At 44.0% G+C, this 144,179-nt stretch overlaps 1 protein-coding gene and 2 pseudogenes across 2 annotated transcripts; 1 reads left to right on the top strand and 2 right to left on the bottom strand.

The window, feature by feature from the left end:
- Positions 1–67,412: 67,412 nt before the first annotated feature.
- Positions 67,413–69,603, bottom strand: LOC143986741 (centrosomal P4.1-associated protein-like; annotated as a pseudogene).
- Positions 69,604–69,940: 337 nt separating this feature from the next.
- Positions 69,941–72,845, bottom strand: LOC143986740 (uncharacterized; annotated as a pseudogene).
- Positions 72,846–74,657: 1,812 nt separating this feature from the next.
- Positions 74,658–138,834, top strand: LOC143988567 (phospholipid scramblase 2-like). 2 transcript variants are annotated; one of them, XM_077488242.1, is made up of 10 exons: positions 74,660–74,766; positions 86,178–86,232; positions 103,933–103,962; positions 106,081–106,221; positions 114,862–115,007; positions 118,137–118,179; positions 129,552–129,772; positions 131,751–131,912; positions 132,794–132,955; positions 134,799–138,834. In XM_077488242.1, exons 3-10 carry the CDS (start codon positions 103,950–103,952, stop codon positions 134,832–134,834), a joined length of 924 nt encoding a protein of 307 aa, XP_077344368.1. In that variant the 5' UTR covers positions 74,660–74,766; positions 86,178–86,232; positions 103,933–103,949; the 3' UTR covers positions 134,835–138,834. The 2 variants fall into 2 exon arrangements, with proteins under 2 accessions (XP_077344369.1, XP_077344368.1); XM_077488243.1 differs by lacking the exon at positions 86,178–86,232 and having other exon boundaries at positions 74,658–74,766.
- Positions 138,835–144,179: the final 5,345 nt, after the last annotated feature.

The raw sequence follows: 144,179 nt of genomic DNA, 5'->3' as shown, positions 1-144,179 counted from the left end.
ACATGTCTGTGTGTTGAAACATGATTAGATGAAAAGTATAAATATGTAAAAAATATATATATATATAGAGGTGAAAATAACAAAGTGTGAAAATAAAAAGAAAAATGTATATATGTATATAGGCGTGTATAAATGTGTGTATATAAATATATTGGTGTAAAGGTGATAATAATACATATAATTGTGCACTAGTGCAGAATAACCTTTTAATGCATAGATAAAGAATATGAATAAATGTCATAAGATTCAAAGTAAAACAGTATTGAATGTTTATATGTATGTAAATAAACTCAAATATTTAGAGAATGAACTGTGTTATAACAGTGACAGGGATGAACCTGCACTAAACAAAATCACATCAGATCGATGGCCATATTTATGTGAACTGTTGGTGAAAAAAGAAAAAAATAATAATGAAAGAACCAATATGAAACCATACAATTGATGGACTTATTTCGATGACAAGTAGTATGCATGCATGGAAAATCCAAGATTCAGAAGCAGATCACAATTGCCAAATATTTCTAAAGTTGTACATACACCAACCAATCTCGTGTTTTTATCGATGTGTAAATGAATGTAAATACACCAATCAATGCATAAAATAAAGTATGTACCTGCAACTACCACTATAAAAACACACAAATATACAAATATAACATGTAAAATAGTTGAATAAAAACAGAAACAAAAAAGAAAAACAAAAAACCTTTTAGAACCCTCACGGACACTAGAATAAGCCTAGACGCCTCAATCAAGTGCCTAAAACAGTAAATTCACCCAAATCGGGCGTATGCTTTAGGCAATCAACCATCTACTTGAATATTCCATAGATATTACGATTAATGGGCAAGAAAAGGAACAAACATTTTAACCCCTTCCTTCCTAAACTATAATTAACTCATGTTGTTCACACGGGTCGCCCATATAAAAACACACCAATACAGCGACGTGCAGAAATGTCTGTAATACAATAAATGCAACTAGTGTACAGACACCAACTGTTCTACATAGAATAGTGATATATAGTGTGTAATCGCAGTGTATATAAAGTCACTTAGACATTTTTATATAGGTTGTGTAATATGAAAAGGAAATATCTCACTATAATGCTGTGAAACATCTCCTTTTCTTTGAAGACCAATGACCTGAGTGAATAGTATAAGAAAGTCTATGATGGAATAGAGGCAAGGATGCAATGGCTATAGCGGGTGATTGAACATGATCAATTCCGCATAAGATAAAATGGTGATATATATAACCACAATATGTATAAACTCATGTGAACACGGTTTGTGGACTATATATATGCAGAAGGGATCACGCTACAATGCTGTGAGATCTCTTGATTTCTATTCCTTATTTTTATTATTATTTATTTATTAACCTAATGTAAATGACACCTCTCTAGATTATGTAAAGTGAAAAAATATATAAAGATTTACTTGTTAAAAGACTATAGTCGCAGAAAAAGAATGTTTCCAGATCTGTACAATGGTTAAATGTGAAATGTGCTGTGTATAAACCGCATCAATAAATTGCATAAACCGCAAAGTGTGTAATGCGGTATATACAAAATCCCCAATATCTGGGTTATATCAGTAAACCACATACATGTAAAATAGTGAGTGTGTCCCATATCTATGAGACTATACCCATGTAATATATACTGTATCTGAAAATATCTATATATGGGTGACATTCACAAACTAGACAAACCCCCCTCTATAATCTTAGTAAATATGGGGAAGAAATGTCAATTACCACCCACTTGGTAATTTTTACACAATCCGGAGTGCGACTATCCAGAGTTTCGTTCTGTTTCTACACATAGGGTCTGCCATAGCCGCTAGCAATAATCACTGCCTTCTCCCGGCGGGGATAGCTTTCCCTGCCCCACCGCTGGGAGAAGACAATGGCCCAGCAGGAGGGATTCCTACCTCAACACTGTCTGTGTTTATGGGGGAATCAAGTGAATTTCCTTCCTGCTACCTGTTGTCGTCCAGTGCAGCCATTGTCATTTAAAGTGCGACAGCACTGAAAGCTGAAAATTGTCTTGGGCAGGAAGGGGTGAAAAAGCCTGGTATTGAAGTGGTTAAGAAGCAGTAGCAACACTGAAAAAATCTTTCCAAGCATCACCATAGAAAACATCTGTCCTCAACAAGCTCCCCTTTTGTGGTCCTTGTTAGCTTCTTTTCTAAAAAAATAATAACAAATGTACCTGAGATCTTTTCATGAGACTTGCTCATCTTTTTGTAGATTGTTGTAAAGGCAACACATCAGTAGGGCTAGTGGTGTAACAAACCACGATAGCTATATGTAAAAGCATCATATAACTTAACATTAGCCTATGTAAGGCTCAAAGTAATGCGATCAGTAGTGATGGACGAACTTCCGACGGGACGTTTTCGCGAACGCGGACCGCGAACGCGGCCGATAGTTCGCGAACCGTAACGTAAGCGGACCCCATTGACTTCAATGGGAGGCGAACTTTGCGAACCTAAAGGTCAAATTTGCAGCCACAAAATAATTACTAGCTGTGCAAACATAGTCCCACCACATGGCCAATGACATAACACATGTATGAGGTGAATTTGGGATCGACAACTACAAGCATTCTTTTTTTATATGTGAAATTGTTATGACAATTCAGGACTGTGGAGCGCATGAAGGCAATGGAGGAGAGGGAAGGTCAGGGTAGGCAAAGAAGAGGGTGCAGGAGATGATCACTAGCAGCCTGACATACAGCAATGACACCTGCACCGTGATAGAGTGATCTGACACCAGCACCATGATAGAGAGCACTGACATCAGCAGCGTGACATACAGCAATGACACCTGCACCGTGATAGAGTGATCTGACACCAGCACCGTGATAGAGAGCACTGACATCAGCAGCGTGATATACAGCACTGACACCAGCACCGTGATATACAGCACTGACACCAGCACCGTGATAGAGAGCACTGACATCAGCAGCGTGACATACAGCAATGACACCTGCATCGTGATAGAGTGATCTGACACCAGCACCGTGATAGAGAGCACTGACATCAGCAGCATGACATAAAGCACTGACACCAGCACCGTGATATACAGCACTGACACCAGCACCATGATATACAGCACTGACATCAGCAGCGTGACATACAGCAATGACACCTGCACCGTGATAGAGTGATCTGACACCAGCACCGTGATAGAGAGCACTGACATCAGCAGCGCGACATAAAGCACTGACACCAGCACCGTGATATACAGCACTGACACCAGCACCGTGATAGAGAGCCCTGACATCAGCAGCGTGACATTAAGGACTCACACCAGCACTGTGATATACAGCACTGACAACATCACCGTGATATACAGCACTGACACCTGCACCGTAAGCAGCCCCAGGAAGAAGTCAGCATAGCACAGGGATGGCGGGAGCCCCTCATAATGAGCATAGCACAGGGATGGTGGGAGCCCCTCATAATATGCACAGCAGAGGTACAGCCCCAGGAGGAAGTCAGCAGAGCACAGGGATGGTGGGAGCCCCTCATAATAAGCAGCCCCAGGAGGAAGTCAGCACAGCACAGGGATGGTGGGAGCCCCTCATAATAAGCAGACCCAGGAGGAAGTCAGCACAGCACAGGGATGATGGGAGCCCCTCATAATGAGCATAGCACGGGGATGGTGGGAGCCCCTCATAATATGCACAGCAGAGGTACAGTACCAGGAGGAAGTCAGCACAGAACAGGGATGGTGGGAGCCCCTCATAATAAGCAGCCCCAGGAGGAAGTCAGCACAGCACAGGGATGGTGGGAGCCCCTCATAATGAGCATAGCACAAGGATGGTGGGAGCCCCTCATAATATGCACAGCAGAGGTACAGCCCCAGGAGGAAGTCAGCACAGCACAGGAATGGTGGTAGCCCCTCATAATGAGCATAGCACAGGGATGGTGGGAGCCCCTCATAATATGCACAGCAGAGGTACAGCCCCAGGAGGAAGTCAGCACAGCACAGGAATGGTGGTAGCCCCTCATAATGAGCATAGCACAGGGATGGTGGGAGCCCCTCATAATATGCACAGCAGAGGTACAGCCCCAGGAGGAAGTCAGCACAGCACAGGGATGGTGGTAGCCCCTCATAATGAGCACATCACAGGGATGGTGGGAGCCCCTCATAATAAGCAGCCCCAGTAGAAATATGACACCGCTCAACCTCTTCAAACAGGAGGGTACGGGCATATAGTACGGTGTGATTTTTTTGGACAAAGAAGTGAGCCAAATGAAGAAAGAAGGTCTGTGTGCTCGATTAAAAAAATCGTTTATAGACATATACATGGTCTACTGGTCACATGTGTTGAATTCCTCCGAGATCAATGCCTCATTCATTTTTAGAAATGTGAGGTAGTTAACACTGTCGTGAGCTAGGCGAGTACGCTTATCGGTCATGATCCCCCCCTGCTGCGCTGAACGTCCTTTCGGACAGGACACTGGACGAGGGGCAAGCCAACAGTTCGATTGCAAATTGGGCAAGCTCTGGCCAGAGGTCAAGCTTGCCCACCCAGTAGTCCAGGGGTTCATCACTCCTCAGAGCGTCCACATCGGCCGTTAACTCGATGTAGTCGGACACCTGGCGGTCTAGGCGTTCCCTGATGCTGGATCCGGATAACACCTGTCGATGGGTCGGCTGAAGGAATGACCTCATATCCGAAGTCACCAACACATCTTCAAACCGGCCTCTTCTTGCAGGCACTGTTGGATTGGTACCCGCAACTCCTTCTCTGGGAGTGGGAATTGCTCCTCTGCCAGCACACGCAAAAGCAGAATGCAGCATTTCTCGAAGCAAGGCCTGGAAGTGCTCCATTCTGACAGCCCTCTGTGACGGCGGTAACATTTCCGCCATTTTGTGTTTGTACCGGGGGTCTAAGTACGTTGCCACCCAGTACTGGTCCTTTACCCTTATGCTTTTTATACGGGGGTCCCTATTAAAACACTGGAGCATGAAGGCCCCCATTTTCACTAAACTGGAAGCGGTGTGGTGGCCTGGCTCCTGCTCATCATCCAGGATAATGTTGTCCTCTTCATTCTCCTCTCCCCATCCACGCACAACAACAGGGATCCCAGAAAGGTTTAAAGCATGCTCTTCTTGCTCCTCCTCATCCGCCCCGGCACCATCCTCCTCTGACTCCTCTTCAGACTCCTGTTGTTCACTTGTCTCAGATAGAATAGCCCCCCCTGGGAATTCATCCAGCTTTGCGACTTCCTCATCTTTCCGCTCCTGCTCCTCCACAGCTTGATCAATGACACGACGCAATGCACGCTCCATAAAGAAGGTACCATGTCACTGATGGCGCCATGGCTGCGACTGACCAGTTTGGTGATCTTCTCAAATGGCCGCAGAAGTCTGCATGCGTCACGCATGAGCAGCCACTGGCGCGGTGAGAAAAAAAAACAGCTCCCCAGAACCTGTTCTGCCGCAGAGTTCATACAGGTAGACGTTAACTGCACGTTTCTGCTGGAGCAGCCTATCAAGCATATAGAAGGTTGAGTTCCATCGCGTTGGGCAATCGCAAATAAGACGTCTGACCGGCAGATTGTGTCGCCGCTGAATGTCAGCAAGGCGAGCCATGGCCGTGTAAGATCTTCTGAAATGGGCCGAGATTTTCCTTGCCTGCCGCAAGATGTCCTGGACCCCAGGGTATTTGACAACGAATCGCTGCACGACCAAGTTTATGACGTGTGCCATGCATGGCACGTGCGTAATTTTGCCCTGTTTCAATGCGCTAAGCAGATTGGCACCGTTGTCACACACCACTTTACCAACTGTCAAATTGAACGGTGTTAGCCAATGATCTGCCTGTGAACGCAAAGCTGAAAGGAGTGCCGGGCCAGTGTGGCTCTTGGCTTCCAGGCACAACAGATGCAGCACGGTATGGCAACGTCTCACCTGGCATGTCGAATAGGTTCTGGGGAGCTTGGGCTGTGCAGCGGAAGAGACGCTAGCAGCGGAAAAGGAGGAGTCAGCCAAGGAGGAGAGGGAGGAGGATGGAGTAGGAGGAGGAGGAGAAGAAGAGCCAGGCCTGCATGCAATCCATGGCGGTAAAACCAAATCTACACGGGTGCCACGGGTTACATGCTTGACGGCCGTCAAAAGGTTCACCCAGTGGGCAGTAAAAGTGATATACCTTCCCTGCCCGTGTTTGCTAGACCACGTGTCTGTGGTCAGATGTATCTTGGCACCGACACTGTGTGCCAGAGATACATTCACTTGCTGCTGAACATGGCCATATAGCTCTGGGATGCCCTTCTCTGAGAAATACTTCCTTCCTGGGACCTTCCATTGTGGTGTTCCAATGGCCACAAATTTTCGAAAGGCCTCCGAGTCCACCAGTTTATATGGCAGTAGTTGGCGGGTTATCAGTTCTGACAAGCCAGCCGTCAACCGTTGGGCAAGAGGGTTATCCGGCGTCATCATTTTTTTACGCTCGAACATTAGGCCCACGGAAGCCTGCCTTTTTGCAGAAAAACGTGAGCTTGGCGTGATGGAAGGTGGAGTGGAGGACAATTGTGAGGAGAGAGGAGAAGGAGAAGTAGAAGACGAGGCTGGACGATGAGAGCCTGGAGTGTGGCTTTGTGTGTTCCGTTGCTCCCACTGGGCTCGGTGATGGCTGCTCATGTGCCTTCTTAAGGCGGCCCTCCCTAGGTGAGTGTTGGGCTTACCGTGACTAATGTGTTGACTGCAAAGATTGCAGATGGCAACGCTATTGTCAGCAGCGGACACGTTAAAAGAAGCCCACACTGCGGAGCCATGTGCCGGCATCCTGGGAGCGCCAGATGTGACCGTACATGGTCGATGACTCGCTCCTGATACATTAGCAGTCTACTTTGTCCCTCCTGTGCAATGTAAGTTATTCCTGCTTCTCCTCCCTATCTGCTGGTCCATATCTCCCTCTGAACTCCCCTCCTCTTCCTCTCTTGTGGGCACCCACGTGACATCACTAGACACGTCATCATCGACGTCACCTTCCCCACCGCTATAAGTAGAGATCTTGGAGTAGGCAGCAACACCGGGGACCAACCTCCTCCTTGGGCTGATCTGGGTACTGTCGTCAGACTGCTGAGTGGCGGTTGTTGCTACCTCCTCTTCCTGATCCAATGCCAAGAGTGGCTGCGCATCAGAAATGTCTTGATATGGATCGGAAAATAATTCCTGTGACTCAAGCGGAAGGTATGTGGTGGTGGTGGTGTTGTTGGTGGTAGTGTCTTTGGGGATGGACATAGCAGAGAGTGAAGAAGAGGGTGCAGATCGAGAGGATGAGGAGGGTGCAGAAGAGTAAGGCTGAGTGAGCCACTCAACCAAGTCTGGTGCGTCCTTTAAAGTAATTTAACGCACCTTCTGCAACTTCCCACTTTGGCTCAAGCCTGTTGCTCCTGCCCTACCCCTACCACCCCTGCGGAAGGGCCTGCCTCTTCCTCTGCCTGTCATTTTTTAAATGACCCTGTGACAAAACTCTCAGTCCCTATACTGATAAAGGACTGCTGCAGTATAGGGCAGCAGTCAGCAGTAGTGCACCTCAACCCTATATATTGTGGACCTATACCAGTCCTTAAGGAATAGCAGACTGTACCTCACTCAACCCTATGTACTGTAGTACCCTATACCTTACCAGTCCTTATAAGGACCTTTGTGGAACTAGTAGGTTGTGAATGATTAGCAGACTGTACCTCAGTCCCTATACTGATAAAGGACTACTGCAGCAGAAGGGCAGCAGTCAAGTATATTATTCTTTCTATATTTGGAAGAAAGAATATTATACGTGTACAAGCCTATTACCATACCAGTCCTGAAAAGAACCTTTGTGGACCTAATAGTAACAGCTACTGATTGAACTGACTGTCCCTCACTGCCACACACAGCTTCCTGCCTGTCCCTATTTAAAGTGACAAAACACAGGCTGCTGGAACAATACCTTGAATAGCACTCAAAACTATATCCTGTATTACTTTACCATACCAGTCCTGAAAAGGACTTTTGTGGACCTAATAGTAACAGCTGATGATTAATCTGACTGTCCCTGCTGCACACAGCGTCCTGTCCCTCTCTCTACACTGACAAAAGACAGGCTGCTGCAACAATCACTAGCACAGCAGTGCCTCAAACCTATATCCTGAACTACACCTAACACCTATACCAGTCCTGAAAAGAACTTTTGTGGACCTAATAGCTAGCGATTTGGGTCACTGCAGTCTCTCCCTGCTCCACACAGCAACCTCTCCCTATAGTGACATACGAAAGAATGTAAAATGGCCGCCGGATCGGGTCTATTTATAAGTTAGGGGGAATGTCCAAGTGTCCATGTGCTGTAATGTCTCAATTGGCTGTCCTGTACCCCATGATGGATGTGTCATCATAGGTCAAAGTTCTTTTACACAGTAAACACGGAAGTCCACCGGGCGAATGGCGGCAATAGTCCGCCGATCGGGCGGGCGGCGAACAGCCGAAAATGTGCCGCGAAACGACCGCCGGGCGAACCGTTCGGCCATCCCTAGCGATCAGTATCTTGTGTATCACAGCTACAGATTTTAAGTAAAAGCTGTAGTTACATCTTGTAAATCAAAAAAAAAAAAAAAGAAAAAAGAAAAGAGTATTGAGAAAGGAGAAAAGAAAGAGAGGGAAAAAAGAAAATAATAAGAATGGTAGTGGGGTGTTAGAAGAGAGGATAAGGGGTAGACAGCAAGGGCGGATGTAAGCAATCACCAGGCAGTTCAGATAGAGCTCTCAAAACAGTTCCATGGGCCCCAAATGCGTTCATAGATAGGGAGTATGTTATTTAATCTGGCCAGGGGGCCTCTATAAGTTGAATCTCTTGAATTCACGAGTGAAACTGTAGTGTAGATGAGCCTTGTGCCTGTCACCAACGAGAGGCAATCAAATATCTTGCAACTATTAACACATGTAGTCTTTTGGCATTCTTTGGCATATTGGGTGGCAGAAGACAAAGCAAGAACATGGCAACATCAAGATTAACAGTTGTTTGTATAAGAGTGTGTAAAAGGGCTTGCGCTTTTAACCAAAAGGGCTGCATCACAGTACAGGTCACTCCTATCTGAAATTTCCTGGAAATACCCACTCCTCAAATCTAACACACTGAACCACTTTGCTAATGACAGGCACTGCAGAGCATATTATAATCATGGGATGGTGTAGTGGTCAGAAATTGTTCTCTGGTTGAGACTAGTGTTGAATAATCAATACACATTCTCCATTCTTCCTCCTCATCACTACAATGGAAAATGTGTAAGGCCTTTGTGACTCTTGTAAAGTGCCAGTTCCCTTCAATTCAAAGAGACCGTAGTGCCTAGAGATGAAATACAGCTGAGGCTAAGAAAATCTGTGGGCTTGTTGGAACATACCCTGCTTTGTTTCTATTTGATAACACCAAGTGCTTGACATAAATTGCTCACTGTTCAGAGTTGAGTTCTGAAATTATATAAGGAACTAAAGCTGGCCATAAATAGTTAACTGACTGACTCTCAATCCATCTATTATGTTTCAGAGGAGGCATCCTAGTGATCGACACCTCTCAAATTGGACAGTTGGAAAATTTGTGTTCAATCAGTGTATTCTGACAGCGGATTCATTCGCTGTCAGAATATAATACCACAGGGGGACGGATACCTTCATCCACTTCAAATTGGGAAACCCGTTCAGCTTTTTTGGCTGGCTGATAAAAAAAAAGGACCAAGTGGGGCCAGAATTTCAGGGCTGAATGCACCGTGTCTGCCTTCAGATATCTGCACATGCTCCTGCCCACAGGTCAGATTTTGACATGCAACTGTGATTGTGCAGCCACTGCATCTGCATACAACTGTATAGGCTGCTTGCCCCCAGCTCTGAGGTGTCCCTGCAGCTGAGCATCAGTCCTGCCAGACTGCTGCTTGCTGTTCTCTGTACATTCCGCCTTGGCCATGGGAGCTGTATGCAAGCACTGTATATATAATATTATTTTACAAATTAGTCTGTTGGCATTGACAATAGTAACCTTGGCAGAAAACTGGTTATTATTATTATTATTATTATTATTATTCAGGATTTATATAGCGCCAACAGTTTGCGCAGTGCTTTACAATATGAGGGCAGACAGTACACTTACAATACAAATCAATACAGGAGGGATCAGAGGGCCCTGCTCGTTAGAGCTTACAATCTAGAAGGGAGGGTCAAGTTGAAACATAAAGTAATAACTGTGGGGGGATGAGCTGATGGAGAAAATGAAAATACAGTTAGGTGTGGGTGGGGTAGGCTTCTCTGAAGAGAAGTGTTTTCAGGGATCGTCTAAAAGCTAATAAAGTAGGAGATAGGCGGACAGATTGGGGTAGGGCATTCCATAGGATTGGAGAGGCTTTGGAAAAGTCCTGGAGGCGAGTATGGGAGGAGGTGATGAGGGAGCTAGAGAGCAGGAGGTCTTGAGATGAACGAAGAGAACGAATAGGTTGGTATTTAAAGACTAAGCTAGTGATGTAGTTGGGGGCAGAGTTGTGGAAGACTTTGTATGTAGTTGTTAGTATTTCGAATTTAATTCTTTGGCTGAGCGGAAGCCAGTGGAGGGATTGACAGAGAGGAGTAGCAGACACCGAGCGATTGGTAAGGTGGATGAGTCTGGCAGCGGCATTCATGATGGATTGAAGAGGTGATAGACTATGTAGAGGTAAGCCAATGAGAAGGGAGTTGCAGTAGTCAAGGCGGGAGATGACCAGCAAGTGAATTAAGAGCTTTGTTGTGTCATTGGTTAGAAAGGGGCGTATTTTGGAGATGTTGTGGAGGTTGAGACGGCAGGATTTGGACAGTGATTGGATGTGCTGCTTGAAGGAGAGTTCAGAGTCCAGGACTACACCTAGAACCTTGGCGTGAGGGGATGGGCTTATGGTTGTGCCATCGATTTTTACAGTGAGATCAGGGGAAGGGGCATATAGGGGAGGAAAAATTATAATTTCAGTTTTGGATAGATTGAGTTTGAGGAAGTGATGTGACATCCAGACTGATATATCTTATAGTAAATTAGTGATACGTGAGGAGAGTGAGGGAGTGAGCTGAGGGGTAGAGAAATAGATTTGGGTGTCGTCAGCATAGAGGTGGTATTGGAAGCCGTGGGAGGCTATCAGTTGACCCAGGGAGGAGGTATAGATTGAAAATAGGAGTGGTCCAAGAACAGAACCTTGGGGGGCCCCAACAGAGAAAGGAAGAGGAGAGGAGGAAGTAGAGTTGTAAGAAACGCTAAAGGTGCGGTTGGATAAGTAGGAAGAGACCCATCGTAGAGCACAGTCACGGAGACCAAAGGTGTGGAGTTTTTTGAGGAGGAAGGGGTGGTCAACCGTATCAAAGGCAGCAGAGAGGTCCAGGAGGAGGAGTACAGAATAATGTCGATTGGTTTTGGCCATTAGTAGATCGTTTGTTAGTTTTAGGAGAGCAGTTTCTGTGGAGTGTTGAGGACGAAATCCAGACTGAAGGGGATTAAGAAGGCTATTATCAGCGAGGTAGACACTCAGTCAGTTGTAGACCAGATGTTCGAGTAGTTTGGATAAGAAGGGGAGCAAGGAGATGGGGCGTAGGTTGTTAGGATTGGATGGGTCCAGTGAGGGCTTTTTAAGTATGGGTTTGACAAGTGCATGTTTTAGAGAGTTGGAGAAGTATCTAAATGATGATTCTAGCATAGGGAGGAAAATATTTAGTCTCAGGTCAATTAAGATGGAAGTAATGTCACCAGCACACCAGGATCTCCAAAAATGGGTTCAAAACTTTAAGGTCTACCTGACTTTGGCTTGGTATCAAAAGAGCCCCTAATTGTCCACTTAATACGTGATTAAACAGTACTGACTGACATATTCAAGACGTTGGAAATCTTTTTATATCCTTTTCCATCTTTGCAAAGTTTCATTAACTTGTTACACAGGTCTTTTGACTGTTCTTTTCTACCTCCTCATGGCTCAGTGTCTAGCCTGCTTAGTGCATCCATGTGAGAGCTAACAAACTCTTTGACTATTTATACACAGACACAAATGTGTGAAATTAACTTTTAATTGCCATTTTAACCTATGTGTGCCCCCTTCTGCGTCTGTACCAAGGCCAAACATTCCAGGGTATGTAAACTTTTTATCAGAGCCATTTGGGTGATTTCTGTTATTGTTATGATTTAATAAGGATCCCCAAAACAACGTGATAATAAATGGCTTCATGTGACTGCTATCTTGAAATAAAATACAGTTTTTTGGCATGATCAGTCATATTTTTAACATCAATGCCAAAATTTCACAATTTCTGCCTGCGTATGCAAACTTTTGAGCACAACTATATCTTTTCACGTGACAACACTGAAGAAATTACACTTTGCTACAATGTAAAGTAGTAAGTGTACAGCTTGTATAACAGTGTCAATTTGCTGTCCCCTCAAAATAACCCAACACACAGCCATTAATGTCTAAACTGCTGGCAACAAAAGTGATTACACCCCTAAGTTAAAATGTCCAAATTGGGCCAAGGGGTCAATATTTTGTGTGGCCACCATTATTTTCCAGCACTGCCTTAACCCTCTTGGGCATGGAGTTCCCAGAGCTTCACAGGTTGCCACTGGATTCCTCTTCCACTCCTCCATGATGACATCACAGAGCTGGTGGATATTAGAAACCTTGCGCTCCTCCACCTTCCATTTGAAGATGCCTCACAGATGCTCAATAGGGTTTAGGTCTGGAGACATGCTTGGCCAGTCCATCACCTTTACCCTAAGCTTCTTTAGCAAGGCAGTTGTAGTCTTGGAGGTGTGTTTGGGTTCATTATCATGTTGGAATACGGCCCAGTCTCCGAAGGGAGGGGATCATGCTCTGCTTCAGTATGTTGCAGTACATGTTGGCTTTCATGGTTCCCTCAATGAACTGTAGCTCCCCAGTTCTGACAGAACTCATGCAGTCCCAGACCATGACACTCCCACCACTATGCTTAACTGTAAGGCAAGGCACACTTGTCTTTGTACTCCTCACCTGGTTGCCGCCACACACGCTTGACACCATCTGAACCAAATTACGTTTATCTTGGTCTCATCAGACCACAGGACATGGTTCCAGTAATCCGTGTCATTAGTCTGCTTGTCTTCAGCAAACTGTTTGCAGGCTTTCTTGTGCATCATCTTTAGAAGAGGCTTCCTTCTGGGAAGACAGCCATGCAGATCAATTTGATGCAGTTTGCGGCGTATGGTCTGAGCACTGACAGACTGACCCCCCACCTCTTCAACCTCTGCAGCAATGTTGGCAGAACTCATATGTCTATTTCCCAAAGACAACCTCCGGATACGACGCTGAGCACGTGCACTCAACTTCTTTGGTCGACCATGGCTAGGCTAGGCCTGTTTTGAGTGAAACCTGTCCTGTTAAACCACTATATGGTCTTGGCCACTGTGCTGCAACTCAGTTTCAGGGTCTTGGTCTTGTTAATCTTCTTATAGCCTAGGCCATCTTAATGTAGAGCAGCAATTCTTTTTTTTAGATCCTCAGAGAGTTCTTTGCCATGAGGTGCCATGTTAAACTTCCAGTGACCAGTATGAGAGAATGAGAGTGAAAACACCAAATTTAAACACACCTGCTCCCCATTCACACCTGACACCTTGTAATAGTCACATGACACCGGGGTAGGGAAAATGGCTAATTGGGCACAATTTGGACATTTTTAGTTAGGGGCGTACTTACTTTTGTTGCCAGCGGTTTAGACATTAATGGCTGTGTTGAGTTATTTCGAGGGGACAGCAAATTTACACTGTTATACAAGCTGAACACTCACTATTTTACATTGTAGAAAAGTGTGATTTCTTCAGTGCTGTCACATGAAAAGATATAATAAAATATTTAGAAAAATGTGAGGGGTGTACTCACTTTTGTGAGATACTGTGTATGTGTATATATATATATATATATATATATACACACACACACACACACACACACACACATATATACATACATACAGTATATATAATTAATCTAAGACCACCCTATATATTTAGATTTTTTTATGTTTAATGTTTTGGATAATACTTCCCAACTCACTGACACTCTTGCCCCCAAAATGTGTTGGCTTTTTAATACAATCATCCATTGATCGTACATTGGAATAAATTTGTATCTGGACTATTAATTTGCGGTATGGTGCTTCAACCTCAAGCCCAAATCATTTAGCTCCTATTGGCTGTCTAGCATCAGGACCCTCTGAAGACTGCAGTGTCTGATGACTTTACTCTACAACAGCGCTAGATCAACCAGTTGTTGCTCCCACCAGTGACAGCAGCAGGGGACATGGACAGTGACCTTATTGGAGCATAAAGAGCTTATAAAGATATTTCCTTAAAAAAATGTGTGATTTGAATGGTGGGAGTTGGGGGAGGAGGGGGACAAAACGTACTATCAGGCTATGCAGCATTGAAAAAGAATAAATATAAAACTGTGTAACGGGCTCATAGTTTAACATAGTTTTTTTTCTGTGATATAAAGAATAAAATGAAACAGATCTTCGAACAAATAATTGATGTCAAATGCAGACAGGAAGTATAAACATTTGCTATTTATCATCCTCATACCCAGGGGATATTTCCAAATAGCTCTTTTTCTATAATTTGTAGCAAAGTTCCTCAAATAGATTACATATGTGTAATGCACATACAGTATAACTGCGCTGATGGAGAGAATACAACTGCATACAGTAAAGTGGATCTAGAAAATCTTAGAACGTTTTGAAACCTAAATCCTTTTAATGAATGAAATTTTCAACCAAAACCTTAACATAAAAAATCTCAAATGCTTTGTTTATAATCCCAATGTTTTTTTTTTTTTTTTTAATAGCTCTTGAATGTCTATTCATAGACATGCTCATAAGGTTTTCTCGATATAAACATAAGAAACGTAATAATTGTTATAATTTATTTTGCACAGTTTGCTCAATGGAAGGGATTCTTTGAAATTCAGATAGTTAAAAACACATCTAAAGTGTTATTTCAAAGACTGTAATTAAAATTAAATCAGCTGTATGTTTTTTTTTTTTTTAAGAGAAATATATAGACGGCCATTGCTGCCCATTACATCTAAATATGCTAATTGCCTGAAATGCCTGAATAATGGCTTCAGTACTTGCAACATCACTGATCCAGAACTAGTGTTCAACTCTGATGTTCTGTGGGAATCTTACAGTGCTAGCAAGCACCTTTCTAATTCTTTAAATTGATGTATGTGTCCCTTTGGAAACCAAGAATTATAGGCTCAAGGAGTAAGTGAACTTTAAAACCATGGTGCTCAACCCAGTGTCTAGGTTAGGTACTATGGCAAGTGATTCTTCTTCCTTTAGCAGCCCCCTGTTCCTTTCAGTTGCCCCCAGGTCTTAGTACACAATGCTAAAGTTCCTGGCCTGACAGCACCGCGACTGCACAGAAAAGGGTACCTGTAGTATAGACCAGTCATTTGGAGTTGGTGGTCACTGCAGTAGAGTGTCCTTAGATTGGTGGTCTGAGAGAGCTAAAACTAAGTGTGTAATCCAGACAATGGTTTTGAGGTCAGGGCAAGTAGTATAATCCAGTAGACCATCCGACATCATGGCTTGCAGCAATTTGAAAGAGTAATTCCAGTTCAAGGCAGAGATTGACAACCAATGAATCTAAGTCTGGTTGACAGGCAGGGACATGTAGGTATCATTGGTTGGAAGCCAGGAAATGCTATCACAACTCCAGAGACCTGGGCTTGTGATTCTGAAATAGAGCGCCACAGTCTGAAATAGAGAGCCAGGTCCAGGCAATACAGGCAACACAACAGCGGAGGAGGCGGTTTCCAGTGAACAGGGTCCACTGCCCAGCAACAGAGACGCCAGTTGGATAGAAGACAATTCTTAATAGGGAAAACAAAGCCGCTATCTCTGCTGCCGGGCCTGGACAGCAGGAAACAGAGTAGGAACGTGAGCTTGACTTATGCTTCTGACAAAAACATGTTCTTGCTGACCATTTTAACAGCAGACAGTGTGCAGCAATGTATCCTTAAAATCCATAGCACAAAAACTAAAGTTGTTTAAAATTACTGTAAATAATTTTTTTTTTTTGCTTTAAAATAAAAAAGGTTACACTTGCCTGTAATGATATTACACAGAGTGGTCCCTTTACCTCATATTCTGGAGCCCCCCCACCGACACTGTCCACTCCTCTTTCCTCTGGGGTTCCCTCATCAAGCCTTGTGCTGAGGGGGCACCCATGCAAACGCACTCCTGAGAAGGTCCAAGAACACACACAGTGCCAGTAAGCAGGGCCGTCTTTAATATTGATTGGACCCTGGGCAAAACTTTTCTTGGGCCCCCCCCCCCCATACAGTTTTGCTCTCCACCTGCTCTGAGACTTACAATAAATAGCAGCTAGACTCAAAATCAGTTTACTGAATCGGATCAGGCAGCTATTGCGATTGGTTGCCAGAGGTTACAGTGTATCATTACCGCTCACTGACTGGTTGCTAGAGGTTACAGCACACATTACGGCTCACTGATTAGTAGCTAGTGGTTACAGCACATGATTTATGCTTGTTGCTTGGTTGCTAGAGATTACTGTGGATATGACCTCAGGGGGGCATGATATACATATCAATGCCGCCGGCCACCACTATTTACATATGAATGCTATTGCTATTTACATATGAATGCCGGTAGTTGACATGTAAACACAGTGTCTGCAGGTGAGTCATCTGTACACAACAATAGGGCAGAGCTGGGCAGCATTAGTAGCAGCACTTCAGAATGAGATATCAGGACACAGCATGGGACTAAAACCTCAAGGGATAAGAGAATTTAAACCAGGATAGTTGGCAAGTATGAGCCAGCTGCTTTGGACCCCATAACAATGACAGGGCCCAGGGCAGCTGCCCCTTTTGCCCTGCCTTAAAAACGGCCCTGCCAGTAAGCAACACCCCCACTCCCTCCTCACAGGAGATTGGCTGACAGCAGTAGGAGCCTAGGGCTCCCACTGCTGTCCGTGTATGCTGTGAGACTAGGAAGTGGAGTTGCAGTGCTGGAGCCAGGTACTGGATCGGTGAAAAGAGCCAGGTAAGAGTTTATAAATGGGGGGAACAAGTAGTGGGTAGTTTTTTTTTATGCATAGAATGCTGATCATTACATACTAACTGCTACACTGTATATGCTGTGATTTATGTTTATTCAACCTCATGGTTGCACTGTACATTATGTATGCCTTACATACACCTACAAAGTTTGCTGTCTTAACAGTTGCTGGTTGCTATGCATACAGACCCCAATTATTATAAAGTGGTTGTAAACCTCAGTTGTGAAATCTGAACAAAGCACATATACTGTATCTCTAGTGTTTACTTGTCTATCTCCAAAGCTTTAAGTGTAATTTCTCTGAGCAAATGTCAGGGGGGTAGAGCTCAGAACACACCTTGTCTACTCAGAACACAGCTCTGCATGTTCCTTTGTTCCTGTGTGTGAAGGGGGTGTGTCCCTATCCTTCAATCAGCTCTCACATAGTGTATAAGAGCTGTAACTGCAGCTCTCCACCCCCTCCTCTGTACTCCTCACAGATGAAGAAGCATTGTGTCACAATTGTGCTCTTTTGAAGGGATGTAGACAAGAGAAGACTGCAGATAAACAAGTAAAGCTTGTGTAGGAGAAATTGCTTCATCTCTGTGTATCGTCTAAGCCCTTGTACACACGGTCGGAAATTCCGACCACAAAATCCGTCAGATTTTTCAGACGATTTTGTCCAAAACTGGTGTTGCATACACACGGTCGGACAAAGTTGTCGGAAAATCCGATCGTTCGGAACGTGATGACGTTCGTCCATTACGACGGGACTACGTTCAGGCCAGTAGCCAATAGCTTTGGTCTCGTAATTTGATCTTAGCATGCGTGGCACTTTGTCCGATCGGAATTCTCTACAAACGATCAAAGTTCGATCAGATCATGTTGTTGGAAAATGTTATATCCAGCTCTCAAACTTTGTTGGTCGGACAATCCGACGGAAAAAGTCAGATGGAGCACACACCCGGACGGATTATCCGACAACACGGTCCGATCGGACATTTTCCGTCGGAATTTCCAACTGTATGTACAAGGGCTTAGGCTATTCCCTTCACTGGGTATATGAGATGTACAAACACTTTAAGGCCTCTTGTACACGATACTCCTGTTTGAACATCTAAAACTTTTTTTTTTTTGTATGTATTTGCGTGCATTTTCACGCACATGCGCTTGCGCAATGCGCAAAAACATATTCTCAGGTTCTTGTACTGCACAATATGCAAATAGGCCTTTGCACACATTTGTGCGCTTTTGCGCACATGAGGCGTAAATTACTGACCAAACATGCAGATTTTTCTATTTTTCTTTTTTACATAAGAATGAACAGTGCTTATTTATGCACCTGTGTGCATAGGCACATTACAATTAATGGGCTGTATTTTAGCTTAGTAAAAGAAAAAAAAAAAAGCTGTACTGAGATTTTTCAAGCTGCAGTGTGCAAGAGACCTAATAAAGTTCTTCTTAGGAAGCATCAGACAAAGGGGGTTATTTACGAAAAGGCAAATCTACTTTTCACTACAATTGCAAATTGCACTTGAAATTGCACTGAAAGTGCACTTGGAAGTGCAGTCACTGTAAATCTGAGGGGTAGATCTGAAATGAGGGGAAGCTCTGCTGATTTTATCATCCAATCATGTGCAAGCTAAAATGCTGTTTTTTATTTTTCCTTGCATGTCCCCCTCGGATCTACAGCGACTTTATATCCAAGTGTACTTTCAGTACAATTTCAAGTGCACTTTGCACTTGTAGTTTGCACTTGTAGTGCAAAGCGGATTTGCCTTTTGTAAAAAACCCCCAAAGAGTTTCAATTTAAAAAATAATCAATTTTGCTGAGGGATAGGCATGTCTGTAGGACTCCCATTCATTTAACGTCCAATCCCCATCTGCCTAAAATTCTAAAGTTGGGAGGAATGTAAGAGAATACTTTGTTAGAAATGTAGTTTTCATCATCAGCTCGGTGAGATATCTTTCTGGCTGCCACATAGCGATTAGTACATATAGACAGATAATCTAGGGTATGTTCACTGTTCACTGTCATCCACTGACAGCCCTATTTACTATCACATAGGCTGTTAATTCCCAGTGCTGCCAATTATAACTGGAGGAAAATGACGACTGCTAGGCACACAGCAATATTAGGTTAGTTCAATTATTTAACATGTGTTGATGTAATTACAGCAGACATTAGACTGCTTGTTTGTGTGCAAACACATTTGAAAAGTAAATAGGTTAGGAAAACTGTTCTGTGTTTCTTTCTCTAAATTCCTACACTTTCAGTTGCCTTGTATTAATTTGGATGTAAACACTAAACCAAACAATATTGCTAAATTCGTGTGTTTGAAAAACAATTTTTTTAAAAGGAGAAGTTTGGGGTTGTTAAAAAAACATTTATACTTACCTCTCTGTTTCTGCATTGGTGTGATGCTGCAGCAGTTCCCTGCTGGCTCTAAGCTTGAGAACTGAGCGATTGCATGACTGCCGATCACTCAGTTCTCATTGTTCTCAGAGCAGAGAGCAGTGACTATCAGCCACAGACCTCCACTCTGCCCTTCCAGCACACATTTGAGCAGCTGGCTCTTATCCGAGTGCTGAGAGCCGCAGCTAACTGTCATTTAGTTAGCTGGGTGGATCCCGACAATACCGTTGGGATCCGTCCAGATCCTGGAGTGGCTCTGTGATGTCATATGACGGGGGCAAAAGTGCACTCCTGTGACCCAGAAGATAAGTATGACCAAAAATAAATAAAAAAATACTTTGACCATACTTCTTTTTTACATATGTAGGGAAGTATTCTTTTGTACACTGTCTGTCAGGTTGTTTACATTCATGCCTGGTAACTACCATAGAGTTCTTGGTACAAACAGATTCTTCCTGTTAAGAGCTTGTTTCCTGTCGCTGCTTAGGGGGCAGGAAACCACTCCAGGCTATATATATGGGTGTCTTACATGAAGTGGGAGGGAGTGTGGCTAGCCATATGCTGTGCAAGCCAGAGGTGCTGGAGGCTGATTTTGTGTTGTATCCATCCAGATTGAAAAGGGACAATAGGCAAGTGTTACTGCATTGTGTAGCTTACTGTTTGTTATATTACTGTCACTCCTGCGTGGGAATCAGAGATATCTGTTAGAGGCTTATCTGATTCACTGAAACTTTCTACAGGGGGTCCTGGGTTACGAACCCGTTAGGGACTTTCCTCCTGTTTGTAATTTGGAAATGTTCGTAAGTCCACCGCGCATGTGCACAACGACAATTACAGACATTTCCGATTTTCCGTTAAATGCCGTTCGGCGCATGCGTGACAAAGTAGGGACATTTCCGTCATTTTCTGAGGCTCCGTCTGGTCGCGCATGTGCAGAACGACAATTACGGACATTTCCAATGTTCCGTTGAATGCCGTTTGGAGCATGCGTGGCAAATTACGGACATTTACAACATTTTCTGAGGCTCCGTCTGGCCGCGCATGCGCAGAATGGCAAATGGTCCACGCAGAACAACAGAAGACCCCCTCAGCACCCTGTTCGTAAGTAGGAGTGGTTCGTAAGTCGGGGGTTCGTAAGTCGGGGACTCCCTGTATTTGTACACTGTAATATACTTGGGCTATTTTCAAGTGTATGAGAGCAAAGCTCATTTGATTATAACCTATCAAGTGCCTGGTTTGTGTTGAAGTGTATATTTGCCACTTCATTATTTAAAGCAACAGTGTCCCTTTTTGGTCTGTGGGGAGTTCATAGCCAGTATTAGCCTAGGGAAAGTTAAACAGCTCAGGATAGTGACAGGATAGGCTTCCAATGGCCATTTAGATAAGTAGAGGGCCGGTAGCATTGATAGCCTATAGTCAGGTTAGGGGCCAAGAGATAGGCTAGATAGGCTAGATAGGCCTGATTTGCCTTGCAGGTGGTGCGTTCCAGACTTCTTCTCCATCTGTGTATTCATCTGAACAAGCGTCCCTAGGAAGCCACCGCTCCACAGATTTGTCAGCGTTCGTCCTCTCAATCCGGATTGTGTTACGCCTTGTAAGTCAGTTCATCAGGGGCCCCTGCAACCAAACTGTGCCTCAGTGCCTAATTGGAGGTATTGGTTTTAAAGGCCTTTAGTTATATATCCAGATATATAGATACATATATACACTGTTTTCTCAGACATATGTATTTTCTTCCTGTTATTGTTCTAGTTGTATATAATGCCATCACTTTATCATATATAAAGTTACACTAATCACTTGCTGGTATATCTCTGTATATCTTTACTCTTAAAAATCTATGCTGGGTGTATTTGAGTTATTCTTGTCAGTTATTTTGGGTGTGTTACTAGTTATTGTTCTAGAAAGGGATTATCTCTAAATACGCCGGAGCCCTGTTCTAGCTGGAGGCACTGCCAATTGTATATTATTATTATATTATATTATTATATTATATTATTATATTTATAGTCCACCCTTCCCTTAGCGAAGGCTCTGGCTCATTTGGTTACATGTAGGTCAGCGCCATAGCCTGTGTGGAGAGGGCAATCTAAAATACCAGGATCACCAGATATCATTGCAATGAAAACTGCAGGATAAAAAAAACACAGAAAATCTGTAAAGGTGACCTAACACAGGACCCCCGCATGGGTGTCCACAGAATTTTTTTCAGGGAGGGGGCATGATTTTAAGGTCACCCATGCTCCACCCCTTACAATGTCATGAAGGGGAGGGGCTTAGTCATTATCACATAAAGCGCAAGTATGCAAAGGTTTGAGAAATAATGAAATTGTTCAACTCACCATAATGCAGAATCAGTGGGAATCCTGAGTTTGTCACTTGCCACCAGATGCAGCTTGCCATCATTGCTTGCCACCATATGTAGCTTGTCACTTGCCACCATCGCTTGCCACCAGATGCAGCTCGCCACTTGCCATCGTCACCTGCCACCAGATGCAGTGTGTCACTTGCCAGTTGCCACCGGCCCCTGCCAGATTCAGCAAGTCACTTGCCTCTGTTGCTTGCCACCAGATGCAGTGTGTTACTTGCCACCAGATGCAGGGTTTCCCTTACCACCGTCATCTGCCGCCAGATGCAGGGTGTCACTTGCCTTCGTTGCCTTCTGCCAAATGCAGTGTGTCTCTTGCCCCCATTGCCAGATGTAGTGTGTCACTTGCCACCATTGCCTGCCGCCAGATGCAGTGTGTCACTTGCCATCCACATTCTGCCACCAGATGCAATGTGCCATTTTCCACCTATAGCCTGCTGCCAGATGCAGTGTGTCCCTTGCCACCCTATGCAGTGTGTAACTTCCCACCAGATGCAGTGTCACTTACCACCCGTGGCCTGCCACCAGATGCAGTGTCACTTGCCACCCGTGGCCTGCCAGTATGAAGTGTCACTTGCCACTGCAGCCTGCCCGGGTGCAGTGTCACTTGCCACTCGCGGCCTGCCACCAGATGCAGTGTCACTTGCCACCCACGGCCTGCCAGTATGAAGTGTCACTGGCCACTGCAGCCTGTCCAGATGCAGTGTCACTTGCCACCCACAGCCTCTCCAAATGCAGTGTCACTTGCCACCCGCAGCCTGCCCAGATGCAGTATCACTTGCCACCCGAAGACTGCCAATATGCAGTGTCAATTGCCACCCATAGCTTGCCAATATACTGTGTAATTTGCCACCCACAGCCTGCCAATATGCAGTGTCACTTGCCACCCATAGCCAGGCCAGATGCAGTGTCAGTCACTTGCGACCTGCAGACTGCCGCGTGCCACCAGTCCAACAAACCACAGCTCCAGCCTTCCAGGGAAGGTGAACACCCCCCCACGGCTGCTGAAGTAGCTCCTCCCAGTGGCAGTACAGCCCAGGGGTTGGGGAATCCCCTGCTTAAGAGCATGCTAGAGGCTGGAGCCGGCCCAGACCTGGAGAAGAGAGGAGGAGGTGGGTGAACATCCATGGTGGAGGCAGAGCCGGCCTAAACCTGAAGAAGAGAGGAGGAGGTAGGTGGATATCTGTGGTGGCGGCAGAGCTGGCCCATGGAGAGCACTAGGCACGGAGGAAGAGAAAGTTAACTCCTCCGCTTTAAATGCTGGGCAGGGAGTCGCGACCGTGACATCAATGGTTGCTAGATGCCAGGCAGCTCTAGCAACCAGTGGCCTGGTTAGTAAGAGGAAGAAGAGTCTCTCAGGTGGAGGTGGGGAGGCGGAGCCAGCAGCATGGCAACGGCTGGGTTTTCTACTCTATCATTGTCTGGGACCCAGGACAGACGCCCATCCATGATTCCAGAGGGGGGCATTTGCCCCCCCCCCCCTTGTGGACGCCCATGGATCCTCTCCATACACACCATCCACCCCCTCCCCCCATGATCCCTGCTGTACTTACCTCCCTTGATCCTGAGCTATCAGGGCTCCTATAAGCTGCTCCACAGGTCCAGATATGAAATCCCAGCTGCTTTCTCACCTATACAGATTCTCTGTACAGGTGCACTAGCCCTTTTAAGAATATGTTACCCCAACATTTTATATTCCTGATATGTGCCTGTTGTACCATATACTTGTGTTAAAAAGGATCCTGTTCTCTTTGTATTGCTTTCTGTGTGTAAAATATCTGCCAGTCCTCCTGCTTTCCTACTTCAAACTAACCTCACTAGGCATGAGAGCATGTCCATCTCAGAGTGGTTTGTTTCCTGGCTGTGCTGGGAGCAAAGCCTGCCTGTCCGTCAATAATCAGAATCAGATTTGTGCTGACCCCGCCCCCCCCCGCCCGTACAGCCATATACAGAGAAGATCAGTGTATTGCTGTTTATCCACCCTAACTTAAGGAATTCATGCAACTGAGAACAGAGATTATGTGATTATTTCTAAAAAGGGAAAACAAGGTATTTATAATTTACCTTGTGAACAGCATTCCCAGAAGAGTTGAAGCTGTTATAGCTGCACAGGGCCAACTCCCTACAGACTAAGACTGGGATGCCATTAAAGTTCATGTGCGTGTAAAGGCAGGTGTCCCAATATTTTAGGTAATATAGTGTATATAAACACAAATGTTTTGCCTTTCATTTCTCTTTTAAATTCAATGGGTTGTTTTCTGTTCCTTTCACACTGATGCTGTAGGGTTTGATCATGGGAGATAATAGAACACATAACAGAACACTATGCAAAGTGCAGCTAACCCGCATCAAACCTGCGTTCAAACCACGCTGCATCAGCCTTAAAAGGTATACATTAAATTGGGATGTGTGGCCAGCTTGTGTCCCTTGCACACATACCTGGTGCTAAAAGATGTCCCTCTTTCTCATCTCAGAAAGTTGGAAGCCATGTAACACAATTTCCACTCTGATATTGCTTATAGCAGCGAAGGTTAAGCCCAATTGTTGAATATAGGTGACAATCCTACAGTAAGGCTGGGTTCACACCGCTGCGGGGGGAGAACCGGATGTGATTCGCACAGCAAATCACATCCGATCTCCGTAGCGCTGCGAGTTCAGCCATACAGATAGTATGGCTGAACTCGCAGCGGTCCCGCAGCAAACTCGCACGGGACCCTTTTTTGGGTCCGCAACGGAATCGGATCGCATGGGGGTTCACACCATGCGATCCGATTCCTGTGCGAGTCGGCAGATCGCACTGCGATATGCCGACGGATCTGGGGGTGTCATTAACATAACATTGACACCCCCAGCCGTCCGCATAGGGCAGTGTGAACTGCCGGCGGGAGGTATGCGATGCGGGAAAACGCCGCGGATTCGCGGCGTTCCCGCATCGCAGCAATGTGAACCTAGCCTTAAGCTTTCTAAGAATCTGTGTGATGTGGCGGGTAAAATTTCCATTGTGTGCCCTTTGTTTTCACTCATGTGATTATCCATTTCTAGAAACACACTGTTTATTTAGCATAGGAAAGGCTGATCATTTTTTCATCATGACATAAGCAGCAGGACAAACTAGTCCTTCCACTTAGGCTAGCCACAGAGAACTCTTTTTTTTTTTAATTATTTCTTTTTTTTGATCAGCCAGCAGACACAAGCAAGGTAGACAGAGGAATCCTCCCCACAGAGACATTATATTATGACAGTGGGGACTCTCCAGTGTCGAATACACTGAGCAGAGGTTGCATCTGCTGATCCAAAAACATTTCCAACATTTCCATTCAACAGAAGTCGATTGTTATGGCGCGTACACACGATCGGAATTCCAGCCAGAAAAAGATAGATTAGAGCTTTTCATCGGAAAATGCGACCGTGTGTATGCTCCATCGAAATTTAGCTGTCCGAATTTCCGCCAGCCAAAAATTGATAGCATGTCCTCAATTTTCCAGACGGAAAAACTTTCTATCGGAAATTTTGATCGTGTGTATGCAATTCCGACACGCCAAAAATCACACATGCTCATATTCAACTACAAGACGGAAGCTATTGGCTACTGGCTATTGACCTTCCTTTTTCTAGTCTGGTCGTACGTGTTGTACGTCACCGCGTTCTAAACGATCGGAATTTGGTGTGACCGTGTGTAGGCAAGACAGCTTGAGCGGAATTCTGTCGGAAAACTATCAGAGCTTTTTCTGCCGAGAATTCCAATCATGTGTACACGGCATTAGACTTCCAGTGGCCACACATGGATCAAAACTCAGAGCGACCTCTGAACCAAATTTTGATCCAACTATGGCCGGCCTTAGGCTGGCCATAAACACAATTTTCTTGTTCAACTTTCCTTTAGATTTACCAAAACCATATAACATGAGGTCAAACCTAAACCCTTTCAATTTGTATGCAATCAGGCAGGCTCTTGCACTACACAGTTGACGGTAAATCTAAAGGAAATTGAATAAGAAAATTGAAAGTGCCGCTCGGGACCCATGGTCCCATGACAGGGACAGCCCTGGCTGCAACACTTGTTGCGTACCTGGGCCAGCTGTGATTTCTATACAAGATCAGTGGATTTTTATTAATACATTATCCCTGCATACTTTTTTTCACTACTTGCCTCTCCTTTACAGTTGATTTACTGTGAACAAGTGGTAACTTGCTTCAAGGTTCGGGACATGCATGCACACCAATGGTTTATGACCTGTTGATTGGCTGAGTCCTGTGTTTACCCACTTGCCAACCAGTCCATAGTAAAAATATGTCATTACTTTGATGTTAAACACTGGTGTTATGGTAGCAGCTAGCAGCCATAACCCCCCATATAATTTTTTTTACTATGGGCAATTCTGCTTCTAATAAAAGTGGTCCCGTGGGCGCATTCACCACAGGATTACTTTTAGAGGTAGCGGAAGAGGTGAATCCTCTCGCGGCTTTCCGGTCATTTCTGGGCTTACTGGAGCTGTCGGTAAAGCCTGGAAGTGATCTGATACGGCCGTTTGCTGGGCAGGAAGTCAAGTGATGGCTAGATGGCCTTCACTCATCTCTATGTCCTTGGAGGACCAGCGCGACCTCTGACATCACTTCCAGTTCTCGGGCCAAAACAAATGAGTTTTTTTTGAAAGACAAATGCAAAAAATTAAATTTTTCTTATTTTTATTTTTTTGCTTTTAAATGTAAATGAGAGATCTGGGGTCTTTTTAAACCTAGATCTCTCAAAAAAGAGGACCTGCCATGCTTATTTCTATTACAGGGGATGTTTACATTTCTTGTAATAAGAATAAAACGGATGAAAAAAATAATAAATAAAGGCACATTGTAAAAATAAAAAGTAATATAAATGAGAAAAAAAAATTCAAAAGTCCCTCTGTGCTTGCGTGCAGAAGCGCCTGCATATGTAAACGGTGTTCAAACCACAGAAGAGAGGTATCGCTGCGATCCTTAGAGTGAGAGCAATAATTCTAGTACAAGACCTCCTCTGTAACTCTAAACAGGTAACCTGTAAAAAATGTAAAGCATAGCCTCTGGAGATTTTTATGTACTGTAGTTTGTTGCCATTCCATGAGCGTGCACAATTATAAAGCATGACATGTTAGGTATCTATTTACTCGGCATAACATCATCTTTCCAAAAAAAAATTTTAATGGGGTAACTATGGGGGTTTCTTTTTATTTTTTTTAAATTATTAAAGTGTATTTTTTCCAAACAAATTGTGTTTGAAAGACCGCTGAGCAAATACAGTGTGACGTTAAATATTGCAACAATCGCCATTTTATTCTTTAGGGTCACTGGTATTAAAAATATATATAATATTTGGGGGTTCTGAGTAATTTTCTAGCAAGAAAACAGGATTGCAGTTTCTTCATTGGGGTCTTTGTGCTATCTGCCTGGCTGCTGTCCACTAACAAGGAAAGGAGGCTGCTCTTGGAAAATTGTCTCTCCCCTTCTGTGCATTGGGGAAAAGATTTCCGGAGGCTGTGAGCAGATCTGCAACAGATAACATGACACTGTCCCTTGGAAGCAGTAGGAAAAAAAAAATAATAATCTGAAAACCTAATGCCCCATATAAATGGTACTGTGTAAGCTGTAAGCTGTAATAAATTAACTGATCAGAATTGAACTGAACCTTTTTTGAGCGGAGCAAAAGTTGTGGGGAGAGTTAATGTCATTCAGACAGCAGCGTATACTGTTGAGTGGTCTGAATGAGACACAATATACTTAAAAATGTAGAGGAAAAAAAAATGTTTTCTTTCTTCTTCCCACCAGCCATTAAAGAAGAAGTAAACCCTGATGAATTTACTTCCTCTTTCATTCCCTGCAAAGGCAAAGCATAATGGACTACTATGCATCGCATAGTAGTCCATTATGTGTCACTTACCTGACACAGGAGCCAGCGATGTCAACGCTGTCCCCTGTAGTCCGGCGCATCCATGTTGTCGGTGGGGTCTCGCAGCTCTGCCGCTGTCATTCGGCGAAGCCGCGATGACGTCACTCCCGCGCATGCGCACGGGAGTCGACACGAGCGGCAGCTCCATTCTTGGAAATGCCACGCTCAGTGCGCCTGTGAGCCGCTGTCTACGGCGCATGCGCCGTAGACAGCGGTGCCTGTCTTCGGGCAAATATCTCCTAAACCGTATAGGTTTAGGAGATATTTCTTAGACCTACAGGTAAGCCTTAATCTAGGCTTACATGTAGGTCAAAGTGTGTTGTAAGGGTTTACAACCACTTTAACATAAATAATTTGCAAATGGAACTGTCCGTGGCCTGAGCAGAGCACATGACTTTACTTTTTTTTTCCTCTCTGATATTGACGCCTATGCTGATAATTACTGACAAACCATAGTCGATAAAGGCTACGGGGCTTAAAGCAGACAGAGCAGAGCAGTGGAAAATCCCCCATATTTTTTTTACTCTGCCACATGGCTTCACCACAATATATCACTCAATTTCAGTTTCCTCTTCTATATCACTGTTTATGCTAACTGTAGAAAATCGCAGTTGATAATAACTGCTGATAACTGCTGTTGATAACTGCTTCTGATAACTGTGCATTTACTAAAATGGTCATTACATGCCGACAATAAGCACTGTCCTGGATAACTGAGCCTGCCTGCTTACCATTGTCGCAGACAACCAGTAATCATTGTTATCCTCTGATAAATGGCACTAATGCGGGATGACTGCAGTAGATAATTGACATTTATTTATATCCATAGACAACTGATATTCATAGTAAGGGAGTATGCCGACACGAAGACAGGTGGCTCAACAGCAAGCAGGAGCCATCCGGGCGTACCTCTCTCCACGAACAGGGACAGACAGTGACCGTGATCGAATAGACCAAACAGAGAGATGGATGGAGGAGAGGCATGAGGTGGTGGAGAATAGACCCCGCCTGATACGTGAGCGTATTTCAGGTATAGGTACAGGTAGTGCAGCCAGATCTATTAGAGGGGAACGTGGCTTGCCGACCCCAGGTTACAGAGGCCACCAGGCTAAAGATGTCAAGGAACGGGGATCTATTGGGATGGGGAGAGGTCGGATAATGGTAAAGGAAAATACCCATCCCTCTAGTAATAAAATGGAAGAAGCTCATAAAAAGCTTAGTGGTAAAGGAAAGACGTTATTAACCAGGCAAAATCTAAACCAAGGACAAGCTAGAAATGGGGACAGAGATGACATCGTACACAGGAGCGAAGACACGCTGCTAGAAGCTCAAAATGCCCGGGCTCGTCTATCATCCTCTCCAACACCTTCTGAACATAGTTGTTCGACAACTCCTCTAGAGAGTAGACTGGACAATGATAAAGAAAGGGTCAATGGTGATGTGGAAGCAAATGTGATGGATGTGGGGATGGAGGGGAGGGAAGCAAGAAATAGAGACACAAGAGGTTTAAGTCCCTATAGAGAGAGAGATGAACATCAGGCGGGGGGGAGTACAAGTGTCAGAGACCATGACCATACTTCAGACATCAGAGAGACCTACACAGGGCACAGACACTGATATCAGGGAACTTCTAAGGGCCCTGCCCACAAAGGCTGATATACAACAATTAATTACTGCAGTGGAACAATCCTGCCAGCAAGCGGTAGAAGTTCTTAGAGAAGAGATACGTGATCTAGGGTACGGAACAGAAACATTGGAAAATAGTCAGGAGACAGCGATGCAAATAGCAGCTGATTTACAGGACACAGTGAAGCATCAGGAAGAATTGTTAAACTCCTTCAAAGATCAATTAGATGATTTTGAAAATAGAGAACGTAGGCAAAATATACAGATTAAAGGAGTACCAGAGACAGTTAAAAATCATGAGTTGAGACAGACAGTTCAGCAAATATTCCATCAAACAATGGGTAAGGAGGTGCTGGAAAATATAGAAGTGGATAGAGTCCATCAGGTTCCCTCATATATTACCCCAAAAATGGATAGACCTAGAGACATAATATGTAAACTTCACAAGTTCACAGTGAAAGAATCTATAATGAAACTCGCCCGGGGAGAAATGAAATGGAATATGAAGGAGCCAAGATATCACTATACCCTGATGTATCTTACCGGACCTTAATGCAGAGAAGGAGTGTACGGCCAATACTAGAGGTTCTATGTGCTGCGGAGGTCAAATATCGCTGGGGTTTTCCATTTAGCCTGATAGCTTCCCCCAATGGTAGAACGGCTATCCTAAGAACTAAAGACGATATGAAATATTTTTCAGAGATATTAGACTTACCCCCAGTTGAATTTACGGATTGGAGAAGGAATAATTTTGGAAACCCCGTACAACGCCCAGAACCTTGGCAACAAGTTAGAAAGCACCACAGAAGATAGAAGAAATTAAGAATGTGTTTTCAGAGACAGTGGGGGGGGGGGGGGGGGGGGTGGATGGCAGAGAGAAAGAGGATGGGTAGCAGGACTTTAATATGTGAATACCATGGGGAATAAGGGGTGGAAGGTGTAATTAAATAAAATATATAGGGTTTTCCACCTTTTTTTTTCCCCTCTTCTTTCTTAGTACATGGTGGGGGATAAATAATTAGTATACTTATTGAAATATAAGTAGTGTCAGGAAGAGTTTGACTAAATGTTACACAGAAGGTGTGGGGTGAGTTCTAATGGGTAAGATATGTATTAACACTTTAAAGGGTGCAGAAGGTACACTATTATATTTATCTAAATATGGTAAAGTAATTCTATAAGTGGTGTTAAATGGGGGTAAATTGGGTTAAAATTTCAAAGGGAAGGGTAAAACATGAAGTTTGAGGAGGGAACACTTTCCCGGAAATGAAGGAAGGGAGGGGGATGGAAAAATGGGTCAATTTTTTATTTTTTTTTGGAAAAAATGTATTAGCTTTTAAAGTTTGGGGAGGGTCTATCCCCCCTTCTCCTTTAGAGCTACATTCTAATAATTTTTTTTTTTTTTTGCTGTAAGTCACGCATCAACACTTAGATTATGTTTTTTTTTGTTTCGTGTGTGTATTGGTATTTAAAATTGGTGAAGGGTATATCATCACATGTTTGGGATTTATTAATTGCAGGTTTATATGATGCTTTAGGGGATTAATGGGGAAGGTATGCGGAATGTATAATATTATATGTTGGGGGTCAGGAGTGTTTTTTTTTTTTTTTTTTGTTTCGTGTGTGTATTGGTATTTAAAATTGGTGAAGGGTATATTATCACATGTTTGGGATTTATTAATTGCAGGTTTATATGGTGCTTTAGGGGATTACTGGGGGAGGTATGCGGAAGGTATAATATTATATGTTGGGGGTTAGGAGGGTTTTTTTTTTTTCTCCTCTTATGGTTCTTCACCTCTCCTCCCCATTCAAGACGCTAGAAACAATAGCGGAGGTAATTATAAAAGGGAGAAGAAGTATGAGTAAAGGGGGAGTATGTACTATAGGTATGTACTTGTTAAAACTAGCCCGGGTGGGGGGACATCAAGGTCAAGAGGTGGGGGGAAAAAAAAGATAACTCACTCAGTAGGATAGGTCCGATATATAGGACTGGAAATTCTGCGATTTTGCAGAAGGGGAGAGAGGTCGAGAAGAGGAGTTTTCCCTCTTTATGGACAACTCCCTCGATGGGTAGATAACCCAGATGGGAACACTGGGATCTGGGAAGGGGTGGGCATTTTTTTTTTCTTCCCTTCTCCTTTCCTTTTGCCCCCTCTTCCCTCTCGTCGTCCCACTCATGGAGCTATGTATAGAATAGAGAGATATGGCAGGACCCATTAAGGTACTATCGTATAATGTAAGAGGCCTAAATTCAGCTCAGAAGAGAAGCCTGCTCTGGTTAGAATTACGTCGACATGCAGCAGATGTGATTTTTATGCAGGAAACACATTTTAGAAAGGGAGACATGCCAAATATGGCCTTATATGTAGTTAACCAATGGTTCCACACATCGTCACTGATCAGAAGAGCAAGAGGGATGACAATAGCATTTAGAAAGACATGCCCAATAGAGGTTGCATCATCACAGGTGGACCTCGAAGGCTGCTACCTTTTTGTAAAAGCAAGACTGAATGGCTATTGTTATACTTTCGCATCAGTTTATGCGCCGCACACAGGAACTGTAAATTTTTTGATAAAGACTCTGAAACTTGTGGAGGGATACAGAGAGGGATTTTTGATCTTGGGGGGAGATTTTAATTTAGTATTAAATCCAAATATGGACAGTTCGACAGGTAAAACCCCCATATCCTTCAAAGCTTTAAAGCAATTTAAATAGCTCCTACGATCCCTCCACTTGGTAGATGGATGGCGCGCAACACATAATGAAATAAGGGACTATAGCTATTATTCTAGAATACATAATATGTATTCTCATTTAGATCTCTTTTTGGTGGACCAGTTCTACTTGGAAAGGATCAAACAGTGTACGATAGAGTCAATAACAATTTCAGATCACGCTCCCATAACTATGACCATATACCCAGTTTCAAAAGATTATTTAGAATGAACATGGTGGTTAAATGAGGATCTGTTTGATGATAGTCATATAATTGAGGTATTAACACTTAAAATGAAAACATACTTTGAATTGAATGTGCCTGGTAAAATCCAGAATAAGTCCAGATTTTATGCCCATCGGTTCTACGAACAGGGTAATAAGTGTGGATGTCTATTAGTCAGACAGTTTAAAAAACAGCAGGACTCCAGGCACGTTCATAACTTAATACAAAATAGGAAAATTATGGAAACCCAAGCCATAGCTGCAGAGTTTCATAGATTTTATGAATCTCTTGATAACATGCAGTCTAGTCCACTGAACGCTACTGAAGAACAACGATTGATGGAGATTAGGGTCTATATTATATTTTCAGGAATGCCCTCTTTAGCGATGGAAGTAACAGAGGAAATAAATACGCCAATTACGGTCAAAGTGGTGAATGGTATAATAGCGAACCTGGCAATGGGGAAGAGCCCAGGGCCAGATGGCTTTACAAATTTATATTACAAGAAGTTTGTGTCAATTTTGGGTGCACCAATGTGTAAATACTTTAATGCAATTAATACACCAAACCCATTACCTCCTGAAGCCCTATTGGTCTATATTACAGTGCTTCCAAAAGCAGAAAAAAAGATTCACAACATTGCTCCAACTATAGACCAATTTCCCTGCTAAACTCTGACACCAAAGTTCTGGCAAAGATTCTGGTGCAGAGGCTACAAGACCATGTTGAAAAACTAGTTCACCCTGATCAAACAGATTTCATGGAGGGCCGGGAGGCCAGAGATAACACCATAAGGGCCTTAAATATTCTTTCATGGATGAAAAACGGACCGGACAAGACACCTAAAGTAATAATTTCAATGGACACCGAAAAGGCATTTGACAGGGTGAGCTGGGGTTTTATGACTGAAGTCTTAAAATTAATGAGGGTGGGGGAACTAATGTTGGGCTGGATATTGGCACTGTATGTAGCACCAAGAGCCAGAGTTAAAGTAAACGGTACCTTGTCAAAATACTTTCAGATACATAATGTAATGAGACAGGGGTGTCCCTTGTCCCCATTATTGTTTGACATGATATTAGAACCTTTCTTATGTAATATAAGAAGAAATTTAGACATACGAGGGACTTTTATAGGGACACAAGAGCAAAAAGTATCGGCATATGCGGATGACTTATCGTTCTACTTGTCCTCACCACAGGCCTCTTTAACAGCATTAATGGCAGAAGTAACCAAGTTTGGAGCATTATCTAATTTCAAGATTAATTTTGAAAAGTCGGTAATCCTGCCAAGTCACATGCCTACTGACTTGACCAGGGCCTTGCAGAATTCTTACCCTTTTGTATGGAACAAAAAGTCTTTGGTGTACCTGGTAATACATATTTCAGCAGAGTCTAAGCTCTTGTATGATCTGAATTATAAAACTTTAACGGAAGGGGTAATAGAGGAACTGAATAGATGGAAAGGACAGTTACTAACTTGGTTCGGAAGGGTGAGCGCAATAAAAATGAATATACTGCCCAAAATAATTTACACTTTATACACAGTGCCGATACAACTCCCACAGAGTTTTTTAAAAAATATAAGGAGGGCCTTTGTTTCCTTGTGTGGAACAATAAACGGCCAAGACTCGCATATAATATCATATGCAAAGGGAGGATGGATGGTGGTATGGGAATTTCTCATAGCATCTATTGCAAAATATAACACCCCTGGTAGCTCGGCCAAATCTTGGACCTGCTGATCAGGAATAATCTTGAGCACCTGCTTAAACTGGTCTCTCAAGGATTGACACACATCAATTGCTGCCAGCGCAGGCTGAGTCACTAAACCTGCCAGAGAAAAAGTGTTTTTTAATAGGAATTTCAACTTCTTATCCATTGGATCCCTAAGCATTTGAGCACTGTCTACCGGACAAGTCAAACTTTTATTCACAGAGGATATAGCAGCGTCAATTGCTGGTATCTCCCATTTTTTATTAAACTTTTCCTCCATAGGATAAAGTGTTGCAAACTTTTTAGGAGGATAAAATACTTATCTGGGTGATCCCACACAGAATACACAAGCTTTTCCAGCAAAGAATGGATAAGAAAGGCATACACAGCTTGGGGAGGATTTAGCAAACCCAAACAAGAAGTAGATTTATCAACCGACTCAGTTAAGGGTAGCATAAATGTGACCGATTCATTAAGAGATTGTACCATTAATCTTATAGATTGTGAACCTGATCCCTCCACATCTGACCCCTCAGAAGAAGAGTCATCAGCCTCTTACTGGTCCCCTGGGAAAAACTCATCATCTCCCATCCCTGGTTCCTCAGTTTGAGGGCCCTGGGTAACGGAAGGGGACCTATCACGCTTAGTCCCACTCTGAGATGTGAGTAAAGCCTCTAACCTCTGCTACAATCCTAATATGGTTGAGGAAAAAATTCTTCAGTAACATAAACAGGGGCTGCAGTGTTGGAAACAGTTGCACCACCTGTTGTCCCTGATGGCTCGCTCTGACCAGCCACTTCAGATCTCTCAGGGGAGGATGCCATTTTAGAGATGATTTTAGGCTTTTGTGAGCTTGAAGGAGTCCCTCTTGAGCCCTATTTGGGGTGTTTTAACCCCCCTTCTGACCATAGCCCGATGCACAAATGCAGAGGTACTACCAGAAGAAATCACATTCACTGCTTGAGCAAATAGTCCAGCAACTGCCACTGCTATTTAACACTCAGCCTGATGATTTTAGTAAATGTGCTGAGGGAATGCCTGTGCCACCAACCTCTTACATGCCCCTTTTTGCTCTTGTGTCCCTCCGACAGTTGCAGCCAGCAAATAATGGAGCTTTTATAACTTTACTCCTGCTCTGGGCATTTATGCACACTAACGCTGCACTAAGCTCCACCCCTCCATCACAACGTGCCCCCCTCTTTTCAAAAAGAGCGCTTTCCCGCCTGGCCGCGGGCCTCCGATCCAATAGGTGTGTGTGTGGGATGGTGATGAGGAGATCTGATAATCCAACTGCCCTGCAGGGGTGGTAAAAAAACATATCGGCATTGCCAACCATTCTGGCTCCCCCTATCCAGAGAGAGGTGGAGAGCTTTTTCCAGGTGGGGGTGTTTTTGTAAGAAAATCCCACCCCCAATCTTACCAGAGTTCTTGCGGCTGCTCACCAGAGGAATCTGCAGCTTTACTGAGACAGCGTGACACAGCGTAGGAAAGCATGGCAAGGTACGTGCTCTATACAGCCCTCAGTGGTGACTTTTAGGCATGACAACATTTAATTTTTAAGGGAGACAATTCATAAGAAACTTAAAATTTCCTTAGAAATCTCCACTTACCTTTCCCGCCATAGGGTTTTCTGTGGTAAAACCAACAGACCCAATCTTCACCCCTCATGGTGGGCTCCGTTTAAAAAACTTCAGGAACTGGGGCCCCTTTTTATCGGGGGATCCACACTCCTGGACCCATAAAACACCCCACCAGAAAAAAAAAGGCTGAAAAAAACAAAAGCACTGGATCCCGGGGTCTAGCTCTCTAGAAAGAGAAGCGTTATGGGTTAAACCTCGTTTCTTCCGGCACGAGGCCCGGGTACCATTCAATTCGGCCAAAAAAGACACTGGCCATGACCTTATGTCTGATCAGGAAGAAGACATTACTAATGGAAACATCTTGAAACGAAGATTTAGACAAGGAAAGCTTGCGAGAGGATCGGAGCTGATCTGGTGATTACGAAGCATTCGAGATAGTTGGTCGTCTTCCGGCTTCCTGTACCAAAACTCCTACATGCTCGTATCCACGCAGACTGGTTTATGAGAGGTTTCGACCCAATTCGAGGATTACGATATATATCCGAAGATGTGGCCCGGTTCCGGCTTTTTGCATCGTAACATCTATGTGTCCGTATCTGCGCATACCGACCGGTGATCTGGTAAGCCTCCATTCACTATTGATTTACAGAGTTGAAGGGTCTACGTGGTCAAGCACTATTTTTGTTTGAAAAAACAAGATCGACTACATTTTTGTTGTACAGTCACATGGGATATTTTACACTGTGTTGCACCATTATACACATTTTTTTGACTTTACGATTTTTGTTTTTTCAAATTTATTGGACATTTGAGTTACAGATTAATGTTCTTTATTTGATGATTGATTTTTTGAAAGTTTTTGAAGATTGATTTTTGATTGTATCTTGCACTAAACGATTTCACATTATTTAGATTCACATTATACAGTTCCCTACTATTGAGTTTTTTACTAAAATGTATAAATTTTCTTAATAAGTCACATTTATACTCAGAGGTTAAGCGCTGCACTTTTATCTTTTCTGTTTTGTTGTGCCCAGTATCTTGGTTACAGTGTTCAGCTGCTGACTTTCAATTTAATTAATTTAATTAATTTTTTTAATTTTTTTTACTAAGCGCAGATTTTCAATTTCTTTCTTAAAAAAGACACTTTAAATGGATCCGGCTGCATAGTTAGCCCCAGCAAGGATTGCTTCAGTGAAGCTCAGTACAGTACATCTTTACTCATGACCAACACCTAAGACACTGGCGAAAAAACTGAGGTACTTCCAGTAGTGGGAGGGGTTATATAGGGAGTGGACTTCCTGTCTTAGGGTGTGCCAGTGTCCATCACCTGAAGGTGGCCTGTAACCACATAGTAATTACTATGGCTCCGTGTCCTGTGATGTACGATTAAGAAAGGTAGGGTGGTTTGTAGAGGTCAGTAATAGGTAGGGCAGAGTATAGGAGTTAGCCGTTTATAGGACAGATTATTGGGGTCAAGAGAGCAGTAAACAGTGTCATTTAGTAGAGCAGTGGAGGGTGTCAGTTAGTAGGACAGAGTATGGTGGCAGTTAGTAGGACTGTGGGAGGTGTCAGTTAGTGGGGTTGTGGGAGGTGACAGTAAGTAGGGCAGAAGATGACGTTAGTTAGTAGAGCAGTGACATGTGTGTACAGGGGCTCACAGGAAAGCAGAATTTTTCCTCCCGTGCAGAGAAGGGAACTGCCGACGGCACATGACACTTCTTTCTCCTGGCTGCCGGTACCTGCTTAGTCAGCCCTGCTACTAAGACTAAGTGGTGTCACTAGGATTGGTGTCACCTGGTGTGGTAAAAATGGTGTCACCCCCACTACCCTATTTTTGGGCCAGAGGTAAATAAGGCCTAGAGGATAGAAGGTTAGGCAATTCCTAACGGCTCAGTCCCTAGGAACAGTAATGGATAATGACCATCAGGCACTCTTACCAGACTTAGCGAAACTGCAGCAGTGATCCCTTCTGGCTGGACGTTCGCTCACTCCGGGTTGCCAGGCTGTCTCTGGTCAGTAGTATAGCATGTCTGTACCCTGCCAGTGGCTTCCCCTTTCTCCCCTTTGGTGATGCAGGTATAGCGTGGCTCTCTCTCTGGTGGTGCGGGTACAGCGTGACTTTCTGGTGGTGCAGGTACAGCATGGCTCTCTCTCTGGTGATGCGGGTACAGCGTGGCTCCCTCTGGTAGTGGGGGTAAAGCATGGCTCCTTCTCTGGGGGTGCGGGTACAGCGTGGCTCTCTCTATGGTGGTGTGGGTACAGCATGGCTCTCTCTCTGGCTTCCCTCAGCATAGTCCTCTCTTTTCCTCTTCTTCTGTAGCACTCAATTCCTCTGCTTCTTCCAGGTTCCAGGCTCTCTCTCTCTGCCCCCAGACTGCAGACATGCCGGGGGCTGTAGCTTGTTGTCTGTGGATACATCCGGGGCTGCCAATCTTCTGGGACTACATTTTCCATGATGCTTCCCCAGTGATTTCTGATTAGCCCTCTGCTGTGGCCAATGGGGAGAGTGGGCAGGAAGGTGGGCAGCGTTGCGGCAAACCTACCAGATTAGAGACACTCTCTGTTTTCCCATTCGGCTGAGAAAGGGTAGGGGGCAAGCGGGGGGGAATAAGATGCACTCTCAGCTCTCCTCTCCCCTGTCACATTGCCACTGCCAAGTTCTCTGGCAAACAGAGCAGGGAAAATCGACCGGCTGTACCGATGGGGGGGGGCTCGACAGCACCCACTAAAACTGCACCCCGATAGCGACGCTACGTAACTTGCATGCAGTGCGGCTACCATACCACTGCATGCCCCTAGATCAGAGCTGGCCCTGATGAAGCCCCATGAGCACTTGGGGCCCCCAGACAGTCCCCAGGGGTGCACGCTTGATAAGACAGCCCTGCTTATATGGGGTGCCTCCTTTTCCTCACAGACCTGTAACTGGTAGAAAAACATGTGCCAACCGGACATCAACAAAAGTGACCCTGCATCTGGGACATAGTGATACACAGTGGTACACAGTGTAATTTAGTAGAGCAGTGGAGGGTGTCAGTTAGTAGGACAGACTTCTTCGGGGAGCCCCATGATGCAGATATTGTTCCGCCTCAGACAGTTCTCAATGTCATCTGTTTTGCCGTTGTGCGGCTTGCTGTATAGCTGCCCTGGTATTTCTGGTGAGTGGAGGCAACTGGTCTTCCACGTCACTAATTCTGCCCCCTACCGCAGTGGTTCTCTCCCTTATTTTTTTTTAGGTCTTTTCGCATAAGGGACACTGTTTCTATGAGACCCCCAAACTGCTCTTTAAGGCCATCCACTGAGGCAGTGCATCGATGAACTGCACATAGGATTTCAGTGAGTGTGGTTTGCGGTGTGTCATCCTGCAGCGTGTCAAACAGATCAGGAGTAGGGATGGCCGAACTGTTCACCCGGCGGTTGGTTCGCGGCAAATTTTGCGTGTTCGCGATTCGCCAAACCGGCGGACTATTGCCGCTGTTCGCCCGGTGGACATATGTGTTTACAGTGTGAAAGAACCTTGACCCACGATGACACATCCATCATGGGGTATAGGACAGCCAATTAAGACATTTCAGCACATGGACAATTGGACATACCCCCTTATAAATAGACCTGATCTGGCGGCCATTTTACATTCTGTCTTATGTCAGTGTAGGGAGAGGTTGCTGTGTAGACCAGGGACAGACTGTAGTGACACAAATCGCTAGCTATTAGGTCCACAAAAGTCCTTTTAAGGACTGGTATAGGAGTAGTACAGTATATAGGGTTCAGTGCACTGCTGTGCTGGTGATTGCAGCTGTCTTTTGTCAGTGTAGGGACAGGATGCTGTGTACAGCAGGGAGAGATTGTAGTGACACAAATCACTAGCTATTAGGTCCACAAAAGTCCTTTTAAGGACTGGTATAGGTGTAGTACAGTATATAGGGTTCAGTGCACTGCTGTGCTGGTGATTGCAGTTTGTCAGGTCACCTTGAGGCGAGGTGACAGGTGCAGACCATAGGGATCAGGAGTGCACCGCAAGGTTGTGGACCCTACGGCTGACTGCTGCAGACGGGGGACAGATCCCACTGGGGTTAGAGCGTAAGATTCCCTGGGGCGCGGAGTCTAAGAGCCAGCAGGTGTTCACCAGCGCCTCGAGTGGTGAGGATGGAAATGGCTGCAACTGGCTCCAGGTCGCGACCCCCAGGGTCCCCCAGCTCACACCCACAGTAGGCAACAGGAGGATAGGGATGGTGAGGGACAAAGCCAAGGTCGGGGCCACAAGCAGACAAGAATAGTCGGGTACACATCAAAAGGTCAGGATCACAGGCAAACAGGGATAGTCAAGACACGCCAAAGTCGGTAACCGAAAACAGAAGCAGAGCACACGGCAGGTAACAGGAAGCTAACACACAAAGGAATACACAATGGTTGATCAGCACTGATGGCCTGCAGTGCACAGGTTAATATAGGGCTCCCTGATAGGGCCTGGGGTGGAGCCATGCTTAGAGGAGAGGTTATAAAACCACCAGGTGGAAGTGGCTGACCTCTTAGTCTGAAGACATGAGGGAAGGTAAGCAGACCTCAGATGCAGTGATCCAAGACCTCTCCTCAGGACCCAACCCTTTCCAAAGTACGAGGTACTGAAGAATGCCTTTACGGAGCCGGGAATCCAAAACTTGACTAACCTCGTATTTTAGATTATCCTCAGAGACCGAAACAGAGGTAGGGAGAGGACGAGAGGACTTGAGGACTAAAGGCTTTTTATTAATGGGTAAGGGCATGAGAAGATCAGGAGTCTGAGCAGGGTCCCCCACACCCTTAAAGATGAGCTGGGCATCCATAACAGGACCACCAGACTGGGCAGAGGTCAGTGGATCCCTGAGGTCAGGTTGGTTAGAAAGTGACATGTCACAAGAGTCAAGCTGGATAGCTGCAACACAAACAGAATGCAGAGAGCCCTGAGAAAAAGATTGAAAACCCCCTCCTGGCCGAATGAGGCAGTCTATCCAAAGGATGGATTGAGCCTCTTAAATGGGTTTGAACGGACATAGTAGCAGTAGGGTGAGGCCAGGTCACCGAAGGTGCTGAACAAGAAGCAGGAAGCTCATTGGGGATGGGCTGGACTGGCATAACTGGTGCAGAGGTCGACTGAATAGTATTGTCAGGTGTAGCGACCATCTCAATCGCATCACAGGGCATAGCAACTGTGGAACTTGCAGACAAGTTAGCCTGGCTGTGCGTCCAAGGGAGATTAGGGACAGACAAAGGTAAATGGTCATGCAAACTGGAGTGAATGATCGACTCAGGTTCATAGGTGGGCTCCTCATCCAGCATACCACATGACCTAGAGAGTGCATCAGTCCAACTATTGCAGGACGCGTCCCAGAGATAGCTATATACAGTGGGAATAGCAGAAGATACTGGGATGATGGTAACAGGAAGTTTCTCTTTTGGGGTACCCTTGAGTAAGCAGGAAGAGGAACAGGAGGAACCCCAAGCCAGGATCTGACCAGCAGACCAGTTGACGTGTGGAGAATGGAGCCGTAACCAAGGAAGACCTAATATGATAGGAGATGAAGCCTTAGGTAAGACAAGGAAGGATATCCACTCCTCGTGGAGTGTCCCTACTGACATCTTAACAGGAAGAGTCTGGAAGCGAATAGGGCCCCCTGGGAGAACAGTGCCATTAATCGCCAAGACCACCAATGGTGTTGTAAGGGGCAAAAGGGTAAGTCTCATGGAGGATGCAGTTTCCCAATCCATGAAATTGGCAGCGGCTCCGGAATCCAGATATGCTGAGACCGAACGAGAGGAAGCACCGACATGAAGCAACACGGAAAGGAGAAGACGAGAAGGTGAAGGTGATATTTCAGGGTCTAATACTCCACCTTCCACATGTATTAGCCCTGAGCGTTTTTCCGGACGAAGAGAACAAGTATCACGGAAATGACCTTTGGCCCCACAATAGAGGCATAGGCCCAGAGTTCTGCGCCTAGCCCGTTCTTCGGGAGATAACTTTGTCCGGCCCAACTGCATAGGTTCCTCAGCAGGCAGGGGTTGCTCCTCGGATCGAAGAGAAGGGACTGGGGGCTCAGACTGCCTAAAGAACGGGGAGTGCTGGCGTCTTTTTTCCAGTGCCCTCTCCTGAAAGCGAATATCGATCTGGTTACACAAGGTGATGACACTGTCCAGATCAGCAGGAAGGGATCTTCCTGCTAATTCATCCTTCACTCTATCAGAGAGGCCATGTAAAAAGGTTGCAACTAGGGCCTCATTATTCCAGCTCAATTCAGCTGTGAGGATACGGAACTGAAGAGCATACTGTCCCACAAACGCAGACTCTTGATGGAGACGTAAAAGAGCGCTAGCCGCTGAGGAGACACGACCCGGTTCCTCGAAGATATTCCGAAAAAGTTTAAAGAAATCAGACAGGCTAGAAACCACTGGATCATTCAGTTCCCACAGAGGGGCGGCCCAAGCTAACGCTTCACCGGACAGGAGGGATATGATATATGCGACTTTTGCCCGATCGGACAGGAAGTTTTGGAGCTGAAGTTCAAAATGAAAAGTGCACTGGCTAAGGAACCCCCTATAAGCCTTGGAGTCCCCAGAGAAACAGACCGGAGGTGGTAGTTCTAATGAATGTGTGGCTGCGACTGATGCGATAGGTGCAGCGGCAGATAGCGGTTGAGGTTGTTGAACCGGGGGTCCTAATGAGGCCTGAACCTGTTCAACACGGGATGCCAAATCCTGAAGGAATCGCATCACCTGGGTCTGATGCGATTCTTGGGTCTCAATTCGCCGAACTAAGCTCTGCAATGGATCATCTGCAGGAAGCGGCACGTCAGCCGGGTCCATGAGGCGAGGTGACAGGTGCACACTGTAGGCATCAGGAGTGCATCGCAAGGTTGTGGACCCTACAGCTGACTGCTGCAGACGGGGGACAGATCCCACTGGGGTTACAGCGTAAGATTCCCTGGGGCGTGGAGTCTAAGAGCCATCAGGTGTTCACCAGCGCCTCGAGTGGTGAGGATGGACTTGGCTGCAACTGGCTCCAGGTCGCGACCCCCAGCTCACACCCACAGTAGACAACAGGAGGATAGGGATGGTGAGGGACAAAGCCAAGGTTGGGGCCACAAGCAGACAAGAATAGTCGGGTACACGCAACAAGGTCAGGATCACAGGCAAACAGGGATAGTCAAGACACGCCAAAGTCGGTAACGGAAACCAGAAGCAGAGCACACGGCAGGTAACAGGAAGCTAACACACAAAGGAATACACAATGGTTGATCAGCACTGATGGCCTGCAGTGCACAGGTTAATATAGGGCTCCCTGATAGGGCCTGGGGTGGAGCCATGCTTAGAGGAGAGGTTATAAAAACCACCAGGTGGAAGTGGCTGACCTCTTAGTCTGAAGACATGAGGGAAGGTAAGCAAACACAGGAAGATCACTGCATAACCATGACACAGTTGTCTTTTGTCAGTGTAGGGACAGGACGCTGTGTGCAGCAAGGACAGTCAGTTTAATCACTAGCTAGCTATTACTATTAGGTCCACAAAGGTCCTTTTAAGGAGTACAATATAGGTGTACAATATATAGGGTGCTGGTGCAGGGCTGTGCTGCAGATTACTGCTGGTTTCTGCAGCAGTCTTTTATCAGTGTAGGGACTGAGGGACAGTCTGCAAATCACTAGCTACTAGGTCCATAAAGGTCCTTTTAAGGACTGGTATAGGTGTACAATATATAGGGTTGTGGTGCACTGCTGCTGACTGCTGCTCTATTCTGCAGCAGTCTTTTATCAGTGTAGGGACTGAGGGACAGTCTGCAAATCACTAGCTACTAGGTCCACAAAGGTCCTTTTAAGGACTGGTATAGGTGTAGTACAGTATATAGGGTTCAGTGTACTGCTGTGCTGGTGATTGCAGCTGTCTTTTGTCAGTGTAGGGAAAGGACGCTGTGTGCAGCAGGGAGAGACTGTAGTGACACAAATCACTAGCTATTAGGTCCACAAAAGTCCTTTTAGGGACTGGTATAGGTGTACAATATATAGGGTGCTGATGCAGGGCTGTGCTGCAGATTACTGCTGGTTTCTGCAGCAGTCTTTTATCAGTGTAGGGACTGAGGGACAGTCTGCAGATCACTAGCTACTAGGTCCACAAAGGTCTTTTAAGGGCTGGTATAGGTGTACTATTTGGTGTGCAGTATATAGGTGTGTAATACACGTATAAAATACTTGCACATATAGAGAGCATAGTATAGTGCATTTCCACTGTGCAGCATTGTGACTGCTGAGCGGTTCTGCAGCGATACTACAAAGAGTGACAAACGCAATTAAAAAAAAAGTATTATAACTGGTGTGATAGACGAGTGGCCCCCAAAAACAACAGATTGAAGCGGGGTGTTATATACCTTCTTCCACATACATACTGCACTTCTCTAGAGACTTTTGTCACAGGATCATTTAAAAAATAACAGGCAGAGGAAGAGGCAGGTCCTTCCACAGGGGTGGTCGGGGTAGGGCAGGAGCAACAGGCTTGAGCCAAAGTGGCAAATTGCAGAAGGTGCATGCGATTATGTCAAAGGACGCACCAGACTTGATTGAGTGGCTCACTGAGCCTTACTCTTCTGCACCCTCCTCATCCTCTTGATCTGCACCCTCTTCTTCACTCTCTGCTGTGTGCACCCCCAAAGACACCACCACCAACACCACCACCACCACCATATACCTTCCGCTTGAGTCAGAGGAATTATTTTCTGATCAATATCAAGACATTTCCGATGCGCAGCCACTCTTGGCATTGGATCAGGAAGAGGAGGTAGCAACAACTGCCACTTAGCAGTCTGACGACAGTACCCAGATCAGCCCAAGGAGGAGGTTGGTCCCCGCTGTTGCTGCCTACTCCGAGATCTCTAATTATAGTGGTGGGGAAGGTGACGTCGATGATGAAGTGTCTAGTGATGTCACGTGGGTGCCCACAAGAGAGGAAGAGGAGGGGAGTTCAGAGGGAGATATGGACCAGCAGATAGGGAGGAGAAGCAGGAAGAACTTACATTGCACAGGAGGGACAAAGCAGACTGCTAATGTATCAGGAGCGAGGCATCAACCATGTACAGTCACATCTGGAGCGCCCAGGACGCCGACACATGGCTCCGCAGTGTGGGCTTTTTTAACGTGTCCGATGCTGACAATAGTGTTGCCATCTACAATCTTTGCAGTCAACGCATAAGTCGCGGTAAGCACAACACTCACCTAGAGACGACCACCTTAAGAAGGCACATGAGCTGCCATCACTGAGCCCAGTGGGAGCAACGGAACCCACAAAGCCACACTCCAGGCTCTCATCGTCCAGCCTCGTCTTCTACTTCTCCTCACAATTGTCCTCCACTCCACCTTCCATCACGCCATCCTCACGTTTTTCTGCAAAAAGGCAGGCTTCCGTGGGCCAAATGTTTGAGCGTAAAAAAATGATGACGCCACATAACCCTCTTGTCCAATGGTTGAAGGCTGGCTTGTCAGAACTGATAGCCCGCCAACTACTGCCATATAAACTGGTGGACTCAGAGGCCTTTCGAAAATTTGTGGTCATTGGAACAGCACAATGGAAGGTCCCAGGAAGGAAGTATTTCTCACAGAAGGGCATCCCAGAGCTATATGGCCATGTTCAGCGGCAAGTGAATGTATCTCTGGCACACAGTGTCGGTGCCAAGATACATCTGTCCACAGACACGTGGTCTAGCAAACACGGGCAGGGAAGGTATATCACTTTTACTGCCCACTGGGTGAACCTTCTGACGGCCGTCAAGCATGTAACCCGTGGCACCCGTGTCGATTTGGTTTTACCGCCACGGATTGCATGCAGGCCTGGCTCTTCTTCTCCTCCTCCTACTCCATCCTCTTCCCTCTCCTCCTCGGCTGACTCCTCCTTGTCCGCTGCACTGCCCAAGCTCCCCAAAACCTATTCGATATGCCAGATGAGATGTTGCCATGCTGTGCTGCGTCTGTTGTGCCTGGAAGCCAAGAGCCACACTGGCCCTGCACTCCTTTCAGCTTTGCATTCACAGGCAGATCAGTGGCTAACACCATTCAATTTGACAGTTGGTAAAGTGGTGTGTGACAACGGTGCCAACCTGCTTAGCGCATTGAAACAGGGCAAAATTACGCACGTGCCATTCATGGAACACGTCTTAAACTTGGTCGTGCAGCGATTCGTTGTCAAATACCCTGGGGTCCAGGACATCTTGCGGCAGGCAAGGAAAATCTGAGCCCATTTCAGAAGATCTTACACGGCCATGGCTCGCCTTGCTGACATTCAGCGCCGACACAATCTGCCGGTCAGACGTCTTATTTGCGATTGCCCGCCTTGATGGAACTCAACCTTCTATATGCTTGATAGGCTGCTCCAGCAGAAACGTGCAGTTAATGTCTACCTGTACGAACTCTGCGGCACAACAGGTTCTGGGGAGCTTGGTCTTTTTTCACCGTGCCAGTGGCTGCTCATGCGCGACGCATGAAGACTTCTGCGGCCATTTGATGAGATCACCAAACTGATCAGTCACAGCCATGGCTCCATCAGTGACATGGTACCTTATGCCTTCTTTATGGAGCATGCATTGCATTGTGTCATTGATCAAGCCGTGGAGGAGCAGGAAGATGCGGAAGTCGCAATGCTGGATGAATTCCAGCATTGCGTGGGAGTCTGAGTGGGAGTCAGAGGAGGATGGTGCCGGGGCGGATGAGGAGGAGCAAGAAGAGCATGCTTTAAACCTTTCTGTTATCCCTGTTGTTGTGCGTGGATGGGGAGAGGAGGACGACATTATCCTGGATGATGAGCAGGAGCCAGACCACCACACCGCTTCCAGTTTAGTGCAAATGGGGACCTTCATGCTCCAGTGTTTTAACAGGTACCCCCGTATAAAAAGCATAAGGGTCAAGGACCAGTACTGGATGGCAACGTACTTAGACCCCCAGTACAAACTCAAAATGGTGGAAATGTTACCACCGTCACAGAGGGCTGTCAGAATGGAGCACTTACAGGCCTTGCTTCGGGAAATGCTGCAGGTCTCATCCGGATCCAGGATCAGGGAACGCCTAGACCGTCAGGTGTCCGACTGCATCGGGTTAACGGCCGATATGGATGCTCTGAGGAGTGATGAAGCCCTGGACTACTGGGTGGGCAGGCTTGACCAATCCAAATTGTAATAGGAGGTTTGTCTCCCCCTCCTCCCTCAACACATTAATATGCTTTGATCTAAACCATTCCATTGTTGCTCTGGCTATATGTTTAGGGTCGTTGTCCTGTTGGAAGGTGAACCTCGGCCTCAGTCTCAAGTCTTTTGCAGACTCCAACAGGTTTTCTACTTAAAGCGGGACTGTACTGGGGAAAAAAATATTAAAAGCCAGCAGCTATAAATACTACAGCTGCTGACTTTTAATAAATGGACACTCACCTGTGCCGGGGTCCAGCGATGCCGGCAGCCGAGGCCGATCGATCACTCGGCTCTCGGCTGCTGCTGCCACCATTCTAGGTGAGGGAATCAGGAAGTGAAGCGAATCGGCTTCACTTCCCGGTTCCCTACTGCGCATGCGCGAGTCGCACAGCGCAATAGGAATTGTCCGCGCTGTCTCTGGGACCCGTGTGGGTCCCAGCAGGCAGCGCGGCAGGACAGGAAGAGGCATAGACTCCCGCGGGAGTCTATGCCCGGAAGTCGGTGTAAATACCTGTCTTTGACAGGTATCTGCACCCCCCTCCCCTCTGAAAGGTGCCAATTGTGACACCAGAGAGGGGGAGGGTTCCGATCAACGGAAGTTCCACTTTAGGGTGGAACCCCGCTTTAATAGATACAAAGATGTATATTCACAGCCTATAATACAGCACTCATCGCAAGTTAAGTCCTACCACCCTCCAGCAGTGCAAACATCAATTATAAAAACTTTCTAATTCACTTTACAGTGTAAAAGAATAGTGCTAAGTAGCTGTTTAAAAAACAAAGAAATTATAAAACAGTAGTATAAGAAGATAACAGTCCCATTCCTGTAATGATCGGATACTAAAACAGCCCTAATCTTAAAATAAAGCAAATATTGTGTGGCCAACACCACACCCAAAACAGTCTTTTGCCCCATACACGCGGTCGAAAATTCCGATGGAAAAAGTCTGATCGGATTATGTTGTCGGAAAATCCGATCATGTGTGGGCTCTATCGGACTTTTTCTGTCGGAATTTCCGACGGAAAAAGTTTGAGAGCAGGATCTAAAATGTTCCGACAACAAAATCCGATATGACTTTTTCCGATCGTGTGTAGAGAATTCCGACACACAAAGTGCCACGCATACTCAGAAAAAATTTGGAGACGAAAGCTATTGGCTACTGGCCTCTACGTGGTCCCGTCGTACGTGTATAACGTCACCTCATTCCGAACGATCAGATTTTCCAACAGCTTTTTGCGACCATGTGAATGCAAGACAAGTTTCGGCCAAAATCCGCCTGAAAAAATCTGACGGATTTTGTGGTCAGAATGTCCGACTGTGTGTATGGGGCATTAGTGTGTAATGATGATAAAGGAAACAGTTCAAAATATTGTAGGCAATTTTCAACGATTGTCCAAATGTGCACCTTCCACCAAATTCATATTTTCACAGCGTGAAGCACACTCCCCTCAAGGTTAAACTCACCAGAAACCTTTAATAAGACAGCCTTAAGGTAAGTGTTCCTCAACCAATTAGATCTGTATCCTCACCATCCTCAGAGTTCCAAAGGTACAATGGCTCCAAAAAATCATAAAATACAAGAAGTGCACATAGCGTAATCCTGTTTATTTAAGATGAATAACCCATGTACCAAAGCAATCCCCTTATATCAAACTACGTACACAGTATAATACAGTAATTGTCCTGTGGACAGATTCTCCCACCTGAGCTGTGGATCTCTGCAGCTCCTCCTGAGTTACCATGGGCTTCTTGGCTGCTTCTTTAATGAATGCTCCCCTTGTCTGGCCTGTCAGTTTGGGTGGATGGCCATGCCTGGTTTGCAGTTGTGCGATACTCTTTCCATTTTTGGATCATGGATTGAACAGTGGCCCGTGAGAAGCTCAAAGCTTGGCATATTTTTTTATAACCTAACCCTGCTTTAAACTTCTCTGCAACTTTATGCCTGACCTGTCTGGTGTGTTCCTTGGCCTTCATGATGCTGTTTGTTCACTAAGGTTCTCTAACAAACCTCTGAAGACTTCATAGAACAGCTGTATTTATACTGAGATTAATTTACACACAAGTGGACTCTATTTACTAATTATGTGACTTCTGAAGGCAATTGGTTCCCCTAGATTTTAGTTAGGGGTATCAGAATAGAGGGGGCTGAATACAAATGCATCCCACACTTTTCACATATTTATTTGTAAAAAATGTTAAAAACTATTTATCATTTTCCTTCCACTTCACAATTATGTGCCACTTTGTGTTGGTTTATCACATAAAATCCCAATAAAATACATTTACGTTTTTGGTTGTAACATGACAAAATGTGGAAAATTTAAAAGGGGTATGAATACTTTTGAAGGCACTGAATAACAAAAATAAAAAATCCAGTGGTGATCAAATACCGCCAAAAGAAAGCTCTATTTATGTGAAAAAAAATAATATAAATCCATTTGCATACAGTGTTGCATGTCTGTTAAAGTAGCTTAGAACTAAATAGCAAAAAATGCTCTGATCATGAAGGGGGTAAAATCTTCTAGGGGTCAAGTGGTTAATGTACACTCACCAGCCACTTTAATAGGTACACTGTTAGGACCGGGTTGGACTCCTTTTTGCCTTCAGAGCTACCTTAACTCTTCCTGCCGAACGTACGCAAATAAGTGGCCTCAGCATTAAGGGGTTATACTGGGATGATGATTGCAGCTGCAGGCATCATCCCAGTACCGTTTTTTATGGGCGGTCGGCTCTTCAGGGATAAAAACCGATGCGGCTAATAGCCGCTCAGCTGTTATACCGGAGGAGCGAGAGGGGATGTCCCTTCCCGCCGCCTTCCACCGCTCTTCCCGGGCCTCCCGTTCCACCGAGAGACCCAAGACACGATCCTGCACTTCCCCTGGCTAAAGTAAGACTGGAAGGAAGCCGCAAATGGCTTCAATCCAGTCTTCTATTGTAAACACTGAATACTTTGAAGTGCAAAGGAGGGATTTGGGGTCTTTTAGACCCCAGATCCCCACATAAAGAGTACCTGTCCCACTTATTACTGTCACAAGGGATGTATATATTCTTTGTGACAGCAATAAAAGTGATCAAATTATTATTTTTTAACTGCTTTCCAACCGCCTCACGCCGATATATGTCTGCAGAAGGGCTCGTACAGGCAAACTAAAGTACCTGTACGTTGCCCTTTAAGAGGCAGCCTGCAGGCGTACGCGCGCCACGGCAAGCTCCGTGAGTCGGGTTGCGAGTCATGTGGACTCGATCACAGAAGGGATACCTGAGATCATCTCAAGGAGAGGAAGAACGGGGAGATGCTAATGTAAACAAACATCTCCCCGTTCTGCCTAGTGACAGTGTCACTGATCTCTGCTGCCTGTGATCGGAGCAGAGATCAGTGACGTGTCACACGTAGCCACGCCCCCCTCACAGTTAGAAACACTCCCCAGGACACACTTAACCCCTACACTGCCCCCTAGTGGTCAACCCCTTCACTGCCAGTGTCATTTACACAGGAATAAGTGCATTTGTATAGCACCGATTGCTGTATAAATGACAATGGTGCCAAAAATGTGTAAAAAATGTCCAACGTGTCCGCCATAATGTCGCAGTCATGATAAAAATCACTGATCGCCACCATTACTAGTAAAAAAAAAAATTATTAATAAAAATGACATAAAACTATCCCCTATTTTGTAAACCTATAACTTTTGCGCAAACCAATCAATAAACGCTTATTGCGCTTTTTTTTTAACCAAAAATATGTAGAAGAATACGTATCGGCCTAAACTGAGGACAAGAAAGGGGTTTTTTAGATATTTTTGGGGGATATTTATTATAGCAAAATGTAAAAAAGAATGTGTTTTTTTCAAAATTGTCGCTATTTTTTTCTTTATAGTGCAAAAAATAAACCCACAGAGGTGATCAAATACCACCAAAAGAAATCTCTATTTGTGGGAAAAAAAGGACGTCAATTTTGTTTGGGAGCCACGCCGCACAACTGCGCAATTGTCAGTTAAAGCGACGCAGTGCAGAATCGCAAAAAGTGCTCTGGTCAGGAAGGGGGTAAATTCTTCCGGGGCTGAAGTGGTTAAAAATAGCAATGTAAAAAAAGAAAAATAAATAAGAAAAAAAAAGAAATTGCCCCCATCTCAGCGAGCTCGCACAGCAAAGAAAATGCACACGTAAGTTTAGCCCGCATATGTAAACGATGTTCAAATCACACATGTGAGGTATCACCACGATTGTCAGAGTGAGAGCAATAATTCTAACACCAGACTTCCTCTGTAACTCTAACCTGGTAACCGTTATTTTTTTTCAAAGCACCGCCTATGGAGGTTTTTAGGTAACGTAGTTTGTCGCCATTCCACGAGTGTGCGCAATTTCAAAGCATGACATGTTGGGTATCCATTTACTCGGCGTAACATCATCTTTCACATTTTACAAAAACAATTAGGCTAACTTTACTGTTTAGTTTTTCTTTTAATTCATGAAATTATCTTTTTTCCTAAAAAAATGCATTTGAAAGACCGCTGCACAAATACAGTGTGACATAAAATATTGCAACGATCGCCATTTTATTCTCTAGATTTTCTGCCAAAAATATATATATAATGTTTGGGGGTTCTAAGTAATTTTCTAGCAAAAAACACAGATTTAGGCCATGTTTCCACTATTGCGTCCCCAAAGTCGTGTGATTTTGCCGCAATTTTGCCGCAATTTTTTGGCACGACTTTAAGCAATGCCTGTGTATTCTTGAGGTCTATGGACCTCAAGTCACATCAAAGTGGGACCAAGGTAGTGCAGGGACTACTTTGAAGTCGCTGCATCTTGAAGTTGCACAGATATGAACGGTACTCATTGGAAATCATGGGTACAACTTGTCATGCGATTTGTCCGCTGTACATCCATGATGCGATTCTCCCAGTCCACCACATCCCAAAGGAGCCCTATTGGATTGAGAGATTGAGATCTGGTGACTGTGGAGGCCATTGGAGTACAGTGAACTCATTGTTATGTTCAAGAAAACAGTTTTAGATGATGCATTATCCTGCTGGAAATAGCCGTCAGAAGATGGGTACATGGTGTAGTCATAAAGGGATGGACATGGTCAGCAACAATACTCAGGTAGGCCATGGCTTTTAAACAATGCTCAATTGACACTAAGGGATCCAAAGTGTGCCAAGAAAATATCCCCCACACCATTACACCCCCACCACCAGCCTAAACCGTTGATACAAGACAGGATGGATCCACACTTTTATGTTTTTTACATCAAATTTTGACCCTACCATCTGAATGTCGCAGCTAAAATCAAGACTGATCAGACCAGGCAACATTTTTTACAATCTTCTATTGTTCAACTTTGGTTAGCCTATGCGAATTGTAGCCTCAGTTTCCTGTTCTTAGCTGACAGGAGTGGCACCCAATGTCGGCTTCTGCGGCCCATCTGCTTCAAGGTTTGATGTGTTGTGCGTTCAGAGATGGTATTCTGTATACCTTGGTTGTAACAAGTGGTTACTTGAGTTACTGTTGCGTTTCTATTATCTCAAACCAGTCTGCCCATTCTCCTTTGACATCAACAAGGCATTTTCATACACACAACTGCTACTCACTGAATGATTTCTCTGTTTTCAGACCATTTTCTGTAAACCCTAGAGATGATTGTGCATGAAAATCCTAGTAGTTGTTTTTGAAATACTCAGGCCAGCCCTTCTGGCACCAACAACCATGCCCCATTCAAAGTCACTTAAATCCCCTTTCTTTCCCCATTCCAATTTCAACTTCAGAAAGTCATCTTCACCACGTCTAGATGACTATGTGCATTGAGCTGCTGCCATGTGATTGGCTGATTAGTAATTTGTGTTACCAAGCAATTGAACAGGTGTACTTAATAAAGTGGCTGGTGAGAGTATAGTATAGTATGGACTCTAGAAGGTACAGTATTTACTGAGGCTTAAGTTTTGTTCACATGGGGAGATTACATTTGTTCCCCATGCAGGGCCAATGTTTTACCAGCACAGGGATGCATCGGGCAGTTCCAAAGCTGTCTATCCAGGCATCTGGGTGGATTCCAGCCATATGGTCAGGATCCTGAGCCTAGCCTGCTGAGTGACCTCAGCAGAAAGCAGGCCTTAGCCCGATGAGATATATATATATATATATATATTTCATGCAGTCAGTGGCATCGCTAGGTGGTGGCTTTTGGGGCTATAGCCCCGAATCTGAGGCCCATAGCCCTGAGTCTCTGCAGGGGTCCCCAAGGGGAGGGGAGGCTCTCTGGGGACCCTGATGTAAGTGGGGGGCTCTCTGGGGACCCTAATGCAAGGCGGATGCTCTCTTGGAACCCTAATTTTAAGGGAGGGGCTCTCTAAGGACCCTGATTTAAGGGGCAGGCTCTCTGGGGACCCTAATCTAAGGGGGGCTTTCTGGGAACCCTGATGTAAGTGGGGGGGCTCTCTGGGGATGCTGATGTAAGGGTGAGGCTCTCTGGGGACCCTGATATAATTGGGGTCCCTGGGGACCCCGATGTAAGTGGAGGGCTCTCTGGGGATCTGGGGATATATATATACACACACACACGTATATTACTGTATATACATGTGTATGCCCACCCAAGCATATGACTTTCTTTACTACGCTGCTATGGGCTCTACCCCCTGATCTTTTGTAGACCTAGCAAGGCCCCTGCATGCAGTAGCGAGTGGTCATATGGCTAATGTTGTTTTATTTTAAACGTTTTTGTATCTGTGTCTGTATTGTTGTTCAGATTTTTGAATAATTTGCTCATGAAGTTTGACTTTTTCAACAAAATTATGGTTGTTTTGTATCTTGCTGTCTACTCTATCTGAAAGCAGCAGATAAAGCTATTTTCTTTACTTGCCATGTTAATTGATTATTTAAAGACAGGGTTGATATCTTCCTTCTTTAGGAGACATCAAAGCAGGTCCTGAGGACCACAAGAAAGAACTACATACAGTTTGGGGTACATTTGGATAACATTTTGTTCTGAAACTGTACTATTATGTTGTTTTTTGCATGAGAACAGTACCCTACAAACATTAAGTAAGTGCTAGCCACAACTTCCTTATATATAGGTGGTTGAGTCCTCTGTGTTTGTTTTTTACAGTGTGTCCAAAGGACTTCTCGTTCTGAGAAGGGCAGCACCCTTGAATGGCATTGTACAGGAGAGGAGCGTGGATGGGATGACAGTGGGCAGTATTCACAGCAGAGGAGTGTGGAGGGTTGACAGTGTGCACTATATACAGGAGGGGAGTGTGGAGGGTATACCAGTGAGCAGTATGTACAAGAGAGGAGTGTGGAGGGGATGAAAGTGGGCAGTATGTACAGGAGAGGAGTGTGGAGGGTATGATGGGGGCAGAATGTGCAGGAGAGGAGTGTGGAGGGTATGGCAGTGGGCAGTATGCACAGGAAAGGAGTGTGGAGGGTATGACAGCTGATACTATGTACAGTAGAGGAGTTGATCAAAGTGGGCAGTATGTACAGCAGAGCAGTGTAGAGGATATGATACTGAGTAGTATGTACAGGAAAGGAGTGTGGAGGGTATAACAGTGGGCAGTATGTACAGGAGAAGGGTGTGGAGAGTAAGACAGCGGGTAGTATGTACAGGAGAGGTACGTATGCATCCTTACTGGTCTCTGCTGTCTTCTGGGACCTGTGTGTCTCCCAGAAGACAGCAGGGGCAGAGGAGGCGCTGCACATGGCGTTGATCACTGTGGAGCCTGTGGCGATCTCCACCACCCCCCCCCCCCCCCCCCCCCCCGAAAGGTGCAAAATGTGACACCAGAGGGGGGAGGAATCTGATCAGCAGAAGTTAAATTTTTGGGTGGAACTCCACTTTAATATCATTGTGTATCCTTGAGAGTTTACAATAACTCTCAGGAATTGTCTGAAGTTGTGAATGCAGCTCACCGCAGAGGGTAAAAAGAGGTTGATTGAATCTCATGAAAATATGTGTTTCTGCACCCTCCAGAAGTTCTGTTAGAAGCTGAAGCCCAGAAAGCAAGCAATTGTGCTGCAAGTTTGAAAATGACTTGCTAAGCTATTTCTAGACTTGCCAGGCTCCACAAGTTTGTTGCACAATTGCGGCAAGACCGCATTGCATGGCTCCAGATCAACTTTCTTTGCAAACATTATGCAAGTCTTCTGCAAGTTCTGGTTCAGTTATGTTGTGCAATAGTCATCCCACCACAGGGGTCACTGTGCCTGAAATTTCATGCTGTACACTTGCTGTAGATTCACCACTGTAAATTTGCTCTTGCTAGAGACTTGCCTCACAAATTTGCTACAAATTGGAAAAGTGTCAACTAGAACTTGTGCTTCAAGTGCTCTGCCAGTGAACAACTTGCCAGTGAAAATGTGCAGAAAGTTAAAAAAACTTTAATTTCAACATTGCCCCACATTGTGGCAAGTTATCCTTGCTATCTAGTAGGAAGCTGAACAGTCTTGCCTCAAGGGGCAAGAGCAGGCAGAGAAATCTTTCTTAAAAATCCAGTAAGAATAAGTCCTTGCCTCTTATAGCTCTGGTGCCTAACCTGGTGCCCAAGGGCCTTGTGTGGCTCATTGGCATTTGTTGTGGGGCCCTCAGACCCCAGCAGTCAGTAGTGGCAGAGGAAGCATTGATTTGTAAATGAGCAACAGTGACCTCTGTTATTCTCATGTAAAGTCGCCAGTCTCTAGCTGTCTTCTGCAGCATGTTCCTGGTCTCCAACCAAACCAACACAGTCTCTGGTCATCATTTCCTATAATAAGCCTAACAGTCTTCTCTAGTGTTACACACTGTACTGTATACTGTACATTATGTTATGTGCAGTCTGTTGGTGATTTCAAAGGCCGTATTTGAGGCCCCTATACCTTTTTAAATTGACAACCACTGCCTTAAAGAGGAAGTAAACCCTGATGAGTTTACTTCCTCTTTTTTTCCCTGCAAAGGTAAAGCATAATGGACTACTATGCATCGCATAGTAGTCCATTATGTGTCACTTACCTGACACAGGAGCCAGCGAAGTCGCCGCTGTCCCCTGTAGTCCGCCGCATCCATCTTGCTTGTGGCGTCTCGCAGCTCCGCCGAATGACAGCGGCGAAGCCGCGATGACGTCACTCCCGCGCATGCGCACGGGAGTGGCGTCTCGCAGCTCCGCCGCTGTCATTCGGCAAAGCCGCGATGACGTCACTCCCGCGCATGCGCACGGGAGTCGACAAATGCTGCAGCTCCATTCTTGGAACTGCCGCATTTAGTGCGCCTGCGCGCCGCTGTCTACGGCGCATGCGCCGTAGACAGCGGTGCCCGTTTTCGGGCAAATATCTCCTAAACCATATAGGTTTAGGAGATATTTCTTGGACCTACAGGTAAGCCTTAATCTAGGCTTACCTGTAGGTCAAAGTGGTTTGTAAGGGTTTACTTCCTCTTTAAAGAGTAGAATTCTTTAATAGTGACAAGAGTTTTTCTTGAAGGATGAAGTCACGTGGGATTGTCCTTCAAGCACACAAAGAACAAACAACTCCATAACAACACAGGTGACAAGGGAGCAGTAAATACAGGCCTTTGAACAACAGTTTTATTGCTTCCTGATTTCCCACCTAAAAGATGTAGAGCTGGAGGGGGCCGTACACATTCCATGGTCGCAACTCTGCTTTATCGCCATGGCTCATTTAACAAGGTTTGTTGAATTTTTTAGTTGTCACTAACTGTAAACCATTTAAGCCAATGCAACTGCACCATTTGGCTCTCGGTTGTTGCGCATGGTAATCCCTATCAAAATACTTGTTTCAGAAAAAATAAATAGCGATCCACTAATCCATCGCTTTTCAGAGGGGGGTACAGTCTGCACATACTTAGGTTATACGTCAGCGTATAACCAATCAGTGTGACCTCATCCAGTTTGGCTAAACATGCAGGATGCTTTGTCACATAAAGGTCAGATTACCTTCTGTCATTCCACCAAGAAAGGCTGTCCATGCAACAAAGTTCAAAGTGCTCTGATTATCTTAACCTGACTGATTGGCCAACGTATTAGCCCTTGTACACACGGTCGGACATTCCGACGGAAAATGTCTGATCGGACCATGTTGTCGGATAATCCAACCGTGTGTGGGCTTCATTGAACTTTTTCCGTCGGAATTTCCGACCAACAAAGTTTGAGAGCTGGATATAAAAATTTTCCGACAACATGATCCGATCGTTTGTAGAGAATTCCGATCCGACAAAGTGCCACGAATGCTCAGATCAAATTCCTAAGCCAAAGCTATTGGCTACTAGCCTGAACGTAGTCCCGTCTTAACTAAATAACGTCATCACGTTACGAACGATCGGATTTTCCGACAACTTTGTCCGACGGTGTGTATGCAACACCAGTTTCGGACAAAATCCGACGGATTTTGTTGTCGGAATGTCCGACCATGTGTACAAGGGCTAAGGCTGATAAACAAATCAATATATAAATATAAATAAAAAAAAGGGAAAATGTGGATATATTTATTGATTTTTAAGTATATGCTCTATGCAAACAGCTACACACATATATACATGCACATAAACAATCACATAGACACCAATCAAGGCATACAATATAAGAAAGTTATTTTACCTGCCAAAGCACTTGTATTTCTGTCCATCCAGTTTTGTTAGCAATAGCAACATACAGTTAAGTCACAGGTCTTGTCTCTCTATCCCACCTTTGACTACAGCAGTGATTCTCAACCAGGGTTCCCCCAGAAGTTGCTAGGGGTTCCTTCAGCATTGGTTCATTTCTGCTTCTCCACCAAGAAAGGCTGTCCATGCAACAAAGTTCAAAGTGATCTGAGTATCTGAACCTGACTGATTGGTCAACGTTGGCCACTGACACCATTGATCTCTTTAGCTATCTGTAAGGAGGTAATTCTTCCCAATGACCACAAGTGTAAGGACCATTCTTCTGACTGACCATCACACTAATGTATCATGAGTTGTAGATTTCTAATTTTTAGCAGGGGTTTCCCGAGACTTGAGAACTTTTTCAAGGGTTCCTCTGTGTTGAAAAGGTTGAGAAAGGCTGGACTAGAGGCACCACGCTAGTGAGCTCATCCATCACTTGGCTTTTTCCTCCTATTAGCATGTCTCTTGCTAGCATGTGAGTACAGCAGCACAATTGAATTTCTCCATGTGCTGCTTCTCCCTCCTCCAGCCTAAGCCTTGCTGTATAAGGAATTGCAAGAATCTGATAATAATTCAAGTCCAGGCACTTACACTAGTTACATTAAAAATACATTTATTGTTGTATCATAAATACAGAGCTGTATTTTTTTTATAGCTGCCCAACATTCAGCTTTAAAACACAGTTTGTGCAATAATGAGAGCATAGTGCAACTACATTGTTTGTTACTTTCAGAGCCAGCAATTAACTATACAAAGGACGTGTAGAAAGATTTCAGGAACTCTAGAGCAATGCATAACAGGGGAATCCTAGGAAGTAAGGAATAGAGTCCATAGTGATACCAAAGTCTAAAATGTGTAATCAATGTTGTTATTTTCTATCTAAACTAAGATAATCAAATTAAGTCCTTCCAAAGAGCTGCCACGCAATAAGCTACGTATTTATAACACTGTTTATTGATTTACTATATTTGTAATTAAAGAACTATTACTGCCAAAAAATTTTGAATTCCAATAACTGTCTGAATTTAAAACCTAAGGCTGGCCATACATTATACAACTTTCTTGTACAACTTTGCTTTAGATTTACCAAAATCATATAATATGAGATCAAACCTAAACACTTTCACTATGTATGCAATCATGCAGGCCCTTGCACTACATAGTTGAAGTCAAAGCGGAGTTCTGCTGAAAAGAAAAAAATGTAAAAAGTCAGCAGCTACAAATTCTGCAGGTGCTGACTTTTAATAATCGGACATTCACCTGTCCCATGGTCCAGCAATGCGGGGGAACAAAGCCCCGCTCGTCCCCCCTCCTTTTTGTGGTGCCGGAATTGTCACTGTGGGCGCCCGGCTGTGGCTTCACAGCCAGGCACACTCTGCACATGCGCGAGCCATGCTGTGTGCTGTGACTGGCCGGGCAATCATCTGGGACCTGTGACGTGTCACAGATAATTGCTGAGAGGGAGGGGGGAGAGGTGAACTTCCTTCTGGTGCCACGGTGCTCCGGGAGGAAATGGGAGCTGGAACCCTCTAAAAAGAGTTTCCGCTCCCCCCCCAATAAAAAAATGACATGCCAAATGTGGCATGTCAGGGGGTCACCTTCCCTTAAAGCAGAAGTTCAATTTTTGAGTGGAACTCTGCTTTAAATCTGAAGGATTAATAGAAAAAGAAAATTGTAATTGTATAATGTATGGCCAGCTAACGTTTAGTAAAAAATTGATATACCTAAGAAAGGGAGATAGACTGTTGCTTCTGCCATTTGGACATAAATTCTCAGAGCAAGTTCACTTTATTGTAGATACTATGATATTGGGGAATTCAGCTCAGTGGTAGAAGCATGTTTAGTGAGTTCACACCAGTCCAAACTGTGGTTTAAGGTTTGTCAGGCCAATTTTATTAAACATGAAATTAAAGTTCCACAAAACAGTTGCCCACACAGGGGATTTTCACCAGCAAAATAATGAAAAATACCAAGCCATCTGGCTCTCTCTTCAGCAATACTGCTGCTTAGGTCTCAACTTTGGTTCTTGGTTTCTGGCCCTTCAGACTGTCTCACCCAACTCTCTTGGCTCTCTGGGCTCTCCTAGCTGAGCCTGTAGTTACAGCACCTCACTGCACAGGCCCACTCCCTGGCCTCTCAATAGGGGATATATATATATATATATATATATATATATATATATATATATATATATATATAAAACATTCCAGTGTGGTTGTACAGTGAGTCAGTTAGTCTGACCTGACTATTACATATCAGTCTGGGGTTCTCGGTCACCCTGTGCCCTGAACTTACACATAGGAGGGGCCATGGGAGCTGGACCAGCAGCTTTCCAAAGTAAGCTGGGTTCCACAAGCCCCCCGCCCAAAGTGACTTCCGTCACAGGAACACAGTGCGTAAACACAATTAAAGGTTTTTCATAGCATTTAGTTATGATTTAGGACAATTACATGTGACATCACCTTAATCAGTTCACATCTGACCAATCTGAAGCACTTCAGCATTCTATATGAGTATTCCCCGTTCACATTTGAGTGTTGCTTGAAGCTTGTTGCTGGAAGCTTGGAAAAAGGATATTTGTTTTATTTATTATAGGTACTTACAGTCAGGTCCATAAATATTGGGACAACACAATTCTAATCTTTTTGGCTCTGTACACCACCACAATGGATTTGAAATGAAACAAACAATATGTGCTTTAACTGCAGACTTTCAGATTTAATGTGAGGGTATTTACATCCAAATCAGGTGAATGGTGTAGGAATTACAACAGTTTGTATATGTGACTCCTACTTTTTAAGGGACCAAAAGTAATGGGACAATTGGCTTCTCAGCTGTTTCATGGCCAGGTGTGTGTTATTCCCTCATTATCTCATTTACAAGGAGCAGATAAAAGGTCCAGAGTTAATTTCAAGTGTGCTATTTGCATTTGTAATCTGTTGCTGTCAAATCTCAATATGAGATCCAAAGAGCTGTCACTATCAGTGAAGCAAGCCATCATTAAGCTGAAAAAAACAAAACAAACCCATCAGAGAGATAGCAAAAACATTAGCTGTGGCCAAATCAACTGTTTGGAACATACTTAAAAAGAAAGAAAGCACTGGCGAGCTCAGCAACACCAAAAGACTCGGAAGACCACGGAAAACAACTATGGTGGATGACCGAAGAATTCTTTCCCTGGTGAAGAAAACACCCTTCACAACAGTTGGCCAGATCAAGAACACTCTTCAGGAGGTAGGTATATGTGTGTCAAAGTCAATAATCAAGAGAAGACTTCACCACAGTGAATACAGAGGGTTCATGTAAACCATTGGTGAGCTTCAAAAACAGGAAGGCCAGATTAGAGTTTGCCAAACAACATCTAAAAAAGCCTTCACAGTTCTGGAACAACATCCTATGGACAGATGAGACCAAGATCAACTTGTACCAGAGTGATGGGAAGAGAAGAGTTTGGAAAAGGAAATTAACTGCTCATGATCCAAAGCATACCACCTCATCAGTGAAGCATGGTGGTGGTAGTGTAATGGTGTGGGCATGTATGGCTGCCAACAGTGGCGTAACTAGAACCTTCAGGGCCCCGATGCAAGAAACCATGAAGGGCCCCCCTGAACCCCAACCAGGGCCCTTCCCTCCGAGTCCGGCGGTGGAACTCCAGGTACCCCTAGCTGCTTATGCTGCTGCCGGCCATATGTAGAGGGGGCTGCATGGGCCCCCTGCAGCACAGGGCCCAGTTGCGGTCGCGACTGCTGCACCCCCTATAGTTACGCCCCTGGCTGCCAATGAAACTGGTTCTCTTCTATTTATTGATGATGTGACTGCTGACAGCTGATCACGTGGTAAAGGGCCAGGATCGGTCCCTTACTCGAATCTATGATCACCTGAGTCTCAAGAATCACAGCGCACACCCTACAGGGGGGCACACGGGGAGAGTGCAAAAGGGAGGGTGTCATATGACGGCCTCCCAGAAATTCAGGTTTTGCTCTGTAGCTGTCATTTGGCTATAGCGCGGATGCCAAGAGGTTAAACAAAGTGGATAGTGTGACTTGCGAACTGCAATTTAAGCAGCAGGAGAGGAAGGGGCAGGGAACAGACACTGAGATGACAGATGGGGAGGGGAGGGGGAGAGAGGACATAGGAGAACAGGAGAGCTGTGGATGACGGAGGCACATGAACTAACCACGGTGTCAGGGCTCAGCAGCCATGATACACCGTGGAAAGTTTGCAAAGGGGAGGGCAGAACCAGGCAGGATCAGCCAGGTATTTCAGATGTTACAGGGGGCCAAATTAGACAGCACAAGTACTGTGCTGTATAACATATAAGGTAACAGGATTCTTTTTTTTTTTTTAGGGTAACAGACGCTTTAAAGAGGAAGTAAACCCTGATGGGTTTACTTCCTCTTTTTTTCCCTGCAAAGGTAAAGCATAATGGACTACTATGCATCGCATAGTAGCTCATTATGTGTCACTTACCTGACACAGGAGCCAGCAAAGTTGCCGCTGTCCCCTGTAGTCCGCCGCATCCATCTTGCTGGTGGCGTCTCGCAGCTCCGACGAATGACAGCAGCGAAGCCGCGATGACGTCACTCCCGCGCATGCGCATGGGAGTCGCATCTCGCAGCTCCGCCGCTGCCATTCGGCGAAGCCGCAATGACGTCACTCCCGCGCATGCGCACGGGAGTCGACAAATTAGGCAAATCCATTCTTGGACTTGCCGCATTTAGTGCGCCTGCGCGCCGCTGTCTCCGGCGCATGCGCCGTAGACAGCGGTGCCCATTTTCGGGCAAATATCTCCTAAACCATATAGGTTTAGGAGATATTGCTTGGACCTACAGGTAAGCCTTAATCTAGGCTTACCTGTAGGTCAAAGTGGTTTGAAAGGGTTTACTTCCTCTTTAAGTCTGAAAAACGCACCTATAAACACACAAAAAACTACCAAAAAAATGTGAAGAAGCTCTAGTTCAAGTGTGAACCTAGCCTAAAAAAATCATATTAGGAACTGAGATAGAAGAGGGTCAGAGGCTACCTAAAGTCTGGCAGTTGCTGGCTGTGAGCTATGGCCTCATGCACAAAGGGAGTTTGAGTTTCTCCTCCGAACACCTTTTACTCCTGTCAGAAAAAAGCAGCTTAAAAAACATGCCTAAGGCCCCTTTCACACTTGTGCGACTTCAAAGTCTCACAATTTTTCCAAGATTTTGACAAACCAGTTGTACGACAGTGGATCCGACTTTGCCCTGCAACCTGAAGTCCGACTTCAATGAACAGGGATCCGACTTTGATTCCCCACAATACCAGGCACTGTCTGGTATGAATCTTTAGGGGGAACTCCATGCACAATGTAAAAAGAAAACGGCATGGGTTCCCTCTCCAAGAGCATACCAGGCCCTTCGGTCTGGCATGGATTTTAAGGGGAACCCCCATGCCGAGAAAACGGCATGGGGATCCCCCCAAATCCATACCAGACCCTTATGTGAGCACACAGCCCAGTAGGTCAGGAAAGGGGGTGGGGACAAGTGAGCACCCCCCTCCTGAAGCGTAACAGGCCGCATGCCCTCAACATGGCGGGGTGGGAGCTTTGGGGCCCCCACCCCCAAAGCACCTTGTCCCCATGTTAATGAGGACAAGGGCCTCTTCCCAACAACCCTGACCGTTGGTTGTCAGGGTCTATGGGCAGGGAGGCAAGTGGCAAATGTGGCAGTGGAAGGGGGAGGGTTTTCTGGAAAGTGGGTCAGACCTACTCCAGACCCTGCTAGCACCTCCATCTATTCCCCTTTCCTGACCTGCCGGGCTGTGTGCTCGGATAAGGGTCTGGTATGGATTTGGGGGGAGACCCCCACGCCTGGTATGCTCTTGGAGGGGGAACCCATGCCGTTTTTTTTTTTTTATTCTTTTTTTTTATTTGGCATTTTGCAGCTCCCTTTCAAGATCATTAGAGCACAAGTCGCATGCCAAAGTTGGATCAGTTAAGACTGCGATCCAACATTGATCCGACTTCAGTGATATTCAATTAGCTGATGTAGGATCAAAGTCGGACCAAAGTAGTGCAGGGACTACTTTGAAGTCGGCATGACTTGAAGTCGTACTAATATGAATGGAAGTCATTGGAAATCATGGGGAAAAGTGTGAAAGGGGCCTTAAGCTGTGTATTACATACACGTTAATGAATCCATTGGCCAGAACATTAATTTATTCTGGCCATTAGAATGAATTAATGGCCAAATGCTACATGCGTCTAGCTCCTTTCAGCTGTAAATACTCCTCTCCCTCTTTTGTAGGCTGAAAAAAAAAAACAGTCCAATGCCTGTAAAGGCATTTTTTTTTTTAAAGCTCAGTGTGCGCTAGGCCTAACTCAGCGCTCACAGTTTTTCATCGTCTGAGTGCAGTGAGAGAGGTCATGTACTTGACAGATAGCAACTGTCCCTGACAGGTTCTCTATAAACAGTTCATAAAAAACAAAGAGCTAAGTTTTTGTCTGTTCTTCAGACAGCGATCTTACAATGTAACTGCAACTGATCCTCCTTAACAACTTTGATGACTGTACTTTGCAACTTTTTGCCAGATTTTAAAATTTTCGTTTACCTGTACAGTATATTTATTTGTACCTTCCTTTGCTTTGAATCAATCTATCAATTGCACAGAACTGTGAAACGCAGTCACAAATTGCAGAAAATATTTGGCACACTGCTCTTTCTCTAGCAATTCAATGCATTTCCATATTGAAAATAAATCTGTTACAACACGTGTGCAGGAATTATTTAAAATAATCCTATTAGCCTAATTATTATTGTGTACCCGGAAGGCTTTAGCCACCCTCGGGAATCTAAGCATTATTTTGCATGAGGATCTTGCAAGCCACTCATACAGTGTCCTGGCATGTCACCTGGGAATTACAATCTGCCTTTATGGTGTATATCAGAGCTTGTCATGTGGATTTACAGTTCTGGTACCAGCTATGTCCACAAGGGATATAGTGAAGATTTTAACCTCTTGTTGGTAAATATTTAACCACTTGCTAGCGGTGATCTCCTCTGTAGCACTTTGAATTCGAATTGCATGCTTTAGAGCTATTTCTCTCCAAAAATGTAGATTCACACCTTATGGATATATTGTTATCAAAGAATGTCTTGGTTACATCACCAACTTGCCAACGGGATATAAGTAAGAAAGAGAAAAAGGAGGATCTATAAAGAAAAAGAAATAAAGAGAAATAATGTACCATGTGACCACCTGGGTAGGTATGCTAAACTGTCTGATGTCCCCCCCCGACAATGACATCCTGGGGTACTCTTTCTAAAAATGATATTGTCACATTACGCTGCTGAAAATCTTTTGTCTTGCCATAGACCTGAAAATGGTTGGACATGGACACCTTTCTACAGTCATTCTGGGCACCCTTTTAGGACACAAACATGGATGCTTAGGTAGCCTGAATGTGCGTGTTTGAGGTGGTTGTAAACCCTTACCTATAACTAGTGAGATGACTATCCTCAGGTGATACATATATATTAAACAAATCCTCCTACATAAGTTATATCTGTCTATCTGCAGTCTTCTCTTCTCTTTATACATTCAAAGTGCTGGATTTATAAGCTTGTCTGAGAACTCAGAAAAAAGGGGGCAAAGAGCTGAAGTTACAATCTGCACCGCTCAGTGAGGAGAGCTCTGAGAGCTAATTGGAGGGAAGAGACACCTCCCCCCCTTTCACACAGTTCACAGAACAGAGCTGAGGCTGTCAATCTGCTGGAGGCCCCTCCCCATTACCATTTTTTTCTTGGTGTCAGGAAAAATTGTCAGAAGTGATTCATGCTGATAGCAGAGGAACAAAGCGGCAAAGAAATGCCACTTAATGCTTTTAATTGAGACAAGTACACACTATAGAGGAATATGCTTTGTTTTTTGTTTTTATTTCTGTCTGAGGTTACAACCACTGTACATTAATATAAGAGGAAGGAGTAGGCAAACAGCAGATGCATCGGCTTTGCTGGGAGTCAAGACAAGAAAATGGCAAAACTTCCCACCAAGAGTGTTTGGTTGGCTGGTCCGGTGTCATAGAAAGCAGACTGCCATGTAATTTGACCTACATCGTCATTTTGTAATGATTGGGACTTTGACTTTACTATTCAGAAAAAAATAATTTATTATTTCAGTGAGTAAACACATTCATCTGTTAGACAAGTCAAAGAATACATTAAGGTGGGTCAAACTGTTGAGTTCAGGGATGAGGAACGGTCTCACCACCCCTAAGCTCAGCCTGCCGATTTGATCTCATTCTGAAATCAGCTTGGACTTTTAAGTTTTACTCACACTAAACTGTCAATTTATCAATATTTTTTTTATTTTAAAGATTTACACAGTGTTCACCTAAAAGACACACAATTTTCTACTTGAATCTTAGGTGAAAATGTGTGACCCATGAGTAAGAACATTGAGAAATAGACCCCTAACTGACTAGTATAACACCAGAAATTATTTGAAGTGCCTTTCGCACAGTGTGTGCTACAATGTTCCTATATATTTATGTACAAATTTGCAATACTCTTTATCACTAACTGCTAAACACTTTTTTTAGTGAACTTGAACTTTTATTTTAGTTAGTATACCATATATACTTGCAGATAATGTAATTCACCCTTACGTGCTAGCTGGGGTAATGGGTAGTCAGGTGTAGGAAAACAAGCAGAAAACTCTCGGGCTAAACATGTAATATGCGTGTTTTCATATTCATTTATGGTGCCTGATGAACTTCTTCTCCAGAAATGCTCTCCTTCTCTTACCCAGCCTAGGAAACAAATGTCTGAAGCTTGATACACATACACAAAAGCTTCAAAATCACCAGGAATCTGTCCTGTACAGTGAATGTAAGCTACCGTAGCTTGTCCAATGTCAGCCTGCAATCACACTTAAAGTTTAAGTAAACCCCCCTATCGTTTTCAGCCAAGGAAGCTGCCATCTTTGCCTCTGTTTAATCTACAACTGCCATGGTGCGGTGCATGTGATCAGTTATGACACCAGCCATTGGATGTTTGACAGTTTGGTTGAGAGCACAGCCAATGGGAGTGTTACATTTCTTGCACGTGCCGAAAATGAAACCATTTTTTGAAACTGGTAAATGGATGGGTTTACTTCCGCTTTAAGCAGAAAGTATGCCTTGTGATTCTGAAGCATTTTTTTTTTTCAGCTGTTTTCAGATATACAGTATAACAGACGTGTTACAAACATTTCACATGTGTTTTTACGCATGTGCCAAGCTTCAGGAGTATTTTTCTTTGGCTGTACAAGGGCGGGAGAGCAGTTCTACAGTAGGAGAGGAGTTCTTCAGATAAAAAAAAAAAAATTACCAAAATACATGGAAACGAGCTTAGTTCCCATTTACATCTATGGGACCAAAAAAGCCTGAATATCAGTGTAGTGTGTAGAATGTCGGGGCAACTGAGAATACAGGGGCAAGTGTGAACAGGGACAGGGGCATGAAAGAAAAACCTAGAAAAGTGGACCCCATGGGATTGCCCCCCCCCCCCCCCCATCACCCATTTGTTTTAAAATTAATTCTATTCTTGGAGCTGCTTTGCTGGTTCTTTCTGTTTTGTGTTTCAGGACACAAGCAGATGGGCAGATCTACAGTCAGAGTGTTGGATTGGTGACAAATATGTTGGTGGGAAATCAACTGGCTAATGAGTAATAATACTTGTAAATCCTTCCCCATCACTGGGTGTAGGCAGCAGTTACTGCAGGCTTGTCCTTTGGACTCACTTCTAAATTCTCTTCAAGCAGAACTCCGAGAGATTTTATTATTATTTTTTTTTAATGTGCAGTATGTGTTAACTGCTTGATTTGGTCTAGGGATTCGGAGAGCTGAGATACACTCACAAATTCCTCCATCCTCCAAGCAAAAGATCAGTCCCTCTGGCTCCTGTCCCGCCCCGTGGACCAGCGGTCTACCTTCCCATCTGAATAGGATACAGTACTTCTCCCCACACATCACTTTCTTTCACAGGAAAACTCAAACTTTTCATTTCTGTAGGCAAAATCTTGTCAAAACCCTGGGAAATGGTACTGGCTACTGGTGCTAGCCTTGGTATCTTCACTATTGTTGGCTCAGATATACTAGACTCACTAAGTGACATTTGTCAGAAACTCTGAGTACAATCCTTCAATTGGAGACTTCTGAGGGCCTTTGTATTTTTTTTCTGACTCAGGAACAGGTGTACGCCTCTGTTTTAACACAATTGGGGAATAACAGATTCTGATCTTCTCAAAAGTGCCCTAGGTCTGTTACTTCTCTTTTTGCTTTCTCCTGCATCAGCTTTCTTCCAATTTTCCAAACAATTTTTTCCATTTCTTCTCGAAGTTCAGTATTCTCCTCTATTTGATTTCTTAGGCACACATGAGTGAGACCATTTTGTCTCTTTCTTCTTTACTTCTCCTAGTTTTTTAATCTGTTGCTTTAAATTCTGGATCTCTTCTCCCTCCTTCTTGTCAGGCATTGCTCATGCTGCACTGGCATAGTTCTCAAACAACTTACGCTCTTTCTGGAGATTTTTCATTTTTTCCTTTTAATAGTCTTCAATCCTGCTCAAAATCCACAACTTATTTTTTGAGAGTTTCCAATGTTTTCTTTTTGTCCTCATAGTCTTGCCAAACAAAGCATTCTCTATCTTAAATCGTTCAATCTCGGTTTCCAGTTTAACCAGTTTTTTATTTCAAGGGCTGTGATCAAGCAGAATCTCCTTGGCCTTTTTGAAATGGTACATATTAAGACACCGCCTGAGATTCTGGCTTTTGACTTTGGTGCTGGGAACAGCTTCAACATCAGTTCAGATGCCGAAGGGTCAGGGGTACCAGCCAGCAGTTCCAGTCTTCATTGACTCTCCCTTCTTCAATGCTATCTTCTTGGTTATGCCTTTAGCCAGATATTTGTCTATTTTTTGCGTTCAACCTGTCATCTCTGTTAAGAGAGAGGTCACTATGCGAGGTTAGTTCAGCGATCTCCCCAGCTGAGGTGTTGCGTTCTGATAGGGGGACTGCCTCCCTGCCAGAACATTCTGATCAGCGCTCCCTGCCATTGGCTGAGAGCACTGATTGGGAGTCAGTCAGATGCTGGCTGTGTGTACCCAGCTTTTGTCTGGAATGTTTGTAGGGCTTTTGCTGGTATGCTCCAATGGAATAAACTCCTTGTTGGTAGACCTGCTTTCATAAACACACTTAAGGCTTGTTACATTGCCAAGATCATCCCACGTCCATTCTTTATCAACCCCAACTTCACTTTCCCTAGGAGTATATGAGCCATCATCTTTTAGCCCTTGTACACACGGTCGGAGATTCCGTCGGAATGTTTCCTATCGGATCGTTTTGTCGGATATTCCGACTGTGTGTGGTCTGCATCGGACTGTTTCCATCGGAATATCAGTCGGACCAACTTTTCCAACTTGTCGGAAATATTTTCCGACAAAATGCTCCTATCGGACATACTCCGATCATGTGTAGAGAATTCCGATCGGACAAAGTGCCACGCATGCTCAGATCAAATTCCTACATCAAAGCTATTGGCTACTAGCGTGAACGTAGTCCCATCGTAACGAAATTACGTCATCACGTTCTGAAAGGCCGGATTTTCTGACAACTTTGTCCGACCGCTTTAAACGCTGGACAATCGGAAACCCACCGTTATTAAAGCCATGCCTTGTACACACAGCAGACCAGTTTGTAAGTATGATTATGGGATCAGCCCCTCCCGTTAAAGTTGTTTATCATCTTTTTTACTACATGTCAATATTTGTAAAATATGTATCTCATTCCAGATGTCATCGCATGCTTGCTCCTGATGAGTGGTCCCATCAAACCACAAAACTCGTCGAGCTAATTGAAGCTGTGTTTGCACTTATATGAGTTATTCAAAGCTGCGTCTGGATTTATATACTATATTTTTTTATATTTAATCTTGATGTAAGATGGAGATACCATACCTAGAGCCCTTTTCTTAGAAATATATGGCAGATTCGTGAGTTAATAGATTTTTCCATTACTGTAAACACTGTCTGACATGTAAATGATTGATGTGTACGTGTACATGAATGAATTTAAGGGCTATGCTACCACTATTAAAATTGTTTTTTTTGTACCAATCATGTTTACTGTATTTCAATAGAATTACATCACTATGATTGATAGTAGGTCCTCCCTGGGATGATGTATATATATATATATATATATATATATATATATATATATATATATATACCTTGGCATTTTTAGACTCTTTCCAGAGGTTACAGTACAACTACCACTTATTTATGTGATTTTATGGAACATGGTCTCAATGTATATTATCTTTAAAAATTCTATTATTGATAGTTGGTTGCCCCTGGAGACTACATGCTTCATACAAAGTCCCAACCTCTCCCTTGACCCTTTTCCCTTATGACAGTCTCAATAGACAGGGATGGAGCTATAAATGGTCTTTACCTCATATAAAGTCCCAAATAGATACTATATTTCTCGAGATTTTAGTTTTAACTTCAGGACCTTTGGTTATTTCATTTGACTTCTTCCAATTCTGTTCCCCAAACCCAACAGTAAAGGTACTACAGATATTTTTTAGAACACATCCGAACTCTTCAAATTGCTGGTTCAATCTGCTATTTTCACTCCTAGTATTGTTGACCCCTTTTTCCTGATGCTCTCTGTAGATTTAAGGGGGAGTGGTGGACAACCTATGTTGCCCAATTAGATAGTCTTAATCAAGTAGCTTCTGTACAAAAGAGAAGTTTCTGGAGAATATGTTCTCAACAGCCTGTTCTAGAAGGAGGAACTTTCCTTCCCTGCTCAAACACGCATTGGTTATCCCCATACTCAAAAAACCCTCACTAGACCCCACTTGTTTGAACAACTTAAGACCCATCTCCCTGCCCCCGTTTGCCTCCAAGCTCATCGAACGCCTTGTCCATGACCGAGTGAGTCGCTACCTCATGGACAACAACCTTCTTGACCCCCTACAGTCTGGCTTCCGCCCACAACATTCTACTGAAACTGCCCTACTAAAACTCACCAATGACCTACTAACTGCTAAAACCAATGGCCACTACTCCATACTCATACTTTCAGACCTCTCCTCTGCTAGAGGTCGACCAATATGGGTTTTTCTCTGGCCGATGGCGATGCCGATATTTAGAAATCACGGCTATGATGCCGATTTTTTTGGGGCGATATGTTAGGCCGATCCCCCCCCTCCCCTTTCATCTTATAAAATCTAACAAACACCCTTCCTACTGGGGCATTTTTCAGGCACTTTTGGGCTAAAAATAGCACCTGTAAAGTGCCTGCAAAACAGCTCCCCTGCAGTCTGTGTGAAAGCCCGAATGCGTTCACACTGAGGCGATACACTGGCAGGATGTTAAAAAAAAGTCCTGCAAGCAGCACCTTTGGAGTGGTGTATACCACTCCTCCACCACTCCTGCCCATTGATATAAATGGCACCACTGCCGAAGCGCATGCAATGCGATTTGGCAGAAGCGCTTCACAGGCGCATTTAACCTCTTCCTCAGCCACTAGCTGGGTTATATGCACCCCACTAGCAGCCGAATAGCACCGCTAAAATGACTGTAAAGCGCCGCTAAAACTAGCAGCATTTTACCAGCAACACCTGCCCGCTCCAGTGTGAAAGCAGCCTTAATAAGTGATACAGAAAATTTCTTACATTTAAACATTTATTGAACAAAACAAACCTCCAATTAGTTTACTTGTATGTATAATTTAGATAAAAAAATAAAATAAAAAAAAGATATATTAAATATTAAATAAAAATGGGTAGTCAAAACTTTTGGACGAAAAAAATGGGCTAACTTTACTGTTTTCGTTTTTTTTTTTTTTTTAATCATTAGTGTATTTTTTTCAAAAAAATAAGTGTTTGAAAGACCTCTGTGCAAATGCCGTGTGACATAAAATATTGCAACAACCGCTATTTTATTCCCTAGGATCTCTGCTAAAAATATATATATCATTTTTGGGGGGTCTAAGTGATTTTCTAGCAAAAAATACAGGATATTTACTTGTAAGCAACAAATGTCAGAAAAGATTTAGTCTTTAAATGGTTAAACTGAGAACTCTACACACTGAGTTGAGTTCATTCAGAAGTGTAAACATTGTATCTCTTTACTCTTTTCTTGGCAGACTGCCCAGAGAGGAGGAAAGTCTTCTCTGAAGACTCAGGCAACTTGCAACTCTATTACAGAAGTAATTTGCAAGTCGTGCTGTAGTTCTAATCGGCCTGTTTATCAGCGCAATCGGCCGATGATGATTAATTAAAAAACGGCAAATATCGGCCGATATATCGGTCGACCTCTACTCTCTGCTGCCTTTGACACAGTTGACCACCTGCTCTTCCTCAGCAAATTACACTCCCTTGGCCTCCCTGATTTTGCTTTATCCTGCTTCTCCTCCTACCTATCTCAGTGCACTTTCAGTGTCACTTACAACTCCATCTCCTCCACTCCCCTTCCTCTTTCTGTTGGGGTACCCCAAGGCTCCGTCCTTGGGCCTCTCCTATTGTAACTCTATACCTCTTCCCTGGGCCAATAATAATAATAATAATTTAAAGGGGTTGTAAAGGTAAATGTTTTTTCACCTTAATGCATTCTATGCATTAAGGTGAAAAAACATCTCACACTGCCGGCGCCCCCAGTCCCCCCGTTTTACTTACCTGACCCCTCGAAAATCCCGCGCTCGCCCCCGCCGTCCTCTTCGCCGCTCAGCCTGGCCGCTGATTGGCTGGAGTGGATGGATTGAAAGCAGCGCAGCCATTGGCTCGCGCTGCTGTCAATCACATCCAATGACGCAGCGCGCCGGGGGGCGGGGCCTTGTGATACAGCGAGCGGCTATAGCCGCCGGCTGTATCACGGGAGCGCGCCCGCAGTGCTTCTCACCAATGCGAGGGAGCTCGCATTAACGTGAGAAGCACCTGCGGGAGGAAGCAGAGACAGCCGCCGAGGGACCCCAGAAGAGCAGGTTCGGGGCCACTCTGTGCAAAACGAGCTGCACAGTGGAGGTAAGTATGACATGTTTGTTATTTTAAAAAAATAAAAAAAATTTACTTTACAACCCCTTTAATTGATGGTTTTCCTTCTGTTTCTCCCTGTCCCACTGGGCTTTGTCCTTTTGGAAGGTGATTTTCAAAAGAAAATTCTGCTGGGTTAGAACCCTCCTTGCGCAAGTCACTGATCTGTGGAAAATTATTTTTATTTCCTACCGCTTTAACCTTAGATCCTTGTTTCCTTAGTGGTTCAGATGATTTAGATTTTTTTTTTTTTAGCATTTTCTTTATCAGTTTCCGAACTACTAAGTCTTTCCAGAGTCACATAACTTCTCCCACTTAAAGTGGAGGGCCACCCGAAAAAACAAAATTACATTAAAATGTTCCAAAAAAAGAAACATTTTTTTTTTAAACTTACCAGAAATGCCTGTTGCTAGGCAGATCGTCCTAATCTGCCTCTTCCTACTCCGCGGTGATCTTTGGTCTTCTCTCCTCCTTGCGTTTTCTTCTGGGGAATGGGGCGCTGTGTGTTCTGGGAACTGTGTGTGTCCCAGAACACAGGGCGACCCTTTCACAAAGCGCTGAGCGACTCGCGCATGCGCAGTAGGAAATGGGCAGTGAAGCCGCAAGGCTCCACTGCCTGTTTCCCTTAGATAGAATGGCAGAGAGCCGAGGGACGGGTCAGCATTGGGCGGCCGACATTGCGGGCACCCTGGACAGGTAAGTGCATTTATTAAAAGTCAGCAGCTACAGTGTTTGTAGCTGCTGACTTAAAAAAAATATATATATATATATATTTTTTTTTAACTGGCCCTTTAAAAAAAAATAGAAAAAAAAGGTCTATAAGTGCACTGTATTCGGACGCCGGACACAGTGCACTTATGAGAAGTGCCACGTCTCTGCAATCACAAGATTGCCGAAGTGGCTCTTCATTTAGGGGCTTTTGTCCCCTCCTTGCGGCGCATTCCGAAGCACCGAGCAGCTTTGGCCTGGCGCCAGTAGTATCTATTACTATGGCCGGGTGGTTTGATTGACATCTGAGTTAGATGTCACTTCCAGTTTTCTCTCTCCCATTGCGCCCGAGTGAGTAAACTGGAAGTATGAGGCGCAGACTCCTCCATCGCCACTGCCAGTGCCCATCTGAAGGAGACACCACAGGAGAGGACAACACAGCAAGATAAGTTCCGCTTTGTCGGTCCAGACCTCCTGCAGGGAAGGGTGAGGGGGGGGGGGGGGTTTGAAGGGACACAGGCTGCATTTGATAGGGCACAGGCTGCATTTGATTGGACAGTGAAGCTGCATTTGATGGGGCACAGTGAGGCTGCATTTGATGGGGCACAGTGAGGCTGCAATTGATGGGGCACAGTGAGGCTGCGATTGATGGGTACAGTGGCTGCGATTGATGGGTACAGTGGCTGCGATTGAAGGGCACAGTGGCTGCGATGGACGAGCACAGTGGCTGCGATGGATGGGCACAGTGGCTGCGATGGACGGGCACAGTGGCTGCGATGGACGAGCACAGTGGCTGCGATGGATGGGCACAGTGGCTGCGATGGACGGGCACAGTGGCTGCGATGGACGGGCACAGTGGCTGCGATGGACGCAGTGGCTGCGATTGGATGGGCCCAGTGGCTGCGATTGGATGGGCACAGTGGCTGCGATGGATGGGCACAGTGGCTGCGATGGATGGGCACAGTAGCTGCGATGGATGGGCACAGTAGCTGCGATTGGATGGGCACAGTGGTTGCTATGGATGGCCACAGTGGCTGCGATGGATGGGCACAGTGGCTGCGATTGATGGTTTTTTTTTTTCAGAACTTATTTGCTTGTTTGCACCCCCCAAAAAATTGTGAACACCAGCCGCCACTGTGATCTACTCATACGTTCCCTGCATACACACCCTTATGGATATAATGAGCAGAAGTAAACATTACTCCATGCTGTGAGCACACTGTAATCAGCTCCAGAGACGCCTGTGCCATCTCTAACAAACATAACATACAGCACCATGTCCATTGAGAGCCCCATCCCCCTCTGCCACTCCTTTCATCTGCTGGATCAAATTCCTGGATATCCTTCTTCCCAGAACCTGCCTGAGGCCATTCCTTATCCATCCTCCCCCTCCCTCCTCTATATGTTTGTTATCGTTCCCTGGCCACACCCCGCCTCGTGACGTAACAGCATAGGCTCGTCTGGCTGTGTATTGGAGACGCACATTACAAGGAGGAGAGGAGAGCTGGGAGGACTCTGAGCTGTGTGTGAAGGTAAGTTGTCCGTGCTCCTGGGCTTCAGGATGTCCATTATATAGAGGAGCCATCTATTGTGTGTACATTGGCATGGCATAGAAGGGTCATCCAATGAGCTCGCCTTATGGCACCTGTTGATGGCTTGACTAACACCTTCAGTGTTTGTACTTCTACAAGGTGGCTTTATTATTGTTTGTTGCTTATTATTATTATTATTTGTTTCTTTGCAGGAAAGCTATTATGCAGATAGGTGGTGTTGTTTGTTACTTTGAACAAACATTAGGCAGACAAATAATGGTAATCAGAAATAAAGCGTACGTGTGTTTGGGGAAGTTAGAATCTGGTGCCTGGCGACCAATCCGCTTCTAACTTCAGCTTGTTCAGTTAAGCTTTAGCAATAAAACCTGGAAGCTGATTGGTTATTATACAGGGTTTATATAGCACCCAACAGTTTGCTCAGTGCTTTACAACATGTGAGCAAACCGTACAATTCAACGTGGGAGGGGTTCTGTGTGCTCCTGGTTTTAGTAAACTTCCGTGTGTGTGTGTGTGTGTGTGTGTGTGTGTTTAAATTTTGTTTGGTTTATTTTTATATCAATCCATTGGTGTATTGGTTGAGCCTGGGTTCTATTGTGAACAGACATCACACATGCTATGTAAATGAACTCTCGTTGCATTTGCACGAAGATGCTGCAGGAGCCCCCTCTCTTTCCTGTAAGGGTCGGTTCACACGATGTGTATGAACTGCGGGTTCACACATCGCACCGACACGCATGGCAGTTCACACTGCCATATGTGAACTGCTGGGGGTGTCATTATGTTACCAACACCTCCGTTTCAGCTTGCGTATCGCACTGCCAACTGACAGTTCGGACATAAATCGGATCTTATATGTGTGAACACCACCCATGTGTTCCGGTTCTGGTCTGAACAGAAAAAAAGGGTCCTGTGCATGTTTGGACTGAATGCGGTGTGATATCAGTCATACTATCTGTATGGCTGACATCGCACGGCACAGACATCACATGTAATGTGAACAGCAGTGTGCTGTGAATTACATGCAATGTCTGTCATCACACAAGTGTGAACCGGCCCTTTAATGTGTTTCAAACTGACCTGGGGGTGTCATTAACCACTTACTGACTGGAAGATTCCCCCCTTAATGACAAGCCATTTTTAGTGATCTGGCACTGTCACTTTAACTGACAATTGCGTGGTCATGCAATGCTATACCCAAACAAAATTTACTTTTTTTTTTTTCGCCAAATGGGGCTTTCCGCCAAGTGGTATTTGATCTCCTTTACTTTTTTTTTTTTTTTTTTTTTTTTTTTTTTTCGATCGGTGCTTGCAACCAATGGCTGCAGTGCTGATCTGTGTATTCCTGGTGGTGGGAAATTCCCCTTGTCAGAATACAATAGCATGGCGGAGGAATTTTACACATTTGTGGTTGCAGGAATTGGTAAAACTGTCTTTCTACCCCACTTTAATAACAGTGGGAAGGAGTAGTGTACGAGGCAGAAGCTTTGAAGTATTACTGTCTGGCATTTCAGGAGCAATAAAGGAGGTGCAGTTAAAGTGATGTTTAAACAATGTCCTTTTTCTGCAACAAATAATCCATACACGTCTGCCTAAATGGTGATTATCTTATCTGATTTACCGATTTAGCCTGGAGCCACACTTGACCTGTAATGTTACTGCAGCCATTTTACTTGAGGGCAGATGAAGCCAGAACCCTTTAGCCTCCTGGTAATCCAGCAGTTTAGCTGCCCTCCGCTAAAGCTCACACATGCTCTGTATGGCTGTGGGGAGGGGGGGGGGATTAATGTAATGGTATTGATATCCCAGGAGTCAAGGGAACTAGACCTGGCTATGTGATTTGTAAGGTGTGGAAGACCAGCCAAATAGAATAAAGGTTTTGTAATGTCTTCTGTGTTCCTGGACATCTCCTCTTCCCCCTCACTTCTGTTTGTTTGGAACAAGCAGTGCAGGTAAAGCTGGCAATGTTCGAGATGGATGAAGCTCCCTGCTGGGTTACTGTAGTATTGACAGTGGGACTCCTCTATGGTCAGAATACACTGATCAGCACTTCAGACAATTGGCTGCAAGTGCTGATGAAACACATATACTAACAGTCCTGCTCCAGAGAAGTTCATCCTTTCCTCTCAAATGGGAAAGGCCATCGATGGACATCCAGGCCCTGCTGAACTCTATGACCAGCTTTAGTTGCAGTCATGTACACTGCTCTAGGCACACTGCACATCCAATAATCCATCTCTGGGGCAAGAAAGAGGGTGGCTACCTCCTACTCAGTGAGACCATGGAGAACAAATGTAGCCTGTCGGAGACTCTTTACCGAGATCTTAGTTGCGGGTTGTCAGACTGACACCCCGCAACAACGATCGCCGCGATGCGCGCCCCCCGTCATATGACGTCCGGTCATGATTTTGAAATCACTTTGCCACCGTGTATCTGCTATAGGGCGGGCGGCAAGTGGTTAAAAAATAATGCATGTGTCAGGCTAGTGCACTCGCAGAAAGGGGGGGGATTTGGCACTTTTTCTGTTTGTCAAGATTTAGCTCACTGAAAAATAAAAGGATTGCTCAGAGCTGGATAACTCTGTGTGGCAAGACTGGGCTCAAATGATAGGAAGTCGTTTTTTATTGTGTTGTTTTTTGTTTTTTTGGGTTTACATCCACTTTAACCACTTCAATACCAGGCACTTATACACCTTCCTGCCCAGACCAATTTTGAGCTTTCAGCGCTGTCACATTTTGACTGACAATTGCGCAGTCATGCTACACTGTACCCAAATGAAAATTTTATCATTTTTTTTTCCCACAAATAGAGCTTTCTTTTGGTGGTATTTGATCACCTCTACAGTTTTTTTATTTTTTGCTAAACAAATAAAAAAAAGACCGAAAATGTTAAAAAAAAAAAAGTTTTTTTTTCAGTTTCAAGACTTTGTAAATAAGTAGGTTTTCACCTTCACTGATGGGAACTGATAAGGTGGCAATGATGGGTGGCATGGATAGGCGGCATTGTATTATGTTGTACTGTACTAATGGATGCCAATCAGTGCCAAACAATAATGCATGCCAATCAGTGATGCCCATTATGGGCACTGGCATCCATTATGGGCACTGATTGGCATCCATTGTGGGCACTGACTGGCATCCCTGGTGGTCTAGGGAGGATTACCTTGTCCTGGGCATCCCTAGTGGTCTGGTGGCGTCCCTGGTGGTCCAGTGTGGGCACCCTCGGGGGGGGGGGCTGCACTGATAATCAATCAGCACAACCCCCCCCCCCCCCCCCCCCCCGTCAGAGGAGCAGCCAATCGGCTCTCCTCTACTCGTGTCTGACAGACGCGAGTGAGGAAAAGCCGATCACCGGATTTTCCTATTTACACTGTGATCAGCCGTGATTGGACACGGCTGATCGCGTGGTAAACAGTCTGTCGGAGACTCTTTAGCGAGATCGTAGTTGCAGGGTGTCAGACTGACACCCCGCAACAACAATCGCCACGATGCGCGCCCCTGGGAGCGCGCAGTGGCTCAAAATCCTGATCGCGTCATATGATGTCCGATCAGGATTATGAAACCACTTTGCCACCGTCAATTACCTATAGGGCGGGCGGCAAGTGGTTAAGATCTTGTACTTGAATAGAAACCTTTTTAGAACCAGAGTTTAGTGTCACAATAAAGATTTATTCCAGTTGTGGATATTGGTTACAGTGGTCCAGCATTTTACTATATGGTGGGCGGGAGCGCACTCGTTCTGGGAGGACATCATAGTACAGGGGCACGCAGCATGGCAATCAGTGGTGCGCTGTCAGCCTATGACGTAGACTTTACCATTAGCTCATTTGTGTCCAATTGCAGCTCATCAGTGTAAACTGGAAACTGCCGCTTATTGGCCTCTCTCCTCATACTGACAATGCTGGAGGAGAGTCGGTATGCGACGTTCCTCAGCAGGGACATCTGTACTGACAGTTTAGAGCTACATGATTCTGGCAAAAATGAGAATCCTTTTTTTTTTTTTTTTTTATTAGGAGATCACAATTATAATGGTGTAACATCTTTCACATTAAACAACAACAAAAAAACCCAGTGGTGATTAAATACCACCAAAATAAATCTTTCTCCTCAAATTCAACAAATTTGAGTATAGTGTTGCATGACTGCGCAATTGCCATTTAAAGTGCGACAGCACTGACAGCTACAATTTGTCCTGGGAAGGGAGTGAAAGTGCCCAGTATTGAAGTGGTTAAAGTCTGATTTGGGGATCCCTCTAGCAGGCATTTCTCCATAATTGTCATGGTGATCAGACCCCTTCATGTCTTTCACCATTTATTTAAAAAGTACGTGCCTATTACCTTGTGTGCGCTCATTGATGAGAATTCACAAGGAAAGGGAGCAGATATTTTCCTTGTTAGTTCCTACCTAACTTATCACTGTATATAAAACTCCTCACAGGTACTTATTCTGATAAGCAATAAAAAGTCTTATCACCACTTTAGATTTATGGTGTTCTTTTTTTATCTCTTCCCCATGTTGGCATGGGAAGGAATAAAAAAAAATACATCCTGTTAGAACTTGTAGTATTCAGAATTTTTATAGTGCTAACAGTTTGTGCAGTGCGTTACATTGTAGAGGGGGGTAGGGGACAGTACAATTTTCAATACAGAGGGGACAGGAGGGCCCTGCTTGTGGAGCTTGCAATCTAAAGGGAGGGGGAAGTGGTACAAAAGGTAATGGTTGTGGGGGATGATTTGATGGCAGTGGCTCGGGTACAGATCTTAGTGGGATGTGAAATGGGCTTCCCTGAATAAATGAGTTTTCAGCGTTTGCCTATAGCTTATACAGTGCCTTGAAAAAGTATTCATACCCCCTTAATTTTCCATTATTTGTCATGTTACAACCAAAACGTAAATGTATTTGAAGTGATAGACCAACACAAAGTTGCACATAATTGTGAAGTGGAAGGAAAATAATAAATTGGTCACTTTTCAGATAAAAAGAAAAGTGTGGCATGCATTTGTATTCAGCCCCTTTTTACTGTTATCCCTAACTAAAATCTAGTGGAACCAATTGCCTTTTTATTTTTTAGAAGTCCTCTAATTAGTAAATGGAGTCCACCTGTGTGCAATTTAATCCGTTTAAATACAGCTATTATTTGAAGCCCTCAAAGATTTGTTAAAGAACCTTGGTGAACAAACAGCATCATGAAGGCCAAGTAACACACCAGACAGGTCAGGGATAAAGTTGAGAAGTTTACAGCAGGGGTAGGTTATGTTGTAAAAAAACAAAACCAAAAATCCTCCAGCTTTGAACATCTCGCGGAACACTGTTCAATCCATCATCCAAAAATGGAAAGAGTATGGCACAACTGCAGACCTACCAAGACATGGCCTTCCACCGAAACTGCCAGGCAAGGAGAGCATTAATCATGTTACAATGCGTCTTCAAGTGGGACTTGTGCACTCCACATCCCTCTCCATCTCCATCTGGCCTTTATGGAAGAGTGGCAAGAAGAGAGCCACAAGAAGTCCCTTTTTCTGAGAAGCCATGTGGAGGACACATCAAACATGTGGAAGAAGGTGTTCTGGTCAGATGAGACCAAAATGTAATTCTTTGGCGTAAAAGCAAAACGCTCTGGTGGAAAACGAACCCTGAACACAGCGTCCATACCGTGAAACATGGTGGTGGCAGTACAATGTTGTGGGGATGCTTTTCTTCAGCATTATTATTATTAATAATAATAATAATAATATTATTCAGGATTTATATAGCGCCGAAAAATTTACGCAGCGCTTTACAATATAAAAAGGAGCCAATACAGATAAAATAAAATGCAAGAGGATTAAGAGGGCCCTGCTCAGAAGAGCTTACAATCTAATAGGGTGGGGCAGGTGGTACAAAAGGTTATAACTGTCAAGAATGAGCTTATGGAAGTGGTAGGAGATTCATTTGAGACGCAATAGGCTGCCCTGAATAGATGAGTTTTCAGGGATCGCCTGAAGGTAGCAAGAGTAAGGGGATAGCCGGACCAGTGGAGGTAGCAAGTTCCAGAGGATTGGAGAGGCTCTGGAGAAATCCTGGAGACGAGTATGGGAGGAGGGACAGAGAAGCTGGTCAGAGTTGATGGGAAGATGGATGGAGCCAAATACAGAGGAATCTTAGAAAACCTTTTTAGGTCCCTTTCACGTGGACAATCAGTTCAGGTCTGCCTGTCAGTTTTTTAGGTGGACCTGAATGGATGCTCCATAGAGCTCTATAGAGCGTCGGCTGTCAGCGCTGACACGTCCGCTGACATCCGACCCGCTCTGATCCGAAAAAATGTGACAAAGGAAAGGGCTATTTTTCCATCTGTGGTTGGATCGGGTGACGACTGACTTTTTTTTTTTTTTTTTCACTGCAATCGGATCGCATGGTGACCTCTGCAGTGCAGGAATACCGCTCTGGATCTGCAGGATTCTCGCATAATACGGGGGTGGGGGGGGGTTTAGTGCAACATACAACAGTGGTGCGACCACATTTCTGTACCACAACATTTGTTTTATGCCATAGAGTGCTCTTTGCACAACTCAAACGTTGATCATTTTATTATACTTTTTTGGTGATTCACCTCAATTGCTGGTCTGACAATGATTTCCTCAGACAGGAAGTGAATGTATGCCACCGACCGTGAGAGACTAGAACATTTAGCTGCTTTGTCACTGCAGATTTCATCTTGCTTCCTGTTTGGTAACATTATTGTCAATGAGGTAGAAAGCAAGTGGTACATGCAACCATACAATGTTTTTAGTAAAAGCAACAGATTCTTTATTCACAAGCAAGGTGGAGGGAGGGATTTACCACTTGCTAGAGGACAGCGACACATTCTTGCTGTGGCAGTGCATTCTATCTAGCTTTTTATTACCGTACACCTATTGTTGTAATACAATTTGATATTCTGTCATTGGTTCCCATGGGATTTGAACCTACAACCCTGATGCTGCCAGGCAAAAGTGCTAGCCATTAGGCTGTGGGTGCTGTCCGTTGTATCTTGTGCATGTGAGCAGGCTATACCTTGCACCAAATGAAGGTCTGTTTTGTGCCTGAAATGCTTACATTTTTTTCCAATTTGCCTCCTGCAGGCAGGAGGAAGCTTTCCTCAGACTAGAATATTGTAACTTTTAGTAAGACATGTGGTGAGACGGCAGCAAGGACTGTTCTGTATCACATCTGAACACCAGGATTTCTGTGGGGGGGGGAGAGAGAAACGGGTGCTATCTGGCCTGTGTGTGAGTACCTACCCCATACCTGGTCTACTGGAACCAAAGGGACCCCACTGATCATCCTCCCCACACCTGGTGTACTAGAACCATGAGTATTTACTTTACCTTCATAACAAATCTACCCTGTTTCCCCCGAAAGTGAGACCTAGCGTGATTGTTGGTGATGGCTGCAATATAAGCCCTACCCTGAAAATAAGACCGACAAGGACTTCAACTAGGGCTTATTTGGGGGGTAGGGCTTATATTGCAGCCATCACCGACAATCAGGCTAGGTCTTATTTTCTGGGAAACGGGGTATGTTGCAATTAGGGCTGCAACTAACGATGATTTTCATAATCCATTAGTTGGCCAATTATTTTTTAGGTTAATAACCTTAAGTGTGGTGTATAATTTAGTTAATCTGTAAAGTTAAAAAAAAAAAGTATTCTTAACTATATCTATGCAGTGGTAAATATAGATAACCAACTATATGGTTGGGGAGTAAAATCTTTAATCCACTCTGAGGCCACATACACACGGGCGGATTGTCTGTCCAACTTAGTCCGCTGAACCGTGTTTCAGCGGACAATCCGCTCGTGTGTGGGCTTCAGCGGACTTTTTCAGCGGACTGTCTGACGAACAAAGTCTTACGGAATTTCCGTAATGTGGTCCGTCCAAACTTGGTTTCAGCGGACAGTCCGCTCGTGTGTAGGCAAGTTGGACGGACTAAGTATGGCGCATGCTCAGAAAGGATTTACACGGCCGAAGGTTGCATTGCAGTGTATAGGACGTCGTTTTTCTAGTCCCGTCGTACGTGCTGTATACGTCATCGCGCACGCTTTCAGCGGACTGTCTGCTCATCGTGTGTGGTCAAGTCCGTTCATTCAAATTTTGAACGGACTGTCTGTCGGATTGTCTGACGAACTTAGTTGGGCAGACAATCCGCCCGTGTGTACGCGGCCTAAGAATGACAGAAGAGATGCTGTATATACTATTAGAGGTTGAATCTAGTAAATATCAGACACTTTTTTTTTATTTATTTTTTTTATTATTTTTTTTTTTTTTGAAAAAGTTAGCCTGTGTTTGCAGATTTTCAAACAGAACTGTAATATATGCTGGCCATAGAAAAACAATGTCTTCCTTTTTTGCTGCTGTGTGTATGTATATGTGTGTGTGTGTATGTGTATATGTATATGTATATGTATATTTATAATATTTTTTTTTATTCTTTTCATTTTGTTGCGCCGATTTGAAAAGGAAAAAAAAAACGCATTACGTGCTTTTCTGCAGCGTCTCCATTGAGGTATATTGAACCAAGAAGGCAGTTTTTGGAAAGGGTCAAAGGACCTTCCTTTTTTTTTCAATGCAAATACGCAGCAGCTGAAAAAAGCGTAGATGTGAAAGTAAAAAAAAAAACACATAGGTGTGAACCAGGTCAAAGACGTTTCGTAACATAATGAGGTTAAAAAAAAAATTGTCCCTTTTTTGTAGTACAAAAAAAAGAGCAAACAATCGGTACTGTAAGGAGTTTCTTTTTTTCTTCTTTTTTTTTGTTTTTGTGTGACAGTAATTACAGTAGCGATCATTTGCCCTTTGTACTCTAAAGCAAATTTTAGGTTTTTTAACCTCCTTATGTTACCGGCCAATTAATCGATTTATGAAATCGATTACTATTCTTGATCGATTCAGTGTTTTTGGCCCTGGTTGCAATTCAGGGTTACACTCTACCGTGCATTGGGGTGTGCCACATCAGCATGACTCCCGCCGCGGCTCAAACCTGTCACTCAGTCAAACCCTACCCCCCCCCCCCCCCCTTACCAGTACTTGCCCCATCTAGGTTGCAGGCAGTTTCGGCTCCTTCCTGCATCTTCTCCTCCGTGGTGGCTTGCCTCGGCGGCCAGTACGATAGTTTCACCTCTCGGCCAATTGGGTCTTAAAACCTGCTTTCTGATTTGGCTGGGAGGAGAATAGGGAAGATGATGGCGAATATTAATTTGCTATTGTCAAAACACTTTTCAGAATTGCTTTTTCTGAAGAGGTAAATACAATGATGCTTAATGGTGAAACTCAATTCCTAGGAGGTGTGGGTGTATATGGCATATTGGCACGTTTCTGGCAGACTTGCCTGTCAATTGAAGCCCTCAAGCGCCATGCTCCAGCAGCTCCACCTTCTCCTGGGTCATCCACCCCACCCTTTATAATTTTGTTTATTTTTTTATGGCTTTCACACAAAGAAAACCAGCACTTTGCCCATGCAGGGCAATTTAACATGTTTATTTTAATTCCCAGCAGTACATGCATGTTTTTTTTTTCCTTGCTCCATGTACCAGAGTCCTGTGTAAACTGGCCATAAGCTGTGCAATAAAACTGGACAACTGATATCCAATTTGACGAAGTGATCCAATTCAAGGGGGACAAAAATGGCATGGCCAAGCGATGAGCAGACAAAGGGTTGAACTAACTCTAGTCAGTCGGTTGTAGCAGCAATTGACCCTGTGCGATTTATGTGTGTGTCGGGGGGGGGGGGGGGGGGGGTCGATTTGACTTGGGTTGATCAAAACCATCAGCAGCTATTGCCATGCTATTTGTCTCAATCGATTAATTTGATCGTTTTGTTGCATTGGACATTTGGGTGTTGAGTTTAGGTAAATCAACCCCATAGTGTTAAAACTGGAGTGCAAAATCTGGTGCAGCTGTACATGGTAGCCAATCGGCTTCTGACTTCAGCTTGTTCAATTTAGGCTTTGACAATAAACCTGGAAGCTGATTGATTTCTATGCAGAGCTGCACCAGATTTCGCACTCTTCAGTTTTTGTAAATCTTCCTCTGTGTATGGCCTCATTAATCTGATCTGGTGTAGTGGACATAACGTGCATTAACGCACCACACAAATGTAAATGGGCCACATTAGTATAATGTAGAAGATAATCACTTAAATCTTTATACTGGTGGTGGATTAGTTTCTTTCAGCATGATTTGGGGGTAATTATTTCAGATTGTAAAATGAGCGAACAGTGTGACCAGGCATTGGGGGAAGTGAATGCATCACTAGAGGGGTCCCCAGCAGGCGAAGGAGGTCCTGATTGCCCTATATAGAGCTTTAGTGAGACCTCATTTAGAATACTCTGTCCAGTTCTGGAGACCTCACATCAAAGCTATTGATAAGATGGAAGGAGTCCAGAGACGGGTAACAAAAATGGTGAAAGGTGTGGGGGATAAATCAAGAGCACTTTAGGAACTTAATCTCCAGGGTTTTTCACATTAATGCATTAAAGTGAAAAACCTTCTGTGCTGCAGCTCTTCCCCCCCCCCCCCCCCCTTTTTTTTTTTTTTTTTTGACACACAGGCCTGTTGTCTGTGTCAAAGGACGCAGCAACGGGACTTATGAGTGATTAAGAGGAGGAGCCAGGAGCACTGCTGGGGGACCCCAAGAAAAGGAGGATCAGGGCTGCTCTGCAAAATCCTTGTACAGGACAGGGAAATATAACAAGTTTTTGTTTTTTAAATAATAAAAAACAGTCTGAAAAGGGGAGACTTGATTGCAACCTTTAGGCCCCTTTCACATAAGCCCACTCCACCTATCCTGATTGGGATTTTTTTACTTTCAGAGATAATAAACAGGACAAATGGAGAGGGTGAATCTTTTTAATGGGGGACACAGACGACAAACACTGATAGTTCTAATCCCTCTCCACCATCCAAAACTAAGTACTTTTAACGATTGGTCTGTGCTGGTTAAACAAAACGACATGGAGACCTGTCGCGTGTTCTACTAACCCTCATGTATGTGATGGCATGTTTTTGACATCTGGCAGCAACCCAGGAATTTGAAGTGTCTTCTTTTAAAAATGCTTTTCATCTATGCAGGATTCCTCTCCCAGTATAGTATGGTCAGAGACTATTTAAAAGCCTGAAAAGACAATAATAGAAACCAGCCAAAGTAACTAACCTTAACAATCATTTAATGATGTGACAAATCTCAATCCATTTGCCATCTGTTTTATAGCAAGTCAATGATTAGCAGGAAAGCTTTTTTTTATGGTGTGGTTTGGGGGAATGACCATTCTGAAATTAAAGATTAGCCAAGTTTTCAGAAGGACTTCACATATGAGAATACAAAACATGGTATGCAAGATTTCATATTTGCCTATTTTTTTTTTTTTTTTTTTAACAGTTTCTTATTTATATCCCACAATCTAAAGATAACACTTGGACCAGCCCATACATACGTAAGTACATTTTTATTATTTCTCTTGAGAGGTGCAAGGCTTGCTGCCAATTAGTTCTATGTCCTTTAATTGGAAAAGGAGAGGAGCCTTTGAACAATGATACTGGGAAATGTAACAGAGCAGTACTTGGTGTTACGCAAGACTCCTATTGACATTTTGCTTTCCATATAACACTTTATATGTTTCCAAAAAAAGATTGCGTCGCTAAACTCCCCGGGGTATTTCCAGCAATCGCTTCTGTGTTTTTTTTAGATCTTAATATCACTTTAAGACAGCATTTCTAATGGCCCCAGATTTTAGAGTCAACTAAAAAAAACTAAAAAGTTGCCTGCTATGTGCAGTGGTTTTGCACAGAGCAGCCCAGATCCTCTTCTCGGGTACCCCACTGGTGTTCCTGGCCCCTCTGTCCTGCCTAGTGCCCCCAGAACATCCGCTTGCAATGGGGGTGGCACACAAAAAAGGCACGCGCCCGGGCCGTGACTCTGTGCATCCATTCATACAGAGCAGTGGATTGGTCCCACCCCTTCCTCTCCTCGCCTCAATAGCTGTTACTGACAACAGCTGGAGCCAATGAGGATAGTCCCCGGAGAACTGTGGCTTTCATGCATGTTGCTGGAGGAGGCTCGAGCTCAGGTAAGTATTAGGCTGGGTTCACACTATTGTGCATCCTGTGCATCTTCTATTGTTTGAGGTCAAACTTTCAGCAAAAAAAATGTGTTCTGTAACAGTGACCACGCACACACACTTGCCTATTGCTGGTTACAGGTGTGATTTGCACACTGTCCTTCACCCACATAAGTGTGAACTTAACCTAATGCTTTATCTATGCTTCCTACTTCCCCCATTTTTCTCTACCTTGCTCTCCTCACCCTTTCTATTCTATTTTCCAAGTTACATTGCAACACCGGCCCCCTGCATTGTACAAGGATTTACAATGCCTACAGTCTTCTACCACCTACAAGTTTAAAATGGTGGGGCAGAGCCAGTACATATTTACTGCTAATTGATTTCTTCTCACTGACCCCAATGATGGGGAGTTTCCTTTTCAGTTTGGCCCCCAATATCTGAAGGACAGTAAACTGGCCCTTTGTTTATAAAGTTTGGAGACCCCTGCTTTGTTCATGACGTGAGCCTCTCTCCATGCAGAAAGGATAAAACTGCAGTTACTCTATGGAGGGTCTCTCTTTATTTTTCAATTGCATGTATAAAATAACACTCTGTGGATGTGTACAAGAAAGCGGAGTATTGCCAAACCTGGAAGTGCTACCATGTTGTGCGCTCCCCTGGCCTGGATGAGACCTCACTGGTTCATTCTGTTTTCAACTGCATGCAGTGATAATTCAAAGCAACTGTGTGTGTGTGTGTGTGTGTGTGTGTGTGTGTGTTCTTCCCCTTCTTTTTTTTTTTTTTTTTTTTCAATCTACACCTCTTCCCCGCAGAGCTGTCTTTAATGATTGGACCCTGGACAAAAATTTTCACTCTCCACCTGCTCTGGGACAATAAATAGCAACTAGACTTAAAATCGGTTTACTGTATCAGATCAGGCAGAAATTGTGATTGGTTGCCAGCAGTTACAGCATATCATTACTGCTTACTGACTGGTTGCTAGAGGCTACAGCACACATCACGGCTCACTGATTAGTTGCTAGAGGTTACAGCACATCATCTCCTCAGTGCAAGGGAGCATGATATACATACGAATGCTGCCTTTTATTTACATATCAATACCGCCGGCCACAGCTATTTACTTATGCTGCCTCTATTTACATTTAACTGCCGGTTATTTACATGTAAACACAGGATCTGCAGGTGAGTCATGTATACAACATAGGGCAGAGGACTAAAACTTCAATTTAAACTGGGATGGTTGGCAAGTATGAGGCAGCTGTTTTGGGCCCCACAACAATGACAGGGCCCAGGGCAGCTTCCCCTTTTGCCCTGCCTTAAAGATGGCCCTGCTTCCATGGGTCAGCTGATGGCCTCTCACGGCTTTCAATATCATTCCTGCGCTGATGACACACAAATCTATCTCTCAACTCACTCCATCAGTCTCCTCGCGCATCACCAACTTACTAACGGACATATCTGTATGGATGTCACACCACCCCCTCAAACTCAACTTGTCCAAAACCGAACTTATAATATTGCCTCCCCCACGTGCCTCTTCCCCTGACTTATCTGTCAAGAGCAATGGCACAACCATCCACCCATCCCCACATGTCAGCGTGCTAGGTGTTATCCTGGACTCTGAACTCTTTTTGGCCCCATATCCAATCGCTTGCCGCCTCAAGCGCTAAACTACCTCCCTTTCTAACCAATGAAACCACAAAGCTCCTGATTCACTCCCTGGTTATCTCTCACATTGACTACTGCAACTCCCTCATTGGCTTACCTTTTAAATAGACCATCCCCCCTTCAGTCTATCATGAATGCTGCTGCCAGACTCAACCACCTTACAAACCACACAGTGTCTGCTAACCCCTCTATGCCAATCCCTTCATTGGCTGCCACTTGCCCCTAACAAGTTACAAAGCCATCCACTCCAACTCTGCCCCCAGCTACATCACTAGCCTAGTTTGATGGATCCGATCCCACACTCTGAGTGCTTCCGTCAGTATATCCTGCTTCCTCCAATCTGACTATCGGAGAGATATATTATCATAGCTGCACTGTATACAAGTCTAGCTGAAAATAGCTTGTAGAATTTTGAATGCTTTTATTGGACAGAATCCAGCCTTTTATACACATTTGACACAAGGGGTAGATAACGAGGTAGAGCTGCTTGTGGATACTCCCCTTCCCCCCCCCCCCCCCCCCCATAGCAAAGACTTAAAAGACAATTACACAATTAACATGTTAATTACTCCAGTGCTTAAGGCAGCCTAGGTGACCAGACAGTCCATCTCTGGAGGTCAATGTGATTAACCCTTTTTAAGGATTGTATATTGTTCAAAATTAACATTCAAGAAAACAGTCTTGCAAAAATGTAACCAGAGATTAATATATCAATACCAAAAAAACAGGGTGAATGTGGACAGAAAAGGGTCCTTGTAGCAAGTGTCCATGACAGTCTCAAAATACCCACCAAATTGCCCTCTTCGTTCCTCCTAAGACCTCCTGCTCTCTAGCTCCCTCATCGCCTCCTCCCATATCCTCCTCGCCCATCCTCTGGAATTCGCTAACCCAATCTGTCTGACTGTCTCCAAATTTATCCACTTTTAGGCAATCCCTGAAAACTTTGCTCTTCAGAGAAGCCTATCCTGCCTCCATCTAACAACTGCACTATCTTCTCCATTAGCTTCATCCCCCACAGCCATTACCCTTTTGTATAACCTGACACTCCCTCCTAGATTGTATGCTCTAAGGAGCAGGGCTCTCTGAATCCACCCCCCACCCCTGTATTATATTGTACTGTCTGCCCTAATGTAAAGTGCTGCATAAACTGTCGGACTTATGTAAATCCTGTATAATACCCTGGTATGTGCTCCGCCCCCATTGTTGGAGCCTAGGGATGTTCTAACCTTCATCTGCTTTGATAATCTGGCAGGCTATCGGCCACAGTTCTCAAAGTTGGCTGTACACATGCCTGATACTTTGCTTTGTGGGCACAAGAAACCCCCTGTCTTGTTCAGCAGGCAGTAAAGTAATGCTGCTAACCTTAACCATTTCAAGTAAATGGGGCCACAGCACAACTATGCAACAAATGTGGTTGTGTCACAGGCTTTTTAGGATTAAAATGGGTGGCCAGGAGCCCTCTGAAACCATTCATTGCAGATCACATTTCTGAGCGGCAGTAAGGGCTGCTGCTAGTGTAAACGGGCCACTTACTCAGTGTATGTATACTCCCTTTTTTTTTTTTTTTTTTTTTTTTTTTTTTTCTTCGTAGGAAATGCCATCAATTAGCATTTCTTGGAAATCTAGTAAAGACTTTACTGTGAAAGAGCAGTTGGGGCTGAGCAGACCTCCAACAATCCGTGGCAGGGCCCTCCACAGATGTACACAGTTCTGAGTGCCTGTAGATTGTGCTAAATGTCATACAAAACTCTAAGGCTGCTTTCACACTGGGGCGGTATTCAGGCGTTACAGCGATAAAAATAGCGCCTGTGTAACGCCTGAAAAAAACCGGCCCCTTTAACTCCAGTGTGAAAGCCGGAGGGCTTTCACACTGGAGCGATGCGCTGGCAGGACGGTGAAAAAAGTCCTGCTAGCCGCATCTTTGCAGCGGTGAAGGAGCGGTGTATTCACCGCTCCTATACCGCTCCTACCCATTGAAATCAATGGGACACCGCGGCAATACCGCCGGCAAAGCGCCGCTGCAGCGGCGCTTTGCGGGCGGGTTTAACCCCTTTTCGGCCGCTAGCGGGGGTTAAAACCACCCCACTAGCGCCCGCACACCGCCGCTAAAAATAGCGGCGCTTTACCGCTGACGCTGCTCCCGCCCCAGTGTGAAAGCAGCCTTAACACTCCATGCTGGTCAGGACACTAAAACATATTTTTGACTAGACAAGGCATGGTAGATTGTTTTCTCCTGGTAAATGGACTCCTCCATAAGCTTTAAAGCCCATCTTCTGGAAAAATGTACATGCTACTGTTTATGTTCAAACTTCATAGGCTCTCGTTTAAATAATTGTCACTTTGTTCAAAATACTCATCTTTATTCAGGTATTTTCACCTTTTGTGAAGAGAGCTTAGTCCAGGCTCATGCACCTTTTGGTGTTTGAGCATACGTGCTCCCGCTTGTTGCTCGGCTCACTTGGGATGCTATTAATAAAGAATGGTAATGCACGTATGACATGCGTTTCCTGACCATGCACAGAATCCCAAGATTAGGATTGCTGTTTACTCACTACACTAGTGTGTGAACTTGGGCTTATAGTCATGTTACTATAAAATGTCTGCTTCAGGTGGATTGCCCTGACAGTTCATTTGGCATCTTACCAAGTATGTTTAATCTTACTGAATTACTTGGCAATGCTAAGGAACCAGACACGCCTAGACTTCTTTTTTTTCATGACATGTTAGCTGCTTGGTGTGTGTGTGTGTGTGTGTGTGTGTGTGTGTGTGTGTGTGTGTGTGTGTGTGTATTTCACAAGATACACTGAGAAGAAATGCGTGTGCTATGTAGACTGTTTGTAAGGAGCACTGGGGGACTGTCCATCTGGTCATTTCCCTTGCAAATGCATTCAGTAATTGTTTTCCAATGCTTTTTGTTAGATTTGTACATATATGTGGCCATGTTCATGCATGCCTCCCAACTTTTGAAACTTGAGAATGAGGGACACCTAGGGATGGAGAAGACCTGCAGAATGCACCTTGTTAAAAATAGGCTAAATATGGAGTGAGACTTGTTTACAAACCTACAATTTAATAAAATCCTGCCACATGAACACTCACAGGCAGGTGCTAAGGCAGGGGTACCCAACCTTTTGAAGAATGAGGGCCACTTTAGTGACTTGGTAATCTGTCTTGGGCCCTCTGATCTGCCCATACACAAGGGGACAGATGCTCTTCCCCCTTTTTTGTGGATTAGAGGTAGGCAGGTGTAAACGGGCACAAGTCTGTTTACATCTGGTGCTCTATAGAGGTGAATGGAGGGTCCAGTTGGGTCAAACTGATCGTGTGAAAGGGGCCTAAGGTTGCTTTTTGAATTGATGCACTATGGTTTACCCACACCGTGGGTGCAGTGCACCTGTGGCTTTCCAGTGGGTTAGCTGCACTCTGCCATATACTTCTACTATATCCTGCAGGTGTGGTGCACGGTCTGTTTTTTACCTGTGGGTTTGGTGTGCTTTGAGTGCATTTGGTATCGCTCAGCTTGTGACAGCAGCTGGCGCTATACAGATGGCAACAGCTTATACGGCCCTTCTGTGTAGCCGCTTTATCTTCCTCCTATCACCATCTTCACTCGCAACATTGAATGGCAGGTTGGCAACCCACCATCCCCAGAGAAGGTTACGGGCCACATGTGGCTCCTGGGCTAAGGAATACATTAACATCAGCAGAGATCATTTTAAAGCAAGTCTACCCCCCCTTGTTCATGCAGTGACCATTTAAATGGGGGGGGGCTTTAAATCAGTAGCCCCCCCTTCACATCAGCTGTATGTGGAGAGTTTTTCCCTCTTAGCAGTGCCAGTTTAAAGTGGAACAAAATCGGGGTAACTTTCCCAAAACTGATTTTTCTTTAGGCCATGTCATGAATGATGTTGGTTGCTTGTGCTCTCAGCTGAACTGTCAAGCCATCAATGGCTGTCATAAATGATCACATGTGCAGCACCATGGGAACTGCAGACTACACACGGGTTAAAGCTGATCTGAAGGCCTGTTGTAAAAATAAAAAACTGCAAACTGGTTGGTGTTTGTTGCAGAAGAGACATGCACTGTCAGTTCTGCAATACAATCGCCCTGCGTGCCTGCTCACTGTCTCTTCCGGCACTGTAAACTGAGATGAGATGCGCATGCACAGCTCAACTTGTAGGACTGGGCCGGTCTCTGAATGATGGCCTCATTCACATCCACAGAAGCGACATCTCCAGGCGGCCAATGAAGGGGCCTGAAGACCATTGGCCAGAGAAGGATGGAGTTATGTTTTAAGATCGCAGCTTTCTTGGCTGTAAGGATGGGAGGGTTTAGTTTTGCTTTAGGCGCATGTTCACATCGGGCCCTTTTGACATGTCAAAAAGAGAAGGTGAAAAGAGCCTCACCTGCAGTAATTACAGAAGACACTCTAGCTGGGGGCGAAACTAGTCAGTTGTCATGACACCATGTGAATGATTTCACCATTGATGTTGGCTTGCTAACCTGCACATGCTCAGGGAATCCGAGTACCACGGCATTTTAACTAAGGGGTACTAGGACTGGATCACCTCAAACTGCACCCGCTGCTGACCTAGTGCCTGACCGGCAACACGGCCACATCCCTGATACAATGGATGTGCAGGCAGGAAAGCTACAGTCAGTATCCACACAAGTCCACACTGTTTCCAGGCTGGGTGAGCGTACCTGTTGGTCTGGGGTATTAGGTTTGTGGGGTGGGGGTTGTGGTGTTGAGGTTTTTATTTTTTTGTGTGCCTTGTCAGTAGTGAACACTGGTCACACTAGTGACAATATATTCCATGCTATACGCAGGACTTGTATATAAACCACTGTTACATTGTTAACTATATGACCTTGCTGCATCACTACTTCCCAGTTTCAGCCTCTTGTGGAAAATCTTGGACTCGGGATACATACTTGCACTACATACAGCATGGTGGTCATGGGAAACCTTGCTGCACTCGCTTAGCCCCCATCTTTGCTCAACCATCCCATACACTGGGAATATTCCTTATCTATGGTGTGTTAACAGTGATCCCCCCCCCATCCTGTCAGGTGCTTTATTACCCCAGGGATGTCATGTTCACATATGTATGTATGTGTTTTTTTTAATTTTTTTTAATTTTTTTTCTTGTGTAATGTTCCTTGCCTATAAGCTGCATGGTACCTAGTAATTACTGCAGGTGAGGCTCTTCAGCTTTTTTTTCTTTGTATGCCTGGTTGATTACCGGGATCACACCCTACTGAGGTGAGTCAGCTGTCTGCTCTCATACAGAGCCTTCCCAGCCTATACACCCCAGTTAGCTACTGGCTACCCCCTGATTTTCGTTCCCGTTTTGACATGTCCAATTGGCAACAGCACTGTTTGAATCGGTGCAATGCCGACTCTGTGGTGCCACACTGATTCGCAAAAGTGGTTCCTGCACTACCTTTGGTGGCAATTTGAATGGACATCTGTGCATGTACCCCAACAGATGTCTATCAGATTCCCCTTAGCAATGTCCTTGGCAACATCCTAGAAGTTTTCAAGTCTGGCTTAGTGAGATGTGTAAATTGCCTCCACCTATAAGGAGGGCATTATTCAACTTTAGTGCTGTACTTTATGTGCATGTTATGATGGTTTTTGGACACAGTAGGCAGGTGTGGGCTGTTAACCTAGTAACAGCAGCCAGGGAGAAGTGACATGAGATCTCAGAGGGACAGTAATCTGTCAGTGCTGAGGGACAAATGACCCGACACATCACCGTCAGTAAATCTTATACAGCTTGTTTACTGACGGTATTTGTGAGGGGGAAGTCTTAATCTAGCGTGGGAAGAATGGAGTATTAGAACTTCTGACAATAGTTTTCAGGCAGAAAGAGGGGAAAATCTGACCGGTCCTAGCCTTTATCTAAATTTGGTCCCAAGTTCATGCCTACTGTATGCAATTTGATGCTCTTTTGCTGTTGTGTGATAATTTGGGGGGGGGGGGGTTTCCCCAGTTTACTCACCTGAGCCCTGTAATTCCCAGATTCTTCCTCTCTGCCTGGGGTCTCGGCTCTTGATTGGATATATTGACAGCAGCGCAGCCATTGTCGCCTGCTATCAATCAAATCCAATGAGGCGGGAGGCAGGGCCAAGTCCTACATCTACATTGCATCTGTGGCTGCGAATGCTGGACTCGGGAGTGCCCCGGCAAGGAAACGCCACCGAGGGACATGAAGAGGAGGATCGGGGCCAAAACTAAAAAAAGTGTATGATATGGGGGTGTGCGTGTGTGTGTTTCCCTGTAAGGGCATATGTCTGTAAACTCCTAAAAAAGCCAGTGTGCGTGGACACATTGTCTAACATGGAGGGGTGTTTCCAAGCGAAGCGTGTAGGAGCTGCTTCTTTGAGATGCAGTGTGCATGAACCCTTACAAGCGTCAGGCTTTTAGCAGGGGGAAAAAAACCACTGCTAGGAGGAAGGGCTTTTAGGTGAGTTTGCAAATTGTCCTGTGTGCATGAGGCAAACTTATTTTGAATTGACCCTAAACAAATCTCAAACACCAAAGCTCTGTCACCCAGACTCAAGCTGAATGTAACAGTCCATTAGTCCTAAGTCGTGGGCGACCATACCCAAACAAAGCATAGCTGTCACTAAGGCACCGTGTGCGCTTGCCGCCTTTTGGCATGCAACTTGGATATGACGTTGGCTTTGACCAGTGGTAATGGACAACTGTTGCATTGTAGAACATTCAGGTATGACTTTCATGTAACTTTTGAGGGTTACCATTGAAGTCTGACCCTCCAAGTTGCATGAAAGTAGGACCAAAGTAGTGCATGAACTACTTTTTTGAAGTCGCTGCAACTTTGTCGTGCATATATGAATGGTTATCATTGGAAAACTACTTGTCATGTAACTTTGATGTCCAAATTTGCATGACACAAGTGAATGGAGCCTAAGAGGGACAGATGGGACGGCTTGATTCCAGAGAAGTGTGTGTGTGTGTGTGTGTGTGTGTGTGTGTGTGTGTGTGTTCTGAGTAACAGACCAAGCAGATATCAGTCGGTGTACAAAAAAAGGGTCTTCATGCACTTCTGGGCAGTATTTGAAGAGAGAAGCAAGCTCTGGCAGTAAAATGAAAAGGGTGGGGGGGGGGGGTTTGGGGAGGGCACCTCCTAAGTAACTTTATATTTCCCAAAAAGGTTAAACGCTTAACAAAAGGATGGGTAGGAGCACATCATATTAGTAATGACCAGTGGTTCAGTGTTAGTCCCAAGGAATCTTGGATATCAGAGGTATAATTCCATGGCAGCAGATGGAAGCCACAAATCTGGGAAGACAGCTAGGCTGTCTGAGACTGCATGGAAGCTGAATCCAGGAAGGGACCAGCAAACCAGAAGTGATTTCATCAACGTGATACATTTTGGAACAGCTAATTGGTTCCTTCAAGCAATGACTCTTGATTGAAGGTCTAACTGCTGAAAATTGCCTCAGGAGGCAGATATTTAAAGGTAGGTCCCAATTGGGTGCAGGTTTTCACACCAGAAATCCCTAGCCAACTGAGCGAGTAACAAGCCGATTTACAGTAAAGGGGGAACCTTTAAACAGAGCCAAGACACTAGCAACAACTAAACCAACTTTAATGTGGCTTTGACAAGGGGACTCCCAATGGCACCTGCTGCTGTCTCGTCCTATGAAGAGGAAGAGACCTGGGCGAGCTGCTGCGTATTGCTGGATCGAGATGGGGCTCAGGTATTGTCTGCAGCAGCCTGCCCCCCAAGTGTGTGTGTGTGTGTGTGTGTGTGTGTGTGTGTGTGTGTGTGTGTGTGTGTGTTTGAGGAAGAAAAAGTGGAGTTACTCTTTAAAATAAAAATTACAAACCAATTAAAGTCAGACCTCTGTGAAAAGGATATTCCTGATTTACTGAACACATATGTCAGTTTGTGTGTTTCTGGCTGTTGCCGTCTTCAGTTTCTGATTTTTTTTTTTTTGTTGTTGTTGTTGTTCTAATGGAGAATTTTGTTCATAAAATGACATGGGTTTCTAGTTATACAGACCAGAATCCAAACTTATTTGTTTACTTTCCTATATTAGTACTGACAAAACAAGCCATGCTATACAAAGGGAGATGATTCATTGGAACATTTGACATATTATTTGCATTGTAGAAGAGCTATAATGTTTGCACGCTATTTAAACGAAATGCTCTGAACTGCACGGGAAAATCCTGCAACAAATGAGGCATATTCTACTTGGAGGAGCTGTAAACTTCTGGCTCGGTGCACTGTGGCAAACTGAGCTGGAAGTGGGAGCAGGTACCCTCCCCTCCCAGAGGTGCTAAATTTGCAGGGGGGGAAGTTGTGGTGTTGGAGATAGACAAGCCAAGGTATTTGGGGAGTTTTGATGTTTACTGTACAATGTCGTTTAAAAAAAAATAAATAAAAAAATAGTCTGCTAAAACTAGCTTTTTTTTTTTTTTTTTTTTCTCCTCTGCATTCACACTACAGCGTTTTGAATCGCAAACATGCTGCACATCTGCTCGCGATTTGACGGTACAGAGGTGGGAATAATAAAAAAAAAAGGGGCTCCCATTCAAGGTGCCATTAATTTGAATGGCACCTCAAATTGCAGTGGGGGCTTTTCACGCGATAAAACGTGCTGGATGCATGTCGCCCAAAAGTAGCTCCTGGACAATTTTTAGGTGATGTGCTGCAATTGCAGGATGCACATTTTATCGTACGACAATCTCGGCAGACCTGCACCGTGATTTGAGGGGTCATTCAAATGAATAGCACCTCGATTTGTGAGTCCCTTGTTGTCATTCCTCGACGCTGTGAAATTGCGGACAGAACACTGTAGTGGGAATGCAGCCTAAATACTTCACCTACCCCTGGATCTAGCAATGTGCTTATCCCAGCTTTCTTTCTAGGGATGCACTGAAATTTCGGCCGAAAATTCCCTTTTCGGCAATTTGACGAAAATGGGGTGGGGGGGCGGGGCTCCGTCCCCGCTCCTGGTGCCGCCCATCATGGGGGTATCCTATAGTGCTGGATGAGCCACCTCCGCCGCCTGTTTGATAACAGCGCCGGGAACATCACAGCTTTCATTTCAATAGCTGTGTGTTCCCGGCTGTGTCCCAAGGGGGAGGGGCTGTATATGATGGCGCGCAGCTGGGAACACACAGCTATTGAAATGAAAGCTGTGATGTTCCCGGCGCTGTGATCAGAGGTGGCTCTCCTCTTTCTTTCGCAGGGTGAAAAATGGGGAAACAGTCTGGGGCCCACTTCCAAGCGTCGGAGGTTGTAGCGTTGGTTTACTAAAATTTGAGAGACTGAAAAATTTAGCGCAGCTGAGTATATTCGCCTATGAGCTTCTAACTTCGGCTTGTTCAAAGCTCTGACAAAAATTTGTCGCTTTGGTAAACCTTTGCAGCACTGCACCAGATTCTGCACTTTCCAGTTTTAGTAAATCGATCCGTGTTTTCTAGTACAATAAAATTGAATGAACTGAACTACCAACACAAGTGACAAGACTGAGCACTGACAGGACTGGCCTCCTATTCAATTTCATATCCCCCCCCTTTTTTATATATATATATATATATATATATATATATATATATATATATATATATATATATATATATATTATATTTTCTCTCTCTCTCAACTTAAATGATAGCTTAGGGAAATTGGTTGTCAGTGCACTGCATGTGTGATATAAAACTGTATGTAGCCACAGCTACATACAGTATAGCACACTGCGCTCCAGGTATGGGCAGAGACTTCCCGGTACACAGACTGGTCTATAGCAGTGGCGCTCAGCCAATAGTAGCAAGCTATTTTATTAGAATACATTGCTGTTTGCCCATACCCGGAACACGTGGCATACTGTATGTAGCCACAGATAAATTGTGTACAGTTTTGCACATGCAGCGGGCTGATGGCTTGGGGAGAGACCTGGTTTGGAGTTCTCTTTAAAGTGAGAGTGTAAAAACTGTAGCAGTAGAACTAAAATGAACAACCACCAGCCCTACCCTTTCTATTCTGTTTGTAAAACTAAACTTATTTCAAGTCTGAAGTCTCAACTTTACAGTCCGCTGTAATTGGTATAGTGTAAAAGTGGCCCAACTAGACAATTCTAACAGATATTAGAAAGCACAGTCCAATTTAGGATTTCAGTAAAAGTGGCAGATTTCACTTTAAGAACTTTAAGTTGCTCAGCTTTCTCACAGGAGAGGCGGTTCCTCTTTCTTATCAAGAATGAGATACTAGACTGAATAGTCTCTCTGTACTGGTGCTTGGGGCAGATATTTGCATGTAAGCAATAGAAAACTTTATTAATGTGCCAGTACTCGCAGCGATTATTGTTTCTGGCAATTGGGCTGTTCAGCTAAATCTGCAGTTGTTGTGGCACTGCTATGGACCGGGGTGCATTCATGTAAAATTTCTTCAAACATATCAGACATCGAGGGAGTGTTTCTCTGGTATACTTTCCTGTTTGCTACACCTCAAAACTCCACCAGATGCTTCCATCACCTCCAATTGTGCCTGTGTCCTTTCCCATGCATGCTGCTTTTTCTCTGCATTAAAATGTCGAGGATATAGAACTGTTGCAATGCAGTACGGAGGGTTGGACTTTGTGTCTTGAAACCGGTTAACGGCCTCCAGTAGTGGTTTTAGCTGTTTTTACACCATGGTCCGTTTCTACCTCTTTTCCTAGCAGCAGACTCTTCAGTGCAAAAATCCAAGGTAATCGCAGCAATGGAAGCATTAGCTGAGCTGCTTTCTTTTAACTGTTCAAATGGAGAAACTATTTTCAACTAACATCCACTCAGTGTTGCCAGGAGCTCATAATCTGTACTCGGCTAAAACACGTTTTTTTTGTTCAAAAATACTTTGCAGAATATAGTAGGTGGTGTTCCAATGAGTGGTTACATCTTACTGCAGTCATTCCGGTGGCATTCCAAACTATCTGCAAGGCTTGTAATCTGTAGTAAGCGGAGAATGCTTAGCCTACAATTTTTTTATTTATTTTTTGATGCTATATACAGTTGTGCTCATAAGTTTACATACCCTGGCAGAATTTGTGATTTGTTGGCCATTTTTCAGAGAATATGAATAGGGGTGCCACGTATCAAAAAAAACTCACGGATCAGATCATTCCTCGGGTCAGAGTCACGGATCAGATCATTTTTTTTGGATCAGCAAATTGAATTCGTAAAATCCTGTGGAAATTCCACCATATAGTCCCCACTGTAATATTGGCTGGGTATGACTGGGACTGCACTTGTCACAGAGCAGCGCACAGATGCAGCCCACAGCGCTGCTGCCATCTGATCTCTTCCCTCCACCGTACAGATCTGTACACGGAGGGGAGAGGAACCAGCGCCATGAACTAGGCCAAAGCTGGGGCCTTTACTAAGGCCGAGACCGCGGAGTGCGGCATGTGCCAATCCGAATGGGGTGACCCGTTCGGATCACAGATTGGTAACGATCCGTTGCACCCCTATTGAATAACAAACATTTCTTTCACTTGTGGTTGGTGTTTCACTGAGGCCATTTATTAATTGTGTGTGTGTGTGTGTGTTTTTTTTTTTTTTTTTTTAATTTATTTTTATATAATCATAATGGCAACAAATGACCAAAAGTTGACATACCCTGGTGATTTTGGCCTGATAACATGCGCACACAAGTTGACACACGGGTTTGAATGGCTATTAAAGGTAACCATCCTCACCTGTGAGCTGTATGTGTAAAAAGGTCAGTGCCTTTCTGGGCGCCTGACAGAACCTTGCATCTTTCATCCAGTGCTGCACTGAAGTTTCTGGATTCTGAGTCATGGGGAAAGCAAAAGAATTGCCAAAGGATCTGCGGGAAAGGGATATAAAGATATCAAAGGAATTGATAATGCCATCAGCAGTGTTCAAACTGTAATCAAGAAGTTGAAAATGAGGGTCTGTGTTTTGAAACCAAACAACGGTCAGGTAGACCAACTCAAATTTCAGCCAGAACTGCCAGGAAAATTAAGGATGCAAAGAAAAACACAACTTCAGGTGAAATACAGGACTCTCTGAAAACATGTGGTGTGGATATTTATAGATGCACTTTAAGATGGGCTGCATGGCCGAGTCGCCAGAAGGCCATTACTATGCAAATGCCACAAAGTATCCCACTTACAATACACCACACAGCACAGAAACAATCCTCAAACCTACTGGCACAAAGTCATTTGGAGTGATGAGACCAAAATTTAGCTTTTTGGCCACAACCATAAACGCTACATTTTGGAGAGGAGTCAACAAGGCCTATGATAAAATGTACACCATTTCTACTGTAAAAAAGAGGTGGATCGCTGATGTTTTGGATGTGTGAGCTACAAAGGCACAGTAAAGTTTTTGTCAAAATTGTTGGCAAGATAACAGCAATAGGTCATCAAAAAATACCGGAGGAACACTTTGCATTCATCGGCCAGGAAGCTGTGCATGGGACGTACATGGACATTCCAACATGACAATGAGCCAAAACGCAAGACCAAGTTGACTTGTCTTTGGTTACAGCAGAATAAATTGAAGGTTCTGGAGTGGCCATCTCAGTCTCCTGACCTCAATATCATTGAGCCACTCTGAGATCTCAAATGTGCAGTTCATGCAAGACGGCCCAAGAATTTACAGGAACTGGAGTCTTGTTGCCACGAGGAATGGGCAGCTTTACCATCTAAGAAAATAAAGGGCCTCATCCACGAATGGCACCAAAGACTTCAAGCTGTTGTTGATCTTAAAGGGGGCAATACACGGTATTAAGAACTTGGGTATGCAAATGTTTGATCAGAGTCATTTGGGTAGTTTCTGTTGCCATTATGATTTAAAGACTAAACAGTTGATTGACTTAAATGGCTTCAGCCAAACACTAACCATGAGTGAAGTTTGTTTTCATTCATAGTCTCTGAAAAATGGCCAAGAATAGGAGGCGCAGCCCATACTACCATTACAGCCAACTACGCTGGTATGTGATCATTGGCAGTTGATGATTATATTTGTATTCTACGAATTGCACTATGTAAGCCACTACTTTACGCACTGCATAAACTGTTTTGTTTAAAACTTAATAAAGAATTGAAAAGAAAAATGGCCAAGAAATCATAAATTCTGTCAGGGTATGTAAACTTATGAGCACAACTATATATGGTGCACTGACTCGGCAATCCCTCATTCACAGCCAACTAGCATGTGTGCCATACACAGTATGCTTTTAAGTTCATGGTCTTCCATAGCCTTTGCCATGTTCCACGCATTCTCGGACAATTGGGTACACTTTAGACTTCTTCTCCAATGTATCAAGCATGGTTTTTAAAGCATCAGATATTGCTGCTGCAGCATGTGATCCAACAAACTTGCGTGTGTTAAGACTAGGCATGCTAGCTGAGATAACTCCATGTCGGTAGTAAAACTGATTGCTGTAATGTCGGTAGTCGTGAGCTCATGAACTTCTACACCCCCCCATTTTTTTTTTTTTTGTGGTGTGTGTTGTTTGTTTTGTGGTAATTTGGAAAATTCTTATTTTAAAAGAAATCCAATAAAATCAAATTTTGTCATAAATTTAAGCCAGAATGTATTCTGCTACATGGTTTTTGGTTGGTTAATGGATTTTATTTTTTTTACGTGTATAATTGGTTTGTGTGATCGTGGACATATGTACGCAAATGATTATGTACAGATGTGTGCAGTTGTCCCCCCACATATGTCCGTGATCATGTGTTTTTTTTTTTTTTTATTTGGGGATATGTGTGTTTTACACTAAACTGGTGATAAGTGAGTAAAAAACGGCTCATACTCGCAGATCGCCAGCCAGCTGCAGCGATTTCCCCTCTCCTCAGCGACTACTTCCGTGTGAGGAGAGCCGATTGCCTAGCAACCGGCTGTTTGTTTACATCACATGACGGCTGTGATTGGCCTTCCTGATCACATGATGGCCGTGTCCAATCGGGGCCCTCCTACCGATCCGAGATGTGCCGTGTCCGGATGACATGAGCGCATCGGGATCGCGCAAAATCCCCCCCCCCCCCCCCTTCTGAAGGACTTTCCTAAACATCCAGTGAGGAGAGAGCTGTATATATACGGCCGGGTGGGAAGTAGTTAAACCTGTTAATGCTTGGGAGGTACTCTCCTCCAAGGTTTTGTTTTTCTAATGTTATTGTTTCTTACCACATCGTTGGTTAACAATTTACATTACAATTATAGAAGACAGTTGGTGGTTTGCAGTTAAAAAAAAAAAGAGCTATCTCTACTAGCATATCCAACATTATTAGATGTTTACTCTGAAGCACTTTATATGACGATTGTCCATTGATGGCTGTAACTAGGGATGTAAATTATGCATAGTTTTATGTACATTTTGGCAAATAAACGTTAAAAAAAACCCCCAAAAAACAGTTGAAATGCCTTTTTGGCACTGTACCTCATCTTGAAATTTCTTTCCAAATTTGGGGACTTTATCAGAAACTTTAAAATATTTCCACACAGCAGACATGGTCCACCTTTTGCTGGTAGCGCATAATAGCATAGAGTGATCTATAGTGAAATCTGAGGTGGGGGAGGAAGACTAAATCCATTTTTAAAACTAAACCCCAGGCAGCTATGAAAAGCCTAACCAATCTTTTTAACAGTGCAGCTCTTGCCATACAAGGTAGTTATGTCTGCAGTATATCTCGCACCAGTGTGTGTGTGTATGTATATGTATGTATGTAATATATATTATTATCTGAATGCTATCTCTTGTAGTTGTGGTCATAGCCATCCTAAAGGGACGGTGTCCAATGCTGTGATGTTACTTGATGGCACCCACCACTACTGCGCTATTTTCAAATGTGTTCAATAGTCTGTATTATACCCATTAAGGCATAACACCACCGGTTGGGCATCCCCTGTTAGAGGCAGGAAATTAAGCACAGACCTTGACATGTAGGCACTTTTCAATTAACTGCAGTGGTGAGGCTTTGTAGCTGCCCTAATATCCACAATGCAGTTCCTTGTGCTGAAGTTTCGGTGTTGGTCTTCTAGCTTCAAAAATATGGCAGTTACCTTTTTTTAATTCCCTTCTGTTCTCCCCCCCCCCCCACCCCCTCACCCTAAACAGAATCCATTGTTGCTGTTATTGTGCAATTATCCTGTTCTGCTAGAACAGTCTATAATGCAGGATCAAGTTTTTGTTTAGATTGTAATTTTCAGTACGGCTATTGCATGTAGCAACAAAACAAGAATTTGTACACAAATGCACCGAAGCATGTCTCTCTGGATCAAATCTAGACTATCTATGATGGATGACTGCTTGCCTTTTTTTTTTTCTTTTTTCTCTTTTAATGTCTTGCTGTATTGGCATGTTTGTTTTTGTGTATTTATTTTATTTATTTATTTTTTTTATATAGGTTTAGCTGTTTCTGACATGGAGATGAAAGGTAAGCTATTCCAACAGTTTACTTTGACATCCTAACCCGGGAGAATCTACTCCATTTCCCTTTTTATCCACACCGTTTCAGTTGGTATGGTACGCCTATCGTTGGTTGGTGTACATTGTCAACTGACCCAGTTTCAGGGTCCTGCCCCTGATTCTTGGCGCTAATAACCTTATAGCAACTGTAGCTTTTAAACTCCCTAAGCATTCAAATGGTAATCTGCATCCCACCCAAATTTTACTTGGCTACCAGAATGCCAGAGTTTTCTCAAATCGATAAAAATGCATGCACTAAGGTGTGCATAACCCATCTTGATGCAGGTTTTGGACCCCTTTCACAGAGGCGCTTTACAGGTGCTATAGCGCTAAAAAAATGGCACCCGTAAAAATGCCTCTCCTTTCACTCCAATGTGAAATCCCAAGGGCTTACATAGGGAGCAAAAAAGTGTTAGATTCTCATGAGACATGCAGGGTCCTATGAATGTAATGTGTACATTGCACTGTATTACGTTCTTTCCTCATTGATGGGGGCAGAGAAGGGACTGAATGGGGACCCGGAAATGACAATGTCACATCCCTTCTGGTTAACTAGAACGGTGGACATGTCTGCCCTCTACCTGGCGCCAGGATGAAACTTGTTGCCATAGTGACCTGGTGCCTGGGTTTTGTCGAGCCCTGATTTTGACAAAGTGTTTAAAAATGCAATTATCACACAAAGATGTGTTACTGCGATGTGTTATCTTATTGACCCCACATCTCTCCATAAAGATGACCTGTGACGATACATTCCTGTTACAAGGGATGTTTACATTCCTTGTAATAGGAATAAAAGTAAAATTCCTCTGTCCCCGGTAGCTCATGCTCAGAAGCGAATGCACACGCATGTCCCACCCACATAGCATGTGCAACAATTCTAGCACTAGACCTCCTCTAAACTGGTAACCTGTAAAAAAAATAAAAATAAAAAAAATAAATAAAAAAACACCATCTTTTAGTGCTGCAAGGCCTCATGTGCCTCCTCCCAGACACCAGCTGCTCACGGGAACATGCTGATAACCTGGAGGAGATGGGCAGCTTGGCACCAGATGCCCATTCCTCTCAGCGGTCAACTGCTGATAGAGGTAAGTGAGCAGCACAATATCCAGCACCTCCCCTACTAAGGCTCCTCTGCTCAAGAGTTGGCCCTGGGATGCCCCAGCAGACACGGGCCCTGAGGAGAATCGCTCTGATTTTCTAACTGCTCTCCCTGCCACTGACCTTTTACGCCTTGCTCTTGCTCACAGGGACACTTGACACAGTTCTAGGTAACAAGAACAACATTACACATTTAAAAAAATGAACATGAATACGCCTATAAAGAGGGCAAATAAAGTGGCTGTAAACCCTTTTTAAAAAAAATCCTGAAAAAAAAAATTCCTGCAAGACAAAGACATAATGACCTAGTATGCATAGCATACTAGCTCATTATGAATAACTTACCTGAGAACAAAGCCCCCGAAGCGGTCCTCCGTCTTCCTCTTCGCCGCTGCCATGGATCCCGGAGCGACTTTCGGGTCTCACGGCTCCGGCGCTGTGATTCGCCGTAGCCGCGATGATGATCTGCAGCCTGCCCCAGTGCGTCGCTGTCTACGGTGCATGCGCCGTAGACAGCGGTGGCTGTCTTCGGGAAAATATCTCCTAAACCGTATAGGTTTATCAGATATTTCTTGGACCTACAGGTAAGCCTTACTCTAGGCTTACCTGTAGGTCAAAGTTGGTTGTAAGGGTTTACAACCACTTCAAGAGGTTCATTGTTTTGGCTTTACAATTTAAGTAAAAAAAAATAAAAATTATAGGCCATTCTTCTGGAAAATGGCAAACTGCATACAGGAAAATACATTGAATGTACAGAAGGATTTTCTAGAAAATGACCACTTTTAGTAAATATGAGAAACTGATTTACATTCTCTAATAGAAAGTATTATCTTTTTCATTGCAAACTAGGTTTATCATGCACATTTGTTTTTACTACCCTAAATATATTGGTATTTACTTTTGTTGCACTACTCAATTCTGCAATAAACAAGGGTTGCTTGGCTTATGATTCTAAAATGTCATCTTTTTTCTTTTATACCTGGTTTAGATGGAATCCATGCGTATGATCCAAATTTGGGACAAAACTATCAGCCTGGAATGGGCCCAAATGCAGGATATCCTGTTCCACCACAGGGATATTACCCTCCTCCAAATGGCTATCAACAGCCTCCCCCAGGTGGATACCAAGGTGGGTATTGCTCTGTGGCCCTATTTGGGATAAAATACCGTATTTTTCGGACTATAAGGCGCACGTAAAAGCCTACATTTTCTCCCAAAAACGACCGTGCGCCTTATAATCCGGTGCGCCTTATATATGACCTGTTGACATCGCTGGAGATTCGTGGAAAAAGCCACCCGGTCTCTTGACGTTAACCTTCGGACTATAAGGCGCACGTAAAAGCCTAAATTTTCTCACAAAATCGACCGTGCGCCTTATAGTCCGATGTGCCTTATATATATATGGAAATATCCATTTTATCAGCCGGTCGTTGCTAGTGCGCCTTATAATCCGGTGCGCCTTATAGTCCGATGCGCCTTATATATGGAAATATCCATTTTATCAGCCGGTCGTTGCTAGTGCGCCTTATAATCCGGTGCGCCTTATAGTCCGAAAAATACGGTAATCTAGGCATGATAGCTAAGGGCCTGGGGGTTACTGCTTCATAATGCAAAGAAGTGTGCCCAGGGAAATCTTGCAGGTATATTGGTGAGAGGAAATGTGTACAACGTGGCTAAGTGTTTTCATCTACTGATGTTTGTGTAGGAAAGGGGGGTGAAAATGTTCCTATTCTGCTATAATTAAGGATTCCCCCCATCCACAGTGACTGTGTGGAAGGTGGAATTTGGTGCGTTTTTTGTTCTTTCATTTAGCCAGAGGGTTAAAAAAAAAAAAAAAAAAAAATCCTAATGTATGAGCTGCTTTAGGAGCAGAGGCTGTTTGTTTTGGGAATGAACAAAGCGCCTTTCCTCTGTCTGGAGGGTTCCTACTGATGGTGGACACGTGAGCTTCTCCCTTTTTTTTTTTTTTTTTTTACCAGGATGGGATGCTCAAGCCTGAGAAGCAAGGTGCTGGGCCTGAACACATTTGTGTAGGGAAAAATGTCCTTAAACCTTGTAACTTTTGTGTTTGAAGCCAACATACAAAATTATGGCTTTAAAATTATTTGAACGGCTCACTCCCTTTTGTGTTTCAGGGTTATCTAGGGCTGCCTCAAACCTGTCAGATTTCCTGCTTATCGAAATTGAGAACTATTTATAGGCAGCTTTTAGTCTCGCTTATCATTTTTGGAGCTTTTTTAGTTTGACAATATATGCAGAGAACTCGGCATCTACAATTCAGTTGTTTTATGCACCTTTTTAGGCCTCATGCACACGTTTTACAGCTGCTGGTTTTTATTTATTTTATTTTTCCCTGCAGCCAGTAAACTTCCCAGCATGTTATACTATGTGTCCATGCGCACACACACACAGGCTTATCAGCAGTTTTTGGCAGAGGTATTTTCTGGCTGGGGAAAAAAAAAAAAAAAAAACTAGTGGGTTTTTATTTTTATTTTTTGCTGTAAACACAGCTATTTGGCATTTATCAGTTTTCTTGAGCCATAAGCTTTTGTGGGAGTATAAATGCTACAGCTAACGCTACTGGCTTATTTATAACATCCAGTGTTTCCTAGTCTTGTAGTTTTATTTAGTCAAGAATTGCTGCCTAATGGCTTTAAGTATATTATCCTGTTTCCTTTTGTCAAACTGAAGTAATTTCCTGCTCACTCTGTCCAGGCCTGGCATGCTTTTAAAATACTGTCTGGTTCTTGCTGGAATAACAAATCCAGCAACACTACTTTTATTTTTTTTTTTTATTTTTTTTTTTGTTCTGTGCATTATCGTTATTTACATACTTGCAACAAATGTTTCTCATTCGTTCATTGACACACAGCTACCTTTATTCAAAACCATAGGGTTATATCGCTACCCTATAGGAGTAGGACACTATGCAGAAAAAAGACTTGGCTATGCCCATGGGCAGTCCTAGTTGATATATACCCCCTTTGATATAGGCCTTCAGTTCATACCACCCCAAGTAAGGACCTGGTTCACTGCTGTGATCTCTAGTCCTGGCAATCTTTATTTTTTTATTTTATTTTTTTCCCGGTGAGATCTACAGTCAACTTCCGGGCTGGGCGACAGGCTGGACATTTGATCCAGTGGTCATCCCAGTTTGGCTGGCACATGCAGACTGCAGCTACACACTAGGTCGGCCGTGACATAACCCCACTGGACGGGGGTTGACCTTGCAAGTTAAATCTCGAGGTTGCACACAACCATGGCTGAAGTTGCAACACCCCTCATGGGCGACGGGCCACCCACTTCAGTGGCGAGGAGGTTCTGTCTGGAGCAGTGCCCGCTTGGTCCTGGTGAGTAAATGTCCCCCCCTCTCCCGTTTTGGGGTTTGTGGCGGCCTCTCCCCCGGTCAGTCCTGCGGGCTCCCCTCTGTCCCTGCACCCTCATTTCCTGGCTCTGGAGATCCCTTGGTAACCTCCCCCTCCATATGGGGGTGTGCTCCGCCAGGTGCTTTGTTTACCGGGGGAGGGACTGGTTCTTGTTCGCTCTCATCTTGGGAGGCTACAGGGTTCCCACCTGCATCTGTGGTAGCCTCATAGCGTGGCCATTTTGCTGTAGCCTGTGTCCTTACCCCTAGTGTCTGATGACGTCCTATGGCTGGCGGCCATGTTTGTGTAGTTTAGCGGCCATGATATGGTGGATATTGGTTTAGGCAATGGTGGGCATTACTGTGTAGCCCAGGATGGCATTTTTAGCAGGTGGAAGCTCCTCCCTTTAACCCAGCGCTGGCTCCTGTGTTTTCTTCTTCTTCAGATTAATATATACTGAAAAGTGATTGCCTGGTTACAAGATATAGTTCCAGACTTGCCCCAAGCAGATTTTTTTTTTTTTTTTTTTTTTTTTAATTGCTCAATCTGCATCTGTCTCTGGGGTACGCTGCAAGGCCTATTGCTCCAAGGGATGATTGTCCCGGGTTCCGATGTCAGGACATTTCCAGGGCTTTTATTCCAACCTGTTTACGATCCCCAAAAAGTGGGTATGATGCGTCCCGATTGTGGACCTCAGGGCCCTAATATATGTGGGTGCGGAAGTTCAGAATGAAGTCCATTGGCTCTGTGGTGGCATCTCAATCTGGGACTTTCTTGCCTCCATCGACATCAAGGATGCCTATCTGCATATTTGACTTGGGCACAGCACCAGCGGTTCCTCTGCTTTGCTGTGGGAGAGGAGCATTATTAGTTTGCGGCATTACCCTTTGTCTCTCCTGCACTATTTTGGGTTTTCACCAAAGTGTTGGCCCCAGTTCTGACGCTGCTGCGCCAGCAGGGAATTGCTTTTCTGGGCTACCTGGATGACCTTCTGTTGCAAGCAGTCCCCAGCACCCCCTGAGGGGCGATGTGGATCACTGTTCAGACTCTTGCAGATTTTGGGTTTCTGACAAAGAGTCTGCATTCGATTTCAGTTCAGAAATTGTATTATCTGGGTCTGACTCTGGGTTCTGCTCGGGCCGGAGTAGTCCTGCAGGAAAAACTTCAGAAATTACAAGCAGCAACCCGCTTACTGCTGTCCAGCAGGTGGGTCTTCCTGTGGACTTGCATACGGGTGCTGGGCCTGATGGTGTCTACATTTGGGGCGGTCCCGTTCGCTCAGTTCCATGCATGTAGCAACAAGAACTTGTGCACAAATGCACCGAAGTATGTCTCTATGGATCAAATCTAGACTATCAATGATGGATGAATGCTTGCCTTTTTCTCCCCCCTTCTTTTTTTAATGTCTTGCTGTGTTGGCATGTTTTTTTTTTTTTTTTTGTGTTTTTTTTTTATAGGTTTGGCTGTTTCTGACATAGAGATGAATGGTAAGCTATGGCAACAGTTTACTAACCCGGGAGAATCTACTCCATTTCCCTTTTTATCCACACCATTTCAGTTGGTAAAGTATACCTATCGTTTGTTGGTGTGCATTGTCAACTGACCCAGTTTCAGGGTCCTACCCCTGATTCTTGGCGCTAATAACCTTTTTATAGAAACTGTAGTTTTTAAACTCCTTAAGCATTCAAATACCAATCTGCATCTCACCCAAATATTAATTGGTCACCAGAATGCCAGTTTTTCTCAAATCAATAAAAATGGCATGCACTAAGGTGTGCACAACCCATCTTGATGCACGTTTAGACCCCTTTCACACTGAGGCACTCTACAGGTGCTATAGCGCTAAAAATGGCACCCGTAAAGCGCCTCTCCTTTCGCTCCAGTGTGCAAGCCCAAGGGCTTTCACACTGAAGTAGTACACTGGCGGACACTCCAAAAGTCCTGCAAGCAGCATCTTTAAGGCGCTGTAGGAGCCATGTATATACGGCTCCTAAAGCTCCCCTGCCCATTGAAATCAATGGGGGGGTGCTTTGCGTGAGCTTAACTTTTTTTTTTTTTTTTTTTTTTCAGCCGTTAGGGGTCAAAAGCTTGCCAATGGCGACCAAAAAGCACTGCAAAAACTACGCCCGGGGGCTGCCAGTGCCAAAGTGCCTTTTTGGTTTGAATGTCAACCCAGGGCTTGATCTGCTGTAAATTTAGGAGCCAGGCTTTTTTACTTTTTTTGGTCTTGTCCTTTTTTAACCCTTTCACAGCCAGGGCTGTACACCCTTTAAAAAAAAGCCTTTTGAGGCCTGAACACTACATAACCCCCCCCAACATATTTATATTTTTCATATTACCACAAAAGTGGGGAAGATTTTATGTGCTTGGGTGTAACCTTAACTGTGTGATAAAAAAAAAAAATATATATATATATATATATATATATATATATATATATATATATATATATATATATATATATATATATATATATATATATATATATATATATATATATATATATATATATATATATATATATATATATATATAATATTTTCTATCCTCTCAGGGAGGATCTGCTATCCCAAGGGCTGATCTTCCACCCTCAATGGCATGGCTGTTGAAGGATAGGGGCTCATCTGCGTCAGTGATTCCGACACTACTCAAAGCTAAGAAGTCTACTTCCAGGAAGGTATGTCATCAGGCGTGGAAAGCGCACATTTCATGGTGTGAGTTGGGGTTTCACCCACGTTCCTTTTCGGTGGCTCGAATTTAGACTTTTCTTCAGAGGGACGTTGAAAAGGATTTGGCCTTGAGTACTTTCAAGGGCCAGGAGTCTTCCTTGGCGGTTTTATTTATATGCTCCCTGCCTTTGCATTCCCTGGGTGTACCTTCATTCAGGGAGTGCGACATCTGGTTCCACTAGCGCAATCTGACTTTAATCTGGTAGGTTTTTGGTTCTACAGAAGCCTCTGTTTGAAAATATTCAAATTCCCTTGCTCAGGCTATTGCAGAAGGTGGCCTTCTTGGTGGCTATTACTTCTGCTCGCAGGGTGTGAGTTGGCGCTATTCTGTTGCACGCCCTACCTGGTGATTTCATAAAGGCAAGGTGGTGCTTCATCCTTGTCCTTCATCCTTGTCCTTCATCCCTTCCAAAGGCTGTCTCTGATTTCCATTTAAATGAAGGCGTTGTGTTGCCTTCTGTGTCCCAGGCCACAACATCCAAGGGCATTTTCCTTGCACACCTTTTTAGATGTGGTACGGGCGATCAGGGTGTATTTGGCGGCCACTGAGTCTTTTTGAACGTCGGACTCGCTGTTCATGATCAGACGGACAAAAGAAGGGGCTATCTGCTTCCTCGGTTACAATTTTGGGTGGATCAGACAGACCGTGACTCAGGCCTTTTCTATTAAGGGTCGGGTTCCCCCCCTTCCCGTTGAAGGCACACTCTGCTCAGGCGCTGAGTGCCTCCTGGGCCTTCCGTCATTGGGCATCGGTGACGCAAGTTTTCAAGGCGACCACCTGGACATCAGTGCATACATTCAGAATTTTACAAGGTGGATGTGCTGGCATCTGCAGATGCTTTTGGATGGAAGGTTCTGCGGGCTGCGATCTAGTGTGTGTGTGTGTGTGTGTGTGTTGGGGGGTTTCTGCCTACTCCTGTAAGACAATATAACCCTATGGTTCTGAATAAAGGCTGGTTCTGTCAATGAACTCAGTTTGTGTGTGTGTGTGTGTGTGTGTGTGTGTGTGTGTAAAATAGAATCTATATTTTTCTGTACAATGCGTTTTGATGACTTTGTAAATGTAGAGAACATTCCAAGACCAGATCTGTGGTTGTGAAACTGTAATCTTATCTATTTGGACTGTGATAGTGCTGTGCTTTTACAAGCTAATGACTTTAATGGACAATAGGAAAACCACCATAATTAGTAGCTAACCTTTTCCAATGCGAGGAGGTCTTGTAATGGATACATGTAGCCATGCCATTAGGTTATGGTTTCATGAGACTAAAAGACTCGCCATAGATTTCCTGTCTTGCCTCATCAAGTGAAGACAAAGCAAATGTATTATTGGCAATGCCTTTAATGGGGGGGGGCTCATGAAATGAAGGATGACATCTGTAATATGGACAGAGTGATGCTTAGTCTGTAGCTGTACAGTGTGGAACTTGACAGTGTGTGGGCTTTTTTTTTTTCTCCTGCACTGATATGTAGAATTGATGGGCATGGACAGGTGGCACTGGTGCGCACCACTGAGTCGGTGCTGACAGGTGTTACTGGTGGGCACTGATTGGTATTGTGGCACCTCTTGGGTGGGCTGGGGCTGGGCTGATTATCAGCGAGGAGCCACCGATTGGCTCCCTGTCAGTGCAAACCGAGGCACTTCCTAGTTCACGCTATGATTGGTCACAAACCTTTGTCAGATGCTCCTTACCACGATCGGATATGCGGTGCGTCAGTGACACACTGCAGCACTGATCGCCATGCTGCGGGCACACGCCGGCATGTTATCATACTGGATGTCCTGACGCCCGGTCAGGATAACTGAACCACTGCCCGGCCATCATTCTGCTATAGGCCGGGCAGGAAGTGGTTTCAATCCAGTAATACATGGTCTCACATGCACATACTTGCACATGCTCATACTCTCCATTTTTAGGCACTGCTGAATTTGTAGAGGTTGATCTGCTGACAGCCTTAAGGCAGAATTAAACTCTTATCCTTTTTATAGCCAAGAAAACTGCTTCTGCTTGAGCTGGAACTGCAATGGTGCTGCACATGTAATCAGTTATGATACTAGTAGTTTGACAGTGTGGTATAGGACACAAGCAAATGTGAGTATTAGCAATCCTGCCATTCCAGGATTGTAACTTGCACTGGAAAGATTTCCAGCTTGGGTAGAAAAAAAATCTGCTACAGATACTATAGCTGCTGACTTTTAATATAAGGACACTTGCCTGTCCAGGAAGCCGGTGATGTCAGCACCCGAAGCCAACCTGTCCGTCAGCTCCGTGTGCAGGCGCCAACGTCCTTATGAAGGGTATCGCATAGCCTTGGGGCAAGATTGCTGCAATCATGTGTGGCGATCTATGCAATGTCCAGCCCCTCCTCCTCCTCCGCCTTCTGGGAGACGCAGGTCCCAGATGGCAGCCGGACCATTCAGAAGTGTGCACTTCTGAATGGTCCGGCTGCCATCTGGGACCTGCGTCTCCCAGAAGGCGGAGGAGGAGGAGGGGCTGGACATTGCATAGATCGCCACACATGATTGCAGCAATCTTGCCCCAGAAGTGGGAGCAGATACCTGGTTTCGAAAGGGGGAAGGGTGTGAACAAGATGAGCTTCCATTTTTGGGTGGAACTCTGCTTTAAATTGGATGTCAATTTTAGACTAAAGATGGTGAGTTCTTGTAGCACTACCATTCTGCAGATAAACTATTTCATTGATCCATTAGCTGATCACTTCCTGTGTTTCACGCACGTGCTCTATCAAGCTTAAAGCAGCCCTTTCAGGTGTGTGTTTTTTTTTTTTTTTTTCCTCAACTTTCCATCTATTAAATCTTCTGCCCCTGTTTTAACTTTGGGTAGTAAAACTTTATTTTATTTTTTTTCTGCCCTCAAATTCCTTTTTTATAGAGCCTACTTCCTGTTATCTTGTCTGGTAAAAACCTAGGCTTATGACATCATACAAAGCTCACTCTCGTGAGCTTACCAGGGAGGAAAGGGGAAGGGGGGGGGGGGGTTGGAGATATGAGTCAGAGGACCTATGAGCTGGAGGTGCGTCTGTGTAAATTCCAGGAAGTGAACAGACGGCAGCCTCAGGTGCCCACAGTTAAAATGGTTGCAACCAGACTCAGTGGGGTATGCTGCAGAGTGATTTCTGCAGGATATTTAGCAAGTACAGAATCGCCTATAAAATATGCAATGTGGTTGGAGGGAAGCTTCAGGATTGGGGTTGTGTGTTTTTTTTTTTTGCTCTGCTCTCCAGGTACACTCCTCATTGGCGGAGAGCTGCAGGTACCATTTGGCAGCCAGTGAGCCAATAAGGGGAGAGGGGGTAGCCATAGTTCTGTTTGAATGGACACACTGAACCTCGGCTCAGAAGCCCCATAGCAAGCTGGGAGTGCTCAGCAAGAGCGAGGGGCCTGGGGCACCATCGGGGGGACTGAGAAGAGGAGGATCCTCTGGTTGCTGTGTGGTATTTTTTTATTTTTCTGCTTTTTAATAGATCTTTAAAAAAAATATATACATTTTATGCCAAGTACCTGTGGCTTAAAAAAATCTGAATGTGTGGCTAACATTTTAAAACTGAGGTACAAAACCATTTTTTGTTATGGGTGTATAAACAAATCTAATGAACAAGAATCTTATTTTCATTTGGTATGGCATTGTCTGTAACTGTACACTTTACTTTCAACAGGCCCTCCAGGTCAACCTAACTATGGGCCATATGGAGGCCCTCCTGTACAAAGTCAGCCAATGGGGCCAGGTGGCCCGTCATCTGCATGGATGCCAGCCCCTCCAGCAAACCCAAACTGCCCACCAGGGTTAGAATATTTGAGTATGGTAGGTGGTTTCATTTACACATGTCCTAGTTCCATGTGTCATTCTGTTCTTTATGGAAAAGTTTGTTTTTAATGTAAAAAAAAAAAAAAAAAAAAAAAAAAAAATTCTCCATATATAGTCACTCAAGCTTCAAGAAAACTGCCACATATGTCATAGTGCATGGTCAGTGCTGTACTGCTACCACTGAACATATGGTCTCAAAGAATTTCCCTTAATAAGCACCCATTGATTCGGTTGTCAGTACATTTCCATAAAATGCTAAACCTATTGTTCATAGTAATATTTAACCTCTAGTTTTGCTACGCATTACATTTGGATCACAAAGAATTTCAGACAGCAGTGAAGGAAACATTCGAGGTCCACTCAACCTGCAAAAATCCCCCTTTTTGCACTAGGCACCCACAAAATGGCAGTAACAATTACTATTAAGTCTAGCCTGTTTTTTGATTTGCAGATGAGAAGCTTTTGCTTACAGACTTCCTGCACCACACCAACAAAATCCTCTGATCTGTGCATTATGGCGCCCCACAGTATACTGTATAAGTGCAATGGGGTGCCGTTGGTAAGGCACCGTGACACATAGAATGTTGCCTTGCATTATTGTAAAAAGTGTTGTAATTAAGCTCTAATGAAAATATTGTGTACCTTTTTTTTTTTTTTTTTTTTTTTTTATATATACATTTTTATTTTTTTGTTCTCCAAAAGTATTTTATTAAAAATTGATAAAAACCGATCTAAGGTGTTTTCTTTTGTTACATTAATAATTTATTCAGCATGAAATGGAGCTTGGTTATGTAGCATTAGGCTGTATATTCTGCAATATTTGCATTTTTGGTAAACTCGTTCAATGAATGCAAGCTGAGATGACATGCGCTGCATTCGCACAATTTCACAGTAACCATGAGGAATAGTCATCTATGTACACTACAAACTGTATGCTTGATCGGTTCTGATATCAGTCTTATTAACCTGATAGTTTATTCTAAATGGGAATCCTTTGTTTTGTTTGCAAATATTAAAGAGGGATTCCACCTACAGAAAAAATATTAAAAGCCAGCAGGTATAAATACTACAGCTGCTGACTTTTAATAAATGGGCACTCACCTTTCCCGGGTTCCAGCGATGCCGGCAGCCGAGGCCGATCGATCTCTCGGCTGCTGCCGCCACCGTTCTAGGTGAGGGAATCAGGAAGTGAAGCGAATCGGCTCCACTTCCAGGTTCCCTACTGCGCATGCGCGAGTCACGCAGCGCAATAGGAATTGTCAGCGCTGTCTCTGAGACCCCTGTGTGTCCCAGCAGACAGCGCGGCAGGACAGGAAATGGCGTAGACTCCCACGGGAGTCTATGCCCGGAAGTGGGTGTAAATACCTGTCTTTGACGGGTATCTCCACTCCCCCCCTGAAAGGTGCCAATTGTGACACGGGAGGGTGGGAGGGTTCCGATCAGCGGAAGTTCCACTTTAGGGTGGAACCCCGCTTTAAAGATTCTAACTACCAGCAAGAAACGGTGCTTACATTTAAAGAGCACCTGCCATTTCAAATCCATCATGGCCGCCTCTGTTAGCGGGGCATCCTCTCGCCTTGTGTCACTGCTGCATCGCCAGCCATCCCATTAAAGTGAATGGGACTGTCTGAGTCAACAGTGGGTCAGAGGAGGAGCCACTGCGGGACAGATGAGTTACTCTTTTAGCCGCCTCACGCCAATATACGTCGGCAGAAGGGCTTGTACAGGCAGAATCGCATTTTCCCTTTAAGAGGCGGGCACGGCTGCGACAAGCTCCATGAGGCTGGTCCCGCAGACTCAATTTCCGCGGGGATACCCGTGATCTTCCTCTCCGTGAGGCGAACGGGGAGATGCTAATGTAAACAAACATCTCCCCGCTCTGCCTAGTGACAGTGTCGCTGATCTCTGCTCCCTGTGATCGAAGCGGAGATCCGTGATGTGTCATACAAAGCCACGCCCCCCACAGTTAGAAACAGAAACACACAATTAACCCATACACTGCCAACTAGTGGTTAACCCCTTCACTGCCAGTGTCATTTACACAGGAATCTGTGCATTTGTATAACAGTCATTTTATACCAGTGGACAGCAACCCTGTCCTCAGGGCCCACTAACAAGCCAGGTTTTATGTTTTACCTTTGGAGATGCAGACTAGAATACTGCAACTGCTGAGCAGCAAATTATATCGCCTGTGATGTATTTCAGTTATTATGCAAACCTGGCCTGTTAATGGGTGCTGAGGACAGGGTTGCTGTCCACTGGTATAAATGACTGGTCCCAAAAATGTGTCAAATGTCTGTGTCTGCCATAATGTCACGATAAAAATCGCTGATCGCCGCCATTTAAAAAAAAAAATGCCATAAAACTATCCCCTATTTTGTAAACGCTAGCTATAACTTTTGCGCAAAGAAATCAATCGCTTATTGCGTGGGTTTTATTTTTTTATTTGGGGGGGGGGGGAGGAGGAAATGTAGAAGAATGCGTATCGGCCTAAACTGAAAGGAAAATGTATTTATATTTTTTTTTTTTGTCCCCTTGCGGTGAAGGTGCTGTTTGTCAATGAGCGAAAGTGAAAATAGGATTTTTGTACTCCCTTTTCTCTGAAGTTCATTGACTGACACAGCACCCACCCCTCCTATTTATGTTTTTACTGCTTTTGACGGACTGAGCTGTAGTGTGAGGGGTTATAGCCAGTAGGACCAGCCCCTAGGGAGTACTATGCAAGTGTTGCTCTTAACACTTTCTGCCTGGTCCTCTCCTAAAGGGGCAATTATAACCCTAAGGTCAAGATGCTGTGTCCATCAATGAACTTCAGAGAAAAGGATTTTACAGTGAGTACAAAAATCCTATTTTATTTACTAATGATATTTAAGTCTACCTCATTTAAATCCACCCTGCTTGGACAGCAACAAAGAACCTGGCAGATGTTCTAGCCCAAAAAAGGCGGCTCTGACCAGATGCATCTCTTCAGATAAACATGTTTGGTAAAAGATTTGGAGTCTAGTAAGGGCTCAGTCATTATTGCATTCCTGATGCTCACAAACTAAGTCATTAAATGTACTAATACATTTTGCCTTGTATAGTTGTAATAGGGATTATATTTTATTCTCTATTTTTTTGTTGCAGATCGATCAACTACTTGTCCATCAACAAGTGGAGCTATTGGAAGGTATGCTTAATCAACTTTATTGGGTTAATACTGGTTTGAGCGAACTGTTAAACCCTCGGAAAGTTCAAACCTGTACCACTCCACCGCAAACGTTTTTAATTGTTAGCTTAGCAGCATTTGGCCATCAAAGTGAAAAAGATGAATTGATAAATTCCAGCTGGTTATCAGTACTGTTGCATGAACAAAACTACAGTATAGACATATAGCCTGGTGTTGGTGGTTGGTTTACGTTGAACTGCAGGAGCAAGTGAGATCAGCTATGGGGAACCTACACGCAGTGTTTTTCTTTATCGTACATCATAGGACACAGACTTGAGTATTTACGTAGTGGGTTATAGCTATCTCCAGGTGTTGACACTGGCACACCCAATACAGGAAGTTGACTCCCCTATATAACACCGCCTCCTCCTTCCAGGAGTACTGCAGTTTTTCACCAGTGTCTAAAGGTGTTGGCACGAGTGAAGATGTGCTCTGCGGAGCTCCAGGAGGGATCCATGCTGGATTTAAAAAGCCTCCACAACCAGATCCACCCCGCCACTGCAGCTCCAGGATGGTACCCGGGCCTCTCATAGGAGGTTTTGCCTTTAACGCTCCTTTGAGGGCTGGACCCTAGGAACCAGGACTTCTTTTTTTTTTTTTTTTTTTTGGTCTTGCTACATTACCTAAAGCTGTCCTGAGGGGTGGTGTATATATGGTCCAAAGGAGTGGAACCCCTATTAAAAGGGCTCCAGTCTTTTGAAGGTTTAACCACGCTGCCCGCCGTGATGGGTGAAGTTTGGATCTGTCTGGTTACAGCAGTATCCTGCAGCAAGCCAAAACCACCCTCAGGCGCTGGGAACTCCAGACATTTCTCACATGGTCATCCTCTCCGGAGATACCCGAAATCGCAAGCCAGGGTGAGTCATTCGAAGCAATTGGTGGTGCAACTGCTTCTCACACTTCAGCCCCTGTATACGTGACTGAAGATGCATTTTCCTCTGCCCTGCAGGGCTTAGAAGGAAGATTAGAGTCTTTAATCGCATCCCCCATTAAAAGGGATAAGATGCGTGCTAGAACCCTCTCCCGCTCTAAACCCCTTACCAGAGTAACAGTGGGGACAGGATGAGGTATTACCCTCAAACGGATGGGGAAAAACAAACGGATTACTCCCCTGCGGAGGAAACAGTTGAAGTTTCAGCTTCACAAGCTGAGGTACAAATCCTTACAGACTTGGTTCGCTCCACTTTCATGCTACCCCTAACAGTCAAATGAACGTCTGGTTTCTCCTTTGGGTTCCTTGAAACCTTCACAACCAGTGTGTGCGTCTCCAGTCCACGCAGTAGTAGAGAAGCTTATTTATACCGAATGGGATAATCCGGATAAGCATTTTCTCCCTCCAAAGAGATTCTCATTTCTCTATCTTATGGAGGAAAAATTCACCAAGAAATGGAAAGTTCCAGCAGTAGATGCTATTTCCAGTGTAACTAAAAGTTTAACTTGTTCAGTGGACAATGCACAAATGCTAAAGGATCCAACGGATAAAAAGTTGGCATTCCTGTTAATCATTTCATTTCACAGGGAGCGACTATTTGGCGACTTGCAAAAATAATCCAGACAATTTCCAGTGGAAAATACTTTTCTCAAGTCATCTTCCAGGATGGCACACCTGAGATGAGGCTCCTCCCTACAGGAAACAGTCAGTCAACAGCTGTTTTAAGTCCCCACCCTTCCCCTTGATCCTCAGTTTTTGAATGTGTTTCTCCCTACACAGCGAAACTGTTATTTTTTTTTTTTTTTTGTTGTTTTTGTTTTTCCCCAAATGACCTGAAGCCTGGGGCTGGTGCCCCCCCCCCCCCCCCCCAGGAGCCGGACCACAAGCTTAGGAAGCCTCTTGGTCTGGTAGGATATTCTTATCCTTCCTGGGGGGTTACCCCTATCTTTTCCTCAGGGGGGGGCAGCAGAAATTGGAAGAGCCCCCCTGAGAGCTGAAGGACCCTGGGTACAGTGGTGTACCCAGAACTTCAGGGGCCATTATCCTTGCTCCCCTCCTTACCTGTCCAGGTGTCTGTTCAGACGGGGGTGCTGGCCATCGGTTCTTTCCAGGGGGATCGTGGCTCAGACTCCTGGGCCACCGGTAGCTCGCGTGGGCTGCTGGAGAGGGTGCGGCGTCAACGGTGAGTCCTTTCCTTTGCTTTGGGAATTTAGCTGCAAAAGCCCCAATTCAAGCCAGAGGGTTTCTGGGAATTTTAAGATAATCTCCCCTGGGGTGTGGATTCAAATAGCCCAGAAACTTTTAGCTTAAATCACCAGCCGCAGCTCCCTCTTACATCGGAGACGCTGTATGGTGGACAGGTGGTGCAGAGGAACAAGTGTGCCTAAACCACCTCAGATGGCAAAGAGGAAAGACATTTTCTCCCTTTTTCTCTGTGTGTATACTGACTGGTGCAGTGCAGAACCTGGGGTCGGGATACAAATAGCCCAGACGCTACTGCTAAAACCACCAGCCACAGCTCCCTTTTACAGCAGAGACACTGTGGTTATTGCAACAGTAGGTTGCCAGCCTCTCCCTACATGCCCAGTTGTGGTACATTAGTTGGGATGAATATAGCGTACAGAGGGGACCTGGTAGATACAAAAATTTACTTACAGGCCAGGTATACCACTGAAGAAGTTATTAATTGGGCAGTGATTAGTGGATTCAGAAGCTCTACTGGTCAGCAGGTGCACTAGGTTACCAGCCCTATTAGCCCAGCTGCTAGGAATCTGAAGTTGCTTCAAGATGGTTAATAGCTGACCTAACATTCAACGATGGGCAGGGAACAAGCTTCTGTGTGGCACAGTAGGGGTTCCCTTGTGACAGATTTGCCTTTTTGGGGGTTGCTTGCTATAGGTAACTTTCATAAGCTCCAACCTCCCACTCCACCTTTACACTGTGGTTATATTATAGTGTAGGAGGTAAGAACTTTTGTTGGTTTGGGCTACAATCCACTCAGTGGCAGATCTAAAGGTGATTTACCATAGATTGCTTCCTACATCCTTTTTAATTGAGTATTTTCTGTGCAAACCTATGCAAGAGCTACATGATTGCTTGTTTGAAGCCTGCAAGTAGCTATTTACCCCCAGGCTAAATTGGTAACCACCTCTTCTAAAGGCTGTCTTAAATTTAGTCTCTAGGGCTGGGCTCATTGAGACTTTAGTTGCTAATCAGCCCCCACCTGGGTATGAGCTGGCTAGCGTATGCTCAGTCTATGGAGGTAAGGTAGGACAACAACTACTATAGTAGGGTCTCCAACCATTTTAGGATTTGTTCTTCACTGGTGGTTAAGGTTTAGTATCTACAGCCCAGGCTATGCCTATGAAATTGCCCCTGTTGGTTATTTCATAAAGGGATACACCATGACCCCTCCTTGGCTGCACACCAGTAGACCTCAGTAGTGAAGGTTTGTCCTTGCTGGGATGTTTTTGTGGCACAGCAGAAATACACATAGATTTGTGACATCTCTGAATGCACTGAAGCTTGTTTGCTGTCATTTATATCCTAAAAGTACTGCTTTGTTTTGGCTACAGATCAGAAAAATACAACCGTGTAGGTGGTCTGTACTTTCTGGTTTTGTGCTGCACAGTAGGAATGCACATCATTGAGTCTTGTGACATCTCTGCTCATAATGGTTATATTGCTGCACATCAGACATACACAAGATTGAGGTCTGTATGTGGGGCTTTGTGTCCTGTATTACTGCCTTGTTGGTTACTTATCAGAAAGGCAGCAGTGAAGTTTGATGGTCCTGATTTGTTGCAAATTGAACCTGGGCTAGGAGTAGTACATATACTATACAATTAAAAATCAGCGCTCAGTGGAACTCAACATAAATACAATTAATTAATTAAAAATATCACATTTAATCAAGAGAAGCACAGAGGTAAAATCATTAATATCCAGCACAACTGTGAGGTATGTACTTATTGCACAGTCAAATAAAAATCCAAAAGTAGGAATAAAGTAATAGTACACTGTTGCCTTCCTTCAGGAAACAAGGGGTTAACTCTCGGCTATAGATCTATTAACATGTAGCCAAAGCATAGAGGACTTGTAGTTCCATGTTGCAGTAACTTGGCAATTCACTTATCGCAGGCTGTTGTCCACATAAACATGTGCGCTGTTTTAATCTCAAGTTGAGATGACCAGGGATCAGACAGCGCTGCGCCAAGACAGTCACCAGAGTACCTCTATTCACGATGAGTGGCGTCCTATAGTGTATGTCCGGGAGACCTTGGGTTGGCATCCCATGACGCCTGCCGCGTGGTGAAGAGGGGAGAAGCCTGAGTCGCCGGGAATGACTGGAAAAAGACAACCACTACCGTTCGGAAAATGGAGCTCCCGTTCGGAAGGAAAGGGCGGTCAGTGAAGCTCAATAAGTTGCTGTGACGACCGTGACTGACATGTTTCGCGTGCCTGCACTTTGTCACGGTCGTCGCGGCAATTTATTGAGCTTCACTGACCACCCTTTCCTTCCGAACGGGAGCTCCATTTGCCAACCCGATGTCTCCTGGACATACACTATAGGACGCCGCTTATCTTGCATAGAGGTACTTTGGTGAATTTCTTGGCACAGCGCTGTCTGATCCCTGGTAATCCCAATTTGAGATTAAAACAGTGCACATGTTTTTTTATGTGGACAGCAGCCTGCGATAAGTGAATTGGCAAGTTACTGCAACATGGAACTATGAGTCCTCTATGCTTTGGCTACCTGTTAATAGATCTATAGCTGAGAGTTAACCCCTTGTTTCCTGAAGGAAGGCGGCACAGTGTACTATTACTTTTGCTTTATTCCTACTTTTGGATTTTTACTTGACTGTGCAATAAGTACATCCCTCACAGTTGTGCTGGATATTAATGATTTTACCTCTGTGCTTCTCTTTTGATTAAATGTGATATTTTTAATTGGTTGTATTTATGTTGAGTTCCACTGAGCACTGATTTTCAATTGTATTCATGTGAACCTCTCAAAGTGTTTTTTTTTTTTTTTTTTTTTTTTTTTTTTCAGCTGCACTGGATACCACTCGGAATCACTAGTGTTTAATCTGACTTTGATAGGTGTCTCCAATAAAGCTGGCCATACACCGTGCAATTTTCTTATTCAATTTCCTTTGGGTTTGCCTTCAGCTGTGTGGTACAAGGGCCTGTTCGATTGCACACACATTGAAGATGTTTAGATTTAGCCTCATATTGTGTGGTTTTTGGTAGATCTGGAAGAGATCCATAGAGGAGAACTGTATGGTGTATGGCCAGCATAAGACCAAAAAATCTTGGCGCTGGAGTTTTGTGTTGATTTTTGTAGTACATATACTGCCTTTGGTAATTGGTGCAGCACCGCAAAGTGACGTTGTGCCGATTCAGACAGTGCTACTAAGAGCAATGGCTGCCGAGTTTAAGCATGCGATTTGACATGTTGAGTCGCATGACAAATCCTTTCAATATGGATGTGCTATCTCTATTTAGAGTTTTATTGTTGCACATCAGACATATACAAGATTGAGGTCTGTGGGGTTGTGTCCTGTATTACTGCCTTATCAGAAAGGCAGCAGTGAAAATTGATGGTTTGGATTTGTTGGGATACATAGCAGAAATACAAATTGACCCCCTGCCAGGGGTAGTACATATACTATACTGCCTTTATCCATGCGATTTGACATGTTGAGTCGCAAGGCCAAATCACTTCAATATGGATGTGCTATCTATTCAGAATTATTATATTGTTGCACATCACACATATACAAGATTGAAGGTTGTCTGTCCTTTTTATGTCTTGCATATACTGCCTTATTGGCAGCATATCAGAAAGGACACAACAGTGAAGGTTGTTTGTCTTTTTGCAAATTATTATTTATTTATTTTTTTTGCTGCTCAGCTGAGATGCTTTGAGGATGGTGTTATCTCTGCTCAGTATTGTTATATTGCTACACATCAGACATACACAAAGATTGAATGTTTGTGTCCTGTATGTCCTATATTTACTGCCTTATCGTTTGTATATCAGGCACAGCAGGGAGCGGTGTTTCTCATTGATCTACCTTTCTGCATCTTAGGGATACACAGCAGGGACTTGTTGGCTGCACTCCTCCAGGGAGTCACAGCATTGGGGACCCCTCACTTGTTTGACCTGAAAATTGCTATTTTTTTCCCTGCGACCTGTGTAATCTTTAGGTCTGTGGATCCAGGAATTGGACTGCTGGAGTCGCACAGACACGAATGGTACCCATTGGAAGCCATAGTGTATGACTTCTCATGCGTCTTGCAGTCCCAAGTCGCAGGTTGGGTCGCATGGGTGTAGGAGCCCTAAGCCTATCTGTCCCTTCTGGTTGAGGTTTTACTACGCAGCAGGGAATACTCATCATGGCGTTATTGTCTTATTTTGCAGCAGACCACAAAGATTGCAACTGTAAAGGCTGTCTTTTTTTTTTTTTTTTTTTCCTCAATGTCTGTTTGTTTTTATGATGTTTCACAGCAGAAATACTCAAGATTGAAGCTTGTTGGTGCTTTGTTTCATATTGCCTTGCCTTACTGCTCTTCAGAAAAACACAATGCTGCAGGTTGCTTGTGTCCTTTCTCTGTGTTGGTTCTATCTGAACTACACTACAGAACTGCATAACGGAAAGGATTGTCTTGTGTTCCATATTTTACCCTGTGGCATAGCAGAAATGTACAATAGGGGAGTTGGTGTTCATATTGATCTTATAACTGTATTTGGTGCTTTGTCAGAAATATGCAACATAGAAGTTTGGGTCTTTCTGTCTTATATTTATAGCCTTGTTTTGCTGTACATCACTAAAACACAACAGTAAAGGGGGTCCCTGTGCTTTCTGTATTTATATTATATATATATATATATATATATATATATATATATATATCAGTTGTGACCTAGCTAGTTGCACTTCAGAAATACGCAGCATTTAGGGTTTGCTTGTGTCTTAATGTTTTTACATCTTGCCAGCACATCAGAAAACCAGACTGCGAGGACTGTTTGTCTACACTGAGGTTCAGATTTGGGTCTCTTCCCAAATTTTGATATATCGGTTTAGCTAGTCACACTCAGGTACACAACATTGTTTATGCTTGTGTCCTTTCTGTCCAAATCTATTGTGCTGTGCCCACAATCTATGATCTTTTTTTATTTGTGATATTAATAATGCATGTATCACCTTTTTATATTTCAGCCTTCTTTTCCATGAAGCGGCCAGGAGTTCTGGCTGCAGATGTTGCATGTCAGAAAGCCGCGACCCCTTACATTCTGGGATGCCAGAACCATTTCCTAGGGTTGAAGCCCAGTAGGGTTATGGGACACTGGAGGACGGGGATAATGAATCGCCCTCTTTAGTAAGAACTTATAGAGTTATGTTCAGAGGAGTATTGGGGCCTGAGGATGAAGTATAAAGATGCATACCCGATCAAATAGGTTTCGGCTCAGTGCATGGCCTTCATTTCGCCCTTCTAGCAAAACTAAACGTAGCAATATGGGTAGTCTACTCCTGCTAGGGACTTTAATCTCCTAAAGTAGGCTCTCAGGCGTAAGTAAAGGCATAGATTGGGCATGCCTTAAACCCAGGTATCGAGCTTCTGTTAATCCATTACCATTAAGTAGGCTTCCCTTTAGACTTTGCTGACGTAAGGACAAAAGAACAAAAAAGTTGTCAGGCTCCCCCCCCTTCTTTTTTTTTTTTTATTTATTTATTTTTTTGCAGTTTTATTTCCCTCTTTAAGAGCTCATTCCACCTAGATACTGCATCCGAAGAGGAAAAGGCAGGGACATATGTGGAGAAAATCTGCAGATCAGACGCATGATCCAGCTAAGATACCTTCATCAAGCATATAGAGTGGAGGTAAAGCTCACTGCAGAACCAAGGTTCGCCAAGAGGGTCTTGCAGTGGCCCCACCCTGAGGTACTTGCTTATCCTCTCAGGTGTGCCGTCCTGGAAGATGACTTGAGAAAGGTACCAGTTACTTACCGGTAGCTGTCTTTCTGGGAAATCTTCCAGGACGGCCGGCCTACTTCCCGCCCGTTAGAGGAGGGAAAATTGTAGAACACTAGAAGGTGAGTGCCTATGAGGAATGCTTTCTCTTGTGAACCTGGTTCAGGAGTTACTTCTCTACAAACTGAGGATCAAGGGGAAGGGTGGGGACTTAAAACAGCTGTCGATTGTTTCCTGTAGGAAAGCCTCTCATCTCTCAGGTGTGCTGTCCTGGAAGATTTCCCAGAAAAACAGATACCGGTAAGTAACTTTGCTAGTCAAAGTATAAACGTCCTTAATTTAAACACTCTCTCCTGCACCAAGCGCATCCACCTCTAGGCAGTAGTGACAGTCCAGTGGGAAAATCGCAGGGTCAGGCTCAAAGGAAGACCTGGAGCCGCAAGACTTCATAGCAGAATACTAAGACCTCTTCATGAAGAGGCATCTCCTCTCGCCAAGGTGAGGGGGCGGGGAAGATTTCTACATTTTGCAGAAGTCTGGCAGAGGGAAACTCAGGACAGATGGGCTTTCTCCACAGTGACTCTAGGATACAAACTAGTTTCGGGAGTTTCCACCATCTCACTTTGAGTTCAAATGTTCCTAAGGATCCAGGCAAAAGACAATCCCTGTTTTCAAGCATTAGACCAATCGACTGAAGGGGTAATCATACAGATCCCCCACAGAAGAACAAGGTTTAAGTTTCTATTAAAACCTGTTTACGGTACCAAAACTGAATGGAGATGTCGGGGCCCATTCTGGATCTAAAAAAAATTGAAATTGGTTCCTAAAAACGTGCTCATTTCGAATGGAGTCTTAGGTCAGTGGTCTCCATCCTACAATGTGGAGAACTTCTGGTGTCCATCAGGGACGCATGTCCGTAAAATTTACTGCTCACCAATGGTTTCTGTGATTCGAAGTGGAACAACGGCACTTTCAGTTTGTGGCCTTACCCTTCAGGCTAGCCACAGCACCACTGCTATTCACAAAAATACTGGCCCCACCTCCTAGCCAGGTTGAGAGCACAGGGCATAACAGTGTTGGCGTACCTAGACTATCTATTGTTAATAGACCAATCAGTGACTCACTTAAGGCAAAGCGTATACATTACAACCAGTTACCTGGAAAGTCTCAGTTGGGTCCTCAACCTAGAGAAGTCTTCCTTTAAAACCAGTAATGAGGCTGGATTACTTAGGCCTGATCATAGATACAGCCCAGAAAAGGGTGTTCTTGCCTCCAGCAAAGATCAGCTCCATACAAGAGCTGGTGGTACGGATGGTCAGGTCAAAAGCAAATCCTTCAGTTCGCCTTTGCATGAGGTTGTTGGGGAAGATGGTAGCTTCGTTTGAAGCATTCCCCTATGCCCAGTTCCATTAAAGAATGTTGCAAAACAGAATCCTCTCTGCTTGGAGCAAGATGATCCAAGCTTTGGACTTGCCAATGCGTCTGTCCCCAAGAGTGTCTCAAAGCCTCAGTTGGTTATGAAGCCAGAATTTGCTGAAGGGGAAATCCTTCAGACCAATAATCTGGAAAGTATTAACGACAGATGCCAGCCTCTCAGGCTGGGGAGCGGTACTAGAGGAGATGACTGTCCAGGGATGGTGGTCAAAACTCAAAACAACCCTTCCCATCAACATCCTAGATATTTGGGCAGTGTATCTGGCTCTGAAAACCTGGACCTCCAGGTTAAAGAATTGTCCAGTCCGGATTCAGTCCGACAATGACATGGCTGTGGCCTATATCGATCACCAAGGGGGCACCAAGAGTCTCAGCTCAGAGAGGTGAGCCATATCCTAACTTGGGCAGAAAGATGTCCCATCCCTATCGGCAGTATTTGTTTCGGGAGTAGAAAATTGGCAGGTGGACTATCTAAGTCACCAGCAGTTATCCCCAGGGGAATGGTCTCTTCTCTTGCAAAGCTTACGTTTCCTGGTGTGAATCCAAGGGTATGTACCCTCGGAGATATAGGCAGAATCCTTGCCTTTCTACAATTGGGCATAGAGATGAAGTTGGCCCTAAGTTCTATTAAGGGCCAAGTCTCAGCCTTATCTGTTTGTTTTATTTCAAAGACCACTTGCTACGCATTCTTTAGTCTGGGGTTTTATGCAAGGGGTGATGCGGATTAATCTGCCAGTTAAATCACCTTTAACCCCTTGGGACTTGAATTTATTTTTGTCAGTGTTACAAAAACTGCCATTTGAACCATTACAGCATGTTCTCTTAGTCCGTCTGACTAGTTAGCTGATATTTTTGGTTGCTATATCCTCAGCAAGGAGGGTTTCAGAATTGGCTGCTCTTTCTTGTAAAGAGCCATATTTGATTATTCATGAGGACAGAGTGGTGGTATGCCCTCGTCCAGGCTTTTTGCTAAAAGTGGTTTCAGGCTTTCATCTGAATGAAGATATTGTCCTGCCATCGTTTTTCCCAAAACCATGTTCCAGGGAAGAAAAATCACTATATTGTCTTGATGTAGTGAGCAGTGAAAATCTAAAGAGCTGGCTGTGTCGAAATCCACTGTTGCCAAGTGTATTCGGCAAGTTATAATTCAAACTTATGATTTAAGGGGTAAGATTCCCCCTATTCAAGTTAAGGCACACTCTACCAGAGTGGTTAGTGCTTCTTGGGCAGTGCGTCACCAGGCCTCCTTTGCTCAGATCTGCAAGGCTGCAACTAGGTCTTCGGTCCATACTTTTACCAAGTGGTTGTAAGGAGGAATGAGTGTATCACCTTCGGGCACAGTGTGCTGCAGGCAGCAGTATAAGTCCTCAAGGTCTGGGGGTGCCCTACAGGTTGTCTCCCTCCCCTCAAGTAGCATTGCTATGGGACGTCCCACTAAATAAATACTTAATACTCTGTGTCGTATGATGTATGATAAAGAAAATAGGATTTTTATAACAGCTTACCTGTAAAATCCCTTTCTTGGGGTACATCATAGGACACAGAGGTCCCCCCCCTCTTTTATGGGGTTTAAGTATGTTGCTTGGCTACAAAAACTGAGGTACTCCTGGGAGGAGGGGTTATATAGGGTAGTCAACTTCCTGTATTGCGTGTGCCAGTACACCTGAAGGTAGCTATAACCCACTAAGTAAATACTTAAGGATCTGTGTCCTGTGATGTACTCCAAGAAAAGGATTTTACCTGTTTTTAGCTGTCATAAAAAAACTTTTTTTGCATTTTCACAAGAATTTGGGACAACACCAATTTTTTTATATATTTTTTTTTTTTATATATATTTTTTTTTATCTAGAGAAATATGATCTTGGGTTATATACATTTATAAAATGGTGTCGGTCTACAACAAAGCTTTCCTGTTTTGGGTGTGTTTTTTTTGTTTTGTTTTTTTCCCCAAAAAATATTTAACAACCTTTCTTTCTAAACCTTTTCAGCTTTGATTGGCTATGAGTCTAACAACAAATATGAAATCAAGAACAGCATGGGCCAGAGAGTGTACTTTGCTGCTGAACAAAATGATTGTTGTACTCGTAATTTCTGTGGAGCTGCCCGGTCTTTTTCCATTACCATTGTTGATAACGCTGGTCGTGAAATAATCAGACTGTCCAGACCATACAGATGTTCTTCATGCTTTTTCCCTTGCTGTCTGCAGAAGGTAAGATTGTAATGCATCAATGAATGACACAAACTCTTCATTCTCTTGTTTGGCTGAAGCCATTTATTATCAATCAACTGTTTTACACATATTTTTTTTTTATTTTTATTTTTTTATTTTTTTGACCCTCAAGTTTTTATATACCCCAGTTCTTAATACAGTGTATTGCCCCCTTTAACATCAATGACAGATTGAAGTCTTTTGTGGATGAGGCTCTTTAACTTCTCAGCTGGTAAAGCCTCCAGTTCCTGTAAATTCGTGGGCTGTCTTGCATGAACTGCACATTTGAGATCTCCCCAGAGTGGCTCAATGATGGTAGCCTGAGATGGCCACTCCCTGTAGCTAATGACAAGTTAACATGGCCTTGTGTTTTGGATCATTGTCCTTTTGGATTGTCCAAGTACATCCCATGTGCTGCTTCCTGGCTGATGAATACAAATGTTCCTCCAGTATTTTTTGATAACATACTGCATTCACCTTGCCATAAATTTTGACCAAATTCCTTGTGCATTTGTAGCTCACACATCCCTGAAAACATCAGCAATCCACCTCTGTTTCACAGTAGGCATGATGTACCTTTCATTATAGGCCTTATTGACTCCTCTCCAAATGAAGTATATTATGGTTGTGGTCAAAGGCTAAATGTGGTTTGAGGCTTGTCTCTGTGCTGTTTGACCTATTGTAAGTGGGATGCTTTGTGACATTTGCATAGTAATGGCTTTCTTCTGGCGACGCAACCATGCGGCCCACCGTTCTTCATGTGCCTCCTTATTGTGCATCTTGAAACCGCCACATTAAGTTTTTTGTCCTGAGTCCTGTATTTCACCTGAAGTTGTTTGTGGGTTTTTCTTTGCATCCCGAACAAACTTATTTTTTTTGCTGGCAGTTGTGGCTGAAATTCTTAGTTGGTCTACCTGACCGTGGTTTGTTTTCAACAGAACCTCTCATTTTCCACTTGAGTCGTTTTTGAACGCTTCTGATTGGCTTTCTCAATTCCTTTGATATCTTTATATCCCTATCCTGTTTTTATATATATATATATATATATATAGTTCAACTACCTTTTCCTGCAGAACCTATGACAGTTCTTTTTTGCTTTTCCCCATGACTCTGAATCCAGAAATGTCAGTGCAGCACTGGATGAAAGATGCAAGTGCCTATCAGGAGTCCAGAAACTCATTCACCTTTTTATACACACACTAATTACAAGCAAACAGATCATAGGTGAGGATGGTTACCTTTTTAATAGCCATTCAAACCCCTTTTGTGTCAACTTGTGTGCATGTTATCAGGCCAAAATCACCAGGGTACGTAATCTTTCGTTTGGGGTCATTTGGGTAGTGTCTTTTGATTATAATTTAAATAGTACACACAGTTGTTTGATTAATAAATGGCTTCAGACCAACGCTAACCATGAGTGAAATTTTTATCATTCATATTCTCTGAAAAATGGCCAAGAAATCATAAATTCCGCCAGGGTATGTAAACTTGTGAACACAACTGTATATGCATACAGCTGGATGAGTGGTTCTGTGCTGGTAGGAGCACCCTCAGAGCTGTGACTGCACTGCAACAGACAGTTCCAGGTCACGGTTTACATTTTGGAGTTGGTAGGATGTGCTACCAGTCATAGTCATGTTTACAGCCAGTTAAAGGGATCAGTAAGCCTAGGAAACTCCCTTGGTGGTTAAAAAAAAAATAACCTGAAAAGGCTAGCTCCCATCACCAGAAGGGGGTTAAAAATCACAACTACATTGGAAGCTACCAAATATCGTTAACATTGTGTCCTCTTTTAATTCTAATCTGCACTGGCTATTTTTCCCTTTTTTATTTATTTATTTTTTTTTTTAATATATATTTTCTCCCTTTTTAGATGTTAAGATTGAACAAGCATGGCATTGTGCATGCGTTTCATTCAGTAAATATTTGAGATGGAGATTTTTTTTCAGTGAGTCTGTTAACTTTTTTACAAATGTAGTTACAAGTGGAGGCTCCTCCTGGAACAACAATTGGCTTTGTGAAACAAAACTGGCATCCATGTTTACCGAAATTTACCATTCAGAATGAAAGGGAGGAAGATGTTTTGAAGATCCAAGGACCTTGTGTACCATGCAGCTGCTGCTCTGATGTGAACTTTGAGGTATGCATTTGTGTGGTGCTTTATTGGTAAAGGTTGGCTTAAAGCAGAACTCCGGCCAAAATTATACTTATTTTATTTTTTTATTCCCCATGTCCTTGTTGCTAATCTACCTTCACAAACTTTGCTATCCATGTTCTTCTGAACTCTGTAGTTACACTCATTTGCTGCTGAACTTGCTGAGAAACCGTTATTGACTGCTGGCTGCTATCCCTCTCCTCAGCCAGCGGTTTGGCATGCCCCCTTGTAGTCCTCTGAAAGCCAAGCAGGAGGAAGCAGACATGTGGGCAGATGAGGTCTCGCAGCATCCACTCCGACACCCATGGAGGGTTCCCTTCTCTTCCCCCTCCAGTCACCACCCCCACTGCTATCTCCGTGCAGAGTGGATATTATCGGTAATCCTGTGTGTGTGATAAAAAATTTTTTATGTATAGTATTGTCCTGCCCCCCCCCCAATAGGAACAGTGCACTGTCAAGCATAACGGTGTGTGGCATCAGCGCTTGGTATTCTCATATACAATACCGGACACAGCAGGAGATCCCCCACTGTGTATATACACATGGGATTACTGATGATCATCCCCGCTCTGCACTGGAGGTCCCTGACATGTAGGTCCCACGGTCGGCATACTGAAGGTTTTTACCTTCATGCATAGAATACATGAAGGTAAACGTTCAGCCTTTAGAACCACCTTAAGTTTGCACATAACAGCTTTCAGTTAGTGTGATCAAATTCTTGAATGATGAAGCCTGATTGGTTACTGTGGGTTATTTCACTTTATAATTTGTGCTCCAAAAAGCATTTTGCTACAGGTGTCTGTCGTATATATGTAATGCCATTTGTTTGAGTGCACTTGTCTATCTTTTGGTTTCTCCTCCCTCAGCTGAAGTCCCTGGATGAAGTTTCTGTGGTCGGGAAGATTTCCAAACAGTGGTCAGGATATGTAAAAGAAGCATTTACAGATGCCGACAACTTTGGCGTTCAGTTCCCTATGGATCTTGATGTGAAAATGAAAGCTGTTGTTCTTGGTGCCTGCTTTCTCATTGTAAGTACCTTCTTTACATTAACTCTGTGGTTATCCAAGCTTGGGGCAAGGATTCATATAGACATCTTGTCATAGGTTCCCTTGAACCAGTGCCATTTCTGTACAACATCCAGCATGCATGACAAGCTGAGATTTTTATTCCCCCCCCACACACGTTTATCTTCTACACTGGCTGCATGCTCAGTCTGGGTTAATGACTTATCTAGGCCATAAGAAAAGTTTAATAAAAATTGGTTCTGAAGCCTATGGTGGTTTTCATATTATCACAGGTTTTCTTTGCTGTCAGGGAAGATGTGTGTCCCTCTAAATGGAACTTGGCAGACTAAGCATGCTATGCTACAGGGCCTTTGCATTGGGATTTTATTTGATTACTTCTGCTTGACCTTTATGGAATGACTTGATGCTTCATCATAATGGGTTGTCTTGACCCTATGTCACATGAAAAAAGACCCACAGAAAAGAGGGGGTGGGTTCTATTGCCAGGCAGCCACAATAGCCTATGTAAAGGGAGGACAAGTACAAAAATACCATCTGATCCCATGAGAAATCCAGTGCTCTCCTAGGTACTCTGCGTTGTTCTCTCAGAAAATATTATCAGGAAGTGTTGGGACTATAGAACATTTCTATGTTGTGGGGTGTTCTGTAGGCCTAACCCACTTTTTTCTCTAGGTTAACAATACTTGTACATGGAAAACGTTGTTGATCTATAGAACAAACTTGCTACTGGCAGGATCGCCAGCTGTAATTAAAGATGTAAAAATGAGAACCAATGCAGCTGCCACATCTAGAGGCAGGCAATATATTATGCAATTTTCTTCCCTTTCAACCATGGGAAGATTGCTAATTTGCACAGTAAGTGTGTGTGTGGCGGAACAACGATAGACTGGTTGTATTAGAATCATTCAATGGCTCAACTCCAGTGCAACCAGCCCATAGATAGAAATTTTTTTAATTTCAGCAGTTTTGATCCCTCTATGGCCAGATTTAAAGTTGGTAAGCTGCAATATATTGCACGTTTTCATCTTTGGTTGCTGTACTGGAGGGTAAAAAAAAAAACCCTGGCAGCATAAAAACATGCTAGTGCACTGTACACATTTGAGAAATGTTTACACGTGTACAACATGCATGGCTTTTTACTAAGATTCAGGTGGCTTCTGAAAGAAGCCACCCAGTATCTGTCTGCTTCTGGGACACAGGTGGCTTCAGTAGCGTTCTTTTGAACACTGGACATACAGTAAATGATAAAATTATAGTCCTTAAACAGGACCTCAAGCATGTGTGTGGTTTGTTTTGGCGTTTGTTTTTTTTATATATATGAAATGCCACACAAATTGGGATTGCTCGGTGATGCCACAAATGGTTAGTGGTTGAAGACCTATGCAAACTGTGTACTTGTAAATCTGTATAAAAGATGTAGTCTGCTAAACCTGAAAAGAAAACGCAACCCAGATTGTGTGTGTGTGTGTAATGGGGAATACAAAATTAGGTTGACCGGCCGTATATAAACTGTGCTCAGTTACACATTGCATTACGTAACTATATTGCCCCCTGCTGGTTATATGTAGTCTTCACATCTGGTTTTACATCTACAGCAAGAGCAATGTGATAACCAGAACCAATCCAGTCAGTACTCTAACTGTTTTAACCTGGTAAATAGGAAAAGATGTTAATTTTTTTTCTGCTGCCCTATTTAATAGACTATTAACTCAGAATTTTTTGACAAACTAATATCGCTGATCAGTTTAATAGAATATATGGTTACAGCATACAATCCAAAATGATTGGGCCGATTATTTTAGATTTTTTTTTTTTTAATTTTTTTTTTTCTTCTTCTCTCCTACAGGATTTCATGTTTTTCGAACACACTGATAAACATTGAAATGCGAGCATTGGAACGTCAAGATCACCAACATAAGAGCCCTCTTGCTCTTGTACCTCAAGATTTGGAAAAGCATCTGTTTTTGTACCTACATTTTAGATTTAATAAAATCTATTTTTTAGTGTTTGGCATCTGACATGTTGGTTAACTACTTTTTTTTAGCAAAGTTTTTGCATTCAGAAATTCTTAGATTTTAATGTGAAGTTGCTGTTCAAGATGCTACAGTGACTTGTCAACCACACATTGTAGTATATATTTTTTTTTTTTTCATTTTGATTATTTTCCTCAATGATTTGCAATTGCATTTATCGGGGCATTTTCATTGCAGTACTACCATCTCTGTAACTGACATTTGTATAGGGAACCTGGGATTTGATTTACTTGGTTATTCATTGCATTAGAATAGTAATATATATTGGGTGATGTCTCCTTTTTATCCCCAGATGAGTGCTATTTTCACATGCATTTCATATTTCAATTTTTTTACTTTCAAACACTAAACTATTGACCTATCCTGATAACTATCTACCTCCATAGAAAACGGTGACTATAAGTTTTTGTTTCAGATGCAGGGCAATAATGACCACTTGTAGATCCCATTGTCTTGGAATTGTGCCAAAATAAAATCCTAGCAGTGTGTTCTGTTTTTTGTAAATGTAATTCTGGTAGGTCCGTTAATGAAGAGTCAGTGGTGGAAGGTTTAGCATTACTACCAGTAACACCACCAGCAATGAACACATCCACAACTAGCTACAGAAGTTTATTTTGGGCACTGCAATTAATTTTTCCAGGTATGTAATGTGGGGGAGGGACACCTTTTCTGCCCCAAGTCCCTGCCTTTATCTTTTTAGCGCTGATTAGTCAAATGCTCTCTGGACATGCCTGGGGACCTTTTTTATGTTCTGATTAGCTTCAGGAAATTCAATTATGTCCGCATTCAGTGGACAGTTGATTCACAAATGATCAGAACACTTTTTTTTTTTTCATAGTTTCAGTACATTTGTAGGTTTCTCTATCTGACGTTTAGATAGACCTAGTTTGAGTACACACTGTGTATATGGGCCTGTTTAGGCTGTGCATAAATAAACAATCCTTTTTGTAGAAATTGCCTATTGTGAGTCTTTTTTTTTTTCTTTTGGAGTAGAATGTATATCCAAGAGGATTGTACCAATGGAAAACCAATGCAGCTTGCTAGAACTTTGTGTGGTCTGACGTTGACTGTCGCCTCCAAATACCTCTGACTAGTCTCAATCTTTAAACTGTATCCTCTTTGTGATTGTGACACATTTAGGTGGGTAATGTTGAGGACCAAATCTTTTGCTCAAGCTCTACCAGGTGCTGCAGCTGTGTAAACTGTAGTTATTTTCATTCTTTCTAGAAGAGCAAAGGAATGCCAGTAGCAATTATCTATCCATTTACTAGATGTATTAACGTGTATGCATGAGGAATAACAGTATATTTAGTATCAAACCATATCTCCTTTTAGTATCTTAAATTTATAGATCTACTTAAATGTTAAACAAATGGACTGTAAATGTAATGGGTTTTTCTGTTTTCGCTTGTTTGAATGTCCTAGAAATTGTGCCTTGCGACAGCCATACACTGTTCAATTTGAACTGGTAATGGCCAGCCTAAATATGTCTATCAACTTTGGCACAACCAGCAGCCTGCCACATTCTCTTGCGATTATAGCTGCTAGTGATCATCGCTGTCTCCTGGCAGGGATGGCTTCCTCCTCCCTCCCCTGCCACAGACAATTGCCGATTTCCCTGTCAACACTGCATGTGTTGATTGGGGGGGGGGGGGGGCGTGGTTGCAGGAAAGGCATTTGCACCTTGTATGGGCCTGCCTTGTGCTTTTTTTTTTTTTTTTTTTTTTTTTTTCCTTCTTTCTTTGCGGTCCTCTATTTTGTATGTGTACGTTTCTCACTTTTTTTTTTTTTTTTTTTTTTTTTTTTTTTTTTTTTTTTTGTAATTTCTATATAGCACTTGGAGTCCTTGGCATTGATGGGAAGAAGTTTTTTATCTACACTCCCAAATCCTGTGGTGAGTTTACCAGCCATCACCGCAACCATTTAACTTCATCTTCTGTGTAAACAGAAGTTCATGCAGGGCACATCTGACTTTTGAGCAGGCCTGCATATTGGCAGAACCAAGTAATTCAGATTGTGTCTGCTGGTACTAAAGGTTGAGCTGAGCACACTGTATGTAAGAAGGAGTTTGCACACCAAGTAGCTTCAAGGGTTACATTTTAAAGATTTCCCTTGTTGGGCAACCGTTGTAATTGCCATTTGTGAAAAAAAAAATCCTGAAAATGTGACCTGTTGGGGTAATCGAAGGACTGGAGAGGAGAAGTCCTACTTTGGTGTATGATCTAAATACATTTGTTGCGCTTAATTAAAAAAAGTAAATGGCAGCTCACACTATATTGCTGGAAACAATATACAAAATATATTAAAAAAAAATGTGGCACACTCAGAAAATTCATTAACAGGTGTAAACATGTAAATTGTACATAAGTCCAGAAATGTAGAAAAGATTCAACAAATCAACAGCTGATCTCCCTCCACCTCATCAAACAGATATGAAGATAGTAGAGTCCCATCACTCAACACGACAAACCCTTACCATCAGTGTAAGGGTAATGCACATGTAATAACACAACTGCTTTACAATTCCTCCCAAGCAGTACTCTGGAGCAAGATCTTTTAAATCATGAAGCAGGTACAGGGATCCTTGTGTAGCTCAACAATCGTATAAATAGAAATGACATCGCTCATTGAGCAGATATCTTTAGAAAGCATTCATCAGTTTATTGTTAAAAAAAAAAAAAAAAAAAAAAAAGTTCCACTCACATTTTAGTTGAATTATGAAAGCAAAAGGCTGCAGTGTGGTTTGTCCACATCCCACGTCAAGCCAAGCTCCACCCAACTTTTTGTCACTGAAAGTGCATCATCAGGGCTATTACCCTTACACTGATGGTAAGGGTCTGTCATGTTGGGTAATAGTGACCCTGCTATCTTCATATCTGTTTGATGAGGTGGAGGGAGATCAGCTGCTGATTTGTTGAATCTTTTCTACATTTCTGGACTTTTATGTAAAGTTTACATCTGTTAATTCATTTTCTGAGTGCGCCACATTTTTTTCTTTTATATATTTGGTGTATGATCTGAATTTTTATTTCTCTTATATTCACTGACCGACACAGCTACTCTCTTAGACCATTGGGTTGTATACCTTTCTCTTTAGGAGACACTAGGCAAAGTTGTAACGCAACACTCAGAACTTTCCGTTCCGCCCAGGTCCCCTAGGTATTAACCCTCCACCTTGCCTTGCAGTAATCAGTTTTATTTTGCCTAGTGAAGGAGACGCCTAGGAACCCTGCGGGCCCATAGGTCCGTGTTTGTTTTTTTTTTTTTTTTTTTTTGCAGAAGCTTTTTACAAGCAGGTCTGCATCTTGTAAATGCATTGTTTTTTTGTTTTTTGTTTTTTTTATAAAAAATCACTCCTGGCACAGCTATTTGGTTGCATCCGTATTACTGTTTATCTGCAATTGCATTCAGCTCAGGTAGTAAATTCTGGCCTTTTTTTATTTTTTTATTATTTATATAGCAATGAAATTGTCTATTACAATTTACTGCATTTTATGTACAGATGGCTGCGATGCATGCTGTCACCTTTTGTTTAGGGGAAAAAATAAATACAAAACAGTTTGTTTTGTAATTGTTGCAAACCACAGCGTGTGAAGGGGGGGCCATAGGGATGCATTTGTCTGTGGTAGGAACGTTCCTCTAGCCGCAGCTGCATTTCAAACGTATGTGTGAAAGGAGCCTTAATCATCCAACAGTTCATAATATTGTAAGTGCCTAAGTAATAACCATTAACGTGTCTTTTCAGTAAATATAATAACTTTGTTAATGTAATTAGTCTCTTCTGTTTTCTGTAAAATGCATATATGCAAGTTTTGTACAAATGTGAAAAATAAAATGCCTGTTTAATGAGGTGTGTGGTTTTGTTTTTTGTTTCTTTGTTTTTTTTTTATGCATGTTCCTCCTGTGCCTTTTAAAAAAAAAAAAAAAAAGCATATTTTATATAGTGCAGTGTAATTTGTCCCATTCTATTGTACAATGCCTGGTTGATCCGGTCTTCCTCTGTTTAAACTGACTATGTTTTTATCGTGGCAGCTGATCCATGATACTGTGGTCAGTTTATGTGCCTCCATCATCCTGCTCGCTCCTCTAAATCTCCCCCCTCTAATTTCCTTGGTCTGTGTGTGAGCTCCTCTCCTCTACCTGCAGTGGTAATAAGGGCTTTTAAAGTAAAGAAACCTGTATTACTTTAATTCTGCTGGGTTCCTGTTCTGTGTGTGTGTGTGTGTGTGTGTGTGTGTGTGTGTGTGTGTGTGTGTGTTTTCCTAACCTTCTAATGCTAAATACCTTCTTTGCAAAGCCATGCTGTCCTGGCATGTGACCTTCCTCTGCCAGATTGCATTAATCGGAGGGGAGTCTCAACCCCTCCCACTGTACTCACTTGGGAAGGAAAGCAGAAGGTGGTCACATAACAGTAGGTCTCTGCAAAGAAGGTATTTAGCATTATAATTTTAGAAACACACACTGTACTAAACAGGGGCCTAAAACGAAGGATTAAAGTAATTAATGCATGTTACTTTACAGGCACTTGAATCTCTTTAACCACTTGAGGTCCGCCGCCTGTACATATAAGTCAGCACATTGGCACGGGCATCACTTCAACGTACCTGTACATGCCTGCCTTCCAGCGGGTGAGGGATCGAACCGACCTCCCATCAGCCCCCCAGTGGCAACAGTCCGTGTCGCTTCAGGAGCGATCTCTGATGAGGGGGCGGCCATTGATTTCTGGCCACCCTCTCGCGATCACTCCTGCCAAATGAGAAGCTTCCCCTGCCTGTGAACTGTAAACACAGGCAGGAGGAAGTTATGGCACTCTCCTCGAGGCAGGCTTTTTGACGAGCGCCAAGGAGAGAAGACATCATAGTAAGTGCAGGTACACATAAACACACTTTCCATCTCCCCCCCCCGATCACCCCCAGTCAGTGTCACTGATTGCAGTGGTCATTTATTTACTGAGCACTGCATTTAGTGTCATTTGTGACTGTAAAAAGTGTCAGGGCAGTTAGACTTAGGTCCAGGGTAGCCCCTTACCCCCCCGCCATAAAGGTTTAACGCCTTGATTGCCCCCCCCCCGGGTAACCCTTTCATCCTCTTTTGCCAGTGTCCACTAAGCAATCGTTTTTCTGATTGCTGCATTAGTGACGCTGGTTAGCCAGTTAGTTCGTTATTTAGGTTCCCTGTCAGGTACCCCCATATATTGCCTAATAAGGGATTTAAACCCCCTGATTGCCCCTAGTTAACCTGATGACCATATAAGTGTTATGGGTGACGCTAGTTTGGTTTTTATAGTGTCAGGGCACCTGCCATTTATTACCCAATTAAGGTTTAACCCCCTGTACGTTTGGCGGGTGATATCAATTAGGTTTTAGGGTCTGCATCACCACAGGCAGCGTCGGGTTAGTGCCAGTACCGCTAACACCCACGTGCAAAGCATACACCTCCCTTAGTGGTATAGTATCTGATCAGATCTATACTAGCGTCCCCAGCAGTTTAGGGTTCCAAAAAAACACGTTATCGGGATCAACCCAGATACCTGCTGGCACCTGTGTTTTGCCCCTCTGCCCAGCCCACCCAAGTGCAGTATCAATCGATCAGTGTCGCTTATAAAACACAACACACGTAACTGCAGCGTTCGCAGAGTCAGGCCTGATCCCTGCGATCGCTAACTTTTTTTTTTTGGTAGCGTTTTATACAGTTGCTGACAGCCTAGGTGCTTTTTTTTTTTTTTTACCTGTGAATCTTACTAGTTGTACCAGTAAATTTAGAGCCCAAAATGGTCACTCATCTGTCAGGTTCAGGCTTAGAACACGATCATGTGGACTACAGCAGCTCCATGACGGATAGCTCTGGCGACAAAGGTGAGGTCCCTGCTAAGGTCAGACGTTCCTGATCTTCTGATGTCCCTGATTACATTTTCTGGCCGCTTGTCTTTCAAGTAGTCCCTTCCCAGCAAGCATGGCAGATACGGGGTCAAGCTCTAAAAGTTCTGTGACAGGGCAACAGGCTATGTATGGAGCTTTACGGTTTATGAGGGAAAAGATAGTTGCGTAGAGCTGGAGAACTGCCCAGACTACATAGGGAGCGCTGGCAAGATAGTGTGGAACTTGGTGTCACCCTTATTTGGAAAGGGGTACCACTTGTACATGGACAATTATTACATGAGCGTGCCACTGTTTAGTCATTTGTTTGATCAGCAGATTGGAGCATGTGGCACCGTGCGACCTAATCGCTGGGGCTTTCCCCAGTGGCTTGTAGATTCCCATCTTAGGCTGGGGGCGAGAGCATGCTTGCAGTGTAATAACTTGCTCGCTATGAAGTGGAGGGATAAGTGTTTTAATTCTTGCCTCCCTTCATGCAGACACGACTGTCCAAATTACTACGGCGACAGGTGTCCATGAATATAACCAAAATATGGGAGGGATGGACCTCAGCGACCAGTTGTTGGCGCCGTATCTAGTTGGCCGTAAGGCCAGACGCTGTTACAAAAGTCTTTACTTGGCTTTGTTGAACGCTCATGTGCTATACAGAGCTTCAGGCGGGACTTTATCCTTCCTTACATTCCAGGAAGAGATTGTCACAGACATCCTGTATCCAGACTGTTCTGCACCTCACCTTCCCCAACCACATGCAGTAAGCTGGCTGCATGAGATGCATTTTCCTTATGTCCTCCCGAGTAACCCTGCCCAACGAGCCCCCCCAAAGAAGATGTTGTGTCTGTACCAAGCGCGTATATAGGTGTGACACCCGTTTTATTATTGTCCACGCTGTCCTGACAATCCTGGTCTTTGCATTGGTGAATGTTTTGAACGCTACCACACACTAGTGAAGTTTTAGCGTAGGGTATAGCATTTCACAGACTAGGACACTTACACAGGGTCTCCCAAGATGCCATCAAATTTTGAGAGACCCGAACCGTTAGTTGTTACAATTACAAAAAAAGTGTGATAAGAAACCCACAAAAATAAAAAAAACAAACATAGTTGTCGTCTTGTTCTCTATTCTGCAATGTTTTATGTTTTATCATGCTTGCTTTTCGGGTATGTAATTTTTTTATACTTTGCTGTGTACTGCGTTTTATTGTTAAACATTTTTTCGTTTTCAGGTGCGCCATTGAGCTGCAGTGCGGATTTATTTATCTTGACGGCAACAGCCTTTGCTCCCACGATACATAAAGCCGTGACTCCAACGCTGTAGGAGGTGATTTCACCACCACAGTTAAAAACAAAAAAGCATATATGCCGAAGCATGGGGGCAGCAGGGGTGGAGGAGCGATTTGCTCCTAATGCCGTGTTCATACGGTCGAAATTCCAACGGAGGCTTGCCCGTGGAAAAGTCCGACCATGTGTACGCGGCATAACTTTTGCGGGAGGATGCCCCCATGCTTCAGCATATATAAATGGTGCATGTATTCCCATCATTAGAAGTGGGTGAATGAAGGGAGGTATTCTAATGGTGGGCATACCTACTGATCAATCTTTTTTTCGTTCAGCCAACAGGCAGCATGAAAAAAAGATTACAATATATGTCCAACAAGGACAGTACGTTGCTGGACTTTGGTTATACCAGAATGATGCCTGCGGGTTTAGGTATCATCTTGGTATCTTTCTTTTTAGCCAGTGATCAGCTTTCATGTAAAAGCAATCCTAGTGGGCAATTAGCCTCTAGACTGCTTTTACAAGCAGTGGGAGGGAATGTCCCCCCTCCCGGATATAAACCGTGCCATTGGGAAAGCATTTTATTACACCAAACTTGGTGTGGTCAGATGCTTTGAGGGCAGAGGACTAAATAGACCCTAATTCAAAAAAAGAGTACCTGTCACTACCTATTGCTATCATAGGGGATATTTACATTCCTTGAGATAACAATAAAAATGATAAAAAAAAAAAATTAAATGGAAGGAAGAGTTAAAAAAAAAAAAAAAAAAAAATCACCAGCGTGTCCCCCTCCTGCTCTTGTGCAAAGGCGAACGCAAGCGTCGGTCTGGCATCATATGTAAACAGCAATTGCACCATGCATGTGAGGTATCACTGCCAAGGTCAGATCGAGGGTAGTAATTTTAGCAGTAGACCGCCTCTGTAAATCTAATGTGGTAACCTGTAAAGGCTTTTAAAAATGTATGTAGTTTGTCGCCACTGCACGTTTGTGTGCAATTTTAAAGCATGTCATGTTTGGTATCCATGTACTTGGCCTAAGATCTTTATTTCATCAAAAATTTGGGCAATATAGTGTGTTTTAGTGCATTACAATTACAAAAAGGGTGTATTTTTTCCCAATAAAATGCGTTTGAAAAATCCCTGCACAAATACTGTGCCATCTTGGCATTTTATGGCTTTCAAAACTGTTATAGGTAGTGAAGAGTGAAATCAAAAATGTATGCCCTTGGAAATTGTGAAGGCGGTGCTTGGCTTTCGGGGTCCCGTATGTGGCTAGGCTCCCACAAAGTCCCACATATGTGGTATCGCCGTCCTCGGGAGAAGCAGCATAATGTATTTTGGTGTGTAAGTTCACATATGCCCATGGCATGTGTGAGCAATATATCATTTAGTGACAACTTTGTGCAAAAAAAAAAAAAAGTTTAATATTCCCGCAACTTGTGGCAAAATATAAAATATTCCATGGACTCAACATCCCTCTCCGCAAATATTTTGGTGTCTACATTCCAAAATGGGGTCATTTGGGGGAGGGGGGTGGTTTTGTGCTATTTTGGCAGTTTATGGCCTTCGAAACTGTGATGGGTAGTGAGGAGTGAAATCAAAAATTTGCACCCGTAGAAATCTTGAAGGCGGTGATAGGTTTTCGGGGTGCTGTATGAGGCTAAGCTCCCAAAAATTCCCACACATGTGGCATCCCTCTACTGGGGAGAAGCAGCAAAATGTATTTCTCTTATATTCACTGACAGACACGGCTCCTCTCTGTAACAAAATGGGTTGTTAGCCCTATCACTAGGAGATACTAGGCAAAGTTGTAATACAACACTTCAGAACTCTTAGTTCCGCCCAGGGGGGCAGTCCCTCAGGCTACAATCCCCACACTCTGCACTAGCAGCCTCAGTTGTATTTTGCCTAGTGAAGGAGATAGACCTAGGAACTCTGCGGGCCTATAGATCCGTCTGTTATTTATTTATTTATTGCTTTTGCTTTTTACGCAAGTTGAATGATCCTGTCATCTTCTATCAACAGCCGGCTGGGTGACAGGCT

Source organism: Lithobates pipiens, unplaced genomic scaffold (assembly GCF_037356315.1).
Source record: "Lithobates pipiens isolate NorthernLeopardFrog02 unplaced genomic scaffold, aLitPip1_a1.2 Scaffold_18, whole genome shotgun sequence".
Classification (NCBI taxonomy): domain Eukaryota; kingdom Metazoa; phylum Chordata; class Amphibia; order Anura; family Ranidae; genus Lithobates; species Lithobates pipiens.
The sequence above is the reverse complement of the archived record's forward strand: the minus strand, read 5'-3'. Positions and strand labels throughout refer to the sequence as shown.

Bases quoted from the DNA above. Each gene is read 5' to 3' on its own strand.
- LOC143988567 (XM_077488243.1), top strand. The intron at 115,008-118,136 runs GTAGGTGGTTTC...TTTTTGTTGCAG, and splicing joins GGTTAGAATATTTGAGTATG to ATCGATCAACTACTTGTCCA. The intron at 118,180-129,551 runs GTATGCTTAATC...AAACCTTTTCAG, and splicing joins ACAAGTGGAGCTATTGGAAG to CTTTGATTGGCTATGAGTCT.